Genomic DNA, 141,985 nt, shown 5'->3' with positions numbered 1-141,985 from the left:
TTGCTCTGGTACTTTTGTTTTGAGCAGGTATCCATTTGGCCTCGTTGTTTGGCAGCTCTGCCAGGCTTCACTCCCTGCAGCTGGAAGCGAAATGTGAAATGCAGCTTGATTTTTTATAGTGACTTTTGGGGGGTTTTGCTGCTTTTCTCTGGCTGAGGTTTAGGTAAAAGGTATAAACCTCTGTGCTTGTTTCCCAGGCCTTGTCCCACAGTTCATTACAAACACACATCCTTTGGGCCATGGACTCCACAGCTCAATAAGCACAACTGTGACAATGTCCTTGATGCACAGCACCAGAGCAGCACAGCAGGTTGTGCCATGGCCATGGCTCAGCCAGGGCACAGTCACACAGGCTCCAGGAACACCCCAAACTGTGTCCTCCTTCATCCCCACGTGCAACTGTGCTCACTAATGAACTGCAGCACTTCCCATCCCCGCAAGCCAGAGACAGTTTGTGGTTTATGGATTGCAAGCACTTGGCTGCAGGAACTTCCACATGTTCTTTATATCCTTGTAGTTGGAATTTTTTAGTCTAGAGCCATGACATGCCAGCTCCAGCACGGCCTCAGTACCAGTGTACTCACCATTGAGACGAGTAGGAGTTAATGTTGTTAAAACATTCTGAAAACACTTGTGATCCAGGATTTGAATAAAGTAATCTGAAAGAGTGGCTATGGATATCCAGCCCCTTAACCCCTCCATCCTGCTCCCCACAGCCAGCATTAACCTCACATACAGCTGCTCAGATGCCCCCATGCTCCTGGATCTCTAGATGTTTGTTTCCAGCTACCTGCAGATATTTTGCAGGAGAATTTGCTGCAGGGCAGGAGAGAAATTATTGTTAACTCTTTCCAGGCCAGTCTGTAATCTGACAGTGAGCCAGAAATCCTGGATTAATACCAGGATATCAGGGATTTGTTTAGGAGCTCTCACAACCAAACCCAGGTTGTTGTCCTATGGCACCAAACAAGGCTCTTGGCCTTGGGAGGGTTCAGTGTTCATGTGGCAAGTTGGCCCTTGCTTTGAGTCATGAGGAGGGAGGGCAGGATTTACCCTCACTGGTCCCCTGGTTGAGCTCAAGTCTGAAAGTTTGCCACTGGAAAAGGTGCTGGTCCATGCAGGATGCGTGTTTTGAGGGAGACGGTGGTTCCAAATGACACAGTTATCCTCAGGATACAGGTAGTGCCCATCAGTTTACCCTGAGCCTCTGTGGATCCCAGCTCAGGGTCCATTCCTGGAGGGATCCAGGGCTAGCAAATGCCCTCCCCAGCCTGGATGTGTAGTGCAGCTTTCCCCAGACAAGCTGTGGACACTTGAACTAACATTTACAGATTGTTATTGATGTGCATAGGAAAGGAAATCTGGCAACAATGAGAACATGATGCGAGATCCCAGACTGACTTGTTCTGTCTTCGACAGAAATTAAAGCCTGGTTCACTTCTCGAGGGAGAAAAACTTTGAGTCTGTTCACCAGGGAGTGAGTGAAACATCTATAAAAATAATCTTGGGAGAAATTTGAGTGTACTGGGTGGTACTGACATATCAGCACAGCATCCTATTTGTTCTGTTGGACAAGAAAACAGAAACATTTGTATTTTAACTTTATTACAGCTTTGCAGTTAGCAGAAGGCAATGTGTTCTTAGCTGTACAGCCTCATAAAAGCCATCTGCAGCTACACAGATGTGTGTTTTGCTAAAAAAAAATCTCAAGTTTATCCATATTGCATCCTTGTGATTGGAAGGTCTTTTTCAGTTACTATTTCTGACCTCTAGTGATGATTCTGGGTGTTAGAAGTACCCCTTCACTGCCAAGCCCCGCACCATAGACAGGCTTCAAACCTGTATTAGACAACAAAGGAAAACACAAAGCTGTCCCCCCGTTCTATATAAGTTCAAGTGGAGCAGTGTCCCCGAATGCATCATTTATCTGTTAAAGACATTTGATGGGTTTATTGTGGCTGACAGGCAGAGCATGAAGCTGAAGAGAGTGTTGGTAGGTACCACTGTCATTGAGGACATGCCCCACAACCTATTCAGAGAGGCTCCTTCTGTTCCCTTGGGATACTCCAGGAGTCACATCTGGCTGTGCATTCTCATGGAAGCTCTTTCAAGAGCAATACAAAGTTCTTAGTCCACTGAAATTCTAGGGCTAAACTAGTGCAGCTTTACAAGTCAGAGGGTTTAATTTCTCCCTGCTGTGCAGCACTGCCCTGCTCCCGGGGACTGTTTGTGGTGTTCTGCACAACCATTGGGAATAAGGGGGACAGCAGGTGATTTGGAGAATGGAGACCACAACTTCAGGGAGTTGTTACTGATTTTTCTGACTCTCTGTGCATTCAGACAGAATGAGGGAAGGGCACAAATCCCGTTAGACCAGCCAATCAATAAAAAATGGACTCAGACCAAGATACCAGTTTCACAAGGTGAGCCCTGAGCAACAGAACCCCTCTCTGATCCTCAGTGCTGCTGAGTGCAGAGCTGTGCCCTGTGCTGCTCCACATTCTTCACAGGGAGATGCAGAGAAACTCCAACACATTGTGCCAGGTGCTTCCAGCTGCTGGAGATGCTGCCTTTATGGACCAAAAGCATCCAAGTTCCCTGCCCAGCTGGTGCAGTCAGGCTCAAGTCCACATTGCACAGCTCTGGGCTCTGCGTGATTGTCCTGAGACTTCAGTGATTGTTGGTTCATTTTTTCCCTCAGCTGGAAATATATGAAATGACAGTTGTCTGTGTTGCAATCTCCGACAGTAGTGTCTTTATAGGATGACACCAAAGGTACAGATCTCCTTTAGGCATCTGAAGATGTAAGAATTACTAGGGCAGTATTGGAAAAAACTTGGTACAGTTTCATATCCTTCTCTGAAGGTTGAAAATGTCCCTTGGTTTCTTTTCAATGCTGGAAGGAACCCAGAAGTAAAGTAACCTGACTGCGGCTCTGGAATGAAAGAGTGGTTGAGCCACATTGAATCTGTACATTCACATCACTGAATCACAGTGGATTTAATGATGATCTGTCTCAAACATTTCCTTTGAAGCTTTCTTCTGTATAGGAACCCCTGTCTCCTGGGGAAGAGCTCTCAGGCACTAATAATAGAATTCAGGGGCTGGAAAGTTTCTTGGTTTCAGTCCTTGGCTCTCTATGTCCTGGGACACTTCTCTGCCAGGTACAGAACTCCCCCTGGCAAGGGGAGAAAAGGGGCTCAAAACGTGTTAATAACGTAAAACTGTTGGAATACCTAAGTCTTGATTTGGTGAAGAACTGCACAGAAGAAATAGCTCCAATAAATACAATATTTTATATTTTATCCATTGGCTGAAGTGTTATACACAACCTCAGCAAACTCAGGCAGTAGCCTCTGAAAATGCAGGGTTGGTACTCAGTTTAAACCCTTGTTTCTATTGTTTCTAGCTTCAATAAATACATTCCTCTTGGGTCAAAGCTTTCCGTGCTTAGTTCTAGGTCAAAGGCCAACTTTCATGTTTGAAAGACCAAGTGAAATGAGTTTTCAACTGTGAATTATTCAAAAGTGGGAGTAGAAAGGAAAGAGACTTTAATGTTGTGATAAAAAATTTTGCCCTCTGGTTACCAAAAATTCCTAATCAACCCCAGCCATCTTCCAAAGTCTGGACTGAGGGGAACTAGCTCTCCAGTGACTCTCAATTGGCCTGGACTGACTGAAGTTGCTTTGGGAGACTTTCTCTCCAGACATGGATCAGCTCTAATGGGGTTGGTGCAAACGTGGCACAAAGAGTTGCGTATTGGATTTGCCGTGGTCAGCACCCCTGCACTGAGCTCATCTGCACAGAAGAGAATCTGGATGTATAAGCCAAATAACTCCTTCCTCCAGATGGTGCAAAAGCTCTCCTATCTGAGTGTCTCTACAGGAGGGGCATGGGACAAACAGGAATGACCCCAAACCAAACCTCCGAGAATGCAAAAATGAGTGGATTTGTAAAAGTCACATTGCTCTCACTCACTCTACCTTGGCTCTGACTATGCACTTTCCCCTGCAAGGTAAACCTCAACTGGTGCTGTTGTTTGCTCTTTGCACACACCATAAAGTATCCAGGATATGAAACCTGGAAATCCAGAGATGCAGGAACACCTCTCCGTTGAAGAGTTTTCTGATTTCATACTGCACTAAAGCTGGAATTTCACTCTGGTTTGGTAGCTGACCTCAGTACTTCTCAGTGCCTCTTTCACCAGTGAATGACCCTCTGTCTCTTCTGGATACTTGGCTGGAGACACAGAACTCCCCCAAATTGCCAGAGATGCTGGGCCTGAGTCAGCAGATGCCTTTGGCCGCGTCAGACTGCCTGAAAAGCAGAAAAATATGCAAAGCAGATCAGCACGTTGCCGTATCTGCAAGGGCCCGGTTACCTTTATATCAAAAGCCTTAGGGGTAGGTGTCATTTGGAATTTAGACCCAGTCTGGAATAGCCCGGGCCGTTTAGGCACTAGAGTGAGTCACGGCAATGCCTTTGGGGCAGCCCTGCCGGGAGCACGCGTGGAGGGCGGAGGCGCCGTGCCCGGTCCCGGTGCCTTTACCGGGCTGACATTGCCTTCACCCCCTGAACGCGGTGTGGGACCCTGAGCCGTGCCCAACAAAGGCTCAGCCCCCACGGCAGCCGCGGGCTCGGCACCGGGGTGTTCCAGCAGCCTTTGGCACAGGAAGCCCCGGGGGAGGGCAGAGCGAGCGGCCAGCGCTGCCCAGAGGTGGGATGTGCGGCAAACCGGCTGGAGAGCCCTGGCCGAGCTCAGGGGACACCGTGGGGTCTCTGTCCGAGCTCAGGGGACACCGTGGGGTCTCTGCCTGAGCTCAGGGGACACTGAGGAGCGCTGCTCTACTCTGCCTGGCTTTGGTTCCTTCACTAACAGGTCTTTCCTTGAGCTGCCGAGTCGGCCTGTTCCCCAGAGAGGCGGGAGGCAGGCAGGGTTCTCCTGACTCATCCTTCATAGACAGCGTTTGGAGATGTGTGACTGTAGCTCCTTTAACCCGTGACAGAAAGCAGCAGCCCTTGCCTTACTAGAAAGTCACCCCCACGGCTGAACACACGTGCTACTGTTTCCTGGGCACCCTCCTTCTGTCTGAGGAACTTCAGGAATGGTTTGAGGTGACTGAAGTCCTGCAGAGAGACCCAGAATGTCCCCATTAGAGCAGAAGTCAGGTTTTACAGTTGTAGCCACCGTTAGAAATAACAGGCTGGCACTACCACGGAATAATCTAAACACTAAAATTGACCAGAGGCTTTTCATATCACAACTTGTTTTTCTGCTCTGTTCTTTGAGCTTAGAGAAATCTTAATGCAGAAGTTGCAGAAGGTTCCTTTTCTCATCTGTGCACTACTTTTGCAGTGGCTGTACAACCCACCCATCCCACAATTTTTCATCGCTTAAAGACACCTCCTGGTGTCTTTAAGGAAAGTACTGAGCAAGACCCAGAACCTCCCTAAAGTCACATTAAAAACCTAAAGGGTCAGTGGCTTTGTGTCGAATTGTCTGGCTCTGAATCTGCCTAAGAAGCACCGTGTGAGATGTCAGGTGTGGCCCTGATTGTCTTGTAATTCAAACAAAGGTCTGTCTTGTGGTTGTATACCTAGAATATATGATTCCAATAAATAAAGTTCTTATTGTTACTAAGTTGTTAAATTCTTAGATCTGAAATTTAACAGCTATTTTACTTTTGACTAGAGTTTCCTTCAGAGTCCTCCACAAAGCAGACTTACTGGAGAAGCTTTTGTAGCCCTCCGTACAAGTGGGAGTGAGCCCCATCTGGAGTCAGCCTCCATCCACCAGGAGAGAAACTCCAGCACTTGCTCCCAGCTGATAACAGGAGGAGATGGAGCCACATAAAACAACTGCACATCAAGGATCCAGTTTCAACCACAAAAAGTCGTTATCAGCACCAAGGAGTGTCTTTGTTCTCATCCTGGCTCTTGACCTGTATCATGAAGGCAAATATGCTTTAGAGCTGCTTTCCCTGCGTCTGTGGCCTGGGATAAGGAAGAAGGAACAGCTGGGAAAGTCTAAAGTCCTTGTTCCGAGCACGTCAGTTGAAAGCCTGGCCTGATCTCAGCAGGTGTGCCACACAACCTGGTCTGGACTGAAACCTCTGGAACTGTAACATTTCACAACTACAGGTTTCTCAGAATCCCAGTTCTCCGTGTGTTTCCTGCTGCCCCATGCACTTGGGATGGTGTGTTGGCCGTGGTGACAGTGTAACATCCAATACTGTGTTATTTGATTAGGTTTATTAATGGCATCACAGAGAATTCATCAGTGGTCTCATGGTGGTGGAGAGAATAAAACCTACAATTCTTTCCCATGAATCCTCGCTATAACTCAGATGTAACTGTGGAATCTTCTCCCTGATTTTGCCTCTACTGAGCTGCTGAATTGCTATTAGGGCAGTTTATGAAACCTAACAGTTTAGTGCTTCCTGCTGCACTCAGGAATGAGCTCTTGACACCCAAAACTATCAGAATCATCAGACTTATTCTGAGCCATCAGTTTTATGAGGTAAAAAACAGAAGGAAAAAAAGGAGTTCTTTCTCTCCACACTGATTTTACTTCTGCATTGTCTCAGGCTATCATTTTCAGATGCAGCCCTGTCCCAGACGTGCAAAAAATGTAGTTTTCTGTGTAACAGTATGGTGCGATTGTTCTCTTCTAGGAAAGAGAGAGGCTGCTGATACTTCTCAATGATGTAATAGTCATGTGGGAGTTCACTCCCCTGCTCAGATTTGGTTCCTGGTTTTCAGTGTCCCCACTACAAACAATACATATTACATGGAGATTTCAAGGGCATTGAGAGCCTGCGTGAGAAAGGCAAACAAAATGTTAACTATTGGATCATCTCAGAACATCCAAGTGACCAGGTACAGAAATTTTTATAAGAAATCCAGGATTTTGTTAATGTTATTTCACTTTCATTTTTGTTCAGTATTATACCTACAAGAATAAGGGCATATTTTAGTCAATAGGGTTTGCAGTTGTCCATCAGAAGACGAGATGCAAAAAGGGCTAGATAGAATAGCCTACTTTGATTATGAAAAAAACCCAAAACTTCTTTAAGCACTGTAATAAATCAGCTAAAATTACTTTATTTGGCATAACATATTTGCTCAGTTTAGTAGTGACAACTGGAGCCAGAATTCTTATTTGCTGCAGACATCCAGGCATCTGCTTATCTGCCCTGCCCCACTCTTGTACCTGCACCTCTGAAAGCACTTGCCTCCTTCAGGCTTCTGATCTGCATAAACAACCATAAATCAATCCCCAAAATAGAGAAACCAAGTAAAACCACTGTAACAACACTCAAGAAGCAAGTCCAAATCAATAGCAGAGCTCCTTGGAAATATTCTTTGTATACATAATGCCTTTTCACCGCTGAACTGATTCAGATAGTTTCCCTGCACACAAAAAATGAGATCAAAGGTAGTAGAAAGTACATGTTATAAATGAATGTTCAGTCTATTGGTGCATTCAGTTAATAAGAAATGAGGAGTACACTTCTTTCCCTCTGTGAAGGAAATACTTAGGAAAGTAGATATTGAAGCATTTTGGATGATGGCATAATGGACAGGCATGTTATAGCTGTGATGTGGAACTGCATTTAAAAATGTGTCAATGAAAACCATGTATTGAGCAAAACAGCTCAGGGAGCTGGGTCTGGTTAACATTTGACAGATGAGTAATTTTTCTCTCCCAGTGAAACAAGAGAGAGGAGATCCCAGCCTTCAGTCTCCAGTAAATTCCTCATATTGAAGGAATTAATGTGAAATGGTTTGGCTCTGCTCATCCTGGCACACTCTGTACTCAAAAAAAGAGAGACAAGATCTTCCAGAAAGTAACTTAAATAAAAAATGAGAGTCCACTTCTTTCCTTGGTGACCCCACATGTAGGTACTGCAAGTCAGACTGTGTGGATACTCTCAGCCTCTCTCAACAACATAATTAAAATTGCTGTCTTTGAAGTTACAGGACTGAATAAAAACCTTCGGATTTGACAATTATCTCCATGTCATTGGTTTTAAACCTTGCCTTCTCCCCAGTACAGATTCCTACATTAAAGGTTTTTACCATGTCCAAAAACTAGAATAAGCCAGGGAAGCAAAAAGCAAAGTTCCTGCAGGGAACATGTCAGGGTAGGTAGGAAACAATCTTTCTCTAGAGATTAATTGTAAAGAAACTGTTTATTAGTGGCAGCTACACAGCACACAGATTAGGGCTTGAATAAAATAGCCTTACATTTGAGAATACAAGAGCAGAACTGATGTTTACCCTGATGCATAGGACTCACTGGCTGCTTCACAAATATTTACATGCCAGGAGCTTAAGGCTTCTTGTGTGTCCTGCACTCAAGGACTTGCTGCTCCATATTTCTCGGAGACAGGAATGCAAAAAGCGGACAAACTATGACCAGAAGTGGTAACTCAGCCCTTACTGCTCAGTCAGCTAAGCAGCACCCCATTTTCTCTCTAAAACTGCCTTAAGCTGCCCTGGAGGCTTCCTAGAATATCTGGCATTCCCTGCCCAGCACAAACCCTTCTGCACATCCATCACACAGAAAGCACTGCCGTGTCCATGCAAAGCTGGACATAAACCCAGACCACACCGACATCTCTGTTACTGAGGTCATGTGTTAAACAGGTTGTAATACCTCAGAATCACACTCTGGGTCTTGCATTGTGGCCATCCATGCTTTCTCATGGAATATTCCTCCCAAGCAGGGCAGAGCCCCACTGGCTAAGCTGAGGGTCCCACATTTTCTGTCCTGTTGGTCACATCTGCTTGGGAGGAGGCACCAAGATGATCAGAGGGATGGAGCCCCTCCAGGTGGAGAGAGCTGGGATTGTTCAACCTGGAAAAGAGAAGACTTTGGGGTGACCTAGTTGGGGCCTTCCATTATCTGAAGAGAAACTACAGGAAAGAAGGAAGAGACTATTTACAAGGGCCTGGCGTGACAGGACAAGGGGAATGGCTTCACGCTGACAGAGTAGGGTTAGCTTGGATATTAGGAAGAAATTCTTCCCTGTGAGGATGGTGAGGCCCTGGCACAGGTTGCCCACAGAAGCTGTGGCTGCCCCTGGATCCCTGGAAGTGTCCAAGGCCAGGTTGGATGGGGCTTGGAGCAACCTGGGACATTGGAAGGTGTCCCTGCCCATGGCAAGGGATGGAACTGGATGGGCTTTAAGGTCCCGTCCAACCCAGAGCAGTCTGTGATTCCATGATTTGCCCATTCCATATTGTGTGCATTTCCAAGTGCAAGCTGGAATCCGGCATCTCTCAGTTCCTTCTTAGCAGAGATGCCTCAATCCTATCTTTTCCATGAGAGCACGGTGCTCTCAGAGACTGAGGAATGACTGAGGAATGGAACCAAGTTTCTCCAGAGGCAGAGACCTTCAGGACACGGGAAGGGAAGAGGAAAAGCGCCACATAACACTTGTGCAGTGGGGAAGAGGGCTGCTGTGCCCCTAAGTCTGGATGGGCTTTGCATCTCACATCATCCCTAGAAAGGTATTTGGGGAAAAGACAAAGGTGGTGGCACAGGAAGCAGCTCTCAAGGAGAGAATGGGACTAACAAAATAATCACTGCAGGATAAAGGACTCCTGGTTTGCATCAGAGCTGCTGGAATAATCAGAGTTCTGAAATCATTATTACTGAAGAATTTGTCCAAGTCTGTTTTCAGTTCTGTTGTCAGGTGTCCCTGCCCATGGCAGGGGGTGGAATGGATGGTCTTCAAGGTCCCTTCCAACCCAAACCATTCTATAGTTCCATGATTCTATGCTTTCCAATGCCAATCACACCTCAGGCTGTGCTCACCTCAGGGGGCTCCATGGTGGTGGATAGTCCATAGCTGCTCCCAGTTGTCCAGAGACCAATCAACTCTCAGCATTCACTGAACTTTCTGCCTGGAGCACCTTCTCCAGGCTCTGTGGATCAACCACAGAGGTTTCTCAGACTCCTGAGCTCACACTCCCTGACATAATCTGTGCACGTCCAGAGTGTTACAAAATTGAAAAAAAGTAACAGATCAGAAACTCCCTTAAAAAAAAAAAATCACTGTTACTGTTTTACCAATTAAAAAAACAGAGTAAGGCAGCGAGCAACAGGCAAATTGCCAACGGGAAAACCTTTGACTCAGCATTAAACCAGGACCTGAAGCACTTTCAAGCAGGTACCTCAGACTACTAGCCAAGCAGCAGGGAGAGAAAGAGAAGGGTTTGGGTCACTTAAGGAAAAATTTGAATGAAAAGAACAATTCTATGGAAAAGTTGCATCGACGTGGGAGACTAGGAAGTTTTCCACTTCAGCTATGCTTGAGGTGATGAGACACTGCAGCATCACAGTGGCAACAGCAGCTCCTAAACTGTGATATTCAGAATTGGGGGTAAATAATATCGGTTTTCTTTTGGTTCCTTTTAAGAGTTTGCTAATTGGGACAATGAAAATGAAGGGTTAACCCTGAACGAGGAGGACCAAGGAGAAACAAGGAAATGTGATACAAAGAATGTCTGAAAAATGAGAGGAGGAGGATACAGGAGAATACAGGGTGTGTTTTTACAGTCTCTTCCCAGTTCATGCTCAGCAGACCAGTGAAGGAGAACACTTCCTGCCTCTGTGTGAAGTGGCATCACGTACAGCTGGCACAACTACCTCCAGTTAGGTGAGCAAATATGAAATACTGAATACCTCTTTGCCAAGGAAACATACTCATGTTACATTATTTGCCTAAACCTCTTTTAAATATGCCAGGAATAAAAATAAACCCCATAACCTTCCTTAGGCAGAGGAGAAAACTGACAGATAAAGTTGGTTGCTTCATTCAGGATCTCTGCTTTACAGTTCCTTTACTCTGCAGTTGTTACTCATGCAGAGACAGACAAGCTGCCTTGTAAAAAATTCATTTTCAAGCAATGTCAGCGTTACACACAATGTATATATTCAGTGTCCTGGTTGCCCAGTTCTTCTCTGCAAGTGGAGCTCTGCTGTGGGGGTGTCTGTTGTTCCATGGCAAGCTCGATGCTTTCTGTTTTCCTTGACTTACACTGTCCTGGCAACAAACAATGAACTCTGCCAAAACATGGATAAACACCAAGGTGCAGTGTGAGGGCAGGGGCTGAGCGTTTCCCACCCAGCCACATGAACTTTATTCCCTGGAGGTGCTGCAGGAGCAGTGGAGCTGCACTGGGATGGGCAGGCTGAACTCTCCCTTCTAATCTGGGCTCTGCTGCTGACTCACCATGTCACCTTTGGGACAGAACTGCCTCCAAATTCGTTCTCCTTCCTTCAAGAGGCCGCATTCTGTTGGAGACATTAGTTACCATAGTTACAGGTCCTAGAATAGTTAGGATGAAGGACTTCTCAATCAGATAACTTGGCAATCCTTCCTTTTGTTCTCTGCTACAGGGCCAGAAGTGACAGAAAACTAAAAAGTAAGTTCAAGCAAGGTAATTAAAACAGATTTATTCCAGTGGCACAGTGTGGAAGAGTAAGGTAAAAACCCGAGAGCTGCTCACCAAAGGCTGGGTGGAAGATGTGGCCCAAACAGAACTGGGAGTTGCAGTTCTGTGTTTATCAAACAAGCTATCATAACTTGGAAAATGTGAGATAAGTGCCAGCAGTGTCCTGCTGCCAGGCAGCCTATTCTTATTTATCCACTGAAGTCAACCTTGCTGACAGAAGCCCTTTTTAAAGGCAATCTGCTCTGTGCATGCCTGGCCTGTTACTGGGTTACCTCAGGGTTTTTTGTAAACCCCTGGTCTTGCATTTGAAATTCAGCTTACACAAATCTGTTGTAGGACAGAACCTATTTGCATCTTTGATTTCTATTGACTTACTCCTAACCTTTCCCAGCTATTCTTTACATTTTGATGAACTCTTCTTGCTTCCTTTCCCAAGCCCTGCTGAAGATAAATAGAGGATTGAGACTCTTTGGTGCTGCCCAGTGCCAAGGTTTTGCTCTGGGCAGCGTGCTGATCGTGGCTGCAATTCCTGGCTTGCAGGCACTTGGGATCCAGTTACATTTGCTGGCGTCAGGCAGACTCTGCAGACCACTGTGAAATACTGAATCTAAAAATAAAAGAATGAAAAAGTACAAACCCAAAGAGAGAGGGATATTAAAATTCCAGAAAAACTGTAGAAAAGTTTGGAAGAGGCGCACAGGCAGTCCTGGGGGAAACCACTGACATACTGGGGGAGTTTAAATTAAGCCCATGGGTTTGCCTTTTTTAGCTCTGACACCCATGTGACACTCCAGGGCTCAGCTTGTGGGTCCAGGTATTTCTGCTCACGCAGAGAATGCGTTGGAGCCTCTGGGAAAGCCAAACCATTCCCACTGTCTCAGCTCCTTGTGCCTCTCTCCCTATGAACTGGTAACCCCAGGTGCACTTGGCTGGGGAGTCTCAGTCCTCTGGATTTCTCCTTTGGATCAAACCCACCCTGGATGGTGCTGACTGGGAGAGGGAGGAGGTTCCGGGCTCTGGTGAGTCTCAGCAGGGACAGGAGGGGGAATGTGACAGCTTTTGCAGCACTTTTAATTGTACATATGGAAGATAATGGATCTGTGAATCCAGCCAAAGGGTCAGGATTAAATACGTGCTCAACCTGCTTCAAAAGATTAAATTAATGAGCCTGAGATCAGATAGAGAAGCCTCAGTGCTATTTCTAAAGGGGATTTCATGAATCTCATATGAAGAATTTGGTGGAAATTTCCTCATTTTCTGATGAAAAAAAAATCTAGTAATCTTTGAAATTGTCTTTTTTTCCATTTAAATATTAAACCAGCACAAGGTTTAATGTTTGCCAAGTACAAAGTTGCGTTTTGAAGTGCAAGACTTGTGCCTGCCCGTTCCTGAGCGGCTCGGTTCCCTTTCCGGGCTTCGGACCGCCTGCCTTTGATTTGTTTGTGAAAATTCTTTCTAGATTTAATCGAAGCCTATTTGCAGGAGACTTTATTTCTGGCTCCTTTTTGGCGCTTTGAAATGAATGACCGCGGAGCTGAGGTTGAGAGCGGCCGTGTTTGCAGAGCAGTGTTACAAACACACCCACACCCTCGGGGCGCGGGGCTGCCCCGCACCGCGGGCACGGGGCGGCCGCGCTGGGGCCGCGGGCAGGGCAGGAGTTCCCAAGCGGTGGCTGAGACTGTGTGTGTCAAGGATTGTGTGTGTTAAGGATGGTGTGTGTTAAGGATTGTGTGTGTCAAGGATTGTGTGTGTTAAGGATTGTGTGTGTGAAGGATTGTGTGTGTCAAGGATTGTGTGTGTCAAGGATTGTGTGTGTGAAGGATTGTGTGTGTGAAGGATTGTGTGTGTTAAGGATTGTGTGTTAAGGATTGTGTGTTAAGGATTGTGTGTGTTAAGGATTGTGTGTGTCAAGGATTGTGTGTGTTAAGGATGGTGTGTGTTAAGGATTATGTGTGTTAAGGATTGTGTGTTAAGGATTGTGTGTCAAGGATTGTGTGTGTTAAGGATTGTGTGTGTCAAGGATTGTGTGTGTTAAGGATTGTGTGTGTTAAGGATTGTGTGTGTCAAGGATTGTGTGTGTTAAGGATTGTGTGTTAAGGATTGTGTGTGTTAAGGATTGTGTGTGTTAAGGATGGTGTGTTAAGGATTGTGTGTGTCAAGGATTGTGTGTGTCAAGGATTGTGTGTGTTAAGGATTGTGTGTGTTAAGGATTGTGTGTGTTAAGGATTGTGTGTGTCAAGGATTGTGTGTGTTAAGGATTGTGTGTGTTAAGGATGGTGTGTTAAGGATTGTGTGTGTCAAGGATTGTGTGTGTTAAGGACTGTGTGTTCCGAGCGTGCCACGGTGCAGCCCTGGGGCCCCTCGGCGCTGAAAGCTCTGCCCTCCAGCCGCGCTGAGGGCTCAGCCCCAAGCTCCGGCCCCGTCCCTCAGCTCAGGGCCCAGAGGCCGTGCCAGGGTTTGAAGCCTTAGGACTCAGCACCTCGGCCTGGGGTGTTCTGCAATTTTTAGTTTTCTTTCATTCCTGATCTGAGGAACAGCAGCTCACGCTGTGCTTTCTAAAGAAACCCTGAAGGGGTCTCCTGCCAGCATGAAGTGGGTGTTTCAAACTGCATGGGTGTTTTTTTGGGGGGTTCCTCCTAAGGACTGTAAGACAAAACCTCTATTGTCCCAGCTGTGTGACCCTGGAAGTATTTCACATGCAGCATTTTATACTATTTAATAGTACAGCTAAAATGAAATGTCAATATCATAGAATCACAGAATATCCTGAGCTGGAAGGGACCCACAAGGGTCACTGAGTCCAAGCCCTGGCCCTGCCCAGGACACCCCAACAATCCCACCCTGTCCCTCAGAGCGTTGTCCAAACCCTCCTGGAGCTCTGGCAGCCTTGGGGCTGTGCCCACTGCCCTGGGGAGCCTGGGCAGTGCTCTGGGGGAAGAACCTTTTCCTGAGATCCACCCTGATCCTACCCTGGCACAGCTTTGTGCTGTTCCCTTGATATTTTAAAAACTGTAATGCTAATTTATATTTCTTAATTTGCCTCACTAACTTTGTAGAAGAAATTTGGACCTATATATTTTAATTTACAGCAGACGAAAAGCTGAAGGAAGCATCAGGCAGGAATGTGAAGCTGTTTCCCTGTGTCTCAGGCTGCGTTTGTTCTAAACAAAAACCAACTGAAAATGAATATGCAAAATGCCTGTTACTTATGTATATGAACTTGGCAGATTCCTTTATAGTTTTGCAGCACATCAGGTTTGCAGCTAAACAGTTGATTAAGTGCAGCTCACAGTGAGAGATTCTGAGGGTGCAAAGAACATCCATCCACATCCTCTGATGGAATACAAAACTCCCAAGCTTTCTAATGACCATCCATGGTTGGACAATATCTGGCAGCAGGTCAGAAACTGCAAGAAAATCAAAAATATCCTTCCTTATCAAAGCCTATGTTAACCAGGACATTCCGCACAGGAAGGTCTGGAGTTTCTGCCTGACTCAGAATCATAACTTCTCTTAACTCTCTGTCTTGTGTGTGTCCAGGTTCTCCTTCTGTGTGTCCAGTTCTGGTGAAATCCTTTCTCTCACTGCTCAGTAAAAAGAAGTTGTTACTTGTGTTGGGTCACCCTACCCTGCCTGTTCCTGTACCTGACACAGAGGTCAAGGCAAAAGGTAGGAGACATGAAACACAGTTCCCCTTTTCCAAAATGGGAAACTGAGGCAGGGGCTCAGTAAGTTGCTCCAGGACACAGTTTCCACTAGTGGGAACCTAAACAAACTCACTGAAGCTCATGGAAGCTGTGAGAGAAAGGCAGACTTTTGTACCAGGAAGATCCAGTGTAACTGCAGGACAAAATGGTATCAAAGTAAAAAGATGTTTAGGAGCAGCAGAAAGGGGAAGTTCTAAAGTTCAGCAATTGTAGAAACCTGGAAGGTGCTTGGCACAGTCCCAGAGCTGTTCCTATGTAGTGAGGAAACTGAGTGATAGGAATATACTTTAGCTGCTTTCTTGTTCTTATCTTTTTTCTGCTGTACCTTCTAAGTAAAGATTGATGTGCTAAAAGTCCCCTGCAAAGCCTGGGCATTGTGCTCTGCCTTTGTCACATGTCTCTGACAGCACTAACTGTGATCATGGGGCAGGATTTGGGGAACAGGCAGAAGTTGCTTCAGAGGTTTGACACAGATGCTTCAGGTTTCAGGGCTACAGCACTCAAGCTCTCTGTCCAGCATGAGAAAGGACAGTGGGTGCAGTCTTGGCCCCTCACAGCCCATGCTCTTAATTATTGTGGTTTGCCAGGGCTGCAAATGAACCAGTGATTCAGCTTGGAAGTAAAACCAGTGGTGTCCAGCAAGTGGAAGTGTATTTATCTACTAGATGTCACAGACACATCCTTAACCAAAGCAACTGATTCACCAAATTTGAAGCACTTGCTTGAAAGGCTGGGCAGAATACAGCTTCAAAGAAATACCTGGAAAATGCTTAACAGAGTAAAATCTACTATTTTGCTTTCTTAATTCCTCTTTTATCCATATGGATGGACAGACACACACAGAATCACCTTAGGGAAGAGACCCAGCATGAAAAGTCACAGCTCAAATAATCTGCTGGAAAATAATAAGCAAGAGAAATCGGGATTTTATGTTTGAAAACATCAAGTGGGCGTGGTTGTACCTCTGGGATGTATAGTGGATATTGTGTGTCACGTTCTCAAGCAGCTTTCAAAGCTGGCTCACTGTCTTGACATGCTTCCTGCAGCTCCAGCTGTTATCCTGGACTTTTCCTTTTGGTTGTAGCTAGAACTGCTCTACAGAACTCAGCGTAGTTTTTGTTTACAAATATATATAACCCAGGTTACATATATATAGATATGTATCACCCAGGTGTCTGTGCATTCATTTTCACTATTAGCAGCAGGTGTTGGGGACAACTTCAGCATGTGCTCAGACTGCAGTCCATGTGCTGCCAAAATTCCTTGGGTTTGGATGGTCATAGAAACACTGGTAATTCAAAACCTGCAGTATTTCCTGACCTCAGTACTGGCCCTGCCCCCTTTACCTGTGCCTGTATTTCAGGCTCACATCACCAGTCTAGCAGAGTTAGAACTTGCCCTCCAAAGATCTGGGTCACAGCTCACTTTTACTGCTTCCTGAGGTCATGAACTAAGGTGGCAGCAGTGTTAATTTTGTGGTGTCCTTTATTTTTTGCTGTATTTTAAAGAATAATTGCTGGAGCAAGTGGAATGTGTTGCATCTTGAATGTTATTGAGGCTGGAAAGCAGCCAGAACAACCAAGGAGCAAAACTCCTAGGCAGTTTTCCATATCTACAGCAAAACTGAGGCTCCAGTGAAGTTATCTAAGGAATTCAGCCTGAGAAAAACAAATGGAAAAGGAATGACACAGATATAAGGAAAAAAAAGTGAAGCATTTTATGATTTTGGACAGTTTCCTGCAGAGTTATATCACTGCACTGCTATTATTCCTCAGCAAAATCAGAGTCAACATATTGTACTCCAGCAGCTGCACTCCCGCTTCATTCCCTGGAAACCTGGGGAATCAAAGTGATCTGGGAGAGGTGGATCAGAAGTTATTCCCCACCCTTGCCCATTCCTACCACGGTGAAATGAACTCCAGCCAAGGACCAGAATGTTGTGGATACTTCCAACCAGTATTTTAATTCCTTGGTGCCTCTTGTATGGTACAATTTGCTTCTTTAAGAACAAGGAGACTGAGTTTATTTAGGATGTTAGAAAAACCCCATTGTTCTACGAGCAGCAAACTAAAGCAGATTCACTGCACATTCATATGGCCTCATCCCTAAAGCACCTTTGCTCCCCACTATAATAAATAAGGATATCTTGACTGTGTTTCTCATTTCAGTGTCACCCCCATGGCCAAGGCCTTCATATCTTGTTGCTAATTCAGCTTTAGGTACATGGGGACTGGCCAGCCTGGAAAGCAAGCAGGAGAGTTGGTGCCTGGGTCCTTTCTTTCCTTCAGCTGAGGAATGAACATGGTTCCTTTTTCTGTCTTCAGTTGCTGACTTCCAAGAAACTGTAGAAATTTAATTATTTTTGAGACTTTGAGTCATGTGTCAAATATGTATGAAATTTGGAGCAAGAGATAGACTGAACCATTACATAAGCTTCCTCTCCTTAGGAAAGCACCTAATCAAGCTTGTTCCATGAAAACTCCCCACCCAAATGACTGGAAATGGATGTTTTTTACAAACACAGACCTGTGCAAAACAATAGCCATCAGAAGCCCTTTGCCCAGTGTCCTTTTTCTTGGCAGAGGTACGTGCTTGTGTTGGACCATGGAGCACACATTGTCCTCTGGTTTGAAGGAGTTTACAAGTTGATAGTAATGGCAAGTTATATTCCCAACTTCAATTCTACTGCATCCAAATCATTAATAGATGACCAATAATCAGGCTGTAGAAGAAAGAATAACAAAATGCAAATGTAGTAAGGTTTCTTTTCCCCCACAAAGTTATGTTACTGGATTTTCCCCCTCTGAGCTCCAAAGCTATACTGCATTTCAGTTCACTGGCAGATATCCCACACTTCCTCAAAATCTGAAGCAGAAAGACTGGGATGAGTATTTGGGGCATTGTATGTTGGATTCCTGTGCCTGTAGTTTGGATTGTGCTGAGGTGTTCTGAGCTCCTTCCTCTGTCCAGGTGGGGGAACATCAGAACATTGCCTGTATTTTCCTTCTAAGCACAAAGAGACTCCATCATCCTCCTGGGAAAGCTGAAGGAGGGTGGTGGTGCCTTATAAACCTACAGTCAGGAGCAGCAGCTGCTGCAAAGCCAAAGGATGGGATGAGCCTTCCCAGGATGAACTGTGCTGCCTTTCCACTGCACTGCCCCATGTACAGACCCCCACTGCAGTCACACAGTTCTCCCACACAAGATGTGCTGGGGTTTATTTCCTTGTTAATCATTCTGCACGGGAGGTTTAATTGAGGAGCTGTTCGTTTTGATACTCAGGCCGATATTAACTTTTGCAATCACTGAATACAGCACATTCAGTTTGACACTCCAGTTTAATACTCGCTCATTTTGATCCCAGAAGGTGCACAGTAGTCCCTGCTTAAAGAACCTCATGTCTGAGGATCCTTGGCTTGTTCCATCCTTGAATATTTCAAACCAGAAATCACTCTTTCCCCTTGCCTCAAATCTTTTTGCTACCCTGGAGTTATCAGTAGCAGGAAGTGTCAGGGGGTTAAGATAGAAACTTTCTTAGTTTGGAGGCTGCAGATAAAAATTCCAGAATTCTGTGGAAAGGTTTTATTCCATTCTATCTTTCCCCTTATTCATTTGCAGTACAAGAACAAAGTATAAGTAGTCCCATAAAGAATGTGGACTTTTATTGAGAGGGAAGAATATATCCCTGTGGTGCCTAAACACTCTGGTATGTGAAATGATTGTTTGGTTAGGAGAAGAAAAACAAAAAATGCAAAGTTTTGGCAAGCCCTGGCTTTTGCATGCCCCAAACCCCAAGTAGGCACCTGCACAAATATTGTTTGCATATAAATAAAACTGTGTACACAGGGGTGGAGAAAAAAAATCTAAAAGCTGAACCACTCTATAGAAATCAAGCCCCAACTCTCCCACTTTTACAGTATGTCGGTATTGAAATAATTTTTAAAGTAGCTGCATTAAAGGAAAAAAATAAACATTTTTGCTAAATGTTGACAGGTTCACACTCTGACACTGGGACTTTACAAGCACTTTTAACCAGATGACTGAATTTTAAGCAGAGGTATTTTTAGCTGCACCTGTAGGTTGCTTTTGCTTTTGTAAAGTGTCTACACACACCTCCAACCTTCCAGCCACTGCATCCACATGTGATCAAAGCACCACTCGCAGAGAATCATCTCCCACAGCTCCTTGCCAACCAGCTGCGTGGAACAGATGATACCCACAAGATTTACAGTGTCCTTTTGTGTTCTAAAAGCAGGGAAGCTACAGGTGGGTGATGCAGGGCTCCTGCTGTTCCTCAGCAGAGCTCCCAGCCGTGTCCCCTGGGGCTGGCAAGGGATGTGGGGCTGTTCCTGAGCCCACCCTGCGTCCCACTGCTCACCAGGGTGTGTCATTTCCAACCCCACGGTGAACTGCAAAGAGGGAAAAGTGCTTGAACTAAAAACATGTATTTATGCATACCAGGACAATGTTGTCTTAAGCTGAACTGAAATTGTCTTCCTGACCTCCAGCTCATTTTTTCTCACTTCTACTTCTTACCACATACATGGGAATAATTTTACTTTTTTTTACTAGGAAACTAGAACTTAATCTGTTTGTCTGCCAATTCACCAATACCTAAAACACCTGGCTAAAACTGAGTATCCTTCAGTAACTTTCATATGGAGAAGTATTTAACCTATTTTGTAGGAAATCTGTAGTGGATTTGAAATGAACCTGGTAGTTTTGAGAACTAAATGACATGGAACAGCTTTGGATACAGAAGCTTGAAACCTCAGGCAAAGGAAACAGTGCTGCTGTCCAGAGTAAAGGCTTTCTGTTATAAATCCCATCCTTTCTGTGCATTCCCAAAGCCAAACTTCAGGTACTTGGGATTGATTGTTTTTCTGGTGTCTTGTCTCCTTTCCCACCTGTGGGAGAAGGCAGAGGCCACGATGAAGGAATGGGCACCGGAACAGGAGCCAGCAGGAAGGAGAGCGTTTCTCCAAAGGAGAAAAGGGAAAGAAGAGCTGGTATTTTGGTAGTTTGGTAGTTTGTTATTTAGGTATTTTGGTAGTTTGGTATTTTAGTTCAACCCTTTTTTTGACCCATTGTCACTCCATGCTAATCTGCATTTAATACTGCAGCCTCTTCCCCACGGGCTACACTTCTGAACAGCAGAATCTTTCCAAACTGAGACAGTGGAAGGCACTTTATCGTAATGCATTTGTCTGTGTGCAAAGTGCCAAATGCAAGAATAACCCCGATTTTGCACAATAGGGAAGAAAAAGTGGGTCAAGCTAAAGCTGCTGTACTGAATTGCTGAGCACCTGGAGCCAGTGGGGAGCAGCAGCAACTGCAGACTGAGGCTCTTGCCTTATTAAGTCAAGTCAACACTTGCTCAATGATCAGAATCTCTCCCAGTTTCAGTCTTGTGTTGGAGCTCAGAGGAGATTTCATGCAGGCCTCACTGTTCTTATAAGAGCTAATAAACAGTATAAAAATGGAAGCACGAGAGATCTGTCTTGCCTGGGGATATTATTGAAACCTGGTTACATGTAAATTCATTCTTATTTGGTGATGGCAACTCCCAATCTGAAGTCACCTGTAGCAGGTGAAGAATTCCTTGTGTGTATCAGATATTTCATTTACCTTTGGGCAGATAGGAAGAAAAATTACAGGTTAGTTTGCTAGTTCAAAAGGGGGAAAAATGCATTGCAATTAGAGAGCCCATTACAGGCAGGAGATTAATACCTGCCAAGCTGCGTTCTGGGATGCTGGGATCAGTTCCCAATGCCATCAGATGACATGCAGAAGATGCAGTAAGTGCAAGGCTTTGATTTAGAAATTATATACATAAATATATATACACACATATATTTTATCTGAGGGGAGATTGTAATCACCATTTAATCAAAGGTGCAGAAGCAACTCTGGTCTTCAGATTATATATTAAAGTTGGATACACGTTTATAAATCTTGTTTGTTGTTTTAAATGGTGGATATGGTTTTACCAAAACATATGGTTACTATCCCAAGAGAGCTGATGTCTTTACTGTCTGATAAATTGGTACCATGGTAGTTGTGAAAAGCATTTAAATACCACAGTTAATTTTACACACGGGCTGGAGACAGCTCTAACTCTTTGTGTGGAAACACAAGGTATGTAAGAGACCCCTGTGACAGTTTTGTGTGCTCTTTGAACATATTGAGCTCATACATTAAATAAACACAGCTTAGAAATAAGTAGGCAGATCTCGAAGCTTATGTGGCAGCTCTGACTCGAGCAACCAGAACCCAGGAACTTACCCAGTTCCTGCAGTAAATTTTCAAGCTGGGGGATGTACAGTCTCATGGCCATTTTATCTCTTCCTCTGCTCAGATGAACTCCTTCCACCCCTATGCTGAGTGGTAGGTGATGCTTTGAGAGTGTATGGGCACGTAAAAGAGGAGATTCCTGTAACAATTTTATTCCTGAGAAAATACTACTAGATTGCATTACAGAAGTCAATGATCCTATGTACCGAGATTAAAAAAAATACAATTTGATAACTACTTCTTTCTCCTACTGCAATTGAGGGATGCTCAAATTCATGATATGCTACTTTATTATTAAATTATTATTTTAAAATTTGTACAAGATTCAATTTTAAGATTCAAATCTGTCTAGAACCCAGATCAGTGTAGTTTTGTGTCTGTGAATGAATGCAGGGGGAATTTTCTCTAAAACTTTCTCTATGCTATCAATAAAAACCTTTCTCTGAGCACCCCCTGATACACAGGGCTCTGAGCTCATGTTGGGGGAGTTAAAGTAACCTGGTGCTCTGTTGTTTCCACATTGCTGCCCCTTTCTCCTGCACATCAGGAACAGCCAAGGGATGAGAGAGTGCAGCTGAACCATCTGAGACCTGAGCAGCTGCTGTACCAAGTGCTGCAGTCTAAAGGAAGTGTTTCTTCTGACTCCAGAGGCCAGGGATGGCAGGAGAGCTCTGCAGCCAGGCAGCCCTCAGGTTCCAAATGCGGTTTGCAGTGCCCTGCCTGGCTGGTTAATGCCATTCCCACCTGCCAAATGAACCTGGGAGCACTAGCTGGGTGTGGAGCTGTGAGAACACCCCCAAACCTGGCTGAGTTCCCCCTAAACCACCCCTTCAGTCTCCCTGGCAGCTCCCTGGGTTTGATGGCTCTCCCACCTTGCCAGGGAGTGGCTCCCACGGTGTTTTCCAGCACCTTTCTGAACCTGCTTTCTCTCACAGGCTTTGTGTTGGATTCCTTCACTTACTGCCAAAAGCTCACAGGCCTTTCCTCAAAGTCTCAAAATCCCAAAGGAATGCTTTGCCTGCCTTTTCTGTTCTTGCTTTGACCCACTTCTCCTTGCAGACACAAAGCTGAGTGAAGGCAGTGCCAACCCCAGTTCCACCAGGATGTGCAAGCAAGCAATATTGGTTCGAGGGCTGGAGAATCTGTGCATTTCTGACTCACACTAGCAGATGCTACTCCTATTCAAAGCTGATTTGCTAACAAGGGCTTGTGGAAAGTTTGTTATTCACCAAAGAATTACTCAAATTCTTGAGTGCAGGCTAATGAAGAAGTACTGGTACATAAAGTTTTACACATTTAGGTCTTAATCAGAAACTCGTGCAATGTTGTCCAGATTCAAATGTGGTTGTTATACCACTTTTGTTAAGACTAAATAGATGCCATGGCACTGATATTCTGATCAGGATCATTAAAAATTGAAGGGATTACTGACTGTAGTGTTTATTTAGGGTCAAAGATATTACAGATGAACCATGGGGTCAGCAGGACCATCACTCTTTGATACAAGTGGTGAAATGTTTTGTGCTTCAAGTACCAGTGTAGCCTTCACACTAATACCTCTCATCCAGTGGCTGCCTCTTTTTCTGTCTTTTACACTCCCCACACCCTTACATGATTAACTATCAATTTATAAGAAAAATGTCACTTAATTCTATTGGACCCTGCCCGTTTGACTACGACAAACTGCACCATTCCCACCTTCCTGTATCCTGTGTGATGCATCCTCAGTAGAGATGTTCTGCCTTCAAAAGACAGTTTTTTATTCTCCTGGTTTCAATTACACACTAAATTCTGAGATTATAAAAAGATATGATCTCATTGCTTAAGTGTCTCTGACCACCAGTGGATTAAAATTGGTTTTGCTTATTCAACAAGCAAAATGCAGCGTTTCACAGCTCTTTCGAACACACTCGTGGAATTCTTAATGCCATATTGGTAGCTGGTTGTGCTGGTTTTCCAAAAGGCCAGATGGGAAATGAAAACATACTGGCCATGTTACCAGAGCTGTGCTGGCCCCTCTTCTCTGCTACAGTAATCAGACAGAATATTCAAGTCAGTCTTTCAGCGTGTGTGTGGGAATTGTTCAGAAACTGGGAATTTACAGTGATACTTGTCTTGTTTACAGCAACTTTTGTGCAAATGGTGACAGGAGACTGTCCAAGAAAAATGTATTTCACAAATCTGAGGGCAAATCCCTCTGCCCAGAGATGGAAATAGCCAGTAAATTCTGTGAGCAGTGGCTTCCTGACCAGTTCCTACATCACAAGCATCAAACCTCTTCCAGTGTATGTGTAGAGGGTGAATTGAACTCCCAGCAAAGGCCGTGTTAGAGGGATGTCTGCCTTTAATATTGTTACTTGTCTAGAGGTCAGTAAACCCAGCTGGAGTCATCTTAACCATGAATACCTGCAGTAGCCCCAGGGAATATGTACATATTAAAGCTGCTCTCCAGGCTGACATTCATAATATCTGTCATTTTAACTTGATCTACCTATACTAAAACTGACAGGGAGATGTTGTGATCATGGCTTTCTTTGCATATATTGTAAGTATTCACATGAAAAAAGACTTATTTTGTGTCTGGTTTGAAGTAAGCACAAAGATAATACAAAACATTCAGATTTTCTTGTGTTCATATAATTTAACTGTTCAGAGTCACATAAGTTATCACTTGATGGGCCTTAAGATTCTGCTTCAGTGGAATTTATTAGACAATATCAAAAGCAAGAGAGCAAGTTAGGAATGAAACACAGCTTCCAACCTAAGTGCAGTGTTCAATGCTGAATTGTCCACAGAAATTGAAATTGCTTTCTAAGGGGAAGTAGAAGATGTTAAATCTCATTCAGAAGTAGAAATTAGCCATTCACAGATCAAAATCTATTCATATGCAAAGACTATTCATCAATAAATTGCAGCTGCTTTCAGATCAATGTTAATTACTCACTATACCCTGAAAATAACTGCAAACCAGCAGGGGATGCTTATTTACATTTGTCAAGTTAATTACTTCTGTAAAAATGCATCTGTTGAATGACACTGATGAAGCTCATGATTTTCAAATTCCCTTGTCCTATACAGTTATTACTCAGAATATCTCCCTTCAGAAAAAGAACTCATCAAGAATCTTTTGACAAAATGCTTTTCCCTTGGAAAATGAGATTCAAACCCAAACGTTTTGCGTGGAAATCAATTTATTTTGGTGAAGCTTTTGTCAAGAAAGGTCTCAGTGTTCCAAGACAGTTTCTGGTTTAGATGAGACATCCCTTCATTCCCAATTAGCAAATAGTTTAGGCCAACAGCTTGGGACAAGGTAAGTTCCAGGATTTTTCTCCTATTTCTGTGTATTTAAACCAAGTAAACCAGTTCCATCAGGAGAGACTGAAAGACTGATAAAAACCCAAACCCAGCCACCAAAGCTGGGTTAAGCTGTCCCACTTACTTCTGGCATAACCTGAGGACACAGCTTGTAGATTAGGACACAGCTTTACCCTTAATGTTTGTGCTGTTTTATTGACAAGCTTCAAAAGTGGTCTTGGCTTTATCCTCTAAAACTGCTTAGGGGGCTCTTCCCGCTTCCACCCTGTGATTAAGTAACTTCTAACCCAGAAAGAACTGTTCTGCAGATTCCAAATGCAGGTGAACTGTTACAGGACTCGAGCTGAGAAATAAGAGATATTCCATCATTACAGCTTAAATAAGTCTGGATTTCTCCTTTCAGAGAAAAGTAGTAAAAGAAATAAAACTTCCTTTAAAGCAGAAGCATCCTATTGAGCCTTTTGTATCCAGCACCACAGCAATCCTCGTTTCTCAAGGGCTCTCAACTAGGTCTTTCTCTCCTAGCATTGTCCCCTTTTGTACTAAGCACGATCTAAAAGACCAGATTCCTCCTCTCTAGTATGCTTAGGGATAGGAAAACAAGTGGATCATAATTCATTTTCTCATTTCCTCTCATGGTCTACTCTTGGAGACATCATTAAAAAGAAGAAATTAAATCTCTTTTTTTATTTTTGGTGTATAGCATTCTGCCAGCTGTGTGTAGGCTCTCAGTGCTGAATAGCAGCAGAATACCCTCAACTATAAATCTGGTGCTGGTATTGCAAAATTAACCTCAAAAAGCACAGGCTGGATCCCAGAATATCCTGAGGAAGAAAACTTCCACCACAGCAACAACAAAACCGAGAGAAGCCTATGGAGGGTGTACACTGGAGGGTGTGAGTGTGTATGTATCTATTTGATGATGTTGTGTCTGCAGTGTTGCCTGTTCCCCTAAATGTATGGAATGCCATTTGCCTCGGGCTACAGGCACTTCTGAAGCTGCCTGACCATACAGGCTGCCAGTCCCACTCCCTGCAGTCCCCTCTGAGCACACCCCTCACAGCACGGGGGAGCAGCTCTCACTCCTGCCCTTATTTACTCTTGCCCTTATTTCCATTCCTGGTCCTTGAGAGTTGCAATGAGCACCTGCTTTTACCACAGGCTTGAGCTGGTTTCTAGGCTGGAGTTCTCCAGGAATGCCTGGTGTTCTTCAGTCCAGGTCCATGCTGAGAGGGAGAGCAAAGCCCAGCTGACTGCAGGAATGACAGGGAGAAGGGCTGAGGGGTGGCCTGCACTTCTGGGTACTTTCTGCTTCTTTTTTTCCTATAAAGGCTGTATTCATGATTCTGTTTCCTGTTTAAAATCAGCTGAAAAAAAATCATATCTAGTACTGAAAGCAAGTAAGGTCCATCTGCCTTGTGAATGATGACCTGTATCCCAGCAGATGGGGATAGCAGGGAGTCAAAGGGGATTTCCACAGACAGGGCTCAAAATGGTGTGAGCTGGAGCTGCTGGATTTCCAAAAGATGGGCTGGATCACAGAGCAGAATCATTCTCTGCCCAGTACAATCATGAGAATTAACACCACTTACTGTCAAAGTTCAAAGGAATTGGTCAGGGAATATTGTCTGTTCCTCAAGCGAGACAAGGTTATATCGTGGATGAGTCACATTGCTAAGGATACATGGAAGAATTTCCCTTTGCAGGATTAAACACGAAGTTGTTGTTATATGACTGGCTTCAGGAGATCAGAGCTTAATGGAAAGAAAAACTTGTATGTGACCAGAGAATTCAAGATACATTCAAGATATATGTAACCTTTTATTTTGAACTTACCACTGGAAATCTTCATACATTTTCAAAAATAGATTTGGAAGCAATACTACTTGGTATTCTCCAGAGCTCCTGGAATGTTGTATCTCAGTGGTGTTTAATTGTCCTTCCCGTTAAAGATGAGTCCAAGTAAAAGAAAACTGCCTGTCACAGGACAGCTTGGAACCGAAGTGACCATCACCTTTTTCTCTGGGGAACTTGCTGCTTTGTCATGGCATTTGCATTTCATACTTTTCAGACACTCACAATTTTGGATCAAATAGCCTCTATAAAATAATGTCAGAGGGTCTCCAACTACTGCAACATGACCTGAGTGTTCATATCCTTTCTTTCACAGGCCATGGGGAAGACAGGGCTGCCAGCCAGAGAAGTGCAATGTTCATAGCATTATAAGGCCATCTCAGTATGCTGAGAAGTGAGGAACTCCTAATTTTGGTTCTGTTTATGTTTTGGACAACAAAAGCAGACTGTTTATGCTACAAGTGAAACTTTTCCTAGGTAGACATGTGAGATTTTACAGATGTCTGGAACAAATGTACAAATGCTACAAGTGGTAAGGATGTGAAAAAAAAAAATCAAACTGAAATCAGAAGCAGCTTTTCCTAGTGGAAAAGGATATGCAACTCTATGCTTTTGGAGAGCATGTCCTCCTCTGAAAAGTTTCTCTACTGGTTACTGAGCGTCTTTTTCCCCTCTTCATTCCCCATGGCAAAGAAGGGAGGCAGATGCCTCAGGTGCAGGAGCATGTTTCTGCAGGTGAGATGTTCTCCCGCAGGTGTGAGGTTTCCTGGGCCTGCCTTCCATGCACACTTTGCCTCCGTGCCCAGCAGTGGAACAACACTTGTAGAGCTGGCTCATGGCTGAAGGGAGAACTTTGTGCAGCAAATCGTTCTGCTGTGGAGTAAATAGCTCTGTTTTCTATCTAGCGTGCTCTTTAATCCTTCCTCCTGTTCAAAGTGGGGGTTTTGTTGTTTTCTCACTCTTCATTAAGAGTTTCCAGTGTTAGTAAGTGTTGGAGATCTTTTCCTTGTCAGTATTCCAGTTACATCCAATGCTAGCAGGAATTCTGGCTTGTGAATGAGTGCATCCTTCACATAACCAGTGAACTGTGCCTCATACATAGTTGGAAGTGTTGAAAGACCAAGGGAAACGTGCCTGTTTCCACTTCAAGGACAGAGAATTGATGCATCAGGAACCTATGGACCCCTACTGAAGAAAGCATTTTCCAAATATGTTCCAAAATATTCGACCTGAGTTCTCATTACAGCAATACCCAGATGTCTTACGATGTTTAACTTATCTTTGCTTCCTCCTTTCTCACTGAGCATGGAAGTGTAAAGCAAGAACAAGGAGCCAGGGTGAAATTTGGAGGCTTTAACTGTCTCTAATGTCTCACAAGACAACCCCCGAGAGATTGCCTTTGCAGCTTGACTGCCCTTCCAGAGGCTCCAAAGCTCTCGGTGCTGCTTTGGGCACGGCTGGGGCATGTTCTGACCAGGGGTGGGTGGGCAGCCCCCAGAAGGGCAGCAGGGCTGGGGGCTCATGTGTGGGAGCTGCTCTGGAGTGGGCTCTTTCAGAGCCCTTCCCACACAGCCAAGCACATGGACATGTGCAAAACTGCAATTCCCCCCCAGTGTCACCACATCCTGTGACTTCCTTGAGTCATGTGAGGACGGGCATCAGTCTTGTGAGGATCTGAGAAGTTCCAGCCCCACTCTGGATGTCAGCCTCCGACAGGACAGGGTGCTCTGAAGTGCTGGTTCCCTCCTTGCTGTACCTTTAGGAGCAGCAGACACGGTAAGGCTGGGACAGGACACAGCTAACCCAGAGTGAGGGGTGGGGCTGAGAGAGCACTGGAATTCCAGGGCAAGGAACCTTGAGAATGGTGGAAATGATGTGACAAATCCCCTTATCTCCTGGGGATAGAGAGGGAGAAGAAACAAATGATCCTCCCCAGGGGACAGGGCTAATCCTTACACTTATTTCAGTGTAATCTCACAAGTTTGGTTTGATGCTTTTGAAGCTGCAGGTGTGGCTAAAGAAAGATGTTCCCTGTTACTGCTTCACACTTTTTTCTTGATTCCCACTATCACCAACAAGGTAATTTTGGTATTCTTGAAAATATCTCTCTTGCATTTAACTTAGAGCCAGTAAAGCATTTAAAATCTGCTTACATATATTTCAGTTACTCACCTGAGTGACTTGAGTCTTTCCTGTATTTGAGCCCTTCACTGCTTTAAACCCAAAGCCTTTGTAATCGTTGCTCATTATCATCTAAAATTTGCCATGATGTTGTTGTATATATTTTTATTGTGCATTTTATCTTAAACCCACATGATTTCCTTATTAACACATAGATCTTTGAAGAGAATTAAATGGCATAAAGCATCACACTTGAATATTCAGGCACTCTAGAAGAGAAAACTGGAATTAATGGAGCTGGATAATGAGTAACTTCAACAACCAGGAGCTATGACAGGCTCCAAAGCCAAATGAGGCTGTTGCTGAGCTCCTCACTGGAGGATGATGTGGTAGAACGACAAAATAATTCAGAATCAATTTCTGGGCTCATTTAAACTCGAGAGCAGTTCTAAAAGATGGACCTGGTGACTCATGTGCAGCTCATAGCAGGGCCACTTTTTTGTTTGTTTTTTCCTAAAGGAGATTCTAAAACTTTTTTCTTTCCTTTTCTGGCCATAATCCATGCTGGCAGGAGCAATAGTTCTCTCCTGTGGTTTGAAATATCCCCTTGGCCCATGATCTCATGCACCAGGGCACATGGAGTGATGCTCTTTGCTGCCATCAGTGTGTACAGCTACTAATTTTCTTTAACCATTCACGGCTCAGCACTGGGGTGTTTTCCAGTATTTTCTAATGGAAGTCTCTGAAGTTGTTGTATTTTTTTTCTGGCTTCCTTAGAATTATTTTAGGATTATATTTTTATACTTCAGACTTTGGAAAACATTATCCTGGAGCGTATTGCTGTGGGAATGGGAGTGCAGGCTGGCAAAACTGCAATGCCAGCCACTGCCCTTTGCTGCACCCCAGATTTCCTGGGGGCCTTTTTTTGACAAGAACATGTGGTAGAAAAGCAACAGAGCAAAAATCCTTCGTGTTTGGGAAGTCGTGAGGACAGAAGCTCCCGGTGGGATTGCTGAGCACTCCCCTGTCTGTCCTGTCCTCAACCAGGAGCAATGCAGTGGCTCTGTGATGGTGCATCTCATCAGAGGAACTTTTCCAGGACTGAAGGGTTCTTCCCTCCCCTCCCCTCCCACCTCTGGGATGCTCTGCCATGTGATGCCAAGGTCGGATTTTCCTGCCGTGGGATAGTCTTGGAGCATCAGGAGTGTAGGGATAAGTGCTGCCTCTGCCCTGAGCCCCTGCACTAGAGCTGCCCTTTAGGTTGTTTTGTGGGTTTTTTTTCCCAGAGTTTTGCTGAGTATAATTTTTTCAGGTTAAAAAAAGTAAGGATTTATTCCATGTTGTCATTACCTCACTCCATGTGACTCCTTCCTTCGGGGGCTATTTTTGTAGCCTGTGGTGATATCACTGAGTTCCTAGAATCAAGATGATGATAAATTTTAACACACAACATTTATTTATTTAGGGAACTTCTGTATTTTTTGACTGTAGAGTTCCTCATTTTACTTCTCTTTTGAGCCTGGCTTTCTGTAAGCTGTCTGTTTACCATGTTGGGTGGAGTCTGCTCTAATTTCCAGAATACCTGCATGGGAAAATATTATTTCTCTTTCCTCTCCCCATTCCCATTCTGTTTTTTTCCCCTCACTTATTTATTTATTTACTTACTTACTTATTTGTGAGAAGTCTGGGATGACAATCCTGTGTGCTTTAAACTTGCTTTCTAAAAACATGTTGCACACTTCCATGGTGCTTTGTTTTGCCAAGTAAAGTGCTATATGTAAACAAAAGCTCTGAGTCCACCATCCTTTTATATATTCTATGTACTTCTACTCACCTTATAACACCCCAGATGTTTCTTTAATCCTTTAATACCTGTCAAGGATTTTCAAGTTATTTGCAGGATTTTTGTAAATACTGAACAGCTTTTTAACCCTGCAAATTAAACTAGATGCTTTTTCTGCTTCACTGTAAAAATTTATTCTAAGTATTTTAATGTCACATTGCTATTTTTTCCCCTCTGGTTTCTGGTGTTGGAGAAACAACCGTGTATTTATCCTACCTAATCAAACAAAGCTCAAGCACAGCAATACATCACTCTGCAGAGTTTTGTGAAGGAACAAGAGCGGCACTAAAGCTGAGCCATAACAGTTCTGAAAGACCCAGGCTGTCCTGGATTAGCAGATCAGGGTTCTGATAACTGGGGAACATCTGGAGAATAGATCTGGATCTAAATCTCATGTCCTAAATACTTTTCAGATTAGGAGATGCACATGATTTAGACTGTAAGTAATGTATATCAGTGCTGGATTACTCATTCTGCTTGGTCAGACTAAGATTAGTCAGACCCTGCACTTAGGGCACATTTTGGAGACTGACAATCTGCCCAGTGGGTGTTGGACTAAGGAAAGGGGTCAACTACACTGTCAGGATGGGAATCAAGCACAGTCAGATCAGCACAGATCAGAAATAGGACAGGGATGAAAATGTCCTGAAATTACTTAATTAAGATGCTGTCACTTAAAAGTGACAAACTGTGATAATATTTTTGTCATATTGGCTGCATTTTGTAAAAGCAGAAATTAATTTAAAAACAACTGTCTATGTACCTTTTTGGTGGGAATTTGCTGCATATTTCTATAACACTTCATGTACTTGCTGCATGTAGTAAAACATTAAGATCAGTGTTTTAATATTTCAGAGATGCTTGTAAATTGAAATCTGGTTTAGAGCTTAAAGATGCTATTTTAGAGGCTCAACATAATCTACTGACTTTAATTAAAAAAAAAGGCTCTGGTGTTTCAAATATAAAATCATAGCAAGGTGAACACAAATCCCAAAAGGCATAGAATGCACAGAAAATGCACAGAAACAGAAAATTTGCCTCTAATTCAGGAAAACCTTTCATTGATTGCTACAACACTGGGGGGTCATAGCAGGGGAAAACAGTTTCCAGTTTATTTACAGCACTTTTCCTAATCATCCATCCCTGGATTTGTGGTGCTTTGATAGGAAATGCCCACGAATGCCCAGCAGAGTTCCTACTTTCTGAGTTTGCCTAATTCTTACTCAAATCTTTTTAGTCCCTATGAGATGACTACCTAGACATGAGAGAGGTATTTGTCCTATGAAAATAACTTTATTTTTTCTGACATCCTCTCCCCAGCTGAAGAGTCCTAATGCAGTGAGTTGCTCATCATGGTTTATATCTCTACAAATTCCTGCTGCTCTTTGCTGTTCCTCTTGATTTTGTTCCATCCATATTGTGGCACAGGAACAGACCTGTGTGCTGTGTTCCAAATGTGGGCACGTCCTTCCTTTATACAGTGCAGCAAACACTCTCCTCTGCTTTGTTCTCATCTCTCAGCCTGAATTCCTGACATTGTTTCTTGTTTTAACCATTGCTGAGCACTGAGCTGGTGTTTTTAGGGAGCTGTTCCCTGTAAATCCCACATCTCTTTATCTGGTTGTCAAGAGCTGAAGCAGAACCCCTGACTGATAACACACCACGTAGGCTGTCTTTGGCTAGACTGTTGCTTTGCATCCACTTGCATAAGATGTAATCTACTATTTCATAAGCTAATATTGTGCTTTTTCAATGTCTGTGTTTTAGTCTCAAGTATCTTGAAAAATGGTGTTTATCAGCAAACTTTCTTGCCTTCCTATTTAGTCCTGTTGTTGTTTTTTTATAACCTTTTGAAGAAGTCATATGGGCTTTCTTCAAACCAGGTAACACCTGTAGAGTAAGAGGTAAATTAATTATAATGTATGTAGAATTTATGAACAATAGACCAAAAAAAGCATTTAACAGCTTCAGATCTGAACGTGTATAATAACATTGCTCATGTCAGCACCATAAACAGCTGAGTCGGGAGGAATGGCTTTGGAGATATATTTTGCATATGCAAAAGATACTCTTTCTGGGATCACAGAGTTTCCAACTGCTCCGGCTGCAGTTTCACACAGCAAATAACTGGCTCTGTAGGCTGCCAAATGGGGAGATTCCAGTCCCTGCACTACCCAGCCTTCCTGCTCCTTCCCTGGCCTTGCTCAAGGAGCTCTGGGGTTGTGAGATTAGTCATGAAAACATCAAACCCTGACTCACCCTGCGGTGTCATGACTCGATCAGTGTGAGAGGGGGCAGAAACGTGCAGCTGGGGCTCCAAGGGAAAAGGGAAAAGGCAGCAGGATATAATTAGGCTGTTCCAGGGACTGTGCCATTGCACCTCAGCCTGAAAGCACAGCAGTGTTCCTGCTTTTTGTTTAGAGAGGAGAACACGGAGGGTCACAGAACTTGGTTTCTCCCTGGAGCAAATGCTTTGATGCAGGGAGGAACTGGAACCTTTGACAAAACCCCTGAACTGCTTGTCTGCACTATCAGAGCTGTGACTTGCTTGGAGCAGTCACATCATCTGTGACGAGGTGGGTGCTCACACTGCTCCTGCTGGAAGTGAAAGCGTCTGGAAATTCAGCCAAAAAACGAAAGTTCTCTAATGAACTATGAAGTCTGACTCAGTCAATCTGTCTGACAGTGTTTAATTCTAGCAAGAATAATTTGCCAAACCTTTTTAGCTTAATTCTGGAGCTTCCATGAATCACAACCCCCCCTGCAATCTCTAATCGTGAGTGGCTGAGTGGAGCTGGCATTCCCGGCGGGAAGGCTCCCTGCCTGGCTGGCATTCCGGCTGGGAAGCTCCCAGGTGGCACACACGGCAGGAGTGCAGGGCTGGCACAGCCCCGGCCGGGCAGGGAGGGCAGGGCAGCGGCACAAGGCACACGGGGGCTGGGGCTCCCGATGGAATATCCATGAGAAATCACAATAACAAGTTCAGGGGTAAGCTTAAAAATAAAGCAGTTTAGGCTGTTGGAAGAGAGATGTTAATGTAACTGAAAGCAAACGAGTAGCATCAACAGCTTCCACGCTGACATCCCTAATGACAGCCATTAATTTTCAAATGCTAATGAAGACCAAGGCTGCTACTGCCTTGTAGTAAATAGTTGTGGCAAGAATAGTATTTATATGGTTTATTGCTTTGAAAGTTTTCTACTGCATTAAGTTATTGTGAAAGAATAATTACATATTCTCTCCTTCTGTGATGAAAGTTTTCTTGGAACTGCTATTCCTTGGATGAGGAATGCAGTATTCAATGTGAAAACTACCTATTTTTATAGGTAGTAGAAAATAACTGCTAATTTTAATAGCCTGCATAAAGGATTATTTATAATACTGCTCAACTTTGGCTACCTAGGATTTTATATCCTTGTCAAGTCTTCTTTTATAAACATTAGTTTAAGTATTTTTTTCAAAGCCTGCACAGGTTTCTGCCCCTGCAGAACAATCCCATTTACTCAGGATTAGTAAATTATACAGTTCTAGCTACTTCCAAGTGGTGCTTTCTTACCAAGAATCGAACTGCAAAGTAAAGGTAATTAGGGCACACTGGCTTCTTGCCAAATTCCAAGGCAGGCTCCCTTGGCAAAGCATCATCCCAAAGGTCTCATGGGAGTTCTTCTGCAGCAGTTCCACTTTCCTCTAGGAAAAGCTATTTTATGGCAAAGGAGCCTTGGTGATTCCTCCCTCTTGCCTGTTCCATGATTTATTGTTGCATATCACTGCCCAGCAGTGGCACATTTTGTGTAAATTCCTTCCATTAGTCACAAAGCCACATAAACAGCTTGGAGCTTTCCTTAGAGAATTCTGAACTTCCTGCAAAAACAAGCATCAAAAAGCTACCAGGAAAACTAACCAAAGACTTTTAATCACTTGAGTCTATTTCCTATCCCTAAGAGAAACCAGGATTTTCCAAGTGTTTAAGTTAAATAATCAAGCAAATTACATGGCCTGTATTAAACTAAATAAATCTATGATTATATTATATGGGCTGTATTGTGTCAAATATGAGAACAAATCTCATTTCTTACCCATACTCAAAGACTTCCTAGGATTGCTCCAGAAATGGGAATTCTTCTTTTATCTTTGGATGACTTAGATGTGAGATTTCATTGTGGTTTTCAAATGCAGGAACTCGCTGCCATCCCTCCTTTTGATGAGTGGCAGCTTCTCAAATCCCATGTTTTAAACATAAAGCACTGGCTAACACATGTGCACAGTAACTCTTGAACTTCTGCTTGGTTTTTATCCTCCATCTCCAAATTCCATGCCAGATCTTGCCTTCCTACATCTCTGAGCTCTGTGAAGATGGGTAGAATAGCACAATTGTAGGAGTTAAAGGGGGAAGTGAGTGATTATACACAGAGTTATAAAAGAAAACATTCTCAGGAATATGCTTTACTATGAAAGCACTAAAAGTCTGAGGTTAGACCTTTGTTTTTAATGGAAATATCCTGAACTCAACTAGACATGAACAAAGCAGGTGCGAAATATTATTTTACCTTATAATATATTTCATTTGTGATAATATATAAGGTATCATATTTGAAATATTATGGAAATTTGCTTATAAAATGCCATTTTTATTTTGATCAAACTGTGTTTATAATCCTCAATATTTATTTAAGAATAAGTGTAGTCGACCATATGTTATTCAGTGCTAAACAAAGCCTTGGGAGAGGGGGGGAAAAGGCAAATAAGTTTGCTTGATTTTTGTCAGCCAAGAGTGTGACCCTACTCGAAAACTTGATAAATCAAAATCCTTTACTTGAGGAAATAATTTGTTGCTTTCTACTGAATGTTTCAACCAAGTATCTAGTTACAATAGCTAATTTTGAAGTCCCTTACCCTGAAAGCTACAAAAAGTCAGATAATTTACCCACAGAGCGCTGGGTCAAACCATCTGAAGACCTCATGCACCAACATAAGATCTCTTTGGTCATACTGGTCCTTATTCTCAAGAGTAAGGCTTTCACAAGGGGAGGAAAAATCCCCCTTGGTTTGTTTTCCAAAGACAGCCTTAAAAGAGGTGTCTCTGTCAGGGGTGTCCTGGGGAGATGTCTCAGCGGTCGATCCTCCTCCGATGCCTTGGGGTTCCACCCTCCTTGCCCCAGGAAAGGTTTGGCTTTACTGCAATTCCAGAACCCTCAGAGAGCACCCCTGCCTGTAACGCTGCAAGGAACACTCTGGTTGGAATTAAGGTAATAGTATGGCACGTATGTAAGAATTGACGGGGGGGTGTTGTGGTCATCACACCGCCATTGGAATCCTAAGTAAATACACATTACATACTGGCCACAAAAAAATCCTTATTCCTTTCCCTCCATCCAACGTTGTACGTGTTAAGGGAAAAAATACCCTTCTTTTCACTTGCTGTCTAGAAGCTGGTATGTGAGCACAGAACCAGTTACTCTAACTCACCAAGATGTTAGCAGTGCTCACTTTGTGAAAAACAAGGCTTTAGCGTGCCTTAGACTTTGCTTTTTTTGGTATTTATTTGGCCTTACTATCAAATGAAATGGATGTCTCAGCAATAATGTTTCAGCAGTTACTGAAGTTCTTATGTCACTGTTCCATTCCTGTGAAAGGCAGAAGAAAGGCTTACATAATCTGCTGCCAATGCAAGGCTTCTGTCTCCACCAGAAATAGGTTTGAAGTTAAGGAATGTCTGAATAAATTAAGCTGAACACATCTGAGTATTAGATATATATCTCCAAAGTATTAAAAATACGCAGGTACAGCCAGACATGTCAACACTCATTTCTCTGCAATTGCTGAGAGATTTAACAAATCTCCTAACGCAGCACACTGGGGTTCTGATGAGCTACAGCAAGAGACCTGTATGTTTGCATTCCTTTGACCTGATGTCTTGGCTAATTACTGCTCAGGTAATTTACTTGTTTTGCTCATAGCATTGTTTTGGGTTTTTATTATCTTGCAGAAAGAAATTAAAAAAAGTTCTTACAAAAATAAGACCAAAACGAACATCATCCTGGATTAGCAGCTTTATTCATAGTTGAGTTTTCTATTGTAGCAAAAGCAGACCATGATGCATATAATCAACCTGATTACCACTGTCCAGTCTGAGAAATGAATGTGCAGCAACAGAAAAGCCTTAACAATTGACATGGAACATCTGACAGAAACATCCCCCACCTTTATAATCAGAGGCCAAATGAGCCATATACATATGCAATTGTTGTTAAAAATAGCACAGCTTCACTGGTGTATCAGCCCAGAACTGCACTGGGGAACCCCCCCTGCCTCTGCTGGGGGCAGAGCTGTGCCCATGAGCCCAGGCTGGATTTCCCCCAGCACCTCAGGCTGGCCCTGATGCTCTGTACCAGCCTGCTTGGGACAACTCACACCGGTATGGACACCGAGCTCAGCTCAGTGACAGAACTCTTCCCTGCTGTCACATTAGCACACTGCTTCTGAAGCTCTGTGCTTGCAACACGATTTTTAATTGTCAGGCCCCTCCAAGCACAAATTGCTGCCTAGGACATGGAGGTACAAAGCATCCCAGGCTGGCTCAAGCACGGCTGTATTGCCAAAGGGAATGCAGCCTTTGATCACCTATCTTTGTTTAGCTGAATGCCTGAGATGAACTTGAAAGACAATGGATAAATAGGCTTGTGCTGAAAGCCAGAGACCTTTTGTCTTTCTTTGCACAGATTTTTCTAACAGAACCCAGAACGTGAGAGTTCCATTTCTCTCAGTGCATGAATGTGTGCACGTGGCTAAAATGGACTTTTCATTTGTCCTCTTGCTCCCTCCGTTGAACTTTTGAATGGTGCAGGTATTTATAACCTTAGACCTACGCGCTAATTAGCCTGGTGTTACCTGGGAATAGCAGTTGGACAGATTCACTGGCTGGGCTGCTTCGGGTTCCCTTGTCTCCAAAATCTCCCTTGGATAAAAGCCCTGTAACGTCAGGGAGAATGAGTGTTTCTGTGCACAGTGCAAACACATGACAACGAGAGCAGAGCTATAAAAAAAACAGTTTGTCTTTTTTTATGAAGAAACATAACAAATGTGATTTAAGAAAGATAAAGTTTATATACTTTTCAGATATAGTCTGATACACATGTGCACATACTCACAGCCTCCCGTTTTACCTCCTGCTGATCCAGCACTCATGATTCCTCACAGAAAACTGACATTTTCCTGTCATCCTGGGGTACATTATTGCAGTGAGCAACTTGTAGACAATCTAAGTATTGAACACAGCTCAGTTACCACACTAGAAGCTGTCCATGCACATGAAAAATCCTGCATAGCTGAAGGTCCCACCAAATCTGGTGATCAGTCCTTCCTGAGGCTCTGTATCAGGTGTAATTGCTCTGCTGCAGAAGATGTTTTTACTATATATTCAGCTCAGGTTCTTAAAATGTTTGTCAGGAAAGAGTTGTTTCTGCTTTGCTATTTTTAAACTGTAGTACCAGCTCTGAATAGATTTTATTGTGGTTAGACTTTTTCAGAAAGTCAAAATAAACCCAATAAACCAGTCTGGTTAGGTTTCAAAAATAGAATACATGTATAAATCAAAGTGCTGTATTTAATGTCTCTACAGTAGGAATGACTGCTCAAGTAGACAAATTGTAGCCTAGATTTTTAATTTTTTAAATTGTTTTCTCCCCCTGTTGAAGCTCCAAGAGCTGAGTTTTTATTCACTGTGCAGGTGGCACCCATCAGGTCAGCATCTCCACACTGAATTTATAAAACATTCATCTAAAATTATTTTCATGCTGTGACATTCTCAGTACCCAGTGCTATAGCAACTGCCTTGGTGTGTTTGTCCTGTGCTCCTCTTTGAGGCTTCCTAAGTTCTGTGTGTGATGAAAGGAATGTCGCCCAGATTCTCAATCCCTCCGTTGGGAATGTAACTGCAACCCCTCCAACATATTTCCAGCTCTGGGGAAAACCACCGCGCTGGTGGCCTAAGAAAATACACCTTTCCCTCTATTGTCAGACACGATTTCACAGAGGCCGCGTCGAGCCCCCGCGGCTTTGGGATGTTTTCTGTCGGGTTGTTGTGCGCTGCCAAACCAAGGGGCCGCGGGGTGTGGAGCAGCACGGGGGCAGCGCCCGTGGCTGGGCTCGGGGACAGCTGGGCAGGGCAGGGCTCCGGCCACGGCACAGCTCCGGCCACGGCACAGCTCCGGCCACGGCACGGCTCCTTCGGACACCGGGAGAGAGGGAAATCGGGAGTCCTGCCAAGGAGTATCCACAGTTCAGGAAAGGCACTGGGCTGCCCTGCCTGGAGAGGAGTGGGAGGGAAGGGGCCGGGCAGGGCAGTGCCCCTGGGTGTTCCTAGAAGCAAAGGGCAGGGCATCGAAACTGGAGCAGCAGGACAGCTCTGCTGCCCCTGGATAACCGGGCACACACTGGATAGCTGTGATACCGGGAATTACCGGCTGGACGCTGGGACAGGGCTTCTGGGAAGTTGTAAGAATGTTTCACGTAAGATTATCATGACATTATTTTTTTTTTCAGTAAGAGATTATTTGCTGTTTATAGAGCTGCACTCCCAGAATAATTTAATTAGTGCAAGGCTTAATGAAAAGCTGTTTCAATCTTACTCTGAAGTGTTCCCACACAAACTGGTATTGAAAAGCTATATAACTGATGCTTTCATCAAACATTTTTATTGTTAATTTTGTAGAAAGACAGCCAAGAACCATGTAGGGATGAACACCTAATAGATTACAGTATTAGAGATGAAACTAGTTTTGGAAGAACATGCAATAGAGGATAATATTCCTCTATGGAATAGTGTAACTTTTTTAGATAAATATGTTTCTAAAATGAAAAGAGTTAAAGCAGTGAAAAGGAAGAAGAGGAAAAATGAAGATACTAACTTTAACTTAGATATAGAATGAAGTAGTGATCAGGTGAGGCACGTACTGCAGCCAGCCCAACAGCAACCACTTCTGGCTGGATATGGATAAAATCAAAAGTTGAGAATTTTTTCAGGACAAACCAGCAAAAATAATTAATGTGAACAGACTGTGCTGTGGTTTTCATTCCAGCAAAACAAATTTACTTATTCTTAACAGCTTTATATGTCCTGTTGTTATAAAGTAATTTATGTAATTTGAATTCTCAATGCATGAAAAAACCCAAACTATAAATTATATTTCCAACCCTCTTCTTTGAACACTTCAGTGACACAGGCAAATAATAAAGTCTTTCAGCCGAATGATAAAGTATAAATAGTTTATGCACGATCATAACAAACTAGAGATTCCTTATTTGGCTTTTCTTTTAGGTTACAAATGCTTATGTTCAAGGCCATTTTCTTCATGGCCTCTGTACACTGGACTTCTTTTGTATCTAACTTGACTTAAACTAAGCAATGTTCTCTTAATCAAAAAAGAAAATCTCATGGGAGAATAAGAGAATGACTTGTAGCACATATCAACCTGGCATGCAGAGGGACAAAGCTTGGACTGTGGCTCGGGGGGAAGAACCCTGGATAAAGTGGCAAAGTTTCTCTATAGTAATGCTTGGCTTGAGGAGTCAGGGAGTAAGATTTGATACCCCAAATTCCATAATGAACTGTGTATATACATTTCTCCTTTCCTCCAGCCAGCATTCCACTCCTAATTCTTGCTACTCATTCTTCTGAGGCTCACAGCTATGTCATGTAATGAGGATACAATGAAGTTACACCATGCCACTTCAAATATTTGATACTTTTGGAGAATCCCCAGGTAATGACAGTTAAGTGGGCTGGGAATTCAGGAATATTGCATGGAGCAAACTGAACCACCACAAATGAGGAAAGGTTTAACTTTTACGGCTCCTTTTCAGCAGCCAGAATTCAAACTCTGCTCCAAGATGCTCACGGGGGATCATCCCCCTCGTTTTCAGCTGTGAGCAAACCGGGGTCTGGGGAGCTGGGATGGCTCTGCCTGGGTGAGATACCCACTGGAGGAAAGGGAATGAATTCCCAGGCTACAGCCACGAGGCAGATTGCTCAAGATAATGGTTGCTGTCCCTAACTCAGTCTGGCCCAGCCCCCATGGTTCTCATTCCCCTTCAAATCATTCCTCAAGCTGCTTTTTGTACAGGCAGAAAACCCCTCAGAGGGTGCAAATGTCAGATGGGATTGTGTGCCTGGACAAATGGAAGTCCAATACCTGGACATTCACACCCCAGACATCTAAGCACAAGCACAAACCAGGTCAGCCTCAGGAAGAATGGTGAGAATTTTCAGTTTATTTTGGAAAGTTTGTTCCATTTTTGTTTCCCTTCTACATTAGAGCTGCCTTGTTTCAGTCTCTTTGATTGGTTTCCTTGTTTGCTTTTCTTCTTATTTCTTGTAATTATTGTATTTCTTTGCATGTGCCACATTGTTTAACTCTCTGAAATTTGGCTTGCTTTCCTCCAGACCTGTGTTTATTTGTTCCAGATACAATCCTTGATCCTTCTACCCTTTTCAAAGAAGTTTAAAACTTTATGAAAAGTCTTTATCAAAACCACCTCTTCTTGAGGTGGATGTCCCTCCTTCTTTTACCTCTTTCTTTTTAAGCTCCTCATGGCAGGTACTTATATTTTACATTACAATATTTTAAGATCCTTTTGCATGTTTTTCTAAAGTCTGTACTACTTTCTACCACGTTACAGGGATTTGCTTAGTCCAAAACCATGTGAATATTTATTGTACCCACTGCCTCCAGTTTATTTGTTTCTCAGATACATGGCTATGACTCCTGTTAAAGTCAGATAAATAAACAGTGTCTGCATCACAGGACTTCTTCAGTATAAACAAGACACTTAAAAGGAAAGTTACTCTATAGGAATTTGAAAAGGATGCTTCACATGTTTAAATGTTGTCCTTGGTAGGCACTGTCTTGGTCTGGATTTGGTTTTCTGGGTTTTTTTGGTAGGTCTGAGCCCAGGGCAATGGGGAAGAGGAAAACAAGAGAAGCAGCTCTTTTTTTAAGAGCAAGGCTGAAATCTCCATGTGGTCTGTCTTGTGAAAGAGTGCTACAAAAAGCTTAAATATTTATTTTATAAATATCCTCTAAATTGAAGGCTTTATTACACTGGAATAAGTGGTAACTTTTAGAACATATGGGGATAAAACACTGAATCACAGCATCCTAAAGACACGGAAACTTGTGTTTCAGCCTTCCAGAGCTCCTGGCTGTCACCCCCATTTCAATCTCCTATTACTTGGCACCCATATCTCTTCCTGGAGGGCACCAGTATCTAAAGATTCTGTATGTTTGGGAATTTTTTTCTCATTTGGTGCTTAGGAGAGGCAAACCCAACAGTGCTGTTTTTTTCCTTGCCCTTGCCACGCCTCTGTGAGGTTAATGTGACTTTAGCTGGACTCAAGTCTTGGTTTATATCAGAATAAACCTTCTGCTGTAGAGAAATCCCAAATAAGGCTGAGAGAAGTTTGCTGGAGGCTCTTTTTAGAGAAATGCTTATTTAATTACCAATTAATGGAACTGACATGACTGTAAATGCAAACATGCATGCTCCTTAAGAACAGTTCTAGGAGAGATGTTCTCCTTTGCAGTGGCTGTCCTTGGGAGCTGCGTTTTGGGGTGATAAATCCCCCGTTCACCACTTGATGTGCCGTGCTGGACGTTTTCAAAGCTAAAAGTGAGTTCGTGGAGCACTGGGAGTTCCAGCCAGAGCCCTTTGGTATCCCAACTTTTCCATGGAGCCTGTCCCGAGTTACACGGGGATCGCTGCCTGACAGCTGTTCCCTGTCTCCTCCAGGAAAAGAGCTCGCACGCTGGTTTTTTTTTATTATTATTTTTTTTAAATTTCTCCTGCGATCCCTTTCCCAGCAGCGCACACCCCACCCCTCGGATCGCACCGCCCCTTGGGGCGCGCTGCCCGTTCCCCGCAGAGCCGGGCTCTGCCCTGCACAGGTAGGACGAGGTGTGTGCCCTGCAGGACTCGGGGCTGTCCCGGGCCCACACCGCGGCTCAGGCGCTGCCGATGGCCCCGGTTAGTTAATTAATTCATTAATTAATTGTCAAATTCCTGAGGGGCTCAGCCGAGGCAGGGCTAAGGGGGAGGCCGGTCAGGGAGCTGAGGGGGACGCTCTGAGGGGAGCGAGGGGAGGCGGCACGGCTCGGGCCCGCTCCAGCCCCCCGGCAGCGCTCATCCCCCGCGCCAGGTCGGTTCCCGGGGCAGGCTGGAGGCGCGGCGGCGGCGAGATCCCCTCAGAATCCCCCCCATCCCCTCGGGATCCCGTCCCTCCCTCCCTCCGCCGCTCCCAAATGGCGGCGGCGCCGATCGAGCGCTCGGCGCTCCCCGGCGGGCCAGGGCGGAGCGGGCGGGCCGGGCGGCGCAGGTCGGCGCGCCGAGCGCCGAGCGGGCGGGGCGGGGATAAATGTCTGCGGGGCGCGGGGCCGCCATTTTCTGTGAGCGCCGAGCGAGCGGCGCCGGCGCAGGTACGGCGAGGCCGGGCACGGCCGGGGGGCGCCGGGCCGGGTGCGGGCGGGGAGCGCCGCGGCCGGCACAGGTACGGCCTGGCGGGGCCGGGCACGGGCGGGGAGCGCCGGGCCGGGTATGGGTACGGGCGGGGAGCGCCGGGGCCGAGCGGGGCACAGCGCCCGCGCTCCCTCTGTCTGCGGGTCCCCTTCCCGCGGGGCCGCCGCTCCGCGCTCGGCCCCGGGCGCGCTGAGCCGGCCGTGAGGGCGGGCAGGCGCTCGGCCCCGACGGGCGCCTGGGGAGGAGCGGCAGGAGCGGGCGGGGCGCGGAGCCCGTGGCGGCAGGGTCGGCCGGAGCGAGGGGCCGGGCCGGGGGAGCGGGGCTGCGGCCGGGCCGCCGCCTGTCAGCGAAGCGGAGGGGCTCGGGCGGAGCATCCGCAGCCCTGGAGCTGTGCCCGGACTAGGGCATGAGCGAGGGGAAGCTGGAACACCTGGAGCCGTGCCTTGTCCAGGGGAGATGAGCATCCCGCAGACCTGGAGCCCTGTCCTGTCCGTGAGAGGGAGAGCAGTGGGCATCCCTCGCACCGGGATCTGTGCCCTGTCCAGGGGGAAGAGCAGGACGATGAGTATCCCGCCCCCCTGGAGCCGTACCCTGTGCAGAGGGGATGGGCAGGGGGCACCTGGAACAGCCGGAGCCGTGCCCTGTCAGGGGGATGGGCAGGGGGATGAGCATCCCGCCCGCCGGAGCCGTGCCCTGCCCACAGCGGTGGCTGTGCTGGCCCGGCCTGCTCGTGTCCAGCTGCAGCTTTGTCCCTCCTGCGCTTCCAGGGGGCTCCCTGAGCCTCCTGTCACTGCGATCCACAGGCTGCTGGACCGGGAGTGGAAAATGCCTTTAGGTTGTATGAGCACAACCAAAGCTTTCTGCTCAGGCATTCTTTGGTTGGAGCTGCTTGCTTGATTTTGGTTTATTTTGGGGATTTAAATTCAGTTAAAAAAAGCCATTCGCAAACTGGAGTGAGATCCTTTCGTGTCCTAATTTCCTCTAAACTGTTCCAGCCGTACCATGTAGCAGTGGTACTCCTGCAGAGCCGGGGCTGTCTCTGGCCTCTCTTTATCTGCAATCTCACTGCACACATAGATAACCTGCCTGTGTGGTTCTTTTTCTTTCTTAGCATTTAAGTGACACCCATAAATACAGGGACCTTACCTGGCACAGCGAGACCCCAAAACCAGTTGCAGTGGAATTGCTGGAGCACAGTGTGTGTTCCAGGTGCAGCTGTAGGTTGTCATAGGTGGGCAAAACAAGGATCTGTAGTGGAGCAAAACTCAGATTCCTCCAAAACCAAACCAGCTTAAAATATATGAAAACATTTTGTACAAAAGACTTATGTCTTCTAATGCTTCTGGAAAAGTCAGCTCCAGATACTGCCTAAAGGATCACTGCATAGTGTCAAACCAGGGTGTAATTTGAAGGGTATTCTTGTTCTTTAGGATATGTCTGCAGTGTTGGTGCAGAAGGAAAGACTGACATGGGGAATGCGAGAGTTAATTTGAGGCAGTTCAGTTAAATCTCTTCTGTGGTCACCCATTCAGAATGGAAGTGGCTTTAATTTGGTTTGTCTTAATGAACATTTTCTGTAGGCAATCCCTAGGGCTACAATTTATCTTGAAAGAGGTATGGATCTGGATGTGTGTTCATGACATGGATAGTTAATGTAGTAAGCAATTTAATGTCAGATTATTAAATCAGAAGTGAACCAGCATAGTTGAGTTGGAGCAGCAGTGCTTTCAGAAACCTGAAATGTGTTTTTCATATGGTTTGTTGCCATACTTAATATCTTCAGGACTGGACAACTTATTGTGCAACACTGCTGACTAACCTGCTTTGAAAGAAAATCTGGAAGTAGCAGAGAAAATAGCTATTTTTTTTTTAAAGAAGATCTAAAACTTATTTTATTTTCAGTTGAATCCCTTTCCCATTTTTTATTCTTACCACCACCGCATTGTTCAAATTACATATGAAGTCATTGCTGTCTCAGGGCCTGAACTTACTATGACTTATTAAAATAGCTCATATTTTATAAACCACAGACATGACCCACAGAAATCATTGGTCAGCACTTCTTGGTAAGCTAAATCAGCACTAATTTCTTCTGGAACATATACTCCCCTCCTCCCCCCACATTATTTATGTGGCTCCTTCTTTACTGTTGGGAAACTGGGAGCTGAGGAAAAAAGCCCAAGTTTTTCTTATTTGAAAACACGTTCAGTTCAGAGCTGTTGGTTGTAAAGCTTCTGTAGGAGATGGGAACCAAGAGCTGCTGGGTTGGATTACTGTCTTTAAATTGCTTCCCCGTCTTTGCTGTTGCCTCACTTAAACACCCCCCGGATTTTTCTCCTCCTCCCTCAGTTCTGAAGTTGCTTGTCCTGCCTCCTTGGCCAGCGTGGCCAGAGGGAGGGGTTTCCTTGGCCTTGACCTGGGCTCCTCAGGTGGGAATGTGCTCCTGCAGCACACCAAGGGTTTGTGCCGTGGTGCCCTGGCTGATGGAGAGCAAAGAATTCTTCTGTCCTTTGGCTTCCTTAGCCTGTGGGAATTTCCTGTTCTTCCTACCTGTGCCTCACTGTTCACTTGGAATGAGGTGATAACATCCCAGAGCTGCTGGAGGAGAGGCAGGACCGGGGTCACCCAACACCAGCTGAACGTGGCTTGTGCAGGTGGATTTCCAAAACTTCTGTACAAATTCAGCTTGAAACAAGTGATGGCAAAGGATTATTGTTTTGTATGAAACAAGTTTCTGGACCATCCACGTTATACAAGTGTGTAACGTGTGTGAAGAGAAACAGAAGTCAGCCTTCTATTTCTCAAAAAACCATCAAATTGCATAAGTCAAAATTACCTTTACTTGGGGAAGTAACAAAAAAATCTTCAAAACAAGATTGAAGCTTGTGGTTTGCCAAATTTCCAGACTGGTAATTTAAGCATGAAAGTTTCACATAAGTTTAATTTGTGAACAGATAGGCTTACATCTACATTGTACCAATTTTGATTGATTTTGTGTAATTACTTATGCAAAACCCTTCAGTATGTTCTGATCTGAAATACACCCACTGTGTGTTGAATGAGGTGGTGGAAACACTTGGTCAGCTCTAGAAATTAATGGAAAGAGGAGTTGATACAATCCTGGGAAATCAGGTAACTATGACAAACTAACAAGGTGTTTTAGCAGTGAGCTCATGGCTTTTGAGACAGCATGAAGCAGATACAGCTTATTCTGTATGGGTAGTCCATGCTTAGCGATGTTCTTATTTTTTCTGGAAAGAAACTCTGTTTTGGCCCCAGTTCTGTGAATAATTCTCAGAGCTGTGCTGGCTCTCGCTGCATGCGCTGGGTTTTTGTAAACAAAGATTTTGCTTTGAAAAGCAGCTGGTGCACGTTTATTCCCTGAGTGACTTGAATATTGTGTTTGTACTATAAATGTCATCTGTTTTACACAAAGTTGATTTTATTGCAGCAGTGTGTACTGACCTTTTACAGTTTAATAGAATATGGTCATCTTGTGTACCAAAATGGTGCAGTGCAACAGCACATGAGGGTAAACAAAGCACCGTTCTTGAGGCACTGGGAAAGGAGAAAAGCGTTTTCTTGGAAGACTTCAGAGCTAAGAATGAGAACTGACAATTAATAAGTAGAATGCATACATAAGCAAGTATATTTTTTTCAGGGTTTTAAGCGACACAGTCCATGTGATTGAATTGTGTATTTTGCAGTGGGTTTTGCTTGCTTATGGGGGATGCCAACCTTTCTAGAGGTAAAATTTTATCGTGCAGAAGCTGGATTTGTGCAGAGCCAGCGCGGTGGGTTTGTTTGCAGGTGCGGCTGTGCCTGCCCTGCCTCTCCGTGCCTGCCCTGCCTCTCCGTGCCTGCCCTGCCTCTCCGTGCCTGCCCTGCCCCTCTCCGTGCCTGCCCTGCCCCTCTCCGTGCCTGCCCTGCCCCTCTCCGTGCCTGCCCTGCCTCTCTGTGCCTGCCCTGCCCCTCTCCGTGCCTGCCCTGCCCCTCTCCGTGCCTGCCCTGCCTCTCCGTGCCTGCCCTGCCTCTCCTGCCCTGCCCTGCCTCTCCGTGCCTGCCCTGCCTCTCCGTGCCTGCCCTGCCTCTCCGTGCCTGCCCTGCCTCTCTGTGCCTGCCCTGCCCTGCCCCTCTCCGTGCCTGCCCTGCCCCTCTCCGTGCCTGCCCTGCCCCTCTCCGTGCCTGCCCTGCCCCTCTCCGTGCCTGCCCTGCCCCTCTCCGTGCCTGCCCTGCCTCTCTGCTGTGCACACTCTAAATGTGTCCTGAGTGCAGAAGGGAACAGAGCACAGTTAAATCACAGCTCAGTGCCTCTGACTTCAGGCAGAGCAGTTCTGGAGTTGCCTCGCAGCAGTGTGTGCCTGTGTGTGTCAGTGTGTGCTCTCTGCTGTCTGGGGGTGTGCAGGCGGGCCCTGGCTCTGCCCCTCCCTGCTGGAGCCCCTTTCCCGCTGTGGGTGCTCAGGTTGGGTGCCCGGTGCCGTGCTGTGGCTCTGCCGATGCCGCGGTGATTGCGGGCCTGTTCTCCCTCTCTCTTCCATTGTTCCCTTCACGTTCAGCGTTCGCTGCATATACACTGCATACCTGCTTTTGGTCTGACCCCCCAGTGCTTCAGTTGTGACAAACAGCTGCCAAGAGGGCGGTCATTCCTGGGGCATTCCGATGGAAACACGTAGGATCGGGGCAGAGCAGTGCAGTGCAGCCCTCGGTGTATTTTTAGTTCCCAGGCAGAGGGAGGTTGCCTCAGTAACTCCAGCTGGGTGTGGCGTGGGGTTAACCAGATTAATCAAAGCTGGCTCAGGGCTTCAGCCTTTAAAAAATGGCTCAGAGCCCCCATTAGAGTTTTCTGTTACATACATTTTTTTTCCCTACAGAACAAGCTGGAGTTTTGAAAGCGGGGGTTTTAGGAGCCTCGAGCTGAGGGATCAGCAGGAGGGAGATGCAGGGTAGTGCACAGCTAGAAGAAAGATGTCTAATGCCTTCAGATAATGGGAAAGCATTTAAGGTGTGAGTTCCTTCCAGCCCAGGATATTCTATGATTGTATAGATTGAGAAACTTTTAATGTGACTAACGTTCCCTTTTCTGTAATGTCTTTTATTTTGCCAGTCATTGATTCCAGTGTATGTCCCTGTCAGCTCTGTCAGTAACTGGTGCCAGTTTTTGGATATTCTGCTTTCTTGTTCTATTCTCAATCATTTCAGAGTGTTTGCTCAAAGTCTAGTCATACTTTCAGTATTTTCCAGCAGTCTTTTCAGTTTATTAGCACACTACAAAAGGCACTGCTCTCTCTTTATTCACTTGCTTGTGTAGAATAAACTATGTGTGGGATTTTACATAAGAGTTTCTTGGTGAAACCGAAGGAGCATAATGAGACAGGTGAAGGTGCAGGTACTCCCTTTGGTTTGCACGGAATTTTTACACAAATGTACGAATACAGAGGGACAGTCTTGCAAAGTAATACAGCAAATGTAGGGAGGACCATTAGATTGGAAGCTTCAGTGGTGGAAATGTTGCTCAGAAGAAAAAACACTAGTTAATCATATTTTAATTTAAAAAAAAATCCTAATTTATTGTTCCCCCAGAAATGCTAGTTACATTATTTCCAAGAGATTTTCATAGAAAGTACCATAGTTAAAAAGTTTCTCGTAGAAGAAAAAGATGGATTTTTATTCCACTTAATGTGAAGCTGAGAGAACCTGCAATCACCTCTCAAGCTTTCAGTTCAAAAGGTGTATTTTGATACATAGCAATTTGGTGGTTTTTAAGCTTTGGTATAGAAAGTGTGCTAAGTTTCTATGAAAGTTGATCATATTTGGTACATAGGATATAACCCCAGCTTCACATTCTAAAAAAACCTTGGTTTTTTTGATTCCTGAAGTTCAGAATTTATCTAGCAGTTGTTAATTCCAAGGTTACTGTTGGGTTAATATTTTCTTTATTTCAGTAATTTCTGATAGAATTTGAATTCCTTCAGATGTAATCTACTGCGTAACCCCATTAAAATATTTTTAGTTTATTAATTTATTTATTAGGAAAATATTCTTGCGCATTTCTGTTGTAATTTAATGTATTTGGGGTTTTTTTTGTAAAACCTGTATTGTAAAACTCATGCATTAAATATGGCAAAAGCATCTCAACTCTCCTACTTTTGAATTTGCATGAGACCTGTCTATAGTTCTTCATAGAGACAAACAGTACAGGGGCCATTCTGTGCAAATAGAAACATCTATTGATTATTCCAGCACTTTCGGGTCTGAAGGGTAGACCTCTTAGATGAGGAGAAGAGTGTCAGAGCACCTGTGCAAGCAGAGTGATGCCCTGCTGTTTCCCAGCTTTGCCCTGCCTGTCTCGGTGTGCAGAGGCTTTGGGAAGCTGTGTCAGTCACTGCCCGGGCTGAGCGGGCACAGAGCTGGTGGTGGGCAGCGTCCTGCTGTCCTTGGGCCTGATGGCACAATCTGGCTCCGTGGGAGTCAGGCTGCGGGGCAGGGATCTCTGGGAACCAGCAGTGCTGCTGCTGTGTCCCTGCTCGGGGTGTTCCTGCTGGGATAGCTGCTGTGGGTATTGGGAAGGTGCGAAGAGCCCCTGCGGAGCTGAGCTGTGCTCGCTCAGGGGAGTTGGGGTTTGGGCCATCTCTGGAGGATGTTTGGACTCCAGGCAGTAGCTCCTAGTGTGTTGCAGCCAGAAGAGGCAGTAGAGTGTGCAGGGCTTCAGTTCCACGCTGACGTTTGACAAAACTGAAGCCTGTCCCCGTGCCATCAGCCCCGTGTGCTGGGTGCTGCAGAGCAGGTGTGCACTGGGCAGGCAGTGACTGCTGCACCAGTGCCCACGGCAGGGATACCCCGATGGATTTGGGCACAGAGACAGGGCACCGCTCACTCTGAGCTTTCTCAAACCTTTGCAGTGACTGTGACTTGTTCACTGGCAATCAAGAGGTTACAAAAAGAGAGCCAGCTGATGTTGCAATCTAAGCACTGGCCCTGCAGTGGAAAGACTTTGGCATGTTCACTAGTGCTATTTTTACCTATTCCAGTAAGATCTGCCCTTGTGATGTTGAATTACAGGACAGTACCTGCAATAATTTTGTTTTACAGAACTGCTGTATGTTCTGAAGAAAATTTTCAATAAAATTGTTGGGCAGATTGAGCCTATAATTGTCTTACATTGAACATATTTTTTCTTTCATCACCATAAATAATACTGCCACTGTGACTGCAAGAGATTCTTTCACTTTTGTTTGCATATTTTATGTCTGGCAGAGGAATTTTTTTTTAATTTTGTGTTCCTTTGTATATTGATTGTTTTGTCTTTCTCAGTTTCTCATGTGGAGACTCTAAATAGACAATGTGGTTTTTAAAGGTGGGGATTAACAGTGTAGCCCAGGAATAAGTGTAGTAGGAGTTTTTTGTTACAACTTCTAAAAGGCCTGGCTGATTTTGATAAATTTCTAAGTTGATGGTTCCTTCACCCAATAGGAAATCAATGTGTTTTTTTCTGGGAATAGGCTTTCAGCACTGCCAGTGACAAAGTGGTGTATTTACCAAACTATCTGTAGTGAAAACTGGAGGAAGCAGCAGGAGTGCCCTAACAGTGTAACAGTGGGTTCAGCTGTAGAGGGATCACATACAGATGTTAGATGTATTAAATACAGTGTTGTTAGGTGTGTTTTCTAAAACCATCGGCATCTCGATCAAAAGTGATTGGCAGCCCTGAAGCACAAACCCCAGGCTTTTGTTCTGCCTGGGGTGTTATTTGTTATTCAGGTGTGTATTTGTAGCAGAATTTTTCAGAAGCCATGGTTTGAGCCCGGAGTGGGATCAGCGATAACCTGTGCGAGTTCAGCATTCCCCTCCCAGGACACCTGCTTCCCTTGCTCCTCCTGCTGCTCCACAGTGCATCTCAGGTGGAAATCCTGCAAGTAGGCAAACTTCCTCCAGACCAGAGTCATTTCTGCTCCCTTGGCTTTGCTATTGTCTTTGCTGAACAATTGTCCATCTCAGGTTTAATTGAATCTCACATCTGCTGTAACAGCTGGTGTTTTTGACAACTCTTTCACTTAAACCCTCCTTGTTGCCAGTTCTGTTAACAGGTGTCCTTACTGATTGTTTTTGTCATGTGTCTCATCTGTCAAGAAAAACCTGTGATTTTTCCTCCCTCGTGACTATTGCTTTGGTTGCAGGTAAAAACACTGTACCTGCTGCTTCTTTAGCCCATCACACTTGTTTTGTGCTGTGCCTTCTCTTCCTGATTTGTGTATGAGATTCTTTTTTCTTCTGGCTGATTTTACAATTAAAAATGCCTTGACTTCTCATTCTGTAAACTCTGTACCCTTCCCCATTAGGTTTTTATCCTCTCTTTCATGCAGCATTATCTGTCATACTGACTGGATTCATTTGCTTCTTTTGTATTCAGTTACAACTAAAGATCTCAGCTTTTCCTCTGGTGTGCAAAAGACAGAATTCCTTCCTCCCTTCTCTGCAGTCTCACTGGTTTTCCATGGTGGAAATCATATTCACAATATTTTGTGTGTCACATTCCAAAATGTTGGAGAGAGGTGCAGAGGTGGTAAGCAGGACAAATGTACAGTTCAGACTGCAGGTAGTTTTTAATTTTTAGATGGCCAAGTGGCTCAAGGTGAAGGTCCCAAAGCATTTTTCTGCTTTCTTGTTAGTCTTAGAGAGTTTACTGTCTTGGGTAAAATCAGTGCAGCTTGTTTTTATTCTTTTTAATTTTTTCCCATCTGCTCTATCCAGAAGGGAGGGTTCTTCTAACCAAAAGTGAGCTACAGTATAAGATCTGTTGATTTTTTTGTTACTTGTGCTTTCTTTGATTCCATCCAAAGGCAGATGTGAGAAAGCTGGGACTGCTCTCACAGTGGTGCTTATGTGCACCAGAGAGCCTTCAGAGGCTCAGCTGCTCACTGCTGTTTGTTTGCTTTGTATCCAAGAGGTGTCCCCGTTTGTGAGTCAGCAAGGTGTTTCTGTGGGAATGAGGAATTGATGGGTGAGAAGACAGTTTTCAGCTTAATTTTTACTTTGGTTAGTTTTGAGCTGTAAATGATCTTTACAGTGTTCTTCAATGAGAATGACATTCTGTTGAACTGGGTGGCCTTTGATTGTCCTGCAGTCTGGCCTTGGACATTGTGTCTCCTTGCAGTGAAATGTGGTGTAAAACACTGAAAGGTTGGAAGGCCCTGAGAACTCTGACATAAGAAGGATGATAATTTAACTGTCATTGATGTAATTCACAAAGTAGTTTTTTTGTTATTAATTTGATCTGTAGTGCATGTGTATAAATTTGTCTGTGAAAATAGTAAATATGTTCTGTTTTTGTGTTACCTTCCACAGATGATGTGCTTCGTCCTTTTGTTATAGGACTTCATTCACTTAAAGGAAAACTAAAGGTATAAATAACTTTCTCTTGTTATCTTTCCCTTCCTCCTTACCTTGCCCCATTATTTATTCTGAGGTGCCTGGACCTTTCTTGGGGGCAGGGAAACTTAGCCAAGCTCTGTGCATGTATTCCTGCACTGCAGCTAAAATTTCCTTTTTGTTTGTTTTTTTTTTTTTGAAAAATACCACAAAATTGATATGGTACCTACAGTTGTTTCAGTGTTTGCTTTATCAGAAGTGTATATTTAACTTCAGCTCTTACTTTAGTCAGTCTCCATGGATATTTACTTTGCAGGGGAAAAGCCCTTAGTTTAGAACTTTAGATCTTGATATTTGCCTGTGTTCTCCAAACAGCATTTGCCTTTCCACACAACTGCAGATCTATTGGGAATAATCCAGACCTAATGTAAATCATGTCTGTGACATTATCTTAGAACTCTTATCTACGAAACTAAAAGTCTGTTATGGCACTTTGTTAAATAAATAAAAGCCCACCCAAACCAGAATTGTAATTTCTTGGATGTATTTAGTAAGATAATGTAAGATGGAGTTAAAATGGAGCATAGTAATTTAGTAAATATTTGACATAGTCTAAGTAAGTTTACTTGTATATTGTCTTTAATTTTTAGGTACATCCAGTTTTTATTTGCCATTTTATGCAGGTTTCTTTGCAAAATCAGGTGTATACAAACCAATAAAATAAAGTTATTAGAGCTGTCCAGGCAGTTTGTAGCTAAAATACTCAAGTTAGTATCACGTTAAATTTAGTTCCTATTGCAGAAAGATATATTCAGCTATTCCTTGGTGCATTTTATTTTAAAATATAAGGGAATAATCTGTTTTATCTTCTCAGGAAGATATCTCAGGGCCTTTTCAAACTTTTCTTGATGTTCTTACCCCTCTACTGCCTTCTCCTCTCATCCCTACATTGTTTCCATGCCCAGGCTCTTGGAATCCCAGTGTTGACTTCCATGTGGCACTGCTGGTTCTGGCCCGTAGCCCATATTTAATAAACTAAATTCATCAGCTTAAAGCTGCCCTGAACCAGGTGCATCACTGCATCCTCTGCTGCCTGTCCAGGTCACTTAGCACTGGCTGTGTTTTGCAGTGGTATTTAACATGCAGGGAACTGTTGAGTTCTGCCCTGGCCGGAGCTCCCCCTTCAATGATTCCCAGGAGGAGCTGAGGTTGTGGAAGGACTGGTGTGTTCTCAGGGCTGGTGTCCTCAGTGTTGCCTCATTTACTACACAGGGCCAGGAATTCTTTGTACTGGGGTTCTCAGTCCCTTGTTCAGTCCTTGAGAACTCGTGTGGGAAGGGCATTTGGACTGCTGACCTTTGAGTAACTTTTTCGTCTTTGCTGTAAAGTGGACGAGTTCCAGGCGACTGCAAACACAGTTTGGGGCTTTCAGCCTTGAAACAATTGGAGCATGAGCAAGGGCGGAATGCAAATGGCATGGGGCTGAGAATGTATGTGCAGGTGATGGAGAGACTTGGGGCCAGAAATGCTTGTCCAAAATGTCTTGTCTGTGTAAAGACAGAACACTCAGAGCCCCACTTCTGCAGTGCTTTAAAGGGCTGTCTTTGTAAATCTGTCTTTGGAGGATTCCCCTGGGAAGAATTTAACATGGTGAAGAAACAAGAAGTCTAAGAGTGTGTCATATAATGTGATTCTGATAGATCAGATCTAAGAAAGCAGTACTCGGGATGCTTTTTGTTTCTAGCAGTGTGTTTGAGTTTATGAAATTAATAAAGGAGGATGTTTTAAGTATCACTTCAGTGTTAATAGTCTTCATGTTAAGGGCACATTAGGTAAAAAATTACAAAATATTATATAAAGAAAAAGCAGAGGTTTTACTCTTTGACATAGAGTTCTGGTGCTTTGTTAGCAAAACTTCTACAAAATGCATGTGCAACACTGGTGTACTTTCCTCGCTTGCTTTTTCCTTTTAAAGGTGTTTCTGTGGCAGTTTCATACACTTCTTTCTGAATATACATGATCTCAGCAACTGTACTTAACTACAGTTTAAAAGCAGTCTAATTGCTTGGAAAAAGCTGTTGCATTTTTCTTTTTACCTGGGATTGCTTTTTTGCCTTGGGAAAGGGAAGGATTTGGTTTCTCTGTCTCTTTTAGATAAGGGTGTTCAGAGCTCCTGTCTCTCTAAAGTAGGAATTCAGGGTTTGTAGGGAAACTCAGAGCTCCACATTTGACCTTCATACAAATGTCACGTGGTAAGAAATGGGTGACTGAAATGGGAATAATTTGTGTGGAAAGGATAAACCAAACAGATCTTCCTGAAAAGTGCTTGGAAAAAGTAGCCTGGGGCTGTTACAGTCAACAGAGAGAGCAGGCACGGGGTGGCCAAAGGTGCAGATAGTTTGGTGGCAGAGCCCAAAGTACAGCCTGCTAGAGCCAGGTTTGCTTTGGGCTCTGCTTGTTAGCCAGAGTTCTACTCTGAAAGTTATTTTACATACAAAAAGACATTAATCTTGCGAATCAATCAGTCTGAAAGCATGTCAGGCTGAGAGTTGTATTGCTTGAGCCCAATTGTTGGAAAACCAGTGTTATTTTTTCCTTAAATACTTCAAAGTTACATTGGCAACATGTAAGTAGTGACCAAGAGGGGAATGGTTGTGAGAAATAAAGAGAGAGATGAGAAAAATACTTCCAAGATCAGAATAGCTGAGGCTGAAATGATATGTGTTTCTGTACTGGTTGGTTTTGTCTTGTTTTATGATTTTTTTCCTGAACACTAACATTTCCTCCTGTTAATTTTTAATTTCTGTCAGTTGTGCTAGGGAGGAGTTTGCTTTTCTGTCATCCGTCTCCTAAAATGAAGGACACACAAGGGAAAAACACCAACCTTGGAGATGTAGGACAGTTGGGCTTGGGTTGTTAAACTGATCCCAACTCATGCCCTGCGTTTATGTTAACATGGATCACAGCTTTATTTATTAATATAGGAATGTGTCCATGTTTATCTTCTACTGCTCTGAAAAGCTACTTAAAAAAAAAAACCTGCTATATATCATGATAGATGTTTGGTGTGGGTTTCTCTTTCTCCCCAGACAATGAGTCACCCAAGCAATATTAAATCAGTCAATAATTACTATATGGGAGGAGAAAAGGCCACAGTTAAATGTATTATCTTTTTGTGTGTGATCTTTTTGTGTCAGAGAAGAAAACACAGCTTATAAGCAACTTTCCAAGCTTATATTTACTGACAGAAATGTTAAGTTTGAAATGGATTCTGGGCTGTGCTCTGTGACGTTTTGCCTTTGTAGATGTATTTCATTAAACATGAGTGTGACTTAATTGTGTGGATAAAAATGGCAGCACGTGTGTATGTTGGAACTGTTCTTACATTTTTGGAAAAGCTTTTGGTGTTCGTTTCAGAATAAAAAGAAAGGGCAAGGTACCTAAGAGAGGAGTTTAACTCTGTAGCCTGTGAACTTTCAAGTTTTGGCATTTCTTAGGGAGGAAGACTGAAATTTTTAACAGTTCAGACTAAACACTTTTTCCTAGTCATGGAATATGTTAAAGTAACTGAAAGTACCTTTTGAATTTGATGAGTGACGAGCATGTTGAGTGGGTTGAGGGACTGATCTCCAGGAATTTGTTCCCGTCAGATGTGCACATTCTGTAGCCCTTCTGTGCATTTGGTTTTAATGCTTATTCAAAGAATTAATTATCAGGATCTGTAATTACACAAAAAGCACTAATGAAAAGTGCTATCTTGGTCACAGTGTGCAGTATTCCTGTAGGACTTGGAGGAATATATGACATTACTTTTCTCCTCAGACTGAACATTTAATATGAAACTACTCAGTATCAGCTTCCTGCAGTCCTGGATCTACAAGAGGACTCACACGCTGCAATATCTTCAAATACTCTTTGAATGCTGCAGTTGCAGTTTACAGTTGTGGACAGGCTGGTTGAAGTCATTGTTGTGACAGTGAAGAGCTGCAGGAAGAAAAGTTTTAAAGGAAAATTTTTAGAGAGATGCATGAAAACATTCGGCTGGCATTGGATTATTTGAGCATGGCATAAACATTAATATCTGGTAATGATTATGTTTCAGAAACATGCTGGCAACTCGTTTAAAGGAAGGAAACATAGTTTTTCTGGAATAGACAAACTAAGAATAATATATTTATAAAGGCATCATTGTAAAATCTTTCCTCCTTTAAATGAAATTATCTCTAAAACATATCACACAACTTTTCACTGGTGTGGATCTTGGGGGATTTGGAGTAAATGAATGTAGTTTCAGTAAAAATGCCTTTAATCAATGACTGCTTGGAGCAAAATACCCAAAGTAAATGGACAAGTTGATGCCAGGGCACAGGTTCCAGGGCTCTGAAAGGTGAACTGTGCTCTGCCCAGGAATTCTCTGTTAAGGTGGACTAAAACCTGTGTCCTGTGGCATAGACTGTTGTGTTCTGCAGTTGTGCTTGATTCAGTGTTCAGTGAACCAACTAGAAACGGTGTGTGAATGTGCAATATTCTGTTGTGTCATTAAATGTTATTTTTTAGTCAGTTCAAAGCTGGCCGTGCTAATTCTCTTACCTCACACCCATGTATACTGTTGTTCCAAATGGATGGGTTTGTCTGTATCCATATAACCTTTAAGCTTGCTTTCTACCAGAGGGCAGGGAAAGGTGTAATTCATGTGTGAATTACTCCCTGAGAAGCAGCTTTTGTGCCTGTCTCTGTTGTACCGTGCTAATAATTTGGAAGAAGGTTGGAGCAGTGCCCATGAGCGCTGTGGGCACTGCAGTGTGCTCAGCCAGGCTGTTCCTGCAGAGCGCAGAGGTGCTGGAGAGGCCCTGGCAGCTCCTGTCCCCCCTGGGAGGTTGTCCCTGAGCTGCTGTGGAGCTCAGCAGCAGGACAGTTGGGCAGTGCTGTTTCCTATCCAGCTCCACTTTCCAAGTGCACGCCCCTTCCTGTGGGTGCCGGGGGCAGGTTTAGCACCTCTCCATCAGAAATTCCCTGTCTATCCCATATGAATATCTGGCAAACTTCCCTTTCTTTTCCCTTACTCTCCACCACGTGCAGGTTTGTGTGTGCTCCAGGTCTGAGCTGGTTCTCCTCTCCTCCCCTCAGCAGGCTGTGTCTGTGTGCAGTGGGCCTTCTGTGTTTGGGAGAGGGAAGTACCTTCTTGGGTACCAAACTTACCTTTGGTCAAAGCACAAGTTTGAACTTCTTGTTATTTCCTGTTTTCTCAGGAATTTTTCAGGAAATGTTGGCAGCATGTCAAAATATTAAATAGGCTGTAACATTGGGGCCTTGTCAACTTGCATCAGCAGTGACAACAAGGAGGATTTGATGGCTGCCCTGCCAGTCCTTATCTCAACTTCCCAGTTTTGTCTCTTCTTATTTTGTCGCATGTGTTACCTGGAAAGGTGAAAAAAAGAAGTTTTCACAGGGAGTAAGTCAAGAAAAGGAAAGAGAATGAGCTGTCTGGGTTTTACCTTTCCCCTCTTACCTAGCAGTTTCTCTCCACTCAGGTTTTATTGCTACCATCTAACTGGGTACTCCTTTAGCTGCCATGTGCATTGGATAGGTGTTGTAACTGTACGTAACTTTTTTCACCTTTCTGATGCCTAACAGTATGAGCTGTGAGGTGTTGTCCTTGCAGTTGCTTATGTGTGGTGAACTTGGTTGTGTTCCTCAATTTTATCTCCCCTCCTTTTTTCAGAATGTCTCTCTATCTTGCTATTCAATGTTCCCTCTTTACATCACATGTAAGACTGTTGTCATTTATGTGCCACAGATTTAAAAATTAAAAAAAATTCCAAGTGCCTGCATTCTGTTAGATTTCAGTTGGATGTTGACTTTTAAATATTACTTCCATTTGAAGGTTTTGAGCCTTTTCCCAACTGACCCTGCTCAGTGGATGGTGTTGGTGCAGGAGTGACAAGGATGGCTGGAGGAAGGCAAGGACGTGTTTGCTGTCATTGTACACCTTGTCAGTGAAAGAGATGTTCAGGAACTGGCCTAAAGATCCCCGTGAGGGTGGCAGGCCCAGAGCTCTGCTGCTGCAGAGTTTGCACCTGATGGGGGCTTTGTAGAAACCAACCCCTTCTCTGGAAGTTTGTGTTCTGTTTCCTTTCCAGCTGCTGGGCAGACCCAGGGATGGGTCTGGAGCAGTGTTAAGGACTGCAAATCCTGCTAAGGCTTTTCAGAGTTGTACTGTGAGGGAAGACGCTCTGAAATTCAGTTTATCCTTCTGGATAAAGTAGACTAAACTTGACACTGGTGGAGATCTTTTTTATCCAAGAATTCCAGTGTTTTACCTCTTCGGTTGTAACAAACACCACTGTCTTTTCTCTGACATAAGCATGAGTTGGAGGGTTCAAATAATTTGCAATAAAAGAGGTGCAGGACCACACATGGAAAGAGGCTGGAATAGCTCCTGGTGGGTATTCAGTGCGGAGTGTTGGGTGTTAGGTGCTGTATTAGGTTGTTAGTGTTTGCAGGAAACACTGTAGCTCTTTCAGCTAAGTCTTTCCTGCACCACCAGGGGATGGAATTAGGATTGCTTGGAAGACCTTCATTTTGGCATGTCCTGACTGCAGTTCTACAACTTTCTGATCACCTTTCCTAGTGGTGATCAGGAATGTAGATGGTGTGTGCAACCACTGGAGATGACTGCTACCATGGGAAAAGGTGTGTGGATACACTGCATAGTTCCAGCATTGCTTTCCCAGGTGTTTGTAGAGGGGTGCAGTTCTGTGGAGGAAATAAATTACTGTGCCCTTTTCCGTGATTATTTTTTAATTGTACTTTGCAATGTTTGGTAATAAATCTGACTACTTGGAAGTTTAGAAAGGAGGGCAGACTTTGTTTTTGCTTAGTTTTGAATAAGATACCTTTGTAGTATTATTTGGAGTTTGAGCTGCATTGCAGTTGTGATGGCTGAGGAAAAAAATGTACCATGACACCTTTATCTTTGTGTGTGCTAAAAATGTACTGTGTGCTGATTTGGGAGTGCGCAGGGGGTTGGTTGTGTCCTTGCACTGGGAGAGGTTTATAGAATCCCAGAATGGTTTGGGTTGGAAGGGACCTTAAAGCCCATCCAGTGCCACCCCCTGCCATGGGCAGGGACACCTTCCACTAGCCCAGGTTGCTCCAAACCCCATTCAACCTGACCTTGGACACTTCCAGGGATCCAGGGGCAGCCACAGCTTCTCTGGGCAACCTGTGCCAGGGCCTCCCCACCCATGCAGCCATGAACTCCTTCCCAATATCCCATCTATCCCTGCCCTCTGGCAGTTAGAAGCCATTCCCCCTTGTCCTGTCCCTCCAGACCCTTGTAAATGGTTTCTCTTCATCTTCCCTGCAGGCTCCTTCAGGTCCTAGAAGGCCACAATGAGGTCTTCCCAGAGCCTTCTCGAGGCTGAACAGTCCCAATTCTCTCAGCCATTATTTATGCTGAAATGTAACTGAGCATAGTGTGTGTGAGGGTTGAGATGTTTTTTTATGCTCTTCCATACTATGTGAGTTGTGACAGTATTAAAAAAAATGAAAAAATATTGTTGCAGTTTTCCTATGCTTTCCAAAGAGCTGAGGTTTGTTGTCTCAGGAACCGGAAGTACCGCGGCATAGCAAAGGACGTTGTCGTTTTCCCTGACTCTCCCAATTTTTCTTCCCTAGACCGCACCCATGGAGCACATTCAGGGAGCTTGGAAGACTATCAGCAATGGGTTTGGACTCAAGGATTCTGTGTTTGATGGCCCCAACTGTATTTCCCCCACCATTGTGCAGCAGTTTGGGTACCAGCGCCGAGCCTCTGACGATGGCAAAATATCCGACACTTCCAAAACCAGCAACACCATCCGCGTGTTCCTGCCCAACAAGCAGCGCACCGTGGTGAGTCTGGGCTGCCTTTATCCCAGGAGTGTCCTGTCCCCACTGCTGACACTGGGATGTGTGTCTGGCTCCAGGAATGCCAGGCTTCACAAAGGGTCCTGCTGTGACTCGGGGTGTTACCAGTTGGTTCATTCTAGGGGACATATTTTGAAAGCACTGTATCTGTATGTTGAGAACTTGTATTCCTCTGCCTCAGTGCTGGGAATTTTCCAATATGGACAAGCTGCATCCTTTGCTTACATAAATCACGTTAAAAAACAGTTGTTGGCTGGCCCAAACAATGATGTCTGTAGGACAGTCTTTTCTGTCACCGTTTTCCTCACTTGTATGCCTACAGTCAAGTGTGGTGGTTAAAGCTGAAGTGAAATGTCTTGAGGGAGCACTTCTGTTCAGCTTCTTGGAGCTGAGAGTACTAAAATTAGTCTGACACAAAGTTCCCTGAAATCTAAATTAAGCCTTTGCCTATACTTCACGTAACTCTGTTTGCCTGCATTTTTTATTTACTTCTCTGGACTGCCTACTTGTATAAAATCCCATTTGATAGAAACTTAGGAGTTGTAAGAAACCAAGAAGTTTATGAAATGGCTTCAAAACTTCCTTTGCAGGAGTACACAATAGGTGGGGATGTGGCAGCAGATGTGCTGGCCTGGCAGGTTGACTTCATGTGCAGCGAGTTAAATTGGAAGGCACAGCACTTTTGTGGTTACATCATACAAGTAATTTTTGCTTATCTGTTTGTCCAAAGTAAACAGCTGTGCAGTTTTACTGGAATTTCTCAAGAAAATGAGAAAAAAGATGGCCTTCCACTCCTGGAAAAGCTTAAAGAAATTCTGCAATCCCTGATAAAGGTTTTGTTGGCTTTGTTTCCCTTTGGTCACAGGTGAACGTGCGAAATGGGATGACCCTGCACGACTGTCTGATGAAGGCACTGAAAGTGAGAGGGCTGCAGCCAGAATGCTGTGCAGTTTTTCGACTTCCTGAAACGAAAGGGTAAGAGGAGAACTTTTCAGCTAGAGAATAGGAAAATCTTGGGTTTGGCATAGCAGCAATAACGCTCTTATCTGTGGCTGGTTTCTTTTGAAAGCACAGTTTGGTTGTGAACTCTTCTGTGGTGCTTTCGTTACCCTCCCCTGGGGATAATCCTTCAGCTTCCAGGGTATTAACAATTTTAGTTTGGTTTAAAGCTAAATATTGAAAATACTTAAAATGGAGGGGTTCACTCAAGTGCTTGGAAGGTCTCACTGAGACTTTTGTCATGCTCTGGAATAAGTGATGCCTTCATATTTGAGGTGCATTTCACTGCTGCATTGGGAAACTTCAGTGCTAGTGATTCTTAACCAGCTTAACTGAATGTCTCTGTGTGCTCAGTTTGGAGGCTCTGATTCCTATACAACTTTCCAATGTTTGGTTTTAAATCTCACTTCAGATATTCCTTATTTTTTTGTAGGACTGGGGATGCTGCTATTAAATACCAAATGATTGTTTTACAAGCTGAGGGAGTGAAGGTATCTCATGGCGTTAATACACTTAACTTCACACCTCGTGAGGCTTGGGCTTAATGCTCCTGGAAGCCTCAGTCACGAGGCAGGAATTTGTGGGGTTACCTCTCTGTGGAACTCAGGCCGTTCTGGGGTCACCAGTAACTTCAGTGCCCAAGCACTTTCATGTCACTGAGTCTGTCGTTCATAATTCCTTATGTTTTGTTTGCAAGGGTGTTTCTGTGACTCCATTAAGACTTCCAAGTGTCTTATTTCAAATAACATATATATAAAATGTCTTAAATGTTCAAAAATGAGCAGAGAGAGTGGTGACCCGCAGCGCATTCAAAGCTGCTCCACATGTTTGAAGTGAGGGACAACAGGGATGTAGCTCCTGTAAGAGGCTGGCCGTGCTTTGCTTTGTATTTTTCAGTTTACTCAAGAAAACTCACACAACACAGATTGTTGGTTAGGCCAAACTTTTTATCTCCTAAGGAATTTTGTTTTCTCTGTTTTCTCCCTCAGAAAAAAGGTGCGTTTGGATTGGAACACGGACGCTGCCTCCTTGATTGGAGAGGAGCTGCAAGTGGACTTCCTTGATCATGTTCCGCTCACTACACACAACTTTGTAAGCTTTGCCTTGTCTGTATTTTGATGTAAATTGTATTAATTGAACCACGTACTCAGTCAAAGAATGTTTTGGGCATTAGACAGCTTTTGGCTTCCTAAGCACAGGGATTTTCAGAAATGATGATTGATTCCTTCACCCCTGCTCCCCGCAAATTAGACTGGCTAAGTATCAATTTGCATTGAAATGCCAGAATTGTATTTATTTCATTAGTGATTCCTGGGTGTCAGAGACTCTGAAAGCTCACATTATGCACACTCTTCAAAGGTCTGATGATTGCCATTTTTATTTTATATAAATACATATTTATGTAACTGTTGTATTAAGATATTGTGTCTTTAAAGTCCAGAACTGTGAGATAATTTGCATTTTCAGTCTCTGACTCATCAGTCAAAAAAGGCTGGATAAGTTCAGGACATTTATTGAACTGATGGTATTTGTACTGAATATACAGGGAGAGTGTTAATTCTGCAGGTCGTGACATTGCTCTGTGAGCTAATGCTGCCCTGTAGTTTGACAGAGTGGTTTTTTGGGGGATGAAAGGCTAAAGGCTTTCAAGCTCCTTCTCAAAAATGGATTATTTATTCAATAATAAATAAGGTTTGTGTTTTAGGGTTTGGGTATATGTGTGGGTTTTTTCCAGCTCTTCCATTATTTCCTTCTTCATGGGAAGGAACTCCATTCCTCTATTTTAGCCTGTTGTGTTGTTGCAGAAATATGTTGTGCTAAGTGGCAAACCAAAGGATTGTCATTTCCACCCATTAGAAAGGTTAGGATTGATTTACAAAATCTGAAAGTAGCATTAATTCTACTTGACATTTTTAGAAAACTACACAAAAAAAATCATCTACAGTTGGTCACCAGAAAATGAATATTTTTCTCCAGATCTGAGAGGAGCTCAAACTTCAAGATTTCCTCCCCAGTATGTTCTGGAGGAAGAAACCCTGTGGTTCATTATACTCTTTTTTCATATTGCAGAAGCTTCAAGAGAAAAATGCATCCTGCCATTTAAGAAAGTAGAAATTCCTTAAGCTATTTTATTTACTAAGGAACTTATTTCTTATGCAAGGGATATTGGTTAGTCATAAACATACCCCAAGGGTTTTGACTAATAAAAATAATAACGAAGTGGTCCTTACAATCAGATCCTCCTTCCTCCCTGGTGTTACCAAAAACAAACAAAAAACCCCAGTTCTTGGCCCACTGAGCTCTGTCACCTTACTGGGCAAAAAAATTGCTTTTGCGTTTGACAGAACACTTTTTTTCTTTCTTTTTTTTTTGTAAACAAAGCCCTGAGTGTTTCTGAGCTTTCCAACCAAACTGGAAATCTGTGCAAGAATATCCAAGTGCGGTTTTCGGTTCAGTAGCAGTCTGGGGGCACTGATAACAAATAACAGGGTGCTCATTTCTGCCAGGCTCTGCAGATCCCAGTGGGGGTTAATGAGGAGCAGTCTGTAGCTGGGATGAATGATTTGGGGTGTTTTCCAGGCTCGGAAGACCTTCCTGAAGTTGGCCTTCTGTGACATCTGCCAGAAGTTCCTGCTCAATGGCTTCCGCTGTCAGACCTGTGGCTACAAATTCCACGAGCACTGCAGCACCAAGGTCCCGACCATGTGTGTGGACTGGAGCAACATCAGGCAGCTCTTGTAAGGACTGTTTGTTTTTAATAGCAGCCGGGATTTCTCTGTGACAGACAAGCATTTTTTTATCTCTTATCGTGCTGATAAATTTGGATGGTTGGGAAGTGGATCAATATCCAGGATTGTGCATTGATTTCATGAAACAGCCAGCAATGATTGTCTGTTCCCAGGGAAAGAAGGCTGTTTACATTCAAGGCATTTTGCTCTGGCACTAAATTTTAATATTCTGGGACAAGCAAACAAATATCCTGAGTGACCCTCTGTTTGAACAGTGATAGCAATTCCTCACATAACACTTTTGTGAGGAATAAAAAAGGCCATGATTCGGTTGGTTTTTAGCTGTTGGAAGCATTAGCGTGCAGAACTGCACAACTTCTGACACCCTGCTGAAAACAAATAGGATGGTGAGAAAACAGATGAAGAATAATACTTTCCTAGTATTGCTTAAAAAAAGTTGAAAATCATTGTTAGAAGTCCTTTCATGCAAAAGTGTTAAAACCTGGAATCGTTTTTGTGTCTTAGTGATTGTATTTTTTTATAACTGAACTTGCTCATGCAGTTATGCATTTTCTCATGCTGACCAGTTATTAGAGCGTAGGATGACTTGGTGCTACCTGGGTTTAATGGAACTTGAAAAACATGGGTCAAATACTCTTTCAGGAAAATCTGAAGTCTCTGAAGTTTAGAAGGAACACATGGACATTGTCTTTTGGAGTCTGAAGGCAGAGGTTTTAGTCGTACCACAGACAGGGGGAAAACACGATGCAAAAACAGGAATGTGTTCATGAAGTTCATTATGCTGCAGAGAAACAGCCCTTTGAAATTAGAGCTTCAAAGAGCATTGTACAGGAGGTAGTGTAGCAGTTGAAGTTGTAATTGTTTTTGTTGATATTTCAGATTGTTCCCAAATTCAAATATCAGTGACAGTGGTGTCCCTGCACTACCTCCCTTGACAATGAGGCGGATGCGGGAGTCTGTCTCCCGGCTACCTGTTAGGTAAGATAGTATTGCCTGTCATTTCTGCTTTGGGAAATACACTTGTTTCAAAACAAACAGTCAAAACCAACAAAAGACCCCCAACTCCTCAAAAGCAGAAGGTTGGGATGAATGTGCAGGGTGGCAACACCACTTCCTCACAGATAATATGCAGTGTCCTTTCTTGTTCTTGAATTCAAGCAGACCATTGATTTGAGATTTTATATTTTTAATTTTCTGTCTTAAAATTGTAAGGAAGGGTTTTTGGAGACCTTTGTTTTTCTGCCTAAGAAAATTCAAGGCTCCCTTTTGGTATTTTTGTGAATGAATTTTATTTTATCCGATCAGGCAGTACGGTGCATCAGGGGTTTGTGTCGTGCTGGATGATTTGCATACATTAAAATAATGCTGTGATGTTGTGATGATAGGAGTTTAAAGAGAGAACAGTGAGACCTGAAAATTGCTCCTCCTAAAGAAAATTTTGATGCCTCAAGAGAACATTCTTGTAGTTTTAAATGCTAAAATAAAACATGCATTCCTTTCCAAGGGGCCTGTCTCCTGATCCTAACTTGTGCCTGTATTCTTTTCCTTGAAATTCTAGAGGCTGAAGAGAGCAGGCCAGCTTTTGTTTTTTCTGCATCTCTTTGAAAAATCTTGGCCTATTCAGGAATGAGGCACAAAGCACATAGTTGACTTGCAAATGGTTCTATGTATTTCTTTCTTTATTTTAGTGGGAACTCCATCAGAATTGATCTTTGCCATCTCATTCTATTTCTGCTGTTGTTAAACAATGACTTACTAATTTGATAGATGTTTTTAAGCTTTTTTGTGAAGACTGGCTGATTTCAGTTAAGATACATGTGTGTTTTGGGATCAATATGGTTTGAGTGACCTTAACTGTGATTTATAACTTTCTGTGGAACTGGATTTTTGTGTTGGCCTCCTTTTAGCTGGTGTTGAGTTTCATGACTTCCTTGCTGACTGTTCTGAGCAAAGCATTGAACAGTCTTGCAAGCCTTGACAAATTCAGGGCTTAGCTCTCAAGCTGTACATTCAACAGGCTTGAAATGAGCAGTTTGTATAAGTTTTACAGCCCTGAATGCATCTATCAGAGCCAGTATTTTGTCAGCACATTAAATGTGATTTGATGGGGATTGAGGTGAACTGTGGCAAAATTCGTAATGGCAGAAACAGTCTTATGTTAAACACACTAGTGTTTGTATGTGAGCTGTCAAGAACTTTGAGGTTTTTCAGTTTATTTCCAAAGTTAAACTGGGAATGATTCAGCTGACCAGACAGTGTAGTTGGTGTGAAAGTCCCAGCTTTTTCTCTGATTGGAATTCTGTGTATATTGCTTTTGGATAGGTTACACTGAACAGTGTTTTTCAATTGCTAGTGGGGAAAAAAATAACCACAACTTTCCCTTTCTCTCTCTCTCCTCAGTTCCCAGCACAGGTATTCTACACCTCATGCCTTCACATTCAACACCTCCCATCCTTCCTCTGAGGGCTCTCTGTCTCAAAGACAGCGATCCACATCCACACCAAATGTCCACATGGTCAGCACTACAATGCCTGTAGACAGCAGGATAATTGAGGTAATCCTGGGAGGAGGGAGCAAGTAGCATAAAGTTAAACTAAAACTCTGAGTGGCCATCTAATAAGTCACCGATTGGGTTTTCTTCTTTGCTTTCTGTCATTAGCTTACTGTTGGCCTTAGTTGGCCGAGTGATGTACAGTATAGGTGACACATCTGCATAGAAAGTTAATAATTCATTCTTGCAGTCTATCAACTTTGCTGAACTGATAGGCAGATTTTTGGTGTATGTCAGGATGTGGTGGAGCTTAACAATTGAGTTTTCCAGATCTGAAGAGAAAATAAGCTCAGCTTTGCTGAAGAAATGCCTGTTAGGCATGTCTAAAAATGTTCTTTCAAACTTAAAAGTCTGGGTTTGTTGTGGGGTTGGTGTTTGTTTTAGGTCAGACTACAGGTGCTGTAAATCTGGGTGTAGTTCTTCGACTTGGAATACTCAAGTCAAAGCCTACTGGTGATATGCTTTGTGTTATCCCTGTAGGATAACAGTGATTCTGGGTTTGTGGGCTAAAGCCAGCTTATCTCAGGGTACTTCTGCTGTTACTTGCTTCAAGCACCTTTTTCTTTTATTTTCCTACCTTGGACTGGCAGTAGTGAGGGACAACTCTTTGAAGTCAGGCCTAAAGTGGTTGGGGTTTTGTTTAATTTTGCTTTGTGATAACCCTGACAAAATGAGGGTGTGGTGTGCAGGAAAGGCTGGCAGAAGGGAATGCTGAGCTGCAGGACCTCAGACAGAGCACTGTTTGGTAGTTTCTTCCTCTGGAGTGGTTCAAAAACTCTTCAGGCCAAGCAAAAGCCTTTGACTGTGGAGTTCAGGTGCATCTTCAGCTGCTAGTTCAGAGCCCTCTGTGGCATGTGAAGGCTGAAGTGTGCTGCAGAATTCCTGTGGCCCTTCGGGAGGGAGGGACAGTGCCCTACAGCCCCAGGAAGTGTTTGTGGTTGGAAGCTTTGTGGCCCCTTTCTCTGGGGTTTCCTTAGGCTCACAACCTTTTTCAGTGCTTCAGAACCCTGCTGACCATCTGTGGTGGCACCAAACATGATGGAGCACTCAAAGAGAGATGAATTACCTTTGCAGAGTGATGGGGCTTCAAGGAGACATTGCTTTCTTTATTCGTTATCAGAGCAGTAAAGACAGAAATGCTTTCTGTTCTGGCTCTTCACGTTATCATAGGGATTGAGTAAAAACACTTGGTGTGTCTTAAAGGCTTTTCCAAAAGGCTTTAAAAGGGTCCCAGAGCAATGCAGGAAAAAGGGAGTAGAGACCTTTTAGTATGTCAGGAGAAAGATCACCTTAAGGTGGTTTACCAGAGGCAGGTGTTAGTGAACTTTGATTTGAGCAGGAATACTTATTTGAAAATTTTACTGCACTTACTTACCATTTATCAACCAAATTAGGTTGCTTTTTCTTTACTGTAACCTAACATTTTAAAATTATTTTTTATACTTCCTCTGTTCTTTTCTTTTATCTCTTACCATGTTGGCCTAGAATAACAGCCTGAATGCTTCTCCCAGTTCCTGGTGCAGACGGTTTTGTTTGAGGGGAAGAGTAGGTATTTTCTTGGTGCCTTTTGTTTTCTTGTGATTAACAGGATTGCTATAACTCGTAAGCCATGGCAGTGTCCACGTGAAGTGTTTAATCAGTGGAGCTGATTGGATGGAAACCTTTGTAGCATGTTTATACCTAAATATTGAGGACACTAATTGGAAGAGGCAAACTGATGGAAGAGCTTCCTTTCTGTTGAGCTGAGTGGATTCAGAGCACTGTGAATTGGAGGAGCCTTGGATTAGAGATGCCTTTGGTCACACAGCCCTTAAAGCAGAACCTTCTCAAACACATCTGTTGTGTGGCTTTTTCCTTCTGGAAACTATTTATACTGACTATAACTATACAGAGCCCTTAGACTAAGAACAGGTACCGTTTTTATTTCACATGAAAGTAAAGTTGACAGACTACAGCACTGTGTATGGTGTTATTTGTTTTGGGAGAACAACTCCAAGAAAGTGGGTTTGCTTCATTTGCTGTTGGATTCATAAGCAAAGAAGAAAATATTCAAATCAGAGTTGAAGTTCAAAATACTTTTTTAAAGTAAGAATTAAGTATACATAAGTATGAGAACAGTTGAAAATTCTTTAGTTATTCTTTAGCCAGCTTAATTTAAAGCAGTTACGTTCTCAGGCTGATGTACAAAACCCACCACCTGTTATTAATTCAGGTTCTGAGAGGTTTTTATTGTCCTTCAAATGGACAAAGTAATAATTGCAAGAGTTCATTGATAGTTTATGCAGATTTTAATCCACTCAGGTGTTGAGTGCAGGAATACTGTGCATAGTCAAACCTGGGAGAATGCAACCAATTGGCTAAAATTATGCATTTCATAAATGAATCTTTGCTAAGGATAATCTTAATTTGAAACTGTACAGTGGAATGTAGGCTTGTTCTGTCCTTCTATGAAATCTTACATTTATTATTCTACTAACTAGTTAGTTTGAATTGACTTCTGTTAACTCTGACAGTATTTAACATTTCTGTAGTGCATGTTCTTGCTTTGTACTTATACAGTCCCTGGATATTTTACCTTTCCTGTATGTTCTTTGGGATAATCCCTAGCAGGTGAGAAAAGCTGTGCAGTCCTGTTTGTCAGAGCTTAGTTTTCCTTGTGCATGGCTGTAGAGTTGTGTTGTGCCTGTGGCATGAGGTGAGAGCTGTCACACTGTACCAACAAGTGCCCTGTGCAAACCCATGCTTTCAAATGCCAGACTGGAACCCTGGGGGAGATGTCCTGGGAACCAGGAGGTTTTGTATGAGGGCACAAATTGTAGCCTTTTTTTTTTTTTTGGGTTGAAATAGTAGAGTAGAGATGTTTTAAAATGTATATTGAATTGGAATATTTTAGGCCTTTTTTTTTTTTTAAGTTTTCCTACTTGTAACCCAAAACCTGTTTGGGAACTTGTCCCCTGGAGACAGAGGCCATCCCAGGAGCTGTCCCAGCCCTCAGACACAAGCATGTCCCAAGTGCAGGGGGGGAATGCAGGCAGCATTGATGGTGTTCTTCTTGTTCTGTGTCTTTGTTTTCCTCCCACTTTCCTTCTTTGGTAGTAATACCCTTTAATATGCTGTGACTCTTTTCATGTTTTGTAAGAATTCACAAATTGCATGGGTTTAGCATACAGGATTGTTATAACTAGGAAATCACCCATCTTTAGGAGGGTGTTGGCCAATATTGCACTCAACCAAAACTGGCAGAACCAATTTCAACACCATTCCTGCTTGTTCCTTTGTGTGCTCTCTGATGTATATTAACTTCATTATCCATCTTCCCTGTTTTAGGATGCAATTCGAAGCCATAGTGAATCAGGTATGTTTTCAAAAACTTAAATAATTTCTAATACTATTTTGATTGTTTATTTTCTTGTTCATGAATTATTTTTCTTGTTTCCATATTTAAGCCTCACCCTCTGCTCTGTCTGGAAGTCCTAACAATATGAGCCCAACTGGCTGGTCTCAGCCTAAAACCCCAGTCCCAGCCCAAAGAGAGAGAGCTGCTGGATCTAATACACAAGAAAAGAACAAAATTGTAAGGGTGGTAATATTTGTTTTAATTTAAAAAAAAAGTTAGATTAGGCTGGGAGTAGGGGTGTGTTGGGATAAATTTCTGCTCTTAAAAGGCATTAAAAGCTGCTGGTAGTGTTGGATTGCTCTGCACTGTGTATGTAGTAGCAATATAATTTGAACTAATTTGGGAACGATCACTATTGTGTTGGGTTATAAATGCTCAGAACTGAGTGTTCTGCATTGAAAATGAATTTCAGATAGTAGTGTGAAATTGTTTTCCAGTGCAGATTCAAGGATTACCTTTTAAATCTTCAGAGGTTGCATCTTTTTTATTATTTTTAGTATGTTTAAGGTTAGCCTTATTATCACTATTATCCCTGTGTTGCCATAGCTTCCGTAGAAAGTGGATATTAATAGTGCCTTCATTTTCATGGCAAGTTAGTCAGAATGGCTCAGGGAGAAATAGCTTTAGCAAAATGCAAGTTTTCCCTCAAATGTTTGATTTAAACTTAGATGATGGAGGGGGGAGAAAGAATAGTTAGAGTAATAATTAGTTATATTTTTTTCAAAATGCAAGTACAGTTGCTAAGTGGGACTCAACAGTTGTTACTCACTTGGACATCTGACATTTCACTCTCATCTTTTTGTTTTATTCCTTTTAAACACATAAAGAGTTCCAGAATTTTAGAATTTTGAAGAAGCCAGTAAGATTCTTAAGTATTTCAAATGGCTTTAAATAGTTGATTGTAAAATATTTGTTCTTCTTAAGATCTAAGATTAGGGTTTAAGTTTCTAGGGCAGAGCTGAGGATAACTTTTTAAAGCAGTTCAAGCCATCCAAGAAACTGGATGAGGAGAAAAAGAAAAGTCCAGATTGCAGGACAAAACCCTCAAGGTTTCAGGTCATATTTTTTGTGTGTATATGTAATACATTTGATTAAAAGGTAAGAGTAAAAACCGTGTCAATTTTTGTTCCAGAGGCCTCGTGGACAGAGAGATTCCAGTTATTACTGGGAAATAGAAGCCAGTGAAGTCATGCTTTCCACCAGGATAGGGTCAGGTTCCTTTGGAACAGTTTACAAAGGCAAATGGCACGGTGAGTTCTTGACTTGGCACCGTCTCACAGTGTTGATGTGGTGGGACAGCACTCCTGAAAAAGAGAATTTAATGATGCTCTGCGCTTTTCTAGCACCACAGGTAGTGGGTGAGAAACAGTAACTTCCTTACTGTAGCAGCACTGAAATTAAGGCAAAGAACAGACATTAATCAGACATTTCTATCATTCACGATTTTTCTGCTCTTCCCGGATAGAAGATTTATCCCTCCCCTTCCAAAATGGAGTAGTATCTAAGTCTAGAAAGTTTGCTTTTTAGATAAAGCTTTGTTAAAAAGGTTATGTATATATATACATATAGACATTTTAATATTTAAAGTTAATTATAAAAATGCTGAAGTTGGATAGCAAAATGTTGATTTACATGCAAATTAGTAGAGGTGTATTGTACACAAATTAGGAGTTTTAATTACACTGCATATTACTGTTATTTTGGAGAGGAGAAGAAAAAAAAGCTGCATTTTTAGTAACTTTTATGGTCAATGTATTTTCAGGGGATGTAGCAGTGAAGATACTAAAGGTGGTAGATCCAACCCCAGAGCAGTTCCAGGCTTTCAGAAATGAAGTGGCTGTGCTGAGGTGAGTTGGGGTTTCACTGCTAAACTCCTTTATTCCAAGGCTCTGTGTTTGATTCCCACCCCTCCTTTAAGCCTTTTTGCCCAATATTCTGTGTTTGATAGATACAAAAAGCAGATCTCCAGAGAAAAACGAAAACATTTATATTGACAATTCTGACTGTTGCTGTGGAGCTGTGAGACACAATCACAGCTCAGAGGCTTTCAGGGGTTCTTTGCTGCTTCTGAAAGTTGTGTTTTCACCTCAGTAGTGCAAACACCCAGAATTGTTCAGGTCACCTCGGGCAGGAAAAGGTGAGGATTAATAAATTCTGCCATAATTCTCACCATCAGAGGACTTGAACTCATACTTGATACTTTTAAAATTGCAGCAAAAGACTTTTTTTTTTTAATGCTTAAACATGTACTTTGATCTGAGAGCTTTTTGCTTTGAAATACTGGTTTTTTTAGTGTTTGAATAACTATCTGTGATGTTCCTCCTGAAACTGAATTCTTTAGATACATAAAAACCATCTTCTCATCTGATAATTCCTTCAGTTTATATAGACCCTTTAGTTTCCTCTTGACATTAATTTTTCTCTCTAAAGTTGTCACTCTTGCACAGCTTTCAGGATGATTCTGTTGTTCCAGTAACTCTTTCTAATACCACTTGCAAACGTGAATGTTGGTCATTGATTTCAAAACACTGAAATCTTCATGACGTCTTTTCCTTAAATGTTGATTATATATAACTTCTGTGGAACTAAAAAGCAGTATTTTAACTAAAATTTTAACCAAAAAACCAGCTGATTTTATTAAAAAAATATAAATTGGCAACCCTGGCGTATTTTTATTATTTGTAAAACCAAACTTTAGTCACATATCCAGCTTGGAAAAATTTTGCAGGAAACTCATGTTTTTTGGCCTTCAAAGCTGAAATACGTTCCTTCAGCCAGGAATCCACTTTTAAGGGCCTTTGAACACGTTTTTTATGGAGACACTGATTTCCCTGTCTGCTCCTTTCTGTTAGGAAGACTCGGCACGTGAACATCTTGCTCTTCATGGGCTACATGACCAAGGACAACCTGGCCATCGTGACCCAGTGGTGCGAGGGCAGCAGTTTGTACAAACACCTGCACGTCCAGGAGACCAAGTTCCAGATGTTCCAGCTCATCGACATCGCCCGGCAGACAGCACAGGGCATGGAGTGAGTGGGATGGACAGGCCTGGCCTTGGCCTTGGAGTGGGGTTTGCCTTCCCTTCCTCAAACCCTGGCATGGGGAGGCTGTGCTGAAATAGGAATGGGGCAGAACGGGCTGTGCAGCCTCAGCTCAGCACTGTTGGGGGAGCTGTGCTGCTGTTCAGTCATTTGTCCCTGGGGATTCTTCAGATCACAGGGTCAGGGAATGGGTTGGGTGGGAAGGGACCTTAAAGCCCATCTCATTCCACCCCCTGCCATGGGCAGGGACACCTTCCACCAGTCCAGGTTGCTCCAAGTTCATCCAACCTGGCCTTGGACACTTCCAGGGATGGGGCAGCCACAGCTTCTCTGGGCAACCTGTGCCAGGGCCTCCCCACCCTCACAGGGAAGAATTCCTTTCTAATATCCCATCTATCCCTGCCCTCTGGCAGTTAGAAGCCATTTCTCCTTGTCCTGTCGCTGTCTGCCCATAGAAATCCCCCTTCCTCCTTTTTATAAGCTCCCTTCAGGTCCTGGAAGGACCCGTGAGGTCTTCCCAGAGCCTTCTCTTCTCCAGGCTGAACAAACCCAGCTCAGTTCATGTCACTTATCAGTCACCTCTTCTGTATTTTATCTTGTATGGCTTGAGGTTGTTATAACACACTAAATAAGATCCTGTTCTAAATATACAATTAAGGGGTTTTTTAATTCCCCCTGTTGCTGTAACATTGCAGTGTTTGACAACCACTAATTCATCCTGCTGGTAGTTCTGTGGGATGAGGGAGTGGCTGTTCCTACTCTGCAGCTCCAGGACTCGCTGAGATACATCCTGCAGATGTCTGAGTTGACTGAGGCCCCACCTCACTGCTCTGCCAGCACTTGTTCTGATGCTGGGAGCACACAAGGTGCTGTCAGTGCTCATCCATTTTGTGCATCAGGACCCAGGTTTCCAGTCAGACCCCCAGCAAACTGGGGACATGTAAATGGAGAGGGTTTGTGAACAGTGCCCTTAGCACAGGGGACGGATTTCCTGCACAGGAGGCCAGCCCCAGTTCTGCAGGATGAGTGTGAGTGATGCCATCCCTGTGCCCGAGGTGCTGTCCTGCATTCAGCTCATTGTTTAGAGTCTCCTCCTGGTGACCAGAAGTGCCCTCATCCTGTCCCTGGACTCAGGCCAGAGGGGTGAGCAGTGGTTGAGTGTGCCATGAACTGCCCTGGGTGCTGGGGGTCCGTGGAAAGGCTGTTTGGGAGCAGCTTTGGGAATGACACTGCTCTGCTTTTCCTTCACAGCTATTTACATGCAAAGAACATCATCCACAGAGACATGAAATCCAATAGTATCCTTTCTTAATGGTCCTGCCTTCAGTGGGAGGGTGATTTATTGGTAATGGAGCTTTTGGGGGGGTTGAAATAGCTGTGTCATAAATATATATATATATATATATATATATAAAATAATGAGCAATTCCTACCGATGAGCAAGAAGCTGCTTTTTAGGGAGGACTTCCATAGGACACATGTGCTTGCTTTTCATACTCTTGGGGTAAAGATGTGCAACAGTTGGGCTCCCAAAGCGTCTTGTTTTAGTTAAATGGTGTTCGTGCAATTGTCTGGTACCCTGGGACAGGCTGCATCTTCCCTTGATGGGAGCAGTGCCTGCTGATCTGTGTGTGCACATGTGGGGCTTGGGACTGTTTCTCATGTATTTTAATATATTTAGAACACCTCATGTGACTGCCAGAAATGAAGCCAAAAATCTTACTTTAAACTCAAGAAAAGGCAGCCTTTTACCACTATATTTTGTGCAAAAATACAGATTTAGTAATGCATGTGGAGTAAAAATGTTGTGAACTGATGTCTTTTGCCTTTGAAAGTGCCTGCTTTTGGAGTTGCCAGGAACAGCAGGAATTGTGGCTTCCTTCCATAAAATCTGAACAGGATGTTTTGAAAATGTCATCATAAAAAAAATATGCCAAATTCAGTAGTTCCATAATGGGGATTCCCATTTTCAGTTAAACTAGAAATAGAATCATGTCAGTGTATAGGAAGTCAGGAGTTCGTGATTCCTGATAATGATTTTTGTGAAATAAATCAGCTCTGCTTCTGACATGGAAATTAGAGTCAGTCATGTTTATATTTCCGAATCATCTCTTTGAACTTAAAACATTCCTAAGTGAAATTGTTAAATGATATTTTAAAATAACCCCAGCAAAGAAAGTGCTGGCTATCAATCATAATAGGCAGATCTGTTAAGGAGATAATTACAAGTAGTACAGAATATTTCCAGTTAAAATAGCTACACTATGGTTAAATCTCAGGAGATCTGCCAGAGAGCTTTATGTAAATAGATTTATTTTATATTTACTTCTACTCGTAGGTTTGTTTGGTTTTTTGTTTGTTTGGTTTAGGGGTGTTTTTTTTGAGTTGTGAGACCTCTGTGCTGTTTCCTTTTGTGTCTTGTGACACCAGTTCAGTATTTAGGTACCTGCAGGCATTGATGGTAATTAGCATTGTTGATTTCTGTCCTAACTCACCATAAGGATAGATGTACAAATAATGCTGAAACATCTGGTCTGGTTTAGTCTTAAATGTTAACTTTGTAAATATGGATGCCATAAACTGCTTTTCCTGTGTTGAAGATAGAGCTTGCAGCAGGTTTAAATAAAACAATCAGCAATATTCTTGGATAGCGGCTCGTGTTTGTGATCAGCAGACACTTTGTAGCCACGTCAGAAAATCCAGAGTGGTTTCCTCAGTTTTGCAGAGTTTCTTTAACAAGTCTTTAGATATATTTCTGCACGAAGGCCTCACAGTGAAGATCGGAGACTTCGGGCTGGCCACGGTGAAGTCGCGCTGGAGCGGATCCCAGCAGGTGGAGCAGCCCACGGGCTCCATCCTGTGGATGGTGAGCCAGCCCTGCCCTGCTCCAACCCTGCCTTTGGGCCTCTTGTGTTCTGGCAGCTGCACACTGTTTGACACCTTAAACCTCAATGAACGTGCTCTGAGTACTGTGGAGACTCTCCTTGCAGTTGTAGGTTGAGTTAAGATTGAAGCACGGAGTGCTGGAGTGTTCACTGTGCAAAGGGACACCAGGCACCTGAGGTTTCTCCTCTGGAGTGTTGGAGGTATTTAAATACTTAGGGCTGTCAGTGTGCCAGGAAGTGTCCTTTAAAAACATCAGGATGCTTGGCCAGGATTGGTTTGTGCTTTGTAAAATACACACAACACCTGAAACCAAGTTACAAGAGCAGAAATTTTTTCTTTTAGAAACTTATTACAGAAAGCCAAATTTTTTTACAGCTTTCAGTAAAAGGATTTAAAACTAACCCAGTGGATACCTGAAACAGATCTTGGGGAAAAAACCCTGCATATTTGTTCTTTGCAGGTTTTTTCCCATTTTAATCATTTGTAGCCCATCTTTGCTGAGCTGTCATCACATAGAAGGGGAGGTTGTTTCCGTTTCCTTGCAGGTTGCTCTGATCCCTTACTGGGGTTTTGTTGTGCTGTTGTACTTCAGTGCTTTGCTCAGTAATTCTGGGGGACTTCATTAGGGGAAAAAAGTCTCAGTCAATGGGAAAGTTATTTGGATTGTTTCTCTCTGGTTTTGTTCAGTCATTCAAAGTTGTTTCCTTTAAGCTGTTCAGCTTCATAATTGTGCTGTGTTTTGCAAAGGTGCTGCAGTGCTCCTGCAGCTCTTCCCTGCTCTTCAGTCTGGGCTGTTTCCTACTTGGCTTTCATGAAAATGTTTTGATACGGATGTTATAAAATACCAAGTCTGTATTGGGATTGTGTGTTTTCCCCCTTTAACAGGGATACCTGTTTAAGAACTGATGGATAAAGTCTCAGGCTCAGCTCTCTGAGCCCCAGCACTGACCTTTTGATGGCACAGTGCCCGCTCAGCCAGAGCCTTGCTCGTGTGCCCTCAGTGTTTAACCCCCTCCTGCTGTGTTTGTTCCCTGCCCAGGCCCCCGAGGTGATCCGGATGCAGGACAGCAACCCCTTCAGCTTCCAGTCAGATGTCTACTCCTATGGAATAGTGTTATATGAGCTGATGACAGGAGAGCTGCCCTACTCCCACATAAACAACCGAGATCAGGTGAGGAACACACTGGGACACAGCATTTGATTTCTGGGTATTGCACATTTCGCAGGATAAACACAAATGCAAAACAATTGAAATGTTATTTATAACCTGCTTTGTTTCAGCAGCAAATCTGTGTTACTGAATGTTGATTCAGTATTGACAGGGACAGTTACTCAACGGAAAAAAATTGTTTTTTATAAACATTGTAAGTGCCCTGTGAATTTATTCACAGGTTAAAGCTTTAGGTACCTCAGTAAAATCTTGGTTTATACATTTGCATTTACGTGAACTTTCCCTTTTGATGTTAAAAATGTTGTTCTTGTATGTTGGATTCTGTGCTTTTTACTAAGGCAAAAAAATAGTGCCTATTGTCAGACCTTTAAATATGGAACGTTGGTGTGATTTAGTCTTTCCTGGGCTGTAGTCACCCAACCAATAATGGTAAAGAAGCACACTGAGGCCAGAACCCCCAACTGTTCTCTTCCCATGAACACTTCTCCTGGCTTAGCCAGTGCAGAGCCAATGCTGCAGGGCAGGAACTGTGGGATCTTTGGGAGCTGTTTTGATGATCCTCAGTTGTGGTTTGTGGTTTTGGTTGCTTTTTATAAAATTAAGATCTTCTAATGAGAAGTGTGTGTGTATGGAGATTATGGGGGCAAACAACTAGATTTTAGCCTCTATTAGTGACTCTTATAATCTGTAATAATTCACAGTCAGTGTTGTAAGTAGAAGAGGCCACTTCTGTTAAGCTAAGGAAGTTGTTTCTTATTTTAAGGTTGTCTACAAACTGGGCCATTGGAATATGCTTTAATTCATGATATTGAAATTATATGCAAGTTTCAATAACCATCACTGTTGCAAAACATGCAGCAGCTGACCCTCACATAAGTTTTCAGGAGGGACAGAATATTTCCAGGAGAAGAACACAAAGACATTATTTAGGATGAAAATCCTAAACAATGACCATATTAACCTGGATTAAAACAGAATAAATATTTTCCAACACTAATAACATCTTTTATTGTTTGTCTCAAAACAGTCCATTTCCTTTTTTGCTGCATTAGTTGTGATTAGTTCTGATGATCTCTTGCAACTGGCAGGCAGCTCCTTTTACAACATGACTTTAAGGTTGGACTTTACGATCTTGGAGGTCTTTTCCAACCTGAATGGTTCTGTGATTCAGAGATCCCTGAACATCAGGTTGTCACTGTAGACTCAGCAGAAGGAGCTCCCATGTCCATGTCATGGAGCACCAACAGCTCCTTCTCCTGCTGAGCCTTCCAAAGCCCAGCATTCCTGGTGCAGCCCCATCCTACCCTGCACACAGCGGGACCATCAGCCTGGTTAACTCACTGGGACAATCTGCAGGGCTCTGGGCTGTCCTTTGGTACTCAGATTTAATCACCACCAGTGAAACCACTTCCCTGACTTTGGTTTGTGCTGCTTCCTTGTTGTTCTGCAGATCATTTTCATGGTTGGCCGAGGTTATGCTTCCCCAGACCTCAGTAAACTGTACAAGAACTGCCCCAAAGCAATGAAGAGGCTTGTAGCAGATTGCTTGAAGAAGGTTAGGGAAGAACGACCTCTGTTTCCACAGGTAAGTGTGTTTTGTGCACAGGAGTTTCAGGGTATTGTATAAATAGCCATTAGCACACAAAAGAATCTGCTCAGGTGAAAGGTTTGGGTTACATGAAGTGCAGCTTGGTTCTTATTTTTGCCTTTGTTCATAACCCAGCTCCTTTGGCAGTTGGTATTTTGGTTCTGCAAAGGTCACGAAAAATCGTGACTCATGAAGCTGAGGCTGTGCCAGGTGACCCACTTTAGAGAGAAGCAAAAACCCACCCTAACACAATTAAAATCAAATCTGTTTCTCTGTATACATTTTATTTTAGTGTAGGTTTGAGGGAAATGAGAGACAACTCCTCCTTTCCTTCCCCACAACTAAAAACAAGCAAACAAAATCCACTGGGGGATGGAAATTCATGTAGCAATTTTTGGTATTTTTACAAGGGATACTTTACCTTTTTCTGTCACTATGAGGATGGGGAAGGTGCTTTCTTATTAAATAGCTGGAATTAAATATCAGCAGATTTTGGAAAAAGAACTTCTTGCTGTTTTAAACAGCTTGTTTAAAAAGTTCTTTCCAACAGTTCTTTGCAAACAGACTGTCAGGCAGAAAATGCAGTTCTTTCCCTGTTACTCTGCTGGGATCGCACAGATGCTTGTGAATTGACTGAGAACTAATGGAAAACCCCTTCCCACCCTCTGACCCTCCCTGAGGCTCCTCAGAGCACAGCCTGGCTGGTAGAGGTGGGTTATTGCAGCTGCAGGGTTGTGTTCAGTGCCCACAGAGCACGTTGGCTGCTCTGCAAGATAAGCTTAAAGCCAGAACTGAATGGAGTTGGAAAGGAACTGAATGAAGGGATGAATGAAGGTTTAAGACTGACCTAGGCAGAGCTGCCTCTCTGAGCAGCCCCTAACTGGGTGTGTTCCCCCAGATCCTGTCGTCCATCGAGCTGCTGCAGCACTCCCTGCCCAAGATCAACCGCAGCGCGTCGGAGCCGTCGTTGCACCGCGCGGCGCACACGGAGGACATCAACGCCTGCACCCTCACCTCCTCCAAGCTGCCCGTCTTCTAGGCCTGCCCCTGCCCCGCTCGGGGACAGGCACACAGGGACACTTGTGCTCTCCGTGCCTCGTGCCCAGACCAGTGCCAGAGGGATCCCTGGTCCCCTCGTCCCAGCAAGCTGCTAAGGATCCGTGCTCAGCCCTCCCGGCCTGCCCTGCCGTGCCCTGGGCAGGGACAGACTGCAGATCAAGAGATCTATTACTGGTTTTTTAATAGATGCACTTGAGCCTTACTTTGCCCACGCCTGGAAGCAGATGATGTTCCTTTGGCAGTGGTTCTGGACAGGCTGGATCTGTGCTGAGGGGGTGTTTTCCACAGCCAGGGTGGCTCTGAGGACAAGGTCGTGGTGCTCTGATTGCCCCATGCCACGTGCCACCTCGAGGTGGGGGAGCTGTGCCTGCAATGGGTCTGCAAACAAGACTGAGGGAAGAGGAAATAACTCTGGAAATCAGCTCCTGCCCTAAGAGCTTCATCAAGCCAATGAAATAAGTTAAAATGCTAATTCAACACGAAATAGTTTTGCAATAGTTTTGCACATAGAAGAAAAACTCTTGCAAAAGAATGGAATCTGTTCTGAATTGTCCTGCTCAGAGAAGGAAGCAGCCAGTCATGGTCATCCTGAGAAGCCTCACAGCTGACTTTGGTACTAAGGTCCCTGCAGCCCAGGAGGTGGAGAGTGTGGAAGCACAGCCTTGGGGCTGGCAAAGGCTGAGGGACATTATCCGTCTGCATCCCATCGGAAGCTGTCGTGCAAGAGATGCACTATCAAGAGGAAACTGAGCATATACAGTTTTTCTTGCTGATTTGGGGTTTAATTTTGTTTTTATTGCTCCTGAGAAAATGCATTTATTGTAAGCCAAGGTTCCTCTGATTATCTTATTTTAATAAAATAAATTAAATTTTAGGTGTATGATTCCATGTCATCATTTAATGCACTACTCCATAGTTCTGACTGCTACATCTAGACTTGGAAAACTCAGAAAATGATATTCTGAGTACTTTTTAAGAGAGTTACTATGACAGGTAATAGTGCAAGTAAAAACACACTTGATACAACAACCTCTCTTTCCCATCACTCCCATGACAGGACAATTCTTACTGTAATAATCCTTCAGCAGCATCTACTCAAACCCACACTGATGCCTCTCAAGCTGTTTCACTGCACCAGTTTTGCTGTTTTCTCTTGTTTCTGTAGGGGGAAATGAGGGTTTTGTCTTGGCTGAACTCCCTGGATGACAGAAATAGGTGCTTTAATCTAAAAATTGGGTTTTTTTAAAATAGCACTCTGTTTAAATATGTTTATTAGGGCAAGGATGGAAACCCAGATGGTTGGAATGGAAGTTTGGGATTTTGCCTTTCTCCGTGTGCACAGGGGAGTGGGGGCCCTGTCTGAGCAGGAGCAGTGAGTGGTGACTCAGAGGCTGTCACCTCCACCCCAAATGGTGTCAGTGGGGACAGCTGCTGTGTCCAGCTCTTCTCTGTAATGACCAGACAGACACTGCAGGTTCTTGTGTGCAGCAGCAAAACCCCACAAAGTGCTTCTGAAAGTGGGACTTGAGCCAGACACAGACTTAGAAATAATATCTACACTGTCTGGACTTATGTGGCCAGTCTTTGCGAACAAAGATTTTGGGAAAGGGCTTTTACCCTTCGAGCCTGCGCAGTGGATTTTTTAGGTGAGACACAGTGTTTGCTGAACTGAGCCCACCCTTTAATCCTGGGGCTGAGCAAGCTCGGACGGTGGCAGCGAGGTCCTCAGGACGTAGGTTTGTTTAGAGTGACCTTCTCTTAGATGGATGGCCTTACAGGGCTGAACGAGCTCCATCTGCCCGGAGGAGTTCCCTGACCGGGAATCGAACCCGGGCCGCGGCGGTGAGAGCGCCGCATCCTGACCACTAGACCACCAGGGGACTTAGAACATTCCATAATGTAACAAGAAAGGTGGAATATTGATCCTTAGAGTGACCATAAACTTTGCTTGCTAAAAAGTAAACTGAGACTTGAGGGAAACTGCTCCAAATGGTTCTGCATGGGTTTTAATAATACTCTTGGTATTTTAACTGCAACTCTCTCTAATGTAATTTATCGGTAATTTTAACTTCATTATCAAAAGCTTAAAGAGGGGGAAGAAAAAACCCACCAGAAATGCTTGAGCTGCTTTTTACTTTAGCTCTAATTTCCCAAAAGAAACCATTAACTCTTGATTTTTAACAGATTCTGTGACTCTTAAAACATTTAAATATACTTGATAAATAGGCTTATTTTAAGTAGCACTTGATGTCCAATTAAATGAAAGCTCCTAATTTAGAAACTCCAGACCTTTTAAATCTTACTGCTCTTTAATTTAAACTTCTGTCTATGTTGTCCCCAGGTAGCTTTGGAAGACAAGTTGCCTTCTTAATTTCAGGTCACTGCTCTCGGGGCAAAGTCAATCAGGAATGTCTTGTTTAAGGTAAAGAACATCCTTTCCATTGACTTTTTGGATGTATTTTATTTCTTTGTGGAAAAAATATGTACAGGAGCACCTAGAAACAAATTTCAGTGGGAGGGTAAGGGCTGTTGTGAGTATTTTGAAGTAGAAAGTATGTTTGGGCAGGTGCTCTTGAACATTCATCTTATTGTATGACATCTCAGTGATGATTTTCCTTCATCTTTGTAATTAGTGATGACCAGTTGTACTAACAGGACTTCAGTGAGACCTTTGCTGTGCCTCCATGGGCCAGTTTTGTAAAGCAGCTGAGAATTGGTGTTTGTTACAGACACAAGGCAAGGCCTGACTCTGCAGTAAGTACTGCTAGAAATTAACTCCAGGGGGAAATATATCTGGGCAAGTTCCATTTCCCAGGTCAGAACAGAGAGCAAACCTGGCATGTTCAGTCCGGGGGAAGTGTTGGGCACAGAGAGGGCAGTTCTCCCGTACACAGGTGCTGGGCTGCCATCCAGGACCTTCTCAGCTCCACTTCTGACCCAGAAAAGCCAACCAGCAGTGGATAATCCTGGGGTCACTAACCGGGTACCACTGGCACGTGTTTGAATCACAGATTAAGGTTCCTCCCTTTTGCCTCACACCCAGGGGAGGTACCTGGGTGTTCCCACCTAACCCTGAAGGAACATTATCCACTGACCTTGGTGTTCCGTGGCTCTTCCCCTCCCCTGATGGATCAGGAATGTCACCATCACTGACCCATGGACATGCAAACTGCACCAACCAAACCTCAGCGCTGGATCCACATGGGGTGAGATCTTTCTACTTTGATGTTTCCTTTCTCTTTCTTTCTTTCCTTTATACACTTTCAGAAGTGTTATTGTTATGCCTTTATGTTGCTATATTAATATAGATAATAACCAAACTGACTCCATCACTGCTTTCCACTTTAACGGAATCGTTCTAAAATAAACCCTACATATATATATATATATATATATATGTGCATACACACACACATATATATTTACAGACGCTGTTCGTTCATTGTGGTTTCACTCTAATCCCAAGGGATGTATTTAGAGAACCTGAGCTCCCCTCCCCTGCAGGGCTGGTAACAGCTCAGGTGTGTTCATGCTGTGACTCAGCAGCCACTTCACCTGTGTCCAGACACAATTCTTAGTTTAACTGCAAAGTTCATGCAAATGACTGAGCAGAATCAACTTTGTGTATCAAATTTCACAATCTAACTCCCTTTGCAGCACAAACATGAATGCCATTTTTAACAAAACCAGAATTCAGTAAACTCTGTTCACTCAGCAGAGATGTGCCTAAATCCCTCACCCCTGCTGTGCCTCCGACATCGCTGGTCTTGCTCTGGAAAAGGCAGATGGAGACAGAGAGCAGCTGCAGAGCCACTCCCAGTTCTGGGGCAGGACGGTGGATCTGATTACTGACAATGCCTTTCTCTCATGCTGCAGTTTCCAAGCTCCAGTTTGCGCTGTAAGTTCAATTTAGCTCTGCCTTGTGACACCAGTGTTGCTCTGCTCGAGTTTCTGAATCAGTGCAGCTGCATTTGCTTTACAGCAGCTGCTCCAAGAGCCACTTCTTGCCTCCCTGCACTTCAGTTTGCATAAAACAAGGGTGGGAACCCAACTGGGAGTGTCTGGGAGAGCCAGGCCTTGTCCAGCCCCACTCCCAAGACATCCACCCCAAGAGTGCAGTAAACTTTATCCTGAACTCTAGGTACTGTCTGAGGTACAATGTGTAAGGTCTTAAATCTCAGGTCTCCTTTTTAAGGAGAAAAATGTACACTAACCATTGTTCCCAGTGGGTTTTGTAGTTATACATTTAGTTGATTTAGTGTAGAAAACAAAAAAAAGCACCCAAACTCTATTTAGCAACAGTTTTTACCAGCTTAAGCTTTACCTGGCACTGTATTTACACTACCACTCAGCTCACAAGACAGCATATGTTGGGCCAGAGAGGGAGAAAACCCTCTTGTGATTAAGGGATTTTTTTTTTCCATGCAGTCAATTTATTTTTTTTAAATATATTTTAGTATTTTTGTTGCCATACAAAAACTATCTGAAAACTTCACCGGGACTGCACAGTAAACCACAGGGCACTTTTGTTCTACCTGTGCTGCAGAGGGTAAAGGCAAGGCTAATCAATAGCTGCACTGCTGTGGGTGGAGGGCTGTGCTGCGTTCACTGGGCAGCAGTGGGGTCCTCCTCAGCCCCCGAGAGGTGCATGAACAGCTCCCCCAGCTCCGTGACCTGGTCCGTGTCCGGCGCCGCCCGGCTCTCCCTGTCCTCGATAAAGTCCCACAGACGCACCGAGTTGAAGAACTGCAACAGAGAGAGATGTGCCTGAGCAGGAACCAGCCCCAGAGCTGAACTCTGCCCTGGCAGCCCTTCCTCAGCAGAACAGCCCTGAGTTGGGACTGCAGAGCTGGGTTTGTGTGGTGAGCTCAGGGTGACGACCCCTCTCTGCACGAAGGGGGGAGTGGACACAGCCAGCACCAAATGCAGGCCAGGACGAGTTTCTGAGGAGGCTTTAAACCTTTTTAGCTGCCCTTAGGGCTAGCTCTGTGCAGGCACATGACATGAGCTTTTAGCAGTGTGGCTGAAAGCTGTAAGGGCAGAATTGCTGCGAGGAAAGGTGTGCCCTGAGAAGGACTAGCTGAAAAAATAGAGCAAATATTTTGCTGTTAAATGAGGTGCATTTTCCTTCCCCTAAGAACAAACCTTTGCCCCAAGGGGCATTGAGAGGTGCTTTTTCCGCTTGTCCTGCAGGGCACAGCACATTCCCAGCAGCCCCTGCTCCCCGCAGAGGGTGCCAGAGCAGTGCCCCAGCGTTGCTCACCCGCACTGTGCCCTCGGAGCTCAGCTGCTTGCGGGGTTTCTCGGGCTCGGCGCGGGTGCCGTCGGGGTACGCGTGGAGGTACAGACACTTCCCGCCAAAGGGGCACGTCCCCTTCCCTTGCTCAAAGTACTTGCAGGGCTTTTTCCTGATTCAATGAGAAGAGAGAGTTACTGCCTCCAGCTGGGGAGGAAGGAGCTGCAGTTCAGTCCCCAGGCTCAGCCTTAGTGATGCTTCAGTTCTCACACCCAGAGCTTTGGCCTCCCCTTCCCTCAGAGCAGCCAAAACAGAGGGCAGAGATCACTGAAAGCAAACAAACACATAAAAAACCAGCATCATAAATCAAACAGACAGTTTCCTTTTAAGCTGTGGAAGTGAAGGATGTTCAAAGTGCACCACAATGGGCCAATCCATTGCTGTTTTTCTAGGATATCTTTTCTCCTGCCTTTTCTATCACTATATTTTTAAGAACCAGTTCCCCTCCTCGTCTCCTTTGACAATTCTTTGTTAATTTATGTTTCCTCATCTTTGTTGTTCAGCCAAGGTGTCCAGGCTGCACAGCAACTTGTCACAGGGTTGATCTTTGCACAGTTTGTACAACAGTACCTGGGGGGGGTTGGATTGTTCTACAATGAACACAGCTGAAGAGGAAACTACAGGGAAAATGCAACGGAACTTGTTAATATGAAAATAGTGATGGAACTGATTCCTAAGACATAGATACAGTCTATCCAATAGCAACTACATGGAGCACAAAGATCAACCCTAACAAACAGAATACCCAAACACTCAAACAGGTTTTTCCAAACTTCCAGGTTTCTTGGTCTGACTTTTTTCATCCTGTGTTGGCCTGACTCCAGCTCTTGGCTTAGACTCCACTTCAGCAGCATCTTATTAGCATTTTTTCATTCCACCAACACCAAATCCTCAAATTAAACTAACTGCCAAGAGCTCTATCCATAGAATTTCTGTACCAAAGACATTTTACCCATAACCTGTAATATATTAGTCTTAGCTGAGCACTTCAGCAAAGCCTCTTTTTACACCCTCTCCTATACAACGGTTGACAAGAGTCAAACTTGACTTCCAAGACCACCTACACCTCTATGCAGTGGCACAAAGGCTGACCCTGCTGGGAACAGGGCTGTTTAAAAACTGTGCTGAGGCTCTGGAGCACAACTGACCACCTCAATCCAAAGTCTTTAGGAGCTAAAATAAACCAAACCAGTGATGGGGGATTGAAAACAACCCCTATCTGAAGAACTGCAGTTTAAGTGCTTAATTTCATTGAAATATTTTGCCTACTAGAAGACAAGATGCTGGGATAAGTCTTTCATGGAGCAGCACTGCTTTCAACTCTTCTGCTGAGCTCTACAGGTCTTCAAGCAGCTGAGAAGCTGCAGCCACAGTAAGATGGGTCTAAATAAGGCCCATTTTTTTCCTGTACTCCTATTTAAAGGTGGATGCATATCACAGAATAAAGCTGCAAACCATCAGCAAAACAGACCAAGCTCACTGGGGTCAGGCCCAGCTCTGCCTGGTCACCCTAAAAACAGGGAGCAGGAGATAAGAAATGGTATCTCCCTGCTCTGTGAACCACAAAGCCCTCACACATCCCAGGCAAGCACAGCTCTGCAGAGCTGCTCCAGCACTGCCCTCTCCCCATGCTCCCAGTATCCCTGTTGGACAATATAAGGAATGCAGTCCTGGAGTATCTGCCATTTCCAGCAGACATTACAAAAGCTCCATGACTTTTTATCCCATATTGCAGGAGACTATTACATTTTCCTTCCCTGTTTGTTCTCAGTAACAGTCCAGGCAATTGTGTCTGAGGGATAAACAGAAGCCACGTAAAGCCAGTTCTGGCAAGTGAGCTGAAATAGCTTCAACACTTCAGAGCACAGTGAGGTTGAATAATTTCTGATCTACAATTACAGGCCAGACCCTTTCATGGCAGCCACAAAGTTAAGCAGAGGAGTGAGCAGAGATCAGGAGTTCTCTGGACAATGGGCTGGAATTACATGAAGTTCAGAAATGCAGGCTCAGTGACTGACTGACCCTTGGTGCATCTAAAGAACAACACACAGTGTGTTACTGAACTTACCCCACTCCCTGCTTAAAGGCTTCAATCAGCTCATTCTTCTTCTCCTGCTCCTCCACCCAGTACACACTGGGGATGACAAACTCGGAGATCACTCGGCACTCGGGGCACGACCTGAACAAAACAGTGGTGCCTGTTACCTCTGCTGCTCCCAGGAGGGACACCCTCCCAGGAGGGACACCCTCCCTACACGTGCCAGCAGCAGCGTTTTCCGAGGGAAGGGGCTGGTCTGTCACTCTGAGGCAGCAGCTCCTCCTCCCATGTTAGCACAGCACACTTTGGGGTGCACTGCTTTGGAGTTTCACTTGAAATCATCCAGCTCAGTGCAGTCAGGGCTCCTGTTTGGTTCTGGACTTGAACAAAAGCAACAGGTATTTCCTCAACGCACAGAAACCTGTATTTGCCAATCCCAGCAGATCAGCAGAAACAAACTGTCACTGCTCTGTGAGTGCTGCAGCCCCCCTGCAGCAGGAAGCCAAACCAGAGGAGAAACACAAATGAAGGTGTCTCAGCCTTTGGAAATGCAATGAGCTGACGTTCACTTCAACGAAAGTTGTAATAAAAGTTGTGGAGAAAAGTCTATTTTGGCAGAAGAATGAAAATATTTCCCATCTTTTCCTCAGCGTGTTTGTAACTTAAGAGAGAGATATGCTCAAAAAAGGAAACTGATTGGATGTTTTAAATTCTCTCACCTGAGGAGGAACATGTTTGGAACACATTTTTTATTGAGCTAGAAGATGAAGGCATATACTCAGACACAGATAAAGGTGTGATTAGTGGGACCTTTACCTGGAGTAAGCCACAATTTAGAGAAAAGTCCCATAATGAAGCACCTACACAGGAAAAGGAGTTGCTGTTCTTGCACACAGGTCACTGTGAGGGGCAGAGGTTAACGAGGTCCCAGCTGCTCCAGAGCCCCCGTGTCTGCACTCTGCCCCAACAACATGGACAGGACCAAACTTTTCTCACATAGAGCCAGAGCATTAAGTGAACTGTTACCCAAGGACACCCCAAGTGTCCTGCTGCTCTTGGAGACAGCTCTTATAGCCAAGTCCTGGGACTGGCCAGGCCAGCCCTTGAGCTCTCTGCTCATATTTCCAGCTCCAGAATCCCTGCTCAGCAGTTTTCTTTGAAAGCCCCTCAGTGGCAGGGCCCAGGAGAACACTCACTTGATGATGGGGTTCTCAAACTGCTTGGCACACCTCCACTGCCGGATGCAGGACAGGCAGTAGGTGTGGGTGCAGTTGGACAGGATCCCAAACCTCCTCTCCGAGGCCGATGGTTTCTCGTACACCACCTCCATGCAGATGGAACACACCTTGTCCTGGCTGGCCTGGAAGGCAAAGGCCTTCTCCATGTCGTGCTCAAACGTGGCCATGCACATCTGTGGGGGACAGAGGTCAGTGTCAGTGCACTCCCTGCCAGGCTGGGACAGAAGTGTCTGAGGAAAGGGTCTGTGACAGCAAAAACACACAACACTCACTAAGGGCATCACTCCTACCCATCATCATTTCATTTCAAGAACATTAAATCCAATCACTTATTTCAGCCTTCAATGTTCTCTGCAGCTTCAGAACTGTCAGAAATAAGGATGCCTGAGCACTCTTCATTTACCCCTTTCTGTATCTCTCATGGAACAGGTATCGAATCATTTAATGCTTCAAACACCTCGAAAAAACATCACATTGAGGGTCCAGAACAAGTGCCACACTCAGGTTGTTACTCTGATTATTATTAAGGCCACATTCGCTCACTGGATATTAAGTTTTAGGCAGCTAAGGCATTAGGCTCTTATTTCAGGCTTTCCTCCAGCACTTCTCGTCCCCACGGTGACAATCCATAACCACAAGGTGAGCTGCTGCTCATACCTGCACAGTTTTACCTCTTTACTTTTCAAAGGTCTTAGGGCTTGAAAAGTAATATAAATTTACAAGACTTCAAACTATAATCATAATGACAAAGGACATAAAATAATTCCCCATTAGTAGCACGTCTGACTAGTGCAGCTCCTCATCCAGCACACAGCTCTGCTTCTGAGAGCACCAGTGCCTGGACACTGACCCAGGCACCAAGCAGCTCCTGGGAGGAGGGAGCATTCCTGCAGCAGCACATCTCAAAAGTACACACAGACTGCACAAACCCTGAGCTTTTTAACCCCTTGGATTCTGCTCCTGCTCCTCGCTAGCCCTGATGTAAACCTGGTAGCCAGGAAGAGGAACGAGCAACCCTTCAGCCCATCCTTACCCAGCCAATGCCTCACCAATGCTTGCAAGTTCAGCCCCAAAATCTTTGTGCTCCCTCCCATGTGTCCCCACTTGCCCGTGCCCTGGGTCCAGCCCCAGCCAGGAGCAGGTGCCAAGCTGCCCCGGCAGGGCCATCCCAGAGCACAGCAGCCCCAGTTCCTGTCCCAGTGTCCGTGACGTGCACCGAGGCACCGGCTGACCCGCAACGGGCATTCTGGCAGAGTTTCAGTGTGCTGGGAGAGGGCTGCAGGCCAGTCTCTGACAGGGATGGAACAGGAAAAAACGAGGTGATTCCTGCATCACTGCTCCCAGTTAAGCCCCAGATGCTTGAACACACCACTATTAGAGCCATTCTCTAGCTGGATAAGCAATACAATGGCAGCTCTTTGGGACTGGCTCTGCTACGAAACACTGTAGAGCCAACACCCAGCCCTGCAGTGAGCCAAGCCCCCCAGGGTGCCCTGTCCTTACCATCTCATGGGCCCTCCTCTGCTCGGGGTCGTGGGGGTGCAGCACGTGGAGGCCGCAGATGTCACACAGGTCCCCGTGCAGGTACGGGCAGCGCTCCCCGACGGGGCACGGCCCCCGGGCCGAGTAGGGGCACAGCTGCCCCCCGGCCCCGCAGGGCACCTCGGGCCCGGGCTCTGCCAGCCCACTGCAGATGGCCTCCAAGTACGAGTGGGGCTTCACCTCCAGGCTCTCCGCAGGCTCACTGCAGCTCCCCCCGTCCCCGGGGGCGCCCGGTGGCGGCTTCTCCTCTCCTGAGCCGCACAGATCTGAGGGGACAGACACAGGCACTGCACGGCCCAGGGCACTCCACAGCCTCTCCTTCCCAGGAGCAACAGCTGCGTTTGCTTTTTTAAAGTTTTCTTCTCAATGAAATCTCATCTCTAAGCTCCTTCTGCTCACAAATCACAGGAATGTTCCCAAATTACCTACTGAAAAGTTCAATTGCAAGATTTCTTCAGTTGCTTTCTGTTTACAAATAGACTAAAAAAATCACAGAATCATTTAGGCTGGAAAAGACATGTGAGACCATGCAGTCCACCCTGTGCCCGATGCCCACCTTGTCCCCCAGCCCAGAGCACTGAGTGCCACGTCCAGTCCCTCCTTGGACACCTCCAGGGATGGGGACTCCACCACCTCCCTGGGCAGCCCCTGCCAATGCCTGACCACCCCTTCCAGGAAGAAATTCCTCCTGATGTCCAACCTGACCCTCCCGAGGAGGCCGTTTCCTCTTGTCCTGTTGCTGATTGTCTGGGAGCAGAGCCCGACCCCCCCTGGCTCCACCCTCCCGTCAGGGTGGACAAAATCCCTCAGGGAGCTCAAAGCCAGTCCCTCCACAGGCCACTGGAAGGGAGGACAGGCACGAGTGTTCCGAGGTAGGAGACTCCATCGGGCAGGAATTCTCTGTAGCTGGCCATGGAACTCAAATAATCAAAGGAGGACACCCCCCCCCCCTGCCGCCCAGCCCCAAGGACAAGCACGGCGCCCTCCCACTCACTCCTGTCCCTGAGCACCAGCGTCCTCTTCTCCCTCCTGCTCCGGGTGCCGGGGCCGTGCTCCGGGGGCTGCCGGGGGCTCAGGGGGGCAGCGGGGGGCAGCGGGGCCGCGGCCCCGCTCGGGGCCGGGAGCTTCACGTGGTCGTACCTGGGACAGAAAAGGGGGTCACAGCCAGCACAGGCGCTGGGGACGAGCACAAGGGCAGCTCAGGACAGTGTCCAAGGGGCTGAGCCTCCGGCAGGGTCCCGGCCGCGTGTGTCCCACTCCAGGGGCACCGCTGGGCCCGCACTGGCCGTGGCGGGTGGATCTTGTCACCCCCACACCTCCCCACTCCCCAGGCAAGCAGCACTGGCCCTGTGCAGGAAGGAGCCACAGTTCAGCACCTCCTGCAGGCAGCAGCACCCAGACCTTGTGCTTCCCCACCACGGGAGAGGATGCGGAATCTCCACACAGGAGATAAAGGGCTTCTGAGTTCCTGAAGGACTCAAAACGTCCAGTAAAACTATGGAAACACCCTCCAGCAGCAGAGCAGGAGCACCCCGGGCAGTAAAGGGGATGGTCCAGTAAAGCCATGGCCATACCCAAATGCTACAATATTTTTCATGGGAACAAAAATATTGCCCATCTCTGATTCTGGTGCTGTGCTGAGGACCTGCAATGCCCACAGATACTAAGTGCCCAAACTCCAGCAAAACAGCTGGATCAGAACCAACCCCACTTTGCAGCCTTTTGAGTGACACAGCCCCCAGCCAGATCCCACACAATTCCAGGGCAGCTGATGGGAGCTGTGGGAATCACTGGTGTCCAACCCCCTGATCCAGTCTGGCACATGAACCAGGCAAAGGGAGGGAACTCTACAGAGAGATCCCTCTCCCAGGTGCAGGTACCTCTGGGAAGGAGCGGGGCACATCCCTGCTGTACCAATGTACCAACATCAGCCCCTGCACTGTATTTCCCAGAGCATTCCTCAGGGAGTTTTAACACAAAGGCTCCAGGGAAAGGTGTGGAACTGCTCAGCTTTCCAAGGGGGCACAAGGAGGGGGCTGTGCCGAGGCAGAGCTGGAATCCCAGGAATTGTAACTGGGATGTACGTGGAGGCGGCTCGAGGACAGCAGCTCCCAGGCTCTCCAGGGACATGGAGCCAGCCCTGCTGCCAGAGGCCATTCCATGTGCAGCTGCAGCCCTGCTTTGGGCATCCAACAGCTCTTCCTGCGGGGAGACCTGGATGAAAAACACACCTGAAACCTCAAGTTTCACTTCTACAGAGTAAAACAATTGCTGAAGCCACACCAGAGCAGAACTGTACTGCTGGATCCAAAAGCTGGTTGTGGCTGTGGCAAAGCTCGCGTTCAGTGACTGGTTTAACTCTCCTCGTGCTCCTGTCCCCGCTGTGCCCCCCAGGGTGTGGGGTGGGCGGGAGCGGTGCAGGGAACCCGCCGTGCCGTGTTACCTGCAGCGGGAGCCGTAGGCGCACTGCCCCCGCTGGTAGTACTTGCAGACGGTGGAGGACTTGCTGGTGGACAGATCGTGTGAGAACAGGCACTTGCTCCCCTCCCGACACACTCCCTGCAGGAAATACCTGTGGGGGAGGAGACGGCTCAGGGCGGGCCCTGCTGTAGGGACAACACAGAGCACCCTGGTTTGGTTAGGTTTGGTTTTCCTAACAAGATCACGGAGGTCTGAAAAGCCAGCGAGTGCCCCCTGTGCCCGATCCCCGCCTTGTCCCCCAGCCCAGGGCACTGAGTGCCTTGGACACCTCCAGGGCTGCGGGCTCCAAACCCCCTTGGGCAGCCCCTGCTAATGCCGGGCCACTCTTTCTGTGGAGAAACCCCCCGGTCACTCGGACGGGCCTTCCTGCCCCAACCTCGCTGCTTTCCCGGTACCACGCCGGGGGAGGCGGGACTGGGCCAGGGGTGAGGGGGTGTGAGGGGCGAGCCGGGGGGGGTGAGGGGAGTGAGGAGAGTAAAGGGACGTGTTGGGTTGTGAGCGAGTTCCAGGGGGGTGTGGGGGAGTGTCGGGGGGTGAGGGGGGTTCGAGGAGGTGAAGAGTGTTTTAGGGGTGTGGGGGGAGCGAAGTTGTGAGGGGAGTGTGGGTGTGTGAGGGGCTGAGGGGGTGCTCTGAGGGGGACCCGGGGGGTGTCCGGCCGGGCCGGGCCGGGCTGGGGAGGCTCAGTGCCGCGCGGGGGCTCCGTCCGGGCCGTGTCCGCGTGTCTGTCCGCGTGTCCGTGCCTGTCTGTCCGTCCCCCCTCTCACCTGCACGTCACCTGCTTGGTGCTCATGGTGCCGCCGCTCTGTCCACCCGGCTGGCTCCCCGCGCCGCGCACGCGGGTTCCGCGGGGCGGGGGGCGTGGCTGTTGCCCGGCCCCGCCGCCACTGGGCGGTTGTTCCCGCCCGGACGCTTTAGGCGGAGGCGCGGGGCGATGGCGCTGCTGCGCGTGCGCCACTGCCGCGCGCTCCTGTACTGCCGGCGCGCGCCCCCGCAATGCCCCGCGTGCGGGGGGGCCTTGGGGGTCGGCGGGCTGCCCTCGGCGCCAGTCCGGCTGAACTGCCCCTTCCGGCACGGACACGGACAGCCCCGCGCCTTCCTCGTCAGGCCCACCCGAGGGTCATTCCTGCGGTGACCGCCAGGGGGCGCCAGGGAGCTGGGGGGAAAGGCCGGGGGAAGGTCGGGGAATGGGAATGGAATGGGAATGGAATGGGAATGGAATGGGAATGGAATAGAATGGGCAGGGAATGGGCAAGGCAGGGTATGGGAATGGGCAGGGAATGGGCAGGGCTGACCCCTCCGGAGCGGAGTTGCCGTGCCGGGGTGTCCCTGCAGCCCTGCCCCCCACCCGCATGCTGGGATGTTCCCGAGGGACGAGCCCTGATCCAACACTCTGCTCCTGTTCCAGGGGGTACGACGGGAGCTCCGACCTGCACGTGGGGATCACTGACTCCCGGGGTAAGGACACCGTGTGCCCAGAGCCGCCCCCTCACCCCCTGTGCTCCTGGGGCCGGCCCAGCTCGGAGCATCCCGGGCCTGGCACAGCTTTGCTGAGAAGCCCTGGGGGGGCTGCAGGGACCAGAGCTGGGAGCTCTGCTGGGCTCCTCCAGGAGAGGGTCACGGAGACCCTGGAAACATCCCGAGGCCAAGTATCTATCCCACCTTGCAGCAGACACAGCTCCAGTGAAAGTCATATCCCACATTCCACATGGCACTGGATGGAATGGACAGGTGCCTTCCACCCCGACACAGGGAAAGGAAAAGCCAGGCCTACTTTAAAGAAGTTACAATGAATTAAATATGGTTTTTGGTAGTTCTAAAAATACCCCTAATTAAAAACAAACATTTTAAAAGCCACGTTAAAAATCCTACTGGGTTATCCGCAGAGTAGGCCCAGCCTGCAAAATGTCACCTCAGGTGTTTAATTAATATAAAGATGGTCTAATTTGGGGGTTAAAAATGAAGTCTGGTTGTGCTTAAGTTGCTCTTGTTACCAAAAGGCACCTGAAACTCAGAGCAGGTTTTTGGTGGAAGCCGGGCCTGCAGTTCCTACTGGGCACTGATGGGAAGCTGTGGTGTAACCAGCCTAAGAAAGAACAGGATTATGGAAAACTCATAGCTTTCATCCCAAAACATAACCCCCCAAAAGGCTGTTTGTGCAGTGCCAGCCTGTTATGTGTTGCAGGGGTGGTGTACAACTATGACCAGGAGGGTGTACACAGGGCCCACTCGGGGTGGGAGCAGTGCATCTGCATCCCCCTGGTCCAGCCACACATGGTGGAGCTCCTGCAGCAGTGGGATAACCTCCTGGAGGAATTTTCCGAGGGAGAGGCCTGGCTTCCTCACAGGTATGTGGCTTGAAATGTGGGTGTAATGGAGTTTTTAGTCTGGGATGATAAATGGGGCTGGACCCCGGGGGGCTTGTGGGTCATCCAGAGCCTTGTGCTCCTTCAGAACACACATTTCCAAGGCTGGACAACCCTGTCAGCCTGTCCTGAACCTCCCTGGCCTGGCTAAACACAGCATTCTTCAGTTTTAAGTACAAACTTATGTGCTGGAACATGAAAGCTCTAAAACGAGTTTATTTCAGGGAATTTTGCACGAAACCCCCAGTTTAATGAAACATCACCTACCTGCTGCTCAGTACAAAGGGCCAGGTGCCATTCTGGGATTATTTTTCAAGGTTTCTGCAGTTTTAGGTGTATTTGCATTTAAAGGCTGACCAGGCTGGGATTCTTGCCCAGATCTGACACCCAGGTGACATTCTGGTTGTCAGTGGTGAGAAATGGGCAGCAGGCTCATTTCCAGCTCTTCCACCTGGTCCATAACATTGCTCTGGATGGGTAAATACAGAAAGGCGTCCTCACCCTTTGAACTCAGCTGGTGTGTCCCACCAATATGCAGCCCTGAAGTGAATGCCCAGGTCAGACATGCCCTGTCACATCCCCACACTGCAGCTCTCCAGGGAAAGCCCTGGGACTGTCCCTGGGAACAGCCCAAGTAACACACAGCCTGCCTGGGGGTGTGTCACTTCACAGAGCCATAATAGAAAAGAAAACCCCCCCACCAAATCAAAAGCATTTTTTAGCCATTCTGTACATGCTGACTATAAATTTCAGACCTCATCCATCATCTCCCCAGACCAGGAGATGGAAGACTTTGATTTGGAATAGAATTTTTAGATGTAAAAATTCTTTTACATCTAAAGAATGGACTTGTAAAACCAACAGGATTTGTGTTACTTTTACAATTCCCAGTGCCTTAACAGGAATACTAAAATTGGCTTGGTGTCAAAAAACCTCACTGGCAGAAGGCAGACAGATGTTTTCATCTCTTCTATGAGCTTTTCTTCACTTTTCTACCATCTCCTGACACAGTGACCTACTTTTTCCACAACTAGACCAGTAACCACTGAACTGCTGAAAACTCTTTTAATTAACTCCTCTGGTTTTCAATGGACAGGAACTGCACTAAACTAATCCTGTAACAACTCTGGGTTCAGGCTGAGCCTAGTTCTGATTTTCTTGATTGCTTGTCATTTACTGGAGGACAGTGTAGAGCAGCTGCAAAGAACTGCAGCCACAGCCAGGACCAACAGCACCTGCAGTGACTGAGAGGAGCTGGCTCTCTTGTCTGGATCCAAAGACACTCTTCCCAAAAAGGAGGAGCTGAGCTTTGTTACTGAACAGGAGCTCACAGGTCACTTCAGGTGCCCTGAAACCAGGAGAGCTTTGAAGAGAAGAGTGAGCTCTGCTGAGCTGGGCTCAAGGTCACTTTTCATAGCCACAGTCCTCAGATCTTGCAGAAACCCCCAGGGCTGACAGGGAATCCTCCCAGAGACTCTGTGTGACAGCACAGACCATGGAGCCACTGAGAGCACGAGGCAAGGAATGGGTCACAGGGCTGGGGAGAACAAGGGACAGGGGGCCAGGCACTTAGAGGAGCAGCCTGAGGGTGAGGCAGGTGGCAAACAGGAGTCTGAGCAAATGCAGTTACACAGGGACAGGGGGAAACGCAGCACAGTGTGGTGAGAGAGTGGAGTAAATGCAATCATTGAAGCTGTTAGTGGACAACATGAAACATTTGGGAGAACACAAGGAACATTCTGACAGTGACCAGATAAGTGCTGTAGTGTCCTAGGACAGGGTAGCAGGTAGGTTAAAAAAAGAGGAAAAAAAGGCAAAAGCATTTTAAATGGCTGTCACTCCTGTTCCATTAGCATTTCTATCCTTGCACAGTTGGCACAGATCACTGCCAGTGGGGTTTGACTGGCACATTGTCCAACAACTGTATCAGCACATCAGCGATGGAAGGCACTGGGTTTGAAGGAGCTTCCACGTTACCACCACATGTGGGGCCTCACAATTAACATTGGGGCTGCAGGAAGGAGTTTGGAACAATACAGGGAAGAGCAAAGGTTTAACAAGAGCCAAGTCAGTCTAGAAAATAAGAATGCATTACTGCCACGTCTTGCAGCCTCTTAGTTTTTATGCCTAGAGTTCCTGGGCTGGAAAGTACAGCTGGTGATGAACGGAATATATTTAACCATAAGCATGAAGGGAAGCTGGGGATGGTTCCTGGGGAGTTCTTGGCTCAGTGGTAACTCTTCCTAAGGAGGTGTTTTCCCCAGGTATGACGAGCAGGAGCACAACTGCTACACATTTGCCCTGGCCTTCATCAACCACGTCCTGAGCAGGCAGGGGAAAGAGCCCCTGAGCAAGGGGGAGTTCACAGAGAGGTTCGTGCTCCCCCAGAGCAGAAGAGCCTCCAGGTACCTCACCCTGCACCAGGAGCTGGCACACAGGGACTGCTACATCGTGCCCCTGCCCGAGGAGGGACAGAGCAGCAGTGCTGAGCATGATGAGCTGCTGTACTGAATCAGCTGCAGCAGGAAACAGGGAAAAGCCTTAAGGCTCCAGATCTCAGGGGTTAAGGTGCAGGATCTAATTAGTTAAAAACACAGTTAATTTTAACCTGAAGGATACTGACCTTGTTCATTTGAGTGAAATGATGTATCTATGATGTACACACTACAGAGAGTTTCTGTGGCAACTATTCATATGCAAAAATGTTTTCTTATTTACATTCACTGTGTGCTCTGCAAGGACACTTCCTACCAGAAATCAAAACTGCTGTGTAATTAAGGGTTTTAGAAAATGAACTATGGTATCTTCAGCCATAGGAAACCAAAATGTTTTTTTTCTGTCACATTTGATTATTGACAAATGAAAAAAGGGAATATGCGCTTCTATGCTGCTGAAATCCAAATGCAGATTCACTACCTGCAAAGTTATTTTCCTCTGATTACTAATAAATACAACAACAAAGAAATCTAGCCTCTTTGCCAGATATATTTAGTTTTCAATTTACATTTTGCATGTTTATTCTTCAAACCAAGACAGATGCTTAGTATTAAGAGATATTTTAGTGTCTTATCTGTTAGTAGTTGTAATAATCAACAGACTCCTCAGAATTTATCTTGGAGTTAAAACTACAGAATTAAAAAAAAATTTGAGTTAAAATGACAAAGTTCCTCCAACAGCACTTTTACCTGTTGTGCATTACACAGAATGTATGCTGAGCTCAAAACTGGGCAGTCCAGAACTTTGTGGAATTTCACTTCACTTACATTCTAGTTTAAGAAAATAATTTCAGCTTTTTTCCCTTCTAATTTTTTATGAAGTAAGCTGGTTTTGGTCTAGCTGCAAGTCTTGTTTTCTCAGAGATGGAGAAGCGTTCATGAATGTTTGGGGGTTTGTTTACCCTTTTGTACACAGACCCCATTAACCCTGTCCCCCCATGCTCTCCAGCTGCACACACCACAGACACCACACTTCGCACGCCTCCCCCTCCGTGTTCTTCCACTTCTTGCCAAACTTAAAACACCCACAGCACAAGTAGGGACAACCAGCTTGAAATGCACTGTCCTGCTGCTGTTGGAGACCTGTCCACCCCCTCCCAGTGCACAGCACAATCCCTCAGCCAGGATTTGGCTTACAAACAAATCCTGGTGTGCTGTTTCTGAGGCAGAATCCTCCCTGCATTTAAGTACTATATGTTTGGTGCTAAATTATAAATACGGTGGTAAATGATACAACTAAGTTATTTGATCCACCAGCACCGAAACATGAAGTACAGTCCTCTGCAGCTTGAAATAAAACACCTTGACCCCTACACCTAACACCTCCACACCTGTTCAGCTTGAAAAAGCTTCTGTGCAATTCACATTTCATTTTACATCCTTCCAGTAGGAGTCATATTAAATGAAAGCAAAGACAGGAAGATTTTCCACTTTGAGTTGTATGGAGTTTCCAGTATTTGTGACATGGCTCTACAATCTAAACTGCCCAAATAAACATGATTGTGGGGTTGTGTTTGGTGGGAACAGGTCGAGGTGACACGATTTCTACCAGACAAGGAAAAGGTCCTGTGCCCAGAAGGCAAAGCCCCTTTTACAGGGAGTGAAACCAGCACAAAGTGTGTCACTGCCACCAGCTCTGATGTGTCCTCACTGTTGTAGCAAATGTGTTCTCACAAAACCTGAACAGCATGGGGAAGCAGGGAAGCCTAGATGGAATTCAAATTCCTGAATGAAGCAGCAAGGCTTAAAAGGCAGCACAGTTGATACTGAAACCTCCTGGCTCTGCTTGAAAGCAGCTCAGCACCTGCTGGGTTGGTTGGCTGGTTTGTTTTTCCTAATGTGCCTTAGCACTAGTGAACATCAGCGTTAGGAACCTGCCTTCCAGATGATTAAATCTTGCAAAAAAAAGGTTAGAAAACAGCAGGCACTAGTGTAGCAAATCTCAGCACTGTCCTATTCCTCACTCCATCCAAACTGCACTTTATCCTCATCTGCTATATGACATGATAGGCCAGGACAGAGAGAGCTACCAGTGCAATAGGAACAAAAATAAGTGTATAAACTCTTGTAGGTTCTGGATAAAAGGGAAAAAAACAGTGATGAATGTGAGACTCACACTTGCCAAGCTAGAGGCACTGAGTTCCTCTCACTGGCTCAGCAAAGCTGTGTTATTTTCTGCACAGTAAGTCATCTTCAAGAGAAGAAAGGGCCTCAGCTGGGCTGGGCATCTCGCTGGCACAGGGCAGGATGAGGCCCTTACTTTAAAGGGAAGAAAGACATCTTACCCAGATGGAGAAAGGTGCCCAACACCTCACTTTGCTGTTAGGTGCTTAACCCATAGAATTCACTAAAATCCCTGCACATTCTGGGAAGAGTTCCTCAACTGTGAGCTGTGATTGTGAAAATAAGGCGCTAAATCCCAGGGTCCAGGCACCCAATCACAACATGTTACAGTAATCAATACTGCAACAACCAAATCTCTCCCCAAATCCAAACTCGTGCCATTTCCTCAAGGCTATGAAGTCAGGTTTTGGTTGAGGAAAGTTACCACTGATACTCTACAAGGTTATTTGATTCACTGTAATTACTGCTGGTTTTTAAGCATTAAATTTGAGGACTGTCAAGTTTAAGCCCTCATTTCTGAAGAAATGTAGGACCCTGTGCTGAGCCTTACAATTCCCAACTCTGAACAGGTATTCCCAGAAAACAGTCTAATCCCTCATTGCTCAGGCATTTGGCAGACATTCAGGAGTCAGACCACTCAGCTCTAACGCCTTCACCTGCCAGAGAAGTAAAAATTATTTAATATTAACATTTAAAATAGCAACAAATATTAATATTTAAAAAGTTAAATGTTACTAATTACTGCAGTGTAGCCACCACTCGTTTTATACTTTCATATTTTATTTTTATTTTCTGTTTTGAACTGGAACACAGCTTTAATTTTTCCTCCCCTTCATATGCATCACTATAGCTCAGTTACGTTTTCCAATACAGCACTGTCCCCAGTAAACACAATACACCTCGCTTTAAATAGCATTTACACAAACCAACTGTATGTGTAGACAGGAGCTGTTCTGAGGCAATGGGTCATCATGAGATCAGGTAAAAAACAACAAGAAGCAGTTTTAAAAAAAGTGACTTTTTCCTACGCAGTCAGTTAAGCTTCATCTTGCTCACTGCGCTCGCGGGAAGAAACCCAACGACTGACAATCAGTTCCTGAAATAAAACCAGAATTATTATGGAAAAAAACCCAAAGCTACAGATAATCAGTGAGGGATGGGAATTAGGTCTCTAAAATTGATGTGTATTATGTGACCACTGAGAAATTATAGTAGAGGACTGTGTTTCTTCCTGACATGAGCTGGTCTCACACATATTTCTCCATTTTTGAACAGATATTAACCTTGCAGTCTCCACAGGCACCCCCGTTTCCCCATGCAAACACTTACATTGACAGTAACAGCAACATTAAACTTTAGATCAGAAGATGTGAAGTTTTTAGAGAGCCTGCAATGCCCATCTCATGCCTTGGGGCATGAAGGAATCTAATTATTTTATTGCAGCTGCACTTGAAAAATCCAAATCAAGGCGAAGAGGCAGAGACAGTTCTCCCAAGGAGCTGTGGAGCTGCTCCATGGCAAAGCCACCCATGGCACAGAGAGCAGGTACTACTCACCTGGACCTTGATCCTCTTCATACACTCTGGGCTTGACATCTCCTCTGCAGTCATGTCAGAGGGTTTAATCAAGTAGCAGAGCATCAGCTCCTGTTGGCAACCAGCAAACACACACAGGAATTCAAAGGGATTATGGAAGCACTGTGCTCGAAGCTCTAGCACAGAGGAAAACAAGCTTCTCTGTTCAAAAGAAAATCCTGGTAGATGGAGAAGGCTTTAAAAACAGAAGTGGCATCAGGAAACAAGTGTCCCTCAGGTCTGTCTTCTGTTCCTCACACAGCTTTTAACACTCCTTCAGGCACCAGAACTTTAATAAGCTTTACAGAATTCATCTGTAAAAAGCTTTAATAAGCTTTATAGATATTGACCAAGGAAACTTGTTTCCCCACTGGCAACTAAACGTGTTGTTCAGCAGAAGGATTCTCTTCCCAGCCTCACTCCAACTCCTGCTCCTGGGAGCTCAACTGTCCCGTTATCATGTTAAAGCTGTTTTAAACACTGACCTTGGAAGCATTAGCAGTTGTTCTGTTGAGCCCAGACAGGGACATCCAGCTGAGAGGTCTGCGGAGAGATCCTTGGAAATCATCATCCACCAATTCAGCAAGGACAGAGTAACTGCACAACAGAGCACACAGCACAGTCCACTGAAAGAAATTACCATTTTAGCAAGAAGATTTAAGAACTAGAGGCTAAAAACTGGTGTTAAACAATATGCCAGCATGGAGGCAGCAAATTGTGAAACTCCAGTCTCTTTCTACAAGGAAAAGAGAAGAAACAATGAAGTTGGGAATATGCCCAATGGCACCTGCCATCCCCACCCTGATGTCTGGAGCATTCTCTTATGAATGCCAAGCTGACATTTTTAACTAATTTATTTTACCTCACTTGCTAATGAATAAAGACAATTATCATCCCTTTAAAATTTCTTCTCCTGTGGTAGTTTGGTCCGGGCCTTCCTTGGTGACCAGTTTGTAACCAAGGAAGGGCCCAGATTTACCCAGTATTCCCTACGATTTTTACGTAAGCCAGGCTATAAGAAGAAAGGAGGAGAGGCCTTCGCTCTCTTTCCTTCCGGCGGCTTGGAGGTGCAGGTTCCCTGCTGTTGAGTCTGCCCTGTTGGGGAGCGAGGCCTGGTGGGGCCTTGTCCACCTTGGGAGGCGGAGGGTGCCGGCGATCGGTCCAGAGCGACTCTCCGTTGTCCCAAGGAGAGCAGTGAGATATTTCCTTGCTAACTTTTTTTAGTTGCTAGATATTGGGCTACTAATTGGGATATATATATATTTTTTATTTTGGTTTTGTTCCTTTTCCCTTCCCCCTTCCCTTTCCCTTGTGAAATTGTATATATATTTCAACTGTATTTAACTGTAACATAAGTGTAAATATATTTATATAGATATATTGCTTTAGCTCTCTCTCTCGTTTCGGTTTTTCTTGGTTGTTTTTCTCCCTCTTCTCCCTGAGGTTTGGGGGGGGGAGGGACTTCTTGTGGTAAGGTTTGGAGACTTGGCAGGGAGCCAGCTTCAAACCATATCATCTCCCAAATTACATAAGTTACCCATACCATATATTTTCCAAAGTCAGTTTTACTTATTTACTTATAAATCAAGTTACTTTCCTGAGTGCATTCATCATATAAGTGTTAAATATGCTCACTGCAACTTCTAATTTTTAATGTCTGTTACTTAATTTCAATTAAATTGTGTCATTTAGTACCTCTGCTAAAAGGATTTTCACATTCCCAGTATGAATACATCCAGCAATATATTCTGAGTGATGAATATGTACTTAAAGCAGTGAGAATGTGTGAAAGAAATCTAATTTGAAACAAAGAAATTTGACAGAAACAAGAATGTCAAACCTGGCATGATAGAAGGGGGGGCCTTTTCGATACAGCACTGAAATGGAAGAGAAACACCTTAGTCTGATAATCACAGAGTTCCCATCAGAGTTTAATACCAGGGTCAATCAATATTGTCAAATGGTTTCTAAGTTTTAATTACACAAGACAAAACTTCAATGCTTTTGAATCCTGCTCAGAATTAAGTTGTTCCAGCAAGAGTAGAGAGAGGGAAGAGACAAAGAAATGGTGGAGTAGGTAAAAGAGAAATCAGAAGAGCCAAAGGACAGTTTGCTGCTGCTGTGGGAAAAAGTTTGGGATGGAATTTTTCTGCAACAGACTCGTGTTTTTGACATTGTATTTACAACAGAAGCTGAGGCACTGGAGTACAAGTAAAATGACAGTAAGCCATCACATTTCTGTTCCAAACAAGTATTTTCTGCAAGTTTTAGGAGAGGCACAGGTTCTTACATACTGCCCACCAGACCCTCTAAAAGGTCCCTCTTCATACAAGGTACACAAGACTCCTCCCAGCTGGACTGATGTCACTGAGTTAAAGGGTTACATTTCCTGTCTTCCCTTTGCCAGGGGGTTGTAAGAGGGGACTTTCTTTAACTAGCAGAGCTTTTCTTACACAGCTTTCCCTGTCAGGAGGGGATGAGCAGCACTTCATTCATGACAACCATTACTTGAAAATTATCCATTATCACCAACTGTAGTAATACCAACTCTAAGAAGGTGCTGCACAGAAGCTCAGGACTAAGGCAGAACTCCTCCAGACCTTAAACTACTCCACTTCCTTGGCCTGGCACAAATCCAAAGGCAGTGAGTGACCAAACAACAAATTCAGGCCAACACACAAATGAAAGGTGAACCAACTCGTATCAATTTCTCTGTACATCAGGTGATCAACAGCAAACCCCCATCCACAGCCCAGGGTGTAAGAACAGCGAGGATGAATTCAGCCAAAGCCACTCACTATCTCAAGGATGAGCTCAGCACAACCCCCAGAATGTACAACTACATCAGCAGCATTAAAACACCTGCTGGTTTGCAAGCAATCATTAAAAAACACCTCCCTTAATGCACATTCTCCTGAAATGACAGGCTTTACTGTACCGTTTGTGTGCACATGAGCTAAATGTAGTTCTTGAACTACTTAGCAAGGGATTTTGGACAGTACTAATAACTTCTGTAAGATTAAACTCCCAACCATTAACAAAGAAACAAATCCATTCTCCCTCTATCCAAAAAAAAAGCCCCGAGAAAAACCACCCAGAGAAACAGTCCTAGCAGTAAGTTCAGCACAACTCCAGCTTCTATTAACTGGGATGAATGAGATCCATGGACTTTGTGAATTTGGATCTGGATTCAAACCTGTTATTGTAGGGACTGTCATGTTGACACTGCAGAGGGTGTTTTTAGAAGGGGATGGAAGCACTTGGGAAGGGAATTCCAGTGGAATCCTGCAGGAATTATTAACCTCATGAAGGCAAACAACAGGCCTCTCAAGCTGCCTCTTCAGCTACTGACTCTGGGATGGGATTTTCCACTCACATCCCAACTTTACTGCCAACCCACAGTCCAGCCAAAAACATCTGTTGCCAAGGGCAAGAGGCAGAGGCTGCTGCAGTGCCTGAATTCCCCTGTGGCACTGCAGCCCTGCCCTGCCTGAGGAGAAGGGAGGTGCAGATGCTCCAGGTGAGGAGGTACTCACAGAGGTCGGTGCCGTACTTGAGCCCCACCTTGGGCACCCAGCCCCTGCTGCGGAAATAGTGATAGGCCATGTAGGTGGTCTTGAAATCAGGCTTCACCTCGCTGAACACCTCCCACAGCTGCACGATGGTCAGGGGCTCCTGCAGAGCACACACAGGGCACTGGGACTGCACAGACAGACACAGAGCACCGGGACAGCCAGACAGCAACACCACAGCACAACCAGCGCAGGCTGCTGCACACAGCGGGGGCTGCCGGCAAGGAAATACGGAATCCTTAAATACAAGACTTCCAGAAACCTGCTGCTCTATTTGGTGGGTCTCTTAGCATTTCACAATCAGTCCCACAATGCCCTTAACTAAAGGAAAGGCTGATCAATCTCAAACTAGAAGCACAGGTTTCAATTATTTTGCCATGACATTAACAATAGCTTGTTATACTTGGAGATTAATGCTTAAAGCTCCAAAGAATGTTGCCATCTCAGGTATTATTTCTCCCTTATTTGCCCTTCCCATGTTTCCTGCCTAAACTATAACAAAAAACCTTCCTCTACAAAAGGACTCTGCTTAATTATATTTGTCTGGCTAAACTTAAAACTTTCAGACCGGTATTTCATAAACAGAAATACCATTACTTACAAGAAAAACTTCCCAATTACTCTGGTATTTCCTCCTCCAGAATTAACAGCATAAATTACTGCCATATTAACTAAAAATTTCAGACCAAACTGTATCCAGACTAATGGTATCCCCAGTAACCCAAAATTAATCCAATCTCTTACCTCACCATAATAAATACTTAAACATCCCAGAGCATACACCAAGAAAAAAGCCTGAAAAAATAAACAGAGTAAGTTTAACTAATATCTCATTTCTTCCTGTGGCTTATGTTCCATGCAAGAACAAAGGCTCAAATTAATTTTATACAAGAGTCCTCATGTCACGAGACTTGTGATCGTGACCTTTACGTTTCAACAGATGCAGAAAAATCTACAAGCTACAAACCATCTCTGCCTGTGCTGTACGTTCCTGGGGGCCCGGTGTTAAAACTAATATATTTAGAGGCAGCACAACTGAAAAGGATTTATTTAAACGTTACATTCCTGGTATTTTTACACTTAAATCACTGGTCTCTCTGCCAGTGGGATTATTCATCTAAAGTAAATGGGATTGGACCCTAAATATTTTTAACCATATCATGTAATTCTTGCAGGTTATTAAAAAGGAGTTTAATGACTAAGACAATCCAAATCCTTAGGAGACACAGGAGAGCCTTGTACTTTAGAAAGAGGTATTAAATTATGTTGTAACATAGATTAATGTCTACTTTTTCAGATTAAAAGCAAACCAATTTGTACTTGGAACATACCTCTTCCAAGCTGAGCTGTAAATATTCAAAAATCCTAAATGGATTTTTTCTACATACCAGTTTCTCCTTCTTGACAAGCTATAAGAAAAAAAAATACTGTATTATTAAAACTTTTAACTGGAAAAAATACTGAATTCTGAAAACAGCACTGATGCTAGAGATTTTCTAAAAGATTGGGATACTCTTTTTCCTTACATTTCCTTGTAAACAAGCAGAGTCATCTTCAGGACATAAGCTCTCTTCTTCTTCTTCCTCTTGCACCAACACATATTCTGGAGCATTTTCCTTTGCCTCGCCCCCCTGTCCAGCCCTTTGCTCAGGGCTCTGCTTCCCCTCACAGCCACAGAGCACAGGAGCACCACCCTTCTGGCAGGACCCTTCCTCCAGCCCTCTGGAGTCACCTTGTTCCTGTTCCTTAGAGCCACACACAGGGCCCATCCCTGCATCTCCTTCCAGACAGGCTTTCCTGGAGCCCCCATTCTGATCCTCAGCACTCAGGGCTCCTGCACTGCCAGCATCTGCAGAAGGTTGCCTGGAAAGTTCAGTATTTTCTCTATGTGGGCCCATTCTGTTATTAACGGCTTGTTCAGCTCCACCCTCCGTCAGCTCCAGAGGTTTGGTGTAATTTTCAAGGATTTGGGTAACTGAGCAGTCATCAAGGCCTTGCTCTTGCAAAACACTCCTGGCCCACTGAACACGTCGCTGGTACCTGGGAAACAGGAGAAATGGGAACTTGGAGGGCATTGCATCCTTTAATTAACATTTTTAAACAGGGCCCTTAAAAGCAGAGGATTCAGCACAGTTCACAAGCAAATCTGAACACACCCCAACAACTGCTGTGCAAACACAAGTGTGCCCAGTGCAATGAGGCTCCAGATTTTAGGGGTTTGGAGGTGACACCACTGAGCATCAGGATTCTTCCCCTCCTCTGGTTTTGCCTTTTAAATTTGTGTGGCCTAAACACTACTGAGCCCTGCAAGGGCTACACAAGGGACTGTGTAGTTTCAAGAAGCAAGAACTTCACTGGGCAAAAAGTCCCTTCTCCCATGGGAGCCCTAAACCTGAATCCCCCCAAAAATGTCCTGGTAGTAGAACTTGCAGGATTAAAATATGCAACAAGACTTTGCATACAGAGCTCTCACACACTTCATCTATTTTACAGATAACAACTGAGAGCAGTAGCTTCAAAACTCTGTTCTAAGTACCTTTCTGTCCTAGTTAGGACAGCTGAGACCAGTTCATCACTGGATGGGTGTAACCCAAAACTCTGTATTCTATAGCCTCCACGTCATTTCCCAGAAACTGTTATCAACGAACTTTACACCATCTGCACATAGAGCCTGACTCCTCAGGCTATAACTAGGTGCTAAGAGGCCTGTGAGACAGGAGTTGCTCTTGTCCTCACACCCATTAAGGAACCCCCCCCCCCTGCCCTGAGGGAGGTACTGAGCATTCCTGCCTGAACTGGAGGATATATAATCTTGGGGTCTTGGGACCTTTTTAACCACTCGTGGGATCCAGAGGAAGACTGCAGATCACCGCTCTCAAACAGAGTGCAGCTCACCACTCTCGACCAGACTGCAACAGCACTCTCACCAACAGGTTTTCCCCTCTCCTTTTCCTTTGGATTCAGGGGCCCCAAAGAACACCACTCTGTTCATGCCCCATGTTATTTCTCTTGGAAAATAACATTAATATCCAGTTGAAGACATGAATCTTCCCTCTGTGCAGCTGCAGGGACCTCAGAGCAGCTGTCCTTCCTTGAACCTGGACAATACTCTTTACTTTCCTGAACAAAATCCTAAGGCAGCAATTCCAGACCAGGTAATGAAGAACTACAGAGATAATTAAATGCAAATTTCACGTGTCAACACAAACACAAGTCCCTGTGAAGCCTCATAATAAAGCTGTACAATTCAGTGCTGTACTCTTTGTTATATAAACCAGACTCCTCGTGGTCCTATGATTTAATTACCATAGAATTTGCACTTCCAGATCTCTACCGGAACAGATCACGATGCCTTTTGAGCACCAACTATCACACTTGCACTGATGCTGAGGCACTGCTGGCACATAAAGCTGTCACAAGACAGACTAATAAGAATGGCAAGTATTTCTGTGAGCAGTAGTAACTGTACTAGCACTAGCAGTAATATTGATACTGTTTTTCTTATCTAAAATCGAGGACTGAAGGAGCATAATTTTCAAATTTAAGTAAATTTTTTAAAATTATCATAAGATTGAAACAAACAGTAACCCACCTGCACATGCTTAACAGTTCATCTACTATTTAAGCAAAATAAAAATGTGGTTCAACACTCTGTTTTGCTAAGTGGACAAACTAGCAATGTTAATTGATAATTTATATTAAAAAAGTAAAATATTAGTGCATTATAAAAATTCAAGAGCTGCTTCAGTTTACGCTATAGTAATTCCTTAAGGAAGTGGAAGTTGTTTTAAAGAGCCTACCCCAGAAACTTGTTTTTCTCCTCCTCAGCTAAGACACAAGTTTATTATGATTATTACGATTAATCACCCACCCTACTATGCATGTACTCAGTCTTGGCCTCTATTCAGCAATCAATACCTGCAAGATTACATGAAAAACCACACTGAATATCCCCCATTCTATTTCTAGTTCTTCTAATGTGATTTATAAATGAAATAATGAGAAAAGAAATAGAAGCAAATCATCACTTATACAGCCAACAACCTGAAAAACAGAAAGAAAAAATGTAAAACAGAATAATATGTTTCCTAAAAGCACCAAGAATAAATTAAAGCAAATTAACTTACTTTTGAGATGTAATTATAGGCATGTTTGTGTTAACACCTGTACAAAGAAAAACCATACATTGTTTCATCAATATAAAGATGTTTTTGTGTGGTTTTGGTCACTGGGGTGATCTGCAGCCTGACAATTACCCCCATTCTCAGTCTTCAAAGCCATTTTGGTCCCACTTGTATTCAAGGACACAGCAGAACCAGGAAAGGTACAGAGGTAACAGCCTGCACAAGAGAACAACTAAATACACCTTTTTTTCTCCAGCCCATAGAAAGACAATGATGAAGGGATATGATAAAATCCAGTGATGCCCATTGAGACTTAACTGTCACAGGAAAGATGAGCAAAGAATGACAGTATAAACAACCAAGAGCAGACTGGATGCAATTGGCCACAAGCAGATTAAAAACTTCCCATATCCTTCCCTCATGATTTCATGGACACTAAAACCTACAGATTAAACCCAAGAAAAACTGGAGAGTTATCTGAAGAGAAGTCCAAGGATCCCTTTACTTACAGACTTCCCAAGGAACGACCCCAGGAAGGCAAGGAGAGTGCACTGAGGAGCTACGACACATTTCCTGTTCCTGGGTTTTTCCCAGGCATTCCCCAAGCACAAGAGAGGGGGGAGAGAGAGATCCTTGTGAAGAAAAGTGAAGAACTATCAGAGGACATTTACCTTGCCACTTAGCAACCAGCAGAGGGTCTGAAATGCTGAACACCGGCCGACTTCTTGAAAGGATTCCTTTTCCAAAATAGCCCTGCAAAGGAAAGGGAAAATATCCTTATTATTTCTTAACAAACAGATGAATTTATTTCCAAATTACAATATGTGGACTGCCAAGACCACACAACTAAAATTCACAACTAAACACAACTAAAATTCAGCAGCATTTAAGCTTTGCCTAGAGCTTGTTTATCTGCTGGTAACTGGTATTAAACCAGTATTAAATCAGTATTAAACCCCTGCACTGAGAGATTTAACCAGGTATGGTGGTTTAACTGGGAGGGTGTCTGGTCTTCTCCTCAATTCTAAATATTTGTCAGGCAACATCTCCAAACAGACATTTCAAAACGAATGCAGGAGACACCACCTGTGTATTGATGCTGTGACAATGCATGATGGAAACCAAAGAGATACTACTGCACAAGAATGGTGCTGAAATGGTACCCAGGCATAAAAGGAGTAATGTAGCTTATTTTACACAGGAATAAATCACTCTGAAGCTAAAATAATTACAGAAGCATTTATAAAATATTAATATTCCAACCTCCTGGGCTTTAAAAACAAGAAAGCACTTTTAAGAAGTTACATAAAATGTTGAAAGGAGACGTTAACAAACATGAAGGCTTTGCAGCAGTTTTTTAGGTCACAATGTCGATTCATTCAAAATATTTATTTGCTTGGATAAGAAATACTATTCACATTTGATCCAGAATACATGTTTTGTACTGATTTCAGGAAAGAATTGAGATACAGAGAATCACACAAGGCTGAAGGTGCAGGAAAACATAAAGGCAGCAGATTTTAACCGGTACTATGCTTTACCTGCAATTAAACCACTAAAAATACTGTGCAAACAGGGTGCAGCACCTTGTTATAGAGCTGTTCAATATCCTCTGGGTTCTTCACAATCACGTTGTTGTTGATGATTTCAGCCTGGCACATTCTGAAATCCTTCCCACCCACATCCACAGGGAAGGGACCCTCGTAGGACTCAAAAACTCTTCTTTTCCTTCTTGGGGGGTGAAAAACTGCTTCTGCCATTTCCTGATGTTAATATTTCCTCCTAAAAAGTGGAAAGAAAAGCTTTAGTGTTTAGGTTTAGTGTTTTTCCATATTTCAGCAACATTCCCTTGGCAATAACAAATTATCAGTGAATCCTCCACCATAATAAAGTTTAATTCTGAAACTCTTACACCATACAAACACAGGCACTGATCTGCTGGTGTTCTCTGTTCATCTGTGTCCCTAGACCAGGGGGGATGGTTCTCAGCCAACAGTTTATAAAGAGAACTTACAAATAAAAGACTTATAATTTTTTAAAATTTATAAGTATACATCTATATAATTTTAATATATTAATAAATCTATAAATTTGTGCATATATATTCATATATTTATCAATCTGCAGGTTTCTTAAAGGTCATAGAGGAAAGAGTTTACAGTGGAAACTTCAGGACATAAACTGTGAGTTTGTTATGCTGTGAGCGCTTCAGGAATAAAGGAGAGGAATGAGCATAAGAGCAGAAACCACAGCACTCAAGTCTCTGAATAGGGAGTGTCCTGAACAGTCTGAGCCTAGGGAGCGTTTGGACAACGCTCTGAGGGACAGGGTGCGGCTGGCGAGTGCCCGGGCAGGGCCGAGGTTGTTCTGGATGGTACCGGCGGGTCCCCCCATCCCGGACATTCCCTGGCTGAGGGCGGTGCTGTAGAGGGGCCGCGGCCGGGCGGGTTCTCCCCCCTGACCCGGCCCCTGTGCCGAGGGCCGCGGGCGGAGCTGCGGCTCCCGGAGCGCGGGGACCTCGCGGGGCCGCACCGGGACGGGCGGGACCCCCGTCCCCGGTGCGGGTCCTGCCGCGGTGGTCCCGGGGTTGTCTCCAGGGGTCTCTCCCCCCGCCGCCCCCCCCTCTCCCCTCACGCACCGGCCCCGCCGCGCCACGGCCCGCGCGCCGCCAGCCCCGCCCCCCCCGCGCGTGCGCACCGAGCCCCGGCCTCGCGCGCGCTCCCGTCCCGCCGCGGCCGCGCGCCCGCGGTGCCGGTGCTGAGGGGAGGGGGAGCCCCGGGGCACGGCGGGCTCCGGCTGCGGGACCCGGGCTGTGGGACCCCCGGCCTGCGGGACCCCCGGCCTGCGAGCGAGGGGCGCGGAGCTGCTCCAGGCGGGCAGAGGCAGGAGGGGGCTGCCCGGTGCCCCCGCCCTGCAGCGCTGTCGTCCCCACCGGGGCCGCGGTGATGTCCCTGCCGATGTCCCCGCCGGTGGTGCGATGATGTCCCCGCCGGGGCTGCGGTCGTGGTTCCGCCGGGGCTGCCGTGGTGTCCCCAGGGGCAAGTGAACCGGCACTGCAGCTCAAACACCATAAAGTGTGGGAAGGTGACACTGTGTGGAACCCCCGGCCATGGGACACGCGGGGATGCCATTGCACCCTCACGGTGAGCTCGGTGCTGGCCGTGGGACACGGAGATGCCATTGCACCCTCACGGTGAGCTCGGTGCTGGCCGTGGGACACGGAGATGCCATTGCACAGCGGGGGAGGTGAGGCACAGCCGGTGCTCCGCTCGAGCGGATGGTTTGGCTCCGTAACAATGCCTGTCACGGCTGTGGCTCAGGAAGCACCCGGGATAACACAGCTCTGGCTGACCCAGGGAACCAGGGCTGGCTCGGGAGGACCTGCTCGTGCAATCATAAAACCGGGTACCTGAGTACAATGCAAAGTGTTTTCACTGCTCAGTGAGGAGCAGACATCCCTTCTTCTGTTTTGAATCACAGCTTGAGCCTTGCCCATCAAACCCACACAACACCTGCACCTACGTACAACTGCTCTTGTTTTGAGGTGACACTGGGAGGTACCACTGTCACACACAAAGAGGATCAAGCCAGTTTGGCTCCAGGGACACACTCTCAGTAGAGAATTTGGATTCCCAACAGAGAGATCAGCGAACTCACTGGTGAAAAGTTGTAAAGACACATCATTCTTATGAGGTGTTTTATCTCCCACTGCCATTTTACAGGCAGACCAGTGAGTCATGGGGCAGGGAATAATGGTTACAAGGCCACACAGGAAATACAGCACAAACCATGAGAATACAAGCTTGTGTTCTTACGGCTGTTGCCTACAGAGGTTCACTTTCTATACCAGCTCAAGATGTTAATTTATTTTGAATGCTGATTCACATACAAAATGTTGAAGCTAAACCACAGAGGGGCCTGTTGTATTCCTGTCACCAAAGTAGAGAGAAATACTCTGATAACTTCAGACTCGTTCTTAGAGTTGTACCATTAAAATACCCAGTGTTAAAATATTGCAGGTAACAAGATGAAAGCTGGCATCAAAATTGTTACTCACTCAAAATTCCTTCTGAATTTGTCAAATCAAGCCTCATTTCAATGGAAGTGGAGTTTATCTGTGCTGGATATATCTGTATTTTCTCCTTGTGCAGACGTTACTCTGAGATGTGCATGACAGGGAGAAGGAGACAAAACACAGAGATACAGGTCACTGGCTTTCCTTCACATCTCCTTATCTCTGAGCAGCCTTGAGAGGGACCAGCAGCATATGCCAGTCACTCAATTAACTAATCACACCCCTGTTCCTTCAACCCAATATCTGCTCCTGTTTCTGATGATAAGCCCAGACTGTGCTGCAGCCAGAACTTGCTATCTGAAGGACAAGCTCTCTTAGACAAGTCATGCCACATTTCTTTTAGAATATCAATAGTTGTACAGACACTTTCACAAATGTCTGCAGCTCTCTTTTTGTGATGAACTGGTGTTTGGGCAGCACCTAAATGAGAGGCTCTGAACAGCAACCCTCAAGGTCAGAGTGAATCACAGAGAGGCAGAAATATCACACTGCTGCCAGGAGCCAAGGCAAGAGGGACAAGTGATCTGTGAGGAAAGACTGAAATAACTGTCTAGAAATGGTAAAATGGGCAAAAGAGACCATTGCAACGAAGGGGTCATGCATTGTTCTGCATGACTACTGGAATATAGGAGGAGCAAGGGGGTCACACTGCAAAATAATACTGTACCTGTGAGGTGAGGATGACACTGAGGAATCGTGCCCATCACTGGGAATTTTAAGAGCAGGTTAGACAAACATCTTCCAGGACCACTACAAGTAAAGTTAATCCTGCCTCGAGACAGGGGACTGCACTAAAAGCCCTGAAGATCCCTTTCCTGGGAGTTTTCAGGGTTTGTTTTTCCTTCCAGGAGTGTTCCTGCTCTCTGCAGTGCGGCAGAGAATCCATGGCTCTGTGCTGCCCTACAGAGGCTGAACACCTGCAGCTTTTGCCAAGTCATCTTTCAGCTTTCCATCCCTGTTACAGTCTTTCGGTTCAGGAATGTCATTCTGAGAACAGACTATCTGGTGTTGTCTCTGGCTGATTCATTGCTCTAATGAGAGTTTTCAATTGCTTACTATTTCTTGAAACTCAGCTGAATTACTGCATTATTAAGTTAAGGTCCAAACCAATGTCAGCTTTCTGACAAGCCTAATATGACTCTGTAAATCATGATGGTTGGAAGCCTTCAGTTCTAGAAATGCATTGCCTTCAACTCTGACACAGTTGTCTTTGCTGCCTGATTTTCAGTGGTGTTGTCTGGCTGTGTCCCATTGTTTATGTTGCCTCCCCTAGAAGTTCCATGCTATATGGATATAAATATGTTTATTCTATAGCATAGTACCATGTGGGACATAAGTGCATCCACAGGAAACCCTCTGAGCTGGCAATGTCTTCCCAGGAGGAAAATGCTTCTGCTCTGTGTTGTTACGGGATTTCTCAGGCAATGGTGGAGGAGTAGAGCTGAAAACCAGTTACAGTGGCAAGACATGCTCTCCCTGCCAGGCTTATTAAACTCCTCCTGTGACCACACACGTGGTAATTTCCTTTCAAATCTGCATAACATTTACAATTTTGTGCTCTCAGCCTCTCTGTGGTTTGTGTCCTTCCACAGTGACTGTTGCACTGCAGAGTTCATCTGGAATTATTTGTATGAAACACTCCATTTATAAAATAGGAGTTAATTTACTATTACATTAACTAATATTTAACAACTGATATTAACCAATTATCATGCTATGGAGTTTCTACTCCATAAAATTAAGTTTCCATATGCAGGGAATTTTGGTATCCAAGGTGATTGTTTCCAGGATGCTTAGGAGCTTTTACAGGGAGTTGGGAAGTTAATTCTCAGTCCTATCTCAGCCAAAACATACAGGCCAGGTACTCTTTAAATACATATTTTATGTACTTAGGCTTATTAAAAAAACCAGAAATGTCAGCTTGTAAAACTCTTTGCCCATGTAGCACTCTCAAGAAAGTTAGTCATAAAATCATAAAAGAATGATCTATTCTTGTAGTGTCTTTAGGTAATTTTGGAATCCATGCCAAGAAAAAAGGTTTTGCATAGAATCTCATAAAATTCAAGTAATGATTTGTCATTATAATAATTTCTGTCTCTGGTTTCGACAGAATGTGCCTGTGAAGTTTTCTTATCCCGTACTAGTTATAGTCCACAGAAGAAACATGAGGTCACTCTCCTTTTTAAATAAAGCCCTTTTCTTTCTCACAAGGTGATTTGGACAGTAGTGGGAGGATGGACTGTAGTTATTTACATTAGCCAGTTCCAGTTTCCCCAGACTGACAGAAATTCCCATGGAAATTCTGGTTACATTAACTTTGACAGAGATATGGGACTGTTTTTGGAAACTTAAAAAAAAAAAAAAACCAGCTAGGGAATACTTTTCATTTTTATTAATATGCAGTATCTTAATTTTGTTTATTAAAGAAATAAATCAAGGTTAGTTTCTGCTTAGTTTCAGATGGTTTTCACAGGAGACAAAAAACCCAAGAAGTCAGACAAATATTGGCCAAGCATCAACCCAGTAAGGAATCCCATAATAGAAATCCCGAGGTGGACAGCAGTAAAATGAATAGCATGAGAAAAGAGAACATTAAATATGAGTATGTTGTTAGCATACTTACTTCAGACTTGGACAGTGCTTTTGTGTTCTTGGAGATTAAACACACTTGGATGAGGAATTGTTGTAACAAACCCTCTGATCCAGCTGCCATCCCATCCCATCCCATCCCAGCAGGTACAGCCTGAGGGCTCTCAGAGACATCACAGGGCACAGTCACTCCTTGTCCTTTTGGGCAGCTCCCAATTTCTATTACAAACTACATGAATCTGAAAATGATGTGAACATTCATTTTCTCTGCATCAAATCTTTCAGCCTCCCCAAAGTCACTTCTTTCCTCCTCCCCATGGAAACTAATGCAGAAAGTCTGGGCTTGCCATTCCAGGAGCAATTAAGGGCACTTACAGCCCCTGAGTTTTGCCCAGCCCTTGAGCTCCAACATCAGATTTATTTATCTTTTGGTGATGAAACATTTGTTCTTTTGTAGGTCATTAGTTTTTCTGCTTCATCAATCCCCTGGGTGAGTTGGTAAATGATGTACAGCTTCTGTTTTGTCAAATTCTGACTCTCGCCTTCACCTCATGTGGCTGAGCACTGGGCAGGGCAGTGAGAAACAAGGACAAAACTCCAGGTTCAGGCAAGACCATCAGTAAAAGTCCATTTTTAAATTGTATTTCAACTGGAAAGAGAAGTGTCAGAGTGGGGTGTCTCCACTAGGTGTCCACGTTTCAGCAATTTTCAATTAAAGCTTCAGTGACCGCAGCAGCCCTGTGCAGAAAGCAGAAAAATTGCTATGCTCCATTGAGAGATGTAAATACAAGATAGATTTTCATATTAGGGAAGTGTGCACCTGGGCCTCTGTCTAAAAAGGCACCAAATCTAGCACAAAACACTCAAAACCCACTTTTCACTTGCACATCTTAGGCTCTCAAACAGGTCCTCTAAGGCTGGCAGACTTTTTACATATTGATTGTTGTCTCCCTGATTGTTTACAACCTTTCTTTTCCTAATCATTTTTCAAATTATTCTGTGTTTTGTATTAACTTGCAGTTAATATAAATAGTTGGAAAAAGCTTTCCCCCCCCCCTAGTTTCTCTATTCATAGCTCTGTTTTGCATTCAGCTGAGTGCAGAATCCTTAAAACAGTGGCTCACATTTTTAGATCCGCCTGCATAATTGTTAAATAATTGCTTTGCTCATTACATTTCTCTTCAAATATTGATGGCTAATGTTTACCTACTTTGCCTGAGTATCTAATGGGTGTTGGAAGGCACAGTCATGCTCCTGTGCATGTAAGTTTGCGCTCACAATTTTAATAAAACTCTAGGTTTGTTTATTCAAGATGCTCTTCACTGCAAATTTTTGTGATTTCCATACCCATTCATTAATAAGAGGTCAGAGAGCAGCTATTTCATTCAAATACTCGGGAATTCCAAGGAGCTGAAATGAAGGCCTTATTTAAGGTTATTGAATTCTGTTCTAGGCATAACCCAGCAGATTTTTTTTCACTGTTTTTCTTCTGGTTTTCCAGGCATTTTCAGTTTGTTAAATGTAAGGATAGAATAGATTTGAGGGAATGCTATGTGCCAGAACATTTTAAGGCAGGTTCCAGCACCAGATGCAAACTAGGCTCTAGTGATTTATAATTCTCGTAGATGTGAGTGTAAAATCTAAAACTGAATTTGACTCCAACACTTTTACCTCATTTACAATATTAAGAAAACAGAACAGGTTTTTTTTATTACATAACAAAATGAAAATCTGGTGTCACTCCATTTAATTTAGACCCTGCCTGGTCCAGGAATGTGCTTTAACATGGCTGTCTGCCTTTAAGCACAGAAACAATCCTACAGGCTTCATATATTACCTGAACTGTGTCTCAGAGCTCATCCTAAATGCTGTCCAGGTTCAGTGTCATAGCCGACGGAAGGACAAAATAACAAGGAAATCAAGATAAAGGCCTAAATCATCACATTCTGAGAATGGAAATAAACAAAATGAATCAATTTGTTGCCAAAAGTATATATGTTTTTAAGTAAAAAACCCAAACAAAAACCAACCAAACCCAGAACATCCTCTTACGGAATATATCCCAGTCTTGAATATTTGCTTTCCGTTTGTTTAATAACAGGAAAAGGCTTGTAGCTCTTTTATTGAGTTTTACATGTCAGCATCTAAATATTCTGATGGTATTCTTAAAACTTTTACCAGGAAAAAAACAGTGCCATGGCCTATACTAGGAAATGTTCTGTTTATTTTAAATGCATTTATGAGCACACAAAGGCAAACAATTACCTGTCATAAACCAAGGGAGCAACTCATAATGGCTTGGTGTCTCATTCGTACTTCTTTGTGTAGTTCTTTGGCTCATTTGTTCCTGCCCTTCCTGTGTTCTGTTCCTCACCTCTCCCTGTACCTTTTGAACTCAAGTGTAGGTTAAATCCCTTTTTTCATTGCCCCATCACCTGCTGGGCTCTGCTTCTCCTGGTGTCTCAGCCATAAGAAATGTTGGGCTAAAGGTTTATCAAGTCTCTGTTTCTGGACCCACATGACAAGGATGGTCACCAGCATGGAAAAGTGAAGCCTGAAGCCCAAGGGCTGATTTTTAAGTACGTAATCCTCGGACTGGACTCTGAACGAAAGAATGACAAACAGCTTTCAAAGATCATTAAACTTCCTACAGAAGTATTTTAACCTGTCTTGGCCTTGCCTGTTCTATTGTGGCAACTGCAGTAACTGCAGTAAATTTTGGCCTAATCATGTTAAAAAAGAGATAATTCTGTCAGTGTAGGATAGACTAAACTCTGTAAACTAGGCTAGTTGTTCTCTTTGCCTAACTATGGGCTTGTTTAAACAGTGAGTAAGCTACAAACAGCCAGCCACTGGATTCCCTTGGATCAAAACTGTGAGCACAGGAGCACTTCAAATCCAGGTTCCAGATAAAAAAAAAGTAAATAACTCATAAAAGGAAGTGCAAACAGTAGGGAAATCTTGTTTGCATCTGTCAAGCTGTGTAAGGGACAGTCAGACTGGAAAGAATGGTCAGATTATGAGGCGCTGGGTGGGCTTTGAGGACATCTTACGTACTTGAAGGAGTTGGGGAGGATGTGTGATCTCCACCTAGTTGTTCTGCATCTTCACTGTCTGAGCCACACAAAGGATCTCCTGCACAGACACCAAAGTTTCAAAAGTAAACTCTGGGCTCGGAGCCCCAGGCTTTGTTATCACATCTACCTCCTGATTATTGCCAGGAAAAGGAGATTCAGCACAAAGCTGGGATCATTACCACTCCCTTAAAAATGACTGGTCTCACTGCCACAGGGGCGGGGGGGGGGGGGGAAGCGCAGTGCTGCTGAGCTGAGGTTGGTCACCAGTAGTTTATCTGGGAAACACCTCTCATAACTCAGGTGACTGTGACCAGGTATCGCTGGAATGGGCAGGTCAAGCACGGCCATTTCAGATCATGCAAATATGGACATGCTGTGCCAGCTAAAGTTGCCTTTGTAGGATGAAACCAAGTCTATGAAATGGAATTTAAACACTATCTAGTAGTGAGGGCTTTGTAAGCAAGACGTATTTTAGAAATCTGAGTGCAAAAAAGGAGATGAGACAGAAAGACTTTCTACATTATGTTAAGAATTGAAAAATATTAACCCTGATCATGAGTGTGGTCACTGAGAGAAATGTCTGTTATGTTAATTAATATTAATATGTTACTATGAAGATATTAATAAGATCATATTAAAAACATGAGCGAATTAAAGAGGTTGGCACAGGACAGAACTGGTTGGTCAGGACTTTTCTGGGCAGTACGACCAGTCAACAGTGCTTCATCCCTCAGAGGTTGAAAAATCCCCTCTACTCACCTGCAGAAAGAGTGGCGTTTTGTGTTTCACTTCCCCTGGAAATGGATGAACCAATACAGAAGCGGCCATATTGCAGAAGGCTTGGTCTTCACTGCTCGAAATGCAGGATAAATAATGGATAAATGGATAAATAACTGTTGGACCTATTCTGAAGTAAAAAGAGGAGACTCAGCACTTTGTATTTATCCTGGTGAAACTGTGCTATGACCCAAGCCCTCCCCTGGAGCTGACCGTAGTGTGTTTAACTCAAGCTGAAGTGCTTGGTCTTCCCTGAGCTGTTATCTCAGGGTTGCTTCTGCACATCAGCTGCCACAAAATCCTCACCATATGTTTCTGCAAGGTTATTTTCACACATGATAAAATATACAACAAGCTCCAATTCTTTAGCTTCTTCCATAAATCCGGACCAGAGGCGTGTGGCCAAGCAACATGGGTGGCTGTGTTGGAATATGAACACCACCGTGGCTGCACTGCAGCAGGTTATGAAACCTTCTGTGCAATTTATGATGACTGGATTTCGTATCACAAGGGAAGAAGTTGATTAACAGTCAAATGACAACTGGATGTCGGTGTTCAGGTGCGTAAAACAGATACAAACATGCAAATTATACACGTATAATTGAATGTCCCAGAAATACTGCATAGAAACACCCCATTTCTCATATCTTTTCTCTGACAATAGCAGGTAGAAATTACAGACATAATTTAATGATCTAAAATGTATTGGCTTTCAACATTTGTCGTATTTCATATAAGTGATTTTCATCCTGTTGTGTCCTGAAACGCTAGAGAGAAATGAAGGACGTTTGAATTAGCACTTTCAACCTGCCACAGATGGAAAACTCCCTCTATAAATGGATATATTCCATTCATTGTATTGCAGCCACAGAGTCCCACAGGAGAATCACAATTCTGCAAAATGCCTGTAGGGCTCAGCATTATGTATTTGGGTCTTGGATTAGGGGAAACACTTGTAACAGAGAGCATCCTGATGAATACACCTCTGAGAAGGCTCATGTGGATGCCTTTTAAAGTGCTTAAAGTCTGGGGCAACTGACATGTGCTCAATTTGTTCTAGATATAATTGTGTGAGTTTAATGTGCAGACTGCCTGGAACAATGGGATAAAACCTTCTGGTTTGTCACACTATTGTCCACTGGGGTGAACAGAGAACTGCCGTGTGCTGATCCAGAGAACTGAATCCTTTGGGGAATGAGAAGGGAATTCCACCGTGAACAGTCTCCAGGACTGTGTATTTTGGATTTGCATTTTGCTTCTGTTCTTACGATGTGCAGGTTGCTGTCAGGGGGTGGCTGCAGTTTTGGACCCTAGTTCTGCAGTCATATAAAGAGATGTTTGGTACATTTAACAGGCCACGGCCATGTAATGACATCTGAACTTCACTTCTTATATTACTGATGGCAAAAAACATCCTCTTTAGCCTTCAGATATAAATTTCTGTGCTTCCTCCTAAAGAATGTTCCAGTTTAAACCACACATGCTTTTCTTACTCTTTTACCAGATACTGGAGGTCTTTTTTTTGATACTTTTTTCCTGAAAACTGCTTTTTTAGCTTTTTTTTTCACCTTGAGGTGTTTTCCAATTGGTTTTGCTTACCAACACAAGCATTTTAGATATATCTGCCTTTGCAAAAAATGTTTTTCTAGATCTTTTGAACTGTGGTATAAATAGCAATATATTTCTGTCCCAATAATATAATTATTCTCATTCTTAATGTTCTTCATTCAATTAGCTTATAATAGCTACTGTCTTGCCTCAACCTTTCCTAGGGCAGGGACAGTTTTTCAAATGCAGCAGGAAAATAGAATCTTGTTCCTGCTCGAGTCCTTAACACTGTTTTAATGCAAATATTGTGGCCGTGTGTATAATTTTTTTTAGTCACTCAGTGGAAAGTCTTACAGGTCCCGAATTAGCAAAAGTTTTGTAAAGTTCATATTACTAATCTATGGAATTTATACCAAAGGTGTTGAAATCACTTACGCTTTTGCTGACTCACTTCCCCCAGGGATGGCTGGTGACCTCAGAAATGCCCCCACACGAGTTCAGGGCACGTAGTTGCCATCTGCAGCATGAAGAACATACTGAACTCTCAACTCTGGTTCATCCTAAAATTTTTTGCCTAATATATTTTAGTGGTGTGCAAACCCCAGAGTCTATTCCAAAGGCCATTTTCTTTTACAATCTGCTCTGACTCAGATGCTCAGTTAGTGTGGTATTTACAAAATATCTGTACCACCGTGAATTTATCTTGCCAACAGAAGTTAAATGGTTACATATTAAAAAGATTTTATAAGCACGATATGCCACAGTAAACATTAGTAAAAGTTGTTCTAAAACTATTTCTGTCTTTCATTGGGAAACAATTATTCAGGCTTGAAGGGGAAGACTGCTTAGTAAAAGGAAGGAGAAATAAACATTCTGAGGTTTTAAAGGAACTCTGCTTTGCTGATTAAGTGCTTTTTACAGAAATGCAACTAATGTTTCCTTCTTTTATAATTCTTAAATTGGGCCCAAGTGCCAGTAAATTACTTTCTTTGCTGTGCGTGGAGGTTTATTTTTAGTCACAAGGAGAGTATAGACAGCAGGCTGAAAATCAAGCTGACTGCACACTAAATAAACTACCACACACTTGAACTCTTGGTGTCAACTCATTCATCTCACTGTGGCTCATCTCAGTTTTCTGTCAGAAACAACTTTTCAGTAGCCATCTGCCAAGGCTCTGAAACTGCCTTACATCTGAGCCTGTGCTTATCTTCTGAAAGCATCAGTTTTAAAGCTCCAAGATTTTACTGGGGTTGAATTTTGCTGTGAGACTCACAGTGGAGCTGGAATTTGGTGTCCTTGCTGTCAATCTGAGAGCAGAACTGCTTGGCAAGTGGTACTGTTCCCTGTGGAAGTGTGGTGAGTGCTGGGCACAACCACCATGCTACCCTTTCAGAACCAAAATACCAGCCTTGATGTGTGACAGATAAAACTGTTCAAAAGGAGTCTCTCACTAAATGTGTAACATCACCAGATGACGACCTGCTAAGCAGGTGACAAAAGACAGAATCAGATTTTTTCGATTCCTGCTGGGCTGTTTGTGCAGTTTTTCTCTAAATCGGGGGATCGGAGAGATCCAGCTTTTAAATGAATGGTTTTCCTTTCCTCTTGTGTTCACCAATGCTGTTTACCAAACTATGGTTCATGCTGAGCCACTGCTTTTCCCTCCTGTTCCCATGTTGTTGAATCAACACACCAACAGAGAAAGCAGTTCTGGGATGGTCAACCTGAAGTGTTTGCTACACCATTAAGGAACAGAACATTCTCTCTCGTGTCATCTGGCTTTCAGCAGTGTTGAAAGATGGAATCAGTTAATGCTCAAGCTCCCTGAGATCCATACTGGTAAATATGCTGTTTGGTTTCAATTAAGTGCACCTCCCCCCTGAAAATGAAACTGCACGCAGTGCTGCTGCTTCAGGAGAGCTGGATTCTGGTCACAGCAACTGACCAGCTAAAAATCAATTTTTTTTCACCCCTTCTCATACTGTAGAGGTAACACAACTCCAAGCAGTGAACCGCTGATTATAATTCATCTCCTGAAACTACAAACAGAATTGTTTACTAAGTTTCAGTCCATTACAGTGACACAAAACCATTGGAAGTGACAGATGGGTCATCGAGGGTGGCACAGCACGGGTGAATTTGAGGGCCTGATCTGACCTCTAGAGCTTTTTCATTTTGGACACATGGAACCTGTAAGACTCTTATCTTATGTCGCAGAAGCCAAACTAAATTTACCAGGCTCGTTCTTGGCAAAAAAAAAAGGTTTTTGCAATGTCTGTAGTCAGTGTAATTTCTTATACACATAAATATGTCTCTGTTGTCCTCTAACACCCAATAAAGTCAGACCCAGGTGTCAGTCCTTGTTGCTCGCTACAGAAACCATGCAAAGAAAATATCTACGGATTCTGGAAAAATCACAGGATGTGGGAGTGCTGGATGCTGCCTGTCCCAGCAGCAGGGTCAGCCAGTGGCAGCCTGGTGGCACTGAAATGGGTTGAAGAAAAGTCTTGCGACTGCAACCCATGAACACAACTCACTGCAAGACTGGGGCAGGATTGCAGCAACTCCTGCAATGGGTCCAAGCCCCTGGGAGAACAGTGTCTGATTGAAAAATGACTGGTGGTTGGCTTCGAATACTTGGAATAAATAAAACAGCAGCTCCTATTATGCAAGGTCTATATACTTTCCTCACAGACTTTCACAGAAATGCCACATTTCTGACACCTTTCCAGCAGCTGTTTAGAGACACCCTGGTCTAGGCAGGCAGGATGTGAGACTACAAATATGAATTCTGGGTTCCGTTCCCTGTTCTGACATGCATTTGACAAATAACACCTCAGTTACTCGCTACCCCTATTTGCAAAAAGGATTGAAGCCACTTACATACATCTTACTTTGATATTAATAGACAATAGCACTGTTATTTAAGACTTATTATTTTTATAATTCTTTTTAAGAATCCTTTAAAGCAACTCTTTTACAAAAATTCGTTTCAAAATTATTATGTATTCATAGCAATAGCAGTATCTATCTAAATGCAAATCCACTCCTTCATCCTATTAAGTATCTATAATGCATATTTAAAATCTCTATAAACCTCCCTACTCCATACGGAATATTCTGGTCTCATAGTGAGCAGCAGGAATTTGAAAAGTCTTTCTAGTGCACACTTATTTTTTGTATGCAGGTTGCAGCAAATTGGAAAGGCCCAGAAAATGTGGATTAAAGTAAAACTGCTCTTAAGGACAGGATTTAACTGTTCATTCACGTCTTCAACTTGGAACCAGCAGTAATGGCAAAAGTTGAGATTCTGAATGATAGAAAAGCCCATCAGGTATATCTGATTAAATGGGAGTCTTGTATTTGTTCAGGTAACATCAATTTTAGAGGGGCTGAGGACCATAATTTGTTTATGAGAAATCATTCTATCAATTAAAAGGTGACAGGTATTAAAACAACACTAATTCCTTGCTTCTGCCTTCACTTGTTTCTGATTTTACACATTCAAGTGACATTGAATCAGAATAGATGAAATAAACTCATGCTCTGTTAATCAAAGTCTTCTCATGTAAGTCTGTACCTATTTTTATGAACGGCAAATTAAGCATCCCCTAATGTGCCAAAAAACCAGCAAGGAGTTGTTAAACTGTATCAGACCCCAGGTAGGTCTAATTTAGTAGCACTATTCCAGAGTGACCTTTCCATCTGCTTCAAAGGAAGATGGGAAAAATGAATGTCAAATGTTGCACTTCTGCTAAAACTTCTGTCTTTGCTGGAATGGCAACCATGACTGTGGAAAAAAAATGTGAAAAGTCGAGAGCAAGAACTAAACTGCCTGGGTCTGAGCTCATTCTCAAGAGGTTATAGCCAGGTTACACAGTTTCAGAGGGAAAAAACCCTCCCCTTGCTGCCAGCTCTTAAGCCATGGATTTATTAGGACAGTGGCTCCCCTCCTGACAATGTCACACAACCCAAGATGGGTTTTGGAACTGTGGCCTGAGATCCCCAGTGCCAGCCCTGCTGCTCCTCACAGACACGTGATCTGTTCAGAGGGGTGCAAAACAACCCCACATGTCACAGTTGCTGGAAGGCTGAATGTTATTCAGGTTATTTCTACCTCTCATTTCTTAAATAAGAGGTTTAAGGTTAGGAGGATTCTGGAGCTCATCACTGTAATTTAGACTGCTGCACAGAGTATCCGTGTAGATAATCTCACCCCTTTCTTCCACATATCAGAATTTCAAGGCAAACGCATCTGTTTAGTCTCTGCCACATTGCTGCAAAGTTAAATAATGTCAATGTACATAAATAACTTCAATATATGTACTTTGCTACTTGCAATATAATAACAACACCTATTTGCACCACAGGATGCCTAAATTCAGGCTGATAACTGTGATGTGAAAAGCACAGTCCAGAGGTGGGACCCGGATTACATTTCTTGGGGGGGGAGGGGGGGGGGGGCAGTATGTATTCAGAATTAGCAGATTCTAATTAACAGTGAAGAAAGGAGGTAGCAGGCACCAACTTATTTCATGAGGAAAACAGGAATCTGCTGTATCTTACCCTTGTATAGCCAAAACAAAAAGGAGATGCCAAAGCAGGAGCTTCCCCCAGAGATACCCCATTATCCGTGTGTGCCACTGAATACAGAGACCCAGGGCCAGCCAGGTCTGGCCGTGGGGAACGATGTTATAGTGACATCAGCAGCACACAGAACTCTATGGAAGCTGGGGGGGTTTGTATTTAATACTTGTTTGCAGCCAGTTTTAGGAGCACTCCCAGCAGCAGTCAGTTTGTATTGGCAATAAAGCCAACCCTCCAGGAGGAAGGGAAGCGTCACTGCATCAACTGCACTGGAAAATAAAAGCAAGCACAGCAGAATGAATATTTTAAACTGGCCAGGAGTGATGTTAATATCATTAATTCTAGGAGGCGCTTTTCTTCAGACAAGTGGCCGGAAACTTCATTTTGTGAAACTGGTGCTGCAACGTTTACAACCATAACAAGAGGTGATAAAAAGGACTTTCAGCCCACACAGAATAGTTTGCTAGAGTAAAATTCCTGGCTCTCTTTAGGTCTGTAATGACCATTAATATCAAGTATGTCCTTAGCATAAACTTTCTCATGATCCTGAAGTAATTTCCTCCCTTCTGTTAAAATTGAGACAATCACAGAGAACACTGAAAACAAACCCTATCTGAACCATCTCCCAGTCTGCCTTTGTGCAATGGATGGGCTTTAAGGTCCCTTCCTCCCCTCCAACCCAAACCAGCCTGTGACTCAATGATTCCCATGACTTTGAAGACATGGGAAGGCCACCTGGGCAAGTGTACAACAATCCCATTTTGGAGCTGCACCAAATCTCTGCTATTCATGAACCTCATGAGACTTTGCCTGGTGCTGAGATGAGGTGAAACTTTTGCTGTCTTTTTCAAACACAGCCCTATTGCAGCACTGCAAGGTCCTGTTGCATCAACATGAGGTTTCAAAATATAGTAAAACCAACTTGACCCTCAATTATTTATTTATTTGGTGCTGATGTCTCAGAGAGCAGCAGCATTCCCAACAGCAAGTGGATTCCAAGCATCTGTCCTTAGCTTTCCAGTGACCCTAGGGAAGCAACCCATAATCCACATATTTTAATTGCCAGAGGAGTTTGTGGGCTGTGGAGGGGTGGGAATGTGGGCAAGTATATTTCTGGATCTATAATTAATCCTCCTTGTTGTACGAGTGAGATTTATGTGACAGCCTCGCCACTGTGAGGATAAAGGAGTTGTTATACAGAGATGGGGAGGTCTGTAATTTGAAGGAAGAGAAATATAGAGCAATTTCTCTGTGTTTAATAAACCAGGCATATTGGCAAGGCTCTCTTACAGTCCAGTACCATGCTGCTAAGAATGATCCTTTAGTTTTCTACAGCCTGAGGATTGTTCCAAGAGTGTCCCTAGAGTTTTTGGCTCCCGAGATCAGGATTCACCAAGAATTTGGATTAAAGACTGTAGCAGAAGTCAAAACTTGCTAAAGTGAGGCTTCCAGGTCTTCTGACTATGGATGTAGCAGAAGCAGATGATACCCTGCTCACCTCTGCTCCTTCCCAGAACACCCTGCTGCCAGAATTCACTCCCTAAGGAGCACCAAAAGGAAGGAATGAACTGTTCTGCCACAACATCTTTTCTACTTTGGCCAAAGCAGATAAGGTATAACGTGGTTATTATTTCATGCAGTCTCTTTTGAAACTTAGTCGACTTTTAAAACAGTATTGCTTATTTTAAAACTTTTCCTGTGCAAACTCTTCAGCTTCCTCCAGGATAATTCTGCATTAACAAGGCTCTGTATCCCATTGCAGAACAGACACGGACACTGACAGAAATCAGCGTACCAGAAACGTTCTTTTGCCCCAGCTGCTCCTGCACAGGCTGCCCCACGTGCACACCCAGCGTGTGACCCGAGCCCAGGGTTCCCGCCCAGGGATCTCCTGACAGTTGGGTCAGGTTTGCCTCCATCCCTTCCTCTTTCCCCACTCTGCTGCAGGGCTGGGGCCGTGCTGAGTCACCACAGCACATTGTTAGTCAACAGGTTTCACTTACACAAGTGCTTGTAAGAGAATGATTTCTAGGTGCTGTACGTGACACGGGCCAGTTGCAAAAGATAATCCCCTTCTCTGGTTTGTCAGAATGCAGCCATTTCTTTGCCTGTATTGTTTGGAAGAATAAGGTGAGATATTCTGTGTATTTAAACTGCTGGGGAAATTGTAAAGAAAAGAGATTTGTGCTTTGTTCCCTCAGCCAACATCCTGCCATCCCACTGATTGCCTCGGAGCTCAGGTTCTGTTCAAGTTACTAATTTGGATGCGAAGCTCCCCTTAACACAGTTGCATACAAATAGCTATCATTTGCTAAAATGAGAAATGATTCCATTTCTTCTCCTGTGAAAGCTTAAAAATTGCTCTAGAAATTCTCTGGCCAATATATAGTTATCTCTAATCATCATCAGCTCAGCCATGGTGTTCTCTGCACCTTCTAACGTGCAAAACTTCAGGGTCCAAATTCAGCGCTGGTGCAAATGTCTGTAGTTCCCAGGAGAGTCTGGGAAATGCACCACTGGCTGTACTCCTTACGGAAAGCTTTCAGAAACAGTACTGTGTTAAACTACAATAATCCCAGTACTTAACCCTAATGTTAAAAAATAAGCTAAGGCTGGCACTGGTGAACCTTGCTTCACAAAGCAGGTGTTATTTTTGCTTCATACAAGTGGTATGTTACTTGTAAAATGTATTGGACACAAACCAAGAGAACTTCCATGTCAGCAAAGCTATTGACCAGTGCAAATGCAATAAAAGCTGGGCAGAAGCTGCATGGATTGCTCAGCACTTTACAGAAAACAAATTTGGTTTATTCCTGTTCATATGCCAAAGCACCCAGGCAATTCTGGAGCACTGTTGTAGATTGGCTCAGCACAGATCAGGAATGAATGGCTACAAATTCTGAATTAAATGTGCCCTACGAGTGCCTTTCCAGGCTGGTGCCTGCACACAAGTGACTTCTCAAACAGAGATTGACAGTCTTGCTGCTAAATCACACTGTTCTGTAGGTAAATAGACTCAATTCTGCAGAGATTTGATCTATCTCAGTATAAACAGAGGAGAAAATAAATGGGTAAGACAAAACCTGAGTAGGATTCCATAAATCCAGCCATTCTTTTCAAAGCCTTGGAGGAATATGAGAGAAGCAGCAGCTGATACAGGCTGTTGATCCTACTGATTGCATTTCTTAGAATTTCTAATGGGAAAATAAAATAAAAAGTCTTTCTATCAAATATCCCAAACTTCTGGGTGGTTTTGAGGTAGAGACAGGGTACTAAATCTGGAGTATATGTCTGGAATCCCTCTGTCAAAGATGTGGCCGCCAGTCACAAAAGAAAACAAGACAACTCTGCACATATCCTGGGGTGACACATGTGCAGCCATTTCCAGGACTAGGCTGAAAACATTCCCCTGTCATTTTGGAAAACATGCTGGTCAGTGCTGGCTCAGACCATGGACCCAAAGACAAATTCTTTAACATAAAGGACCCTGTGCTCTCCTACCTCAGAGCACCAACTGCAGGAAAGGGTTCTCCCTCAGAGGTGGTGTGGATGGCACAGGAAGTTTAAAATCAATCGTCATTTTGTTGAATTAGGAAAAAGAGCAAATATTTAGTGAAGTAAATGATACTGTTCTCATCCTCATGAACAGAACAGTGACACAGAGCCATAAATTCAATGGTACTCACTTTTCAATATCTGGAAAGGTTTTTCCTATTCAGAGGCAACCATAAAACAAAGTGAGATTTCATGATCAGCCACCAAAAATTCACAGGCCTTCAAGACAAGGAAGCAGGAATAGAAGCCCAGGGAACAGAGCAGCATTTAAGAAGAGTCAAAAACCAAGGCAAGGAGCTGTGGGGTTGGTGAAAATGTAAGTTCCAACACAAATTTGGTCAACATTTTTAAAACCTGTTTGTCTGAATACTGCTGAGATTTCAGAAGGGTGACAATAATTCTTCCTGCTGGGTACCTTAACCCACCTGAGCAGGAGGGATTTCCCTCCCAGCCCCCGGCAGCTGGCACGTGCCCTGCTGGCTGCGAGCTCGGGCTCTGCTGCCCTCCCTCCGGGGCCAGGACAACCCTTCCTCTCCCTGGGAGCAACCAGGCAGCTGCCCCTTCACCTTGGCTGACTAAAGTGTGGGCAAAGGAGGTGCCCAGATCACCTCCCTGGACACAGAGAGCACGGAGGGAACTCTGGGCTGGCAGAGCGTTTGTCCCCCCGTGAGTGGCTCAGACAGAACATGCAGCTGTGAACATGAGTCACAACTGCAACCACCCGAGGATGTTCAGGCAGAACACACAGCATGTGACCTGGGGCCAATTACAGCCAGGAATTCGGATTAAAAATAAAAGAGGAATGAGAACATTTGTCACAGAATGTGACTCCGTCCTCCAAGGAGAGGGAAATTTTCTGACAGGGAATAAAAACAGCATTTATTTTTATTAGAAGTGCTTCTGTTTCACTAGTTTTTTCTGACCCTCAGAGTATTTCTCCCTCATGACTTTGGTTTAGGGAAGCAATCTGTGAAACAACACAGTATATGTTCTTTCTCAGCCTGGGAAGAGGGAACATTGTGCCTGTGAGAAGCTGCCTGCACCTTGCACTTCTGAACAAGTCAAAGAGCACTTGGATTGAGATTCTTTCAGTAGATACGTGTGAGACTGAGATACACCTGCCAAACCGGGTCAGAACAAGAAAAAAAATGACATATTTGTTGTCTGGAAGAGATGTTTGGGGGGTATCCAAGCTGGGTGTTCTAAAGGGATTGTCCATTTGGAGGGAATTGTCCCTCAGGAACCCAGAACTGAAACGCTCCTGTGTGGATACAAGTCCAGGCAGGGCCTTGCTCTGAGTGTTCCCCTCATTCTCCACAGAACTACTGAGGAAGGAAGGTGTGTTGCCCTGGAGGTGACAGAGTGTGACACAGATCACCTGTTGGAAACTGCCATCGGACTGGGTTTGGGGGATTTTTTTTGCTTTGAGTTCTCTGTTTGTTTGCTGTTGTTTTTTATTAATGCCCATGTCTGCATTGCTGATTTCAGAACGGGCACAGGACCATGAGTGACCTCAGGACATACAGAGCTGCCACCAAACCCTAGAAAGGGCTGTTGCAGTCCCTCCAAGCTCTCTGCTGGAGCACAGCATCTCCTCTGCAGTTAATCACTCACTGACTCCTCCATGGCCAGACCCTCCGAGGGTTTTGGTTGGGTTCTGCTGTGGTTACACATTTACCCAGCCTGTGCTCCCCAGCTGGACAATAATCAGCCATCAGTACAGCCTGTGAGTCCCAAAGTTCTCTCGCTGATAATTTCGTCACTTCTTTATCACTGGCAGGGCCCCAGCGCTGTCAGTGTGGCAGGAGCTGGAGCAGTGGCATTCTGCTTACAGATTGTCACTCCACTATTTTGTCTATATGCATAATCCTACACAAGCAAGCCAAGGAATTCTGCGAACTCAGCTGCAGCACTTGGGCTTTGCAAAGCTCTGTAAATACGAGTTCCCAGAGAAGAAATCCAAGAGCACGTTGTGGCAGGGAAAAATATGTTTTAAATGCATATAGTGAGAATTACTTAAACAGTTCATCAATCAAGTGACAAACAAAAAGTAAGATCTTATTTATAATCCCTCTTTGCTTTGGGTATAGTAAAAGGTTAGTAGATGGCAGGAAATTAAAACCATATTTTATTTTTCCACCTGCTTCTCTCTATTATACCATGGCCAGCGGTGTGTAGTCTTAGTACATTCCATAACAGACCCCAGGCAGCGTGGCAGCAACAATGAAATATCATTATATTTTCTGGGAGCGACTGCAAAAGCTGATGGGAAGATTGGAGGCTCACTTCAGCTATAGGTTATTGCACATATTTTTCAGGCAACTGATAACAGGGAAAATAACTATGCTGAAAAACAGATAAACACTGATTTCTTTGATTGACTTCAGGATCTGATTTCCAAGAGCATTGAGTCAGAAGAATGACTTCTTATGGCTCTATTTTCTTTCTTCACTTAAGTGTTGAAATCAATTATCTAAATCAAAGAAAATATCTGGTGATTATTAGGCTGAAACCTTCAGCCTCTGCTAAACTAGTCCAATGTGTGTTTTTGTCACATTTTCTGTTACTTTAAAACAGAAATAGCACAGAAAACTCTGTAAAATAAAGGATTTGGAGCAGGACTGTATTTAACATGGTGCCCACCATTACTCCAGGTAAAACAATAATCAAGGAATTCAGAGAAGCATTAAAGAGCACTTGGGATATCAAGGTTAGATGTCACCATTTAAGGAAAATGAGGTGGAGGGGTTGGCAAAGGACCTGAATATCATCGTTAGGAGCAGATAAATAGAAGGAAAGTGATGGAAGGGGACAAAAGATCTTCTAATCCATTCTCCTGTTCCAAGGCAGGAGCTGAGTCTTGCACTATTCCTGGTAGGCTGAAGGGGAAAAACAGAAGTTGGGTAGAGTTATCTGAAAGAGTGGCTGCTGGAGAAGAGCATGTATGTGTAGTTTCCTCTTTAATTTGAGGTTTATTTGAGGTCAGATATACAAAACTTCGTGTAACTGCTGTACAGCAGCAGGTGCAGCCTGTCCTCCTGCACCATCTCTGGCTTTTTCTGAGCAAATCTGGGAACTGCACATTCACACAGGTAGTCAAACATCCAGGCAGACTGTCTGGGGGGTTCTGTGGGCAGCTCCAGATCTGAAAATGCTGTTACCAGTGAAATGGAAACAACCCAACACATTGAAGCTGCGTTAAGGGAACCCTTTGATGAACACAAATCCCTTGCAGCTCCTGTTATCACAGGACAGAGGTGAGGACATTTACTTAGTAAGCCGTTCATTTCAGTGACTAAACCTTAGCTAAAGAGAACGGTATGGACATTTATATATAGAATTAGCACTTCTCCCTCTAATAATAAAAACCCAGATCATTTATAGGGATAAGCATGGCAGGACTATTTACATGAGCAGCAGCTGGTGCTCAACTCAACCTGTTCTTGGCTTATTGTATTTTCTGCTAAAGGAGCTACTTCTCACATTTGAATACTTTACTACACTTTAAAGAAAATTCTGCCTTGTAGACCCTTCTCCTTCTGTTCTTGGATGCACCCACTAAAGAGTTTCCCCTCACCCACCCATAGTTTGCAAACACTGCTGTTTCTTCCAGCCCTGATTGCATGTTATCCCCATGGCAAATACAATTGCCTAACAGAAACAAACATTAAGAAAGCATTTAATGTATTGCTGCTTGTCCACTAATAGTAAATGGAACAGCTGGAAACAGAGGGGAACTGTCACCTGGAACAGCCAGTTCCAAGCACCCAACATTTTGGGAGATGGTCCAGTGACATGCATGATGCAATCTAAAACAGGCCCCCAGGCAAGACTAGATCATGCTTTGGAAAGGCAAATTTGAACCCTTTCTCTTGGATATTAAGATAAATATTGCCGTCAGATCACGTCTGTATTACAAACTCAATCTGCTGCTCCTACAGTGATTTCCAGATGGATGGATTCATACTGAGAGCTCTAAATTCAGACTTAGGGTGCTCTTTGAGATTCTACAGCTAATTAATTTTCCGAAAAAGCTGAAAGCCCTTTTCTTGTGCATACAGTGCAGATGGATGGCAGAGATCCCCTTCCAAGAGTCTTGGCCTGTGTGGAGCTGAGGGTGTATTCTGTAAAGCAAAGCTCAGCCCTTTGGGTGTGGCTCTGCCAAGGCCAGAGGCACAGCCAGTGACAAGTGTCCTCAGTGACAGGAGATCCCTGTGGCACTCGGGCACCCCCAGCACTGCAAACACACCTCAGTGTGGGTAGGAGTCCACACAACCTCACCAAAGTGGAGGGGCTGCGTAATAGAGGGACATTTTAGATTTTTTTCTGGGCAGACGCAACATTTCTTGTGCCTCAGGTTTCCTTTGCCCAACACAAAATAATTGTGTTCTGGTTATTTGACAAGTCTCACAGCTATGAATGTGAGAAGGGAAAGAGAAAAATGAGCTAATGGCATCAGATTTGCTAGGTTCCATGGTTACAGGATATTATTTAGTTATAGAAGCAGACTCCTTTAAAATTTCATACATTAGGTGAGAGAAACAGCCCTTCTGTATATTTTTATTTAGTCATCTAAAATTTACAGCCAGAGCCTGTAGAAGGAGCAGTATCTCCAGAGATAAAGCCATACCCAAGCCTGAAACATCGATCTTTGCAGGAGATTAATGCCATGCTGAACTCTCCCCATTGCAGAATGAGATTAATTGGATGTTTGGCTTTTGGACAGACTTAAATTAAGTATTAGGAAATCAAGCCATAACATACATGCACATTTTTGCCTTGTAAATAATAAAATAGTTAGAAGAGAGGACCTAGAGGGAACTTGGAAATTCATTCAGAAACAGATGCTGGAAAAAAAAAAAAAAACAACAAACAAACAAACGAAACTGAGGTTCCTTAGTGTAACTTAAAACATCCTTTTTTTCCTACATAAATGAAGCCCTGCTAATTAGCCAAACTACCTTTCCAGTGTCTGGTGCCACAGTTTTTTTCTGCAGCTTTTAGATCATTAATGTCCATTAACTCCTGAACTATCAGAGAGATTGTAAAAAAAAAAAAGAAAATAAAAGAGAAATTAATTCTCTAAAAGGAAAAGAATGTTATGAAAACAAACTGTGGCTTTTTCGGACTTTTTGCAATTTCCTGAGGCTTTTTCTTGAACGGGGGAACATCAAGTCCTCACTCTGCAGCAATTCGTGGGAACAGCAGCCCGTGCACGGGACCAGGGCAGGGGGAGCCCGGCAGGGAGGCACGGACACAGCCCTGCCACTGCCTGGCTTCCAAATGTCTTTCGAAAGAGCTGCTGCCCCCAAAGCCCAGCTTGGATGGGAGGGAGGCACTGCCAGCCAGTGCTGACACACAGGGACCTGAAATGCCACCCAGAAATGCCAGAGTGGGGGCTGCTGGGAAGGGGGGGTTTTCTCTCCAAGGAGCGAGGCCGTCCTATGGAGAGACATTCCTGAGAAGTGAAATAAGGTGGTTTTCTTTTGGTATTTCCCAGTTCTCCTTCCCTGTCTCCTTTTCAGGCATCTTAGGGCTGTGCCATGAAAGTCAAGAGCAGGACACAACAGTCCTGGTGAGAGCCAGTTGTCAGCCAAACAGATGTTTTGGCTACCAAGCAGTGCCTGCCTTTTTTAGCAACAGCAGCACAACACTGTTGTGCATTGGGATCATGATTTGCTTTATCCACATCCTCAAGTTACATTGCCTTTTATTCCACAGTTTGGAATGGCATATTAGAGTTTTTCCTTGTACGGGTAAAACTCCCCATTTCTATTTGCTGAACCTCAGTGTTGATTCCAGACACTCATTCCAATATCTCGAGATCAGGTTCAATTAAAATCTTCTGCTCCACAAAGCTTGAGCGTCTGTGATGTGATTTAGGAACTCTAGGTGCACTGTATATTTTGTTATCCTACTCATTAAGCAGATAGCCCCCAGGAATCCCCCTGGGGATCCCAGCTGGTATGATTTCTCACTTGGACAGCAAACTATTCAGAAATACTTTTTCATCCATTTTTGCACCTGCAACAGTAACACCTTTCAATGCTTCTCTATGTGAATGTTACATTCAGTTGTCCAGTCGTGTCACAGCATTTCCACTGCTTCCCTCAGGTTCACAAGGTCAGTTATTCTGTCAAAAAAGGAAATTAAATCAATGCGGCATGATTTTACTCTTGACAAAAATACTTACGATGTTGCCATTGGCTGGATATTCTAAGATGGATAATAAACAAATCAGTAACTATTTAGCTATTTGAAGGTAGACTAACCTGTAATACTCTTGGTCCTTTCTTTTTCCTATAAGAAGGAAAAAAAATAGAAGAAAGAAATCTGTCCTTTCTTAAGTCTTTTGAGACCTCACTTTTCTATGATCCATGAGTCCTTAAAGATAATCATTTAATGGTTCAGATTGCTTCAGCTATTTCCTTAAATACTCCAGGGTGAATTTCCTTGCAGCTTGCTCATTTGAATGTATCTAACCCAGCTGAACATATTTAACCTATTCTCTTCCTACTCTGTACTCCAGTTGTTAATTTTAATTATTCTAAGGAGCTGCTGGGAATTAACCTTTTACTGTGAAGACTTCAGCAAAGAAGCTATTGAACAATTAATCTTTATTCTTCTGTTATTTCCTCATCTTCCCTTGGTAGAACTGTGATTTCTGTCTTTTTTTTTTATTTTAATGTACAGAATCTTTTCTCATCTCCCTTAGTGCTTCTTTCAAACCGTAGTTTTCTACTTTAATACTATAGCACCAATGGATATTTCCCACCATGGGTGGCTTTAATAAGTCTGCACAAACAGAAGGAACACACTTGATTTTAGAGTCAGTGTGTAGAAGGGAAAAAGCTGCCCTGTCCAAGTCAGCCCCAGTGATGTGCCCGGGCCCAGTAACTGCAGCATTACATTGGCTGGAGAACATATAATTTCATTTTGGTTTACTATTTAGTATCCAGGCACCCCTGCTCTTCTATGAGACATGAGAAAGTAGCTCACAAAACAACCAGGAGGGGAAAAAAAAGGTAAAAAAAAAAAAAAAAAAGAAAAAAAAAGAAAAAGGGAGTTGTTCACCTGCAATGACCATACAGCTGCAGAAATGGAAGGTTAAAGGAACAGCCCTGGGTTAGCTTTCTTGTTTGTAAATTAAAATATTTCTAGTGCTGTTTTATAACGGATTTTTCTTTGGAAAAAGAAACATTTTCAGGAATACTACAGAAAATGCTGTAAGAGGGGGACTAAGAACGAGGCTTGGTGTGCAGCTGGCTTTGGGAGTGATCTGAGGCTGCTCCCTCACCTGCAACCCCTTGGCTTCACCCTGCCCCATCAGTGACATGGATCTGGCTGGTACTGCCACTGAACATCTGGGGCAATTTGCTGGAAGACCCCTCCTGAAATAACCTTCTCCACTGGATTGGTCATGCACAGTGTTGCAAACCCAGAGAGCTGAGAATGGTCTGAGCAGAGACACATGTTTTCTTTGGTAAAGGTGCAATTTGGAGGCTGAGATTTTATCTTTGAAACCGCATTTGAAAGACATATTAAAATGCCCAATAAAATATGTTGGATTCTTAATCCATTGAGCAATTACTCATTTCAAATTATAGCAGTAGCATTAAAATGCAGCTGGGGTAATTTCTAAGAAAATCAGCAGATATAATCATATGACAACATTCTTGTGCCCTGCAGTGTTAACATATGCAAAATGCCTCCTGAGCTCGAGGAGGTGTGAGCACGGTGGGACAAGCTTTGTTTTGAACAAGAGGTTCTTTACCATGCATCTATCAGAGGGAAATTTTGTTCCTCTGGCTGTCAGGCAGAATGTACCCACTGTCTGTGATTTAAGACTCACCAGGCATGCCAAGAATATATTAGCTTACCCTTGGCAGTAGAAATTGTATTTGTGTAACAACAGGCTTTAAAGCCCTCTTAAGAAACATTGTCTGATCTGTAGCATGGGACTCATTCGTTTTGTTGTTGTCGTCATTTTACTGAAAACAAAAAAAATGCACAAGACATTTCTCCAGAAATCTGTAGGGTACTTTGGAATGTCTTAAAAAAACCCCAACAAACAACAGACACCACGACAGATTGGGTAAGTGCTCCATCCACTCCTTACTGAAGGCTTGTTTCTGATGTAAAGGAGAATGTTGTGTCTCCTGGACACGCTGTTGTCCCTACACTGTCTCACAACGTGAATTGCACAAGAATTTCAAAACCAGTGCCTAACCTTAGGCTCTTAAATCTATATTTAAGTATTCAGAATCCAGCTGCTTGTTGCTCAGCACTTCTGGATGCCAGACCTTGGATTCATTTGGCTGAATGCAGATCAGAGGAAGACCAGGCAAGGGACAAGGAGAGGCCAATGAGTTAAACCTGCAACATGAGGACAAAGGTTTCAAGTCCCTGCACTGCCCTCCAGATGAGCACTGTTGATGTCTATTTATTTGTGCAAAGTAGAAGAGGTCCATCACAAACAAAGAAAAAGGAAGAGAATCTGCCTGCACTGGCTGATACCTGCTGGAGCTGAGAAAAACTGGATTCCAGTACTGCAGCTCAAGAATAAGAGTCTTAACTGGATTTCACAGGGGCTTTTCTTGATTTTCTGGGTTTGTTGTTGATGGGAGTTTTGAACTGTCTCATTTTGGTCCCAGCGCAGACTAGAAACTCATTTTGTGGATTGCCTTTGTATTTGCTTTTGCAGAGGTGCCCTCCTGTCTTCGCACTCAGCAGGAAAATTCCGAATTCTCACTTAGTTTTCTCACAATCAGAGCTGTTGGAGAAGGTTTGCTGCCCCATGGAATTGGCAAGATGCTCCTTCCTGAGATGCCTTAAGGTTGCCATTGACCCCAGGATGGCTGCAGAGGGCAGGGACAGCTGGGGCTGCACAGCTCCCACCACCTGGCACAATGGTCTGGGGAAGGAAGTGCTATTCTAGCTTGTATCCTCAGCCCCTTGGCTGCTCACCAAAGTATCATAACTCTGAGCAGGACAGGCACTCACACCCAGCAAGGGCACAGGCCGGATGCAGGGGACAGGAACTGGGGACAATGGGAACAACGTGGGGTGCAGCAGGAGCCACGAGCTGTCCTGTGCCTTGCCCTGGCCAGCAGCTCCTTGTGCTGCTCCTTCACGGAATGGTGTGAACTGGACAAACCAGCCTCACTCCCTTGGACAACAGCTTCTCCTCCTCTTGTTTGAACAGTGCCCACAACCCAATATTAATGTTCCTATAAGTGGAAGTTGGAGGATTCTTGCTGGTACAGAAGGAAATTTCTCAGCCACTGAAAATCAGCCAGGACGGGAGTGCTGGCAAGAAACACCTTGTGCTCACTACTGAGCATGGCCTTGTGGCTTTTAGATGAGTCCTAATGGCACTAGTAATCCACTTCCACTGTTTTTAACACCTGATTTATTCTTAAAAACACTTGGCATTTACTGTTCTTCAAGCAACCTTTCTGCATATTTGGGACAGGTATCCCCAGCGTTCCATTTAGGATGGACTCCTGCTCACTTTGGGTCCTAACAGCACCCAGAGAGTACCCAAACTACTCACTCTGTCAGTTTGGTGGGAACACCACTCATGAGCCATGGGATTGTCTGCTCTGGGCTGTGGTGCAGCGTTGCACATGACCCCAAAAAAGCAAAATGGATATTAAAGAATGCTTCTGACACAGCTGGAGGTTTGCTCTCCAAACTGACTCTGTCCTGCTTGCACAGTTCTGATTTCTTTATCCAGGACTGACAGAGAGAGTGGTAAAGGTCAGACTCATATACGTGCCATATCTGGAGGCCAATTCTATGAGTAGAAGGTTCAAAGGCTGCTGACCTGAAATGTTGTCTGACTGAGAGCAGCCAGAACCCAGACCACGAACACTTGAGTCGTGTCACTTATAATACAAATGTGGTTTTTCTCTGAGCATGAACAGCTACTACACTCCAGGCTTGATCCCACATTTGGACATCTTTCCTTGGATTCAGAAGGTTTTCAGTGAAACTCTGGGTTAATTGCATTCCAGGCTGGGTGTTAGTGAACATGTACAGCTTTATTGTGTACAAATGAAGAGTGGTGAAGAGCAAACAGGGATGAAAGATCACATATAAACTTCATAAGTGGTGCTTTACAGCCCACTGTTTCCTCCCTCACAATACATCCCTGCCCATATGAGGGGAGTTGGAACTAGATGTTCTTTAAGGTCCCTTCCAACCCAACCCATTCTGTGATAACACATGAATTAAGTTGTATAATTTCCAGTAATGACAATTTATTGTGGTCCCACAAGGTAGAAATACACTGCACTTCTATTTTACCTGGCAGATAAGCAGCTCACATTCTTCTACAAAGAGCAAATTAAAAGTTATGCCTTTGGGGAACCAAAAATAGCTTACATCAGAAAAATACCCTCTTTGTGAGTACAGAATTTTTATTGCTGGGTGCCAAAAGAACCCTCCTCAGAACTCAGACTATCCAAAAAACTCCTACATGCCACCTTTGCAACTCTGTCGTGTTGGCAAAATCCATTTTTTAGTATGATTTCATCCACTGTGATTTCATTTTGGTCTGATGCCAGTGCCTCCAAGGACATTATACCAGATTTGAATTAACCTTGCAAGCAGAGTCTGTACCTTTGCATTACAATGGTGAATGCAACGATCACTTCTTGAGGAGTTCACCCAGAAACCAAGGTAGAGGACTGCCAGTGACTTAGTTTTCCATTATCTTCATACATTTTAATTTTTCTCAATAGTAGCTAAAACTAAAACCATACTAATTGACTAATAATTTAATCTGTTTTATTTTTAATGATTACAGCAAACCTATTTCTGATAGTCACTTGCATTGTCTTTTTCCACTGAACTGCAAGTGAAGACTTAATAATGAGACTTGGGATTTTATTCCATAAGTTGATCATGCAAAGGCAAGCACCTCGGAAGTCCAATCTTCCTTGACTCTGGCTTTAATATCCTTGTTTACATTTCATTGTAAAAATGTATAGAGTAAAAATAACAAATATTTGCACTCAAACTGTACACAGAGAGCCCAGGAGCAGAAGAACATGCCTAACACTGTCTCTTGCCTGTCAGAGCACAGCTGGACGTGTTTGCTTGCCCCACAGACCAGAATAAATCACATTAATTCACATTAAAATGTGAAAACTTAAGAAAAAGGAAGTATAAAAGATGTGTGGAAATGTTCAACTAAACAGCTACTAGATCTTTGGATTATAGCTCAGCTAAGAGACACCAAGTACAATACAATCTGGATTCCAACTCACTGCAACCAAATTATTGCTTGCACATAAGGGCAAACTATAGGATTGGGCACATCCTAGTCCACTTCTGATTGCATGACTCTAATCATTCCTTTCAATTTATTCTGGTGTGAGGCTGAACTGTGAAAGAATTCTGTGTGATTCTGTCCTTTCTAAAAGGACCTCCCCATACAAATGGGCCACAGTTGGAATGTCAGGTTTGAACAGCTTGGGATGTCCGTGTGTGTCTGCACAGATGTTTGGAGATTGGGGCCCATGGCCTTGGTTCTGTGCTATGTACAGGAAAAGAAGGAAACCCAGCAACCAAAATTCCAGAAGAACAGCTGGAGAGATTTCGTTGAACAGTTCATGATACTCTCCTATTATCAAATTCTTTTTTTTTGGTCTAGAACCCAAACCTTGCTCTTGCTACAGGAGCCACCTCCTTTGCTCTGCTGAGAATTTTCATTTAATGTAACAGGAAGAAGAGAGATCTGCCTTGCCAGCAAACAGATGTCCACAGAGAAGATTTGATGAACTGATCCATTGCAAAATCCCTCACTGCAATCCTTTGGAAATTCAGATGCCCTCCATCCTTCCTCCCACCCCAGCCTAGTGGCCAAAACTTACATACAGAATTATTACTGTAATGTTTTATAGTCACTGGGAAAAATATCCATTTGATCTTACAGAATGATGTGAAATGAATCTCTGGCCTCAAAAAAGAAAAAAAAAGTCTATTAAAAGTAGTTCTTTTTCCTCCCTCCTCCCTCTCCCAGGCCCCTTTTGCTCCCCTCCCCCAACAATAAAGGATGTTTTGGAACAGCCTTTTCAGGAAACATTTCCACAGCAAAATGCAGCATCATTTATAATATTTAAAGCTACATTTTTGTTGAGATGGCTTGGCAGGCTTTGCTTGCAAATCTGGCAGGATATGGCCAGCTGAGAGTTCGCACTAACAAACCGAGGATATGCTGACACAACAGAATGCTTTAATCATCATTGCAGCAAGCAGGACAAGATCTTCTCCTGCCCTGCCAGCTCTTCCCAGTGTGAGAACCAATGGTGCTGCGTGTTCCTCCTTCCCTCCCCTGCCTCTGGAGAGTACAGTTTTCCCTTGCTGTCTCCACTGAACTAAAAAACCTCGTTGGGTAACAGCATATAATATAATGAGAAATGGATATTCCTCTTGGCCAATGCTGTTATGAAAGTGCTACCCATTTCCAACACAATAAGGAAGCTTAATAATTAAAAAGAGAGTCCTTAAACAGTATATGTCTCAACAGAAGGACTATTTTCACTTTCAGCTAAAGCTCTTTTTAGGCTTTACCCTTTTCTAACGCAGAGCTGAAAGCTACATTCAGTTAGCAAAATCCTAATTAGAAACGTGTCCCATTTCAGAGTTGGGAACTGATCTTAGCCATTTGCATAAACCTGTTGAAGTAAATTAATTTCACATTTAAAAGAAGCCCTGAGGAATTTAAACCCCAAAATCTAAGAGTCACTGCCTTGAGTAACGCTTACCCAGAGTAAGACTTACCCACAGAATCTCCACTATATGATCTGGCTCAGGCAGCCCAAGTTCTTGCAATGCTTTAGCACAGGATTTGATACATCAAGCAGTGAAGACCTGTGCTGTGAAAGACACTGTGAGCTGGACTAACCATTCCTATTTCGGGAGCACATCAAGGTACAGACACTGTTTCCTGGCTTTGTTATACAAAAACTTCTTGCAAACACAGAGTCCATAAGGTAAAAATAAAGGTAAAAACCTGTAAGATCCTGTCTGGGGATCCTGAATAGGGCAGCAAAAAATTCACTTACTGCCTGGTCTTGGTGTGTGTGA

The 141,985-nt window shown here is 44.2% G+C and overlaps 4 protein-coding genes, 1 long non-coding RNA gene and 1 other non-coding gene across 18 annotated transcripts; 2 read left to right on the top strand and 4 right to left on the bottom strand.

Annotated features, from left to right (window-relative positions):
* Positions 1-42,587: 42,587 nt before the first annotated feature.
* Positions 42,588-80,712, top strand: RAF1 (Raf-1 proto-oncogene, serine/threonine kinase). Of its 5 annotated transcripts, none has more exons than XM_039383408.1 (18): positions 42,588-42,624; positions 52,456-52,511; positions 60,160-60,375; positions 61,256-61,365; positions 62,379-62,481; positions 63,970-64,127; positions 65,019-65,117; positions 66,540-66,693; positions 70,018-70,045; positions 70,137-70,264; positions 71,220-71,337; positions 71,850-71,934; positions 72,940-73,116; positions 74,380-74,426; positions 75,876-75,994; positions 77,054-77,185; positions 78,636-78,770; positions 79,672-80,712. In XM_039383408.1, exons 3-18 carry the CDS (start codon positions 60,169-60,171, stop codon positions 79,810-79,812), a joined length of 1,941 nt encoding a protein of 646 aa, XP_039239342.1. In that variant the 5' UTR covers positions 42,588-42,624; positions 52,456-52,511; positions 60,160-60,168; the 3' UTR covers positions 79,813-80,712. The 5 variants fall into 5 exon arrangements, with proteins under 5 accessions (XP_039239342.1, XP_039239343.1, XP_027604278.2 ...); XM_027748477.2 differs by lacking the exon at positions 42,588-42,624 and adding an exon at positions 43,029-43,073; XM_039383407.1 differs by lacking the exon at positions 42,588-42,624 and adding an exon at positions 43,107-43,144.
* Positions 80,713-81,640: 928 nt separating this feature from the next.
* On the bottom strand, positions 81,641-81,713 carry TRNAE-CUC. The gene has a single exon. It is a non-coding gene; the product is annotated as a tRNA-Glu (tRNA).
* A 2,406-nt stretch (positions 81,714-84,119) lies between these two features.
* Positions 84,120-93,274, bottom strand: MKRN2 (makorin ring finger protein 2). Its single transcript, XM_027748531.2, has 8 exons — positions 93,192-93,274; positions 92,390-92,518; positions 90,941-91,086; positions 89,908-90,212; positions 88,363-88,577; positions 87,197-87,307; positions 85,096-85,240; positions 84,120-84,578 (listed from the first exon to the last, which is right to left on the bottom strand). Exons 1-8 carry the CDS (start codon positions 93,215-93,217, stop codon positions 84,438-84,440), a joined length of 1,218 nt encoding a protein of 405 aa, XP_027604332.1. The 5' UTR covers positions 93,218-93,274; the 3' UTR covers positions 84,120-84,437.
* Positions 93,275-93,358: 84 nt separating this feature from the next.
* MKRN2OS (MKRN2 opposite strand) lies at positions 93,359-97,759 on the top strand. Its single transcript, XM_027748488.1, has 4 exons — positions 93,359-93,555; positions 93,833-93,882; positions 94,610-94,772; positions 97,055-97,759. Exons 1-4 carry the CDS (start codon positions 93,359-93,361, stop codon positions 97,299-97,301), a joined length of 657 nt encoding a protein of 218 aa, XP_027604289.1. The 3' UTR covers positions 97,302-97,759.
* A 2,409-nt stretch (positions 97,760-100,168) lies between these two features.
* TSEN2 (tRNA splicing endonuclease subunit 2) lies at positions 100,169-111,333 on the bottom strand. Of its 6 annotated transcripts, none has more exons than XM_039383400.1 (12): positions 111,318-111,333; positions 110,266-110,461; positions 109,351-109,432; positions 108,683-108,719; positions 106,082-106,595; positions 105,887-105,964; positions 105,300-105,350; positions 104,520-104,769; positions 102,824-102,860; positions 101,469-101,580; positions 100,966-101,055; positions 100,169-100,505 (listed from the first exon to the last, which is right to left on the bottom strand). In XM_039383400.1, exons 2-12 carry the CDS (start codon positions 110,437-110,439, stop codon positions 100,446-100,448), a joined length of 1,485 nt encoding a protein of 494 aa, XP_039239334.1. In that variant the 5' UTR covers positions 110,440-110,461; positions 111,318-111,333; the 3' UTR covers positions 100,169-100,445. The 6 variants fall into 6 exon arrangements, with proteins under 6 accessions (XP_039239334.1, XP_039239332.1, XP_039239333.1 ...); XM_039383398.1 differs by lacking the exon at positions 111,318-111,333 and adding an exon at positions 111,212-111,228; XM_039383399.1 differs by lacking the exon at positions 111,318-111,333 and adding an exon at positions 110,592-111,184.
* A 4,630-nt stretch (positions 111,334-115,963) lies between these two features.
* Positions 115,964-125,376, bottom strand: LOC114002528. Of its 4 annotated transcripts, XR_005564309.1 has the most exons (7): positions 125,312-125,376; positions 121,181-121,262; positions 119,180-119,327; positions 118,401-118,478; positions 117,609-117,945; positions 117,181-117,289; positions 115,964-116,081 (listed from the first exon to the last, which is right to left on the bottom strand). It is a non-coding gene; the product is annotated as an uncharacterized LOC114002528 (long non-coding RNA). The 4 variants fall into 4 exon arrangements; XR_005564308.1 differs by having other exon boundaries at positions 117,609-118,478; XR_003545899.2 differs by lacking the exon at positions 117,609-117,945.
* Between the last annotated feature and the right edge of the window lie 16,609 nt (positions 125,377-141,985).

This window comes from Pipra filicauda, unplaced genomic scaffold, assembly GCF_003945595.2.
Source record: "Pipra filicauda isolate LSUMZ 115617 unplaced genomic scaffold, ASM394559v2 scaffold309_size868695_pilon, whole genome shotgun sequence".
Lineage (NCBI taxonomy): Eukaryota > Metazoa > Chordata > Aves > Passeriformes > Pipridae > Pipra > Pipra filicauda.
Note: the sequence above shows the minus strand (reverse complement) of the source record. Positions and strands in the feature narration are given on the sequence as shown.

Excerpts from the sequence above, each read along its gene's own strand:
- MKRN2 (XM_027748531.2), bottom strand. The coding sequence starts at position 93,217 with ATGAGCACCAAGCAGGTGACGTGCAG. Across the intron at positions 92,519-93,191 it reads ACCAAGCAGGTGACGTGCAG|GTATTTCCTGCAGGGAGTGT; the intron begins GTGAGAGGGGGG and ends CCTCCCCCACAG. Across the intron at positions 91,087-92,389 it reads GCCTACGGCTCCCGCTGCAG|GTACGACCACGTGAAGCTCC; the intron begins GTAACACGGCAC and ends TTTCTGTCCCAG.
- MKRN2OS (XM_027748488.1), top strand. The coding sequence starts at position 93,359 with ATGGCGCTGCTGCGCGTGCGCCACTGCCGCGCGCTCCTGTACTGCCGG. Across the intron at positions 93,883-94,609 it reads GGGGATCACTGACTCCCGGG|GGGTGGTGTACAACTATGAC; the intron begins GTAAGGACACCG and ends TATGTGTTGCAG. Across the intron at positions 94,773-97,054 it reads GAGGCCTGGCTTCCTCACAG|GTATGACGAGCAGGAGCACA; the intron begins GTATGTGGCTTG and ends TGTTTTCCCCAG.
- RAF1 (XM_039383408.1), top strand. The coding sequence starts at position 60,169 with ATGGAGCACATTCAGGGAGCTTGGAAGACTATCAGCAATGGGTTTGGA. Across the intron at positions 70,046-70,136 it reads TCGAAGCCATAGTGAATCAG|CCTCACCCTCTGCTCTGTCT; the intron begins GTATGTTTTCAA and ends TCCATATTTAAG. Across the intron at positions 75,995-77,053 it reads CGGGCTCCATCCTGTGGATG|GCCCCCGAGGTGATCCGGAT; the intron begins GTGAGCCAGCCC and ends TTCCCTGCCCAG.
- TSEN2 (XM_039383400.1), bottom strand. The coding sequence starts at position 110,439 with ATGGCAGAAGCAGTTTTTCACCCCCCAAGAAGGAAAAGAAGAGTTTTT. Across the intron at positions 105,965-106,081 it reads CTGCTTGTTTACAAGGAAAT|CTTGTCAAGAAGGAGAAACT; the intron begins GTAAGGAAAAAG and ends TTTTTCTTATAG. Across the intron at positions 101,581-102,823 it reads CCCCCCTTCTATCATGCCAG|TTACTCTGTCCTTGCTGAAT; the intron begins GTTTGACATTCT and ends TCTGTTGTGCAG.